Below are 119,767 nucleotides of genomic sequence, written 5' to 3' on the forward strand. Positions count from 1 at the left end.
AGGAACACATCTGGAAAATTAAAGATATTGCACCAAAGGATTCAAAATAACACAGTATGATTTTTTTTTTTTTTTTTTTTGCTAAGCTTTGCTTTCTTAAATATTGGAATAAGACCTATACGCCATCAATTGAGCAACTGTCCTCTTCATCCTCTATCTGGCCCAGTAATGATCTGGCTGATAAAGTGTGACATTGTGAATAATCTTGCTTTTGCCAGCTAGGCTTTTCCCACCTGCTATCACAGATGAGCCACACACCAGTATTTTCGTCAACCTGTTTGCAGTGCTGCTCAGCTCATCATTTGAATTTGGTGAAGCAACCAGAAGAAGCATCAAAATTGCTTTCCATTCTGAGTGAAAGTAAAGAAAAGTTAGCTTTTCTTTCCATGCAACTTAATCCTGACACTGGTGTTTCCTGGGCCTGAGGCCCACTGCTGATGGAAGCAAGCAGCCTCGTCTTATCAAAGTCCTTGGAGTAGAATTTTATCATAGTTTCTTAGCTTTTTGTGCTTGTTGGAAAATTTGATGAGGTCGTAAAATAAATTATTTTGTTCTTTGAGAAGTCATGGAGAGATGTCCTCCATGGCATGTAATGCAGGGGAATGTGCCACTTGATGTATGTCACGTCACCAAGGTGAAAGTGTCTTTGTTAATGACCCTTGCAGTTAAGAGGACTCTCACTTTGCTTAACTACAAAACTAGCAAGGCAGCAATGCAAAGGACAAACCCAGGCCCCCACAAGAAAGTGAACAGAGGGGTTCCAGATGTATCCCTTTTTTCCTAAGGGAGTACCATGGAAGGCTTCTGGTCTCGGCAGTCTCCACGGAATAAAGAATTACCAGGTCAGATGAACCACGAACTCACAGCTCATCTTTTTTTTTTCCACCAAGCCAGGGAGGAGGTAGCATTTCACTAAAAAGATCTCCTCATTCTCATAGAAGGAAATTCTTGCCATGCCAGAATTACTTCCTTTTAAATTCACTTCTTCCTGCACTAGTGATAGGTCTGGCCTGCCCTTAATCTATTAACCAGTACTCACCCCCTCACCTTTCTTTAATTATTTGATAAACTCATGATTCACTCTAATTACCTTTCAGGTTTTATTTATTCAGTTTCATCTGTTTGGTAAAGGACAGGAATATTCAGGTAATGTAGCTCCAGGTGGAGCACCATCCAGGTGCCCCAGTAGGTGGCATTTCGTATGTAGATGTTTTTGTTACATTCTAGTCATTCTTCTTTCTCCTCCAGAGCTGAGAACACCCCTTAGGGTTGTCAGAAGAAATTGTGGATACTCAATTAAATTTACATTTCAGATAAACTACAAATAACAAATACAAATATATCTTGAAGGTGATTTCATCTTTTATCTAAAATTCAAATTTAACTGGGTGTCCTATATTTTTATTTGCTAAATCTGGCAACCCCAAAGTGGTTCTGCAAATCAGATAACTTGCTCCTCAGAATTTGGGGATTGATGATATTCTTAAGGCATATTTTCTGTGGTAATTTCCTTACAGCACATAACAAAGCATTATGAAATAAGGACAGAATGAAAAAAGAAAACAGGGTTAAACATTAGGTGAATAGAAGTGGGATAGTAAGAACTCAACGAGTTACCTATGAAAGCTACGAAATTTTTACGTTGTCAGAAGAGAGTGATATGAACATAATTCCAGCAAATACCCAAAGTTAGCTTCAGTCATTCTTCCAAATGCATTAAAATGTACATTTTCGTCCAGCGTCTTGATTTGGCATTCTTAGTGAAGTTCTCCCACTTACTTCAGTCTACATCCTTCTGTCTTCTGATATTTTTCCAGAAATACATTAAACAAAAGAATTGCACTTGTAACCATAGAACATCTAGTGTAGTTCATCAGTATTTGTGTGTGTGTATGTGTGTGTGTATAGAGATTTGAAAACATTTATACTCTCTACTACTTTTTCATTAAATGTGCTCCAACGCTTCTGAACAATGGTTATATCTAATAAAAAGTTGAGAGCAATAGTATATGTTAGTGAAGAATAGCAGAGATCCAAGATCACAAGATGCTTATTGGAGTTTTATAATGAAGTGGTTATTAATTTGGCAATAGAAAAGGCACGAAGGTGCAGAGAAAGGGGAAGCTGTCCAAGTGGTGAATTCATGGACTCTATTAATGAATGAAAAAATTAGGATAAATCAGTGTTAGACAAGAAGAAAATATTGGCTTTGAAGTACAATTGAACTTATTGAGGCCTCTGAGTAAGATTCTCTGGAGTAGTACCTAATTGTGTGGCTCTTTGCCTTCCGGCCATGTAGTTGAGTGATCAAAGGGCTGACCCCTGACCCAAGATGGGCGAAAACATTACTCACTCCTTGGAACACTAAACTTGAACTGTGAGACATAGAGAGAAGTTGCTGGACTTAAACCTGGTAACAGTGGTGCTCTAGAAAAAAGATAAGGAATTTCTACAGTCATAACCTTAGAAGCTGTCCTTACTCCTGCATTCCTTTAATTTTGGATTTCAGCTCTATCTTAGATTGCATGAACTAGTTCAGTATTTTTCCAACAGATGTCTTTGTGCTTAAGTTAGCTAGAATTTGCTTTTGGGCTGCTTGCAAGCAAAAAAAAAAAAAAAGTATGACGTTTTGAGGTCAATTTCATCTTTCATTTTGATTCTCATCCAATCAAAAATGCCAGATATTTTGTTAGTGAGGAAAGAGAGAGTGGTGAATGAGATGAACTTGATTTCTGCTTCATGGAGCTTTCAGTCTAGCAGAGAAAACAGACACTGATAAGTAATTAAAGTATAGAAATGGAAGGGTTCTATGCATTCATCAACAAATATTTATTGAGCATCTATAATATATAAGACACTGTTCTAAACCATTGGTACTCAGTAAAGAAAACAAAGATCCTTGCCCTTGTATCTTGTAGCAGGGTATGAAAGCAATAGATAATAAACATCGAAATATATAAATAAATAACATGGATTTAGAAGATGGTAATTGCTATGGGAAAAGAATTAAAAAGGGGATCAGAAGGAACAATATATCAAAAGGCCTAGAAGCCAGAGAGAAATGGCAGGTTGGAAAACTGAAAGATTATTAGAGCTAAGATACTGGCAACAAGGCAATGGCTCAAAATGAAGATGAAGAGGTTAGGTAAAGTAGATTGTTAAGGACTTTATAAGCCATTTTGAGGATTTTGAACTCATCCTAAGGCAATCCAAAGCCACTTAAGAGTTTTAAGCTATAGACTCACATGATCAGATTTGCATTTTAGATTTATCATTCTGCCTGCAACCTGGAAAACACATCTAAAGCAAACAGTAGTGGATGGGAGAGAGTAATTAGGAGGCTCTTGTCCTAGTCCAAATGAGAAATGGTGATGCTCTTGACTAGCATATGTTTCATGAATTGGAAAACAGTAGCTGTGTTAAAATGGCTGTTATTGAGGCTTAGATTTTCAGCTTCTCACATTTAGAACAGATTAATGCCTGTCCAGATTTATCTTCTGTTCTTTGGGCTTTGATGCTATATAAAGCCAATTTGAAATGTTGACCACTTTTTCATTGGCTTCACATCCATGAAGTTTAATTATGCCTCATCTTTAGGAACAAAAATATGATAAGTGGATATTTAAGGAGCTGTGGCAGCCGTAAGACAGGCATTCGTTGTACTCCCTATAGCATCTGTACCTAACTAGCCACATATTGTCCTCAAATTCTGAATCAATACAGGACAGAAGCAAACCAGGTATATACAACTTCTCTATTAACAGGGCCTTCCCTCTAAATTCGCATATTCTTCTCTTCCCCAGTGAGATAGTATAGACGATGTAGAAGAAAAACCACATGATCTTTTTACCACTCCACTGTTGGGTTTAAATGAAGGGTTACATTCCTTTAAGCGATGGGTCATTTGGCCTCATGATTTGTCATGACCTCTTATTACACTCACATAATATTTTTTAAAGGCAGTGCAACTAGACAAGTATTATGCTTGTTTGCTGCACAAGCAATCAGCACTTAGCCAGTATCATATGTATGTTAAGGTTATGCACTTCTGTAATAATTTGAATTTTTTTAAGTTTATTTCTTTATTTTGTGAGAGACAGGTGGGTGAGGGGCAGAGAGAGAGAGAGAATCTCAAGCAGGCTCCGCAATGCCAGCACAGAGCCTGAAGTTGGCCTCGAACTCATGACCTAGGGATTGTGACCTGAGCTAAAATCAAGAGCCAGACACTTAACTGACTGAGCCATCCAGGTGCCCCTGTAATTATTTGAATTTTTAATTTCTAGCTTATATACTAATCCCAACCTAAAGGGTCAGTTCCTTCTTTCCTTTGAGCTGGGTCTAGCTCAGGTTCTTTCAGCCTTAAAGATGTAGACAGAAATTGTATCTAACCTTCAACTCCATTGCTTGCCAGTCCCAAAATATAATAACAAAAAGAAAAAGAGACTTTCAATTTCCTTGTCATCCCTCCAAAAAGTTCCCCTCTTATTCTTGAGGAAGCAAACAAGGAAGAGTACCAAGTACCGCTTTACCATATTGAAACATTGTTGTCTGTGGTGCAATTGAATGTCTTTGGTTCTTGAGAAATCTGCCTTTCCTAAGGAAGCTGGGAGCGGAAGGAACTTACGGATATGGTTTGTAACTGTTCCCATTGCACTATCTTATTATAAGAACGTACTTTTTAAACATGGGTTTCCATCTTATATTACTTTGTGTCTTGGAGGCTCTCCCTCATGAATTACTTTGCATCTTGTTTGAAGTGAACCATTTTAAAATTTATATCCTGTCCTACTTTTATTTCAAGAACTTTACTTAAAATATCTTTTGTTCTCTTGCCCTGCTCAGATCTGCAATATGCATGCACATTTTATGCATTTCACACTCTTTAAGATAGAGAAAATAATATGCTAATTTGAATAGTGGTAAAATCAGAGTCAGGGTAGAGATTTTATTCTCAGAAGAGTGGACAGTGCAATATCTTCTTATGGCGTCTGTTCTCTCCATTGTTAGTATAAGTCATGTAAAAGACGTGATTTAGTAAAACAAGGCAGTAGAACATGAATTTGGGAGTACTCTCAATTTGATGAAGCCGCATAGTGGGTGTTTGCTCCTTGAGGGCAGTGAACATGTTCTACTCCCTTTTGTGTCACCTACTCCACCCAAGGAGTCAAGCATATACATACCAGTAGCTCAACATGTACTCAGATGAATGGAAAATATTGAAATTAATGGTAAATCCTTATGAGACATTTAATACTATATTTAATTTTACTAGAAAACACACAAAGATGGCCACAGAAGAGATTTTGACTAGGTTTTAAGTACTGGGTTTTGTCACTCTCTAGGACTAGGAAGTGGACACCCCCAAGGAAGGGAGCTGCTGGAGAGCAGACTAGAAATTAGACAAGTGGTCCTCCGATATGAGTACACAGAGTGCCAGGCACTACCTCCTGGAAGTGTCTGATTCAGTAGATCTGAAGTGGGGCCAGTGGCCCTCCCCAGTGATGCTGATTCTGCTAATCCAAGTAACCCACTTTAAAAACTACAGAATTAGACTTTTCGAGAGAGCTGGCTCAGCTGAGGGGACCTGGGCGTGCTGCCTTGCTGTGTGATCTTCACAGAGAAGGGGTGACTTCAGAGATGTCTGAGGGCAGTATCTAGAATAGTTTCAAGGGTCTTGCTTTCTCTTGATCAACAGGACTGATGGCTTCACTCTGGCAGGAAAAGGAGATAACGGTTTCACGAACTCAAATGAGACTTAAAATTAGCTGACGTAAATGAGATAGAAGTTGGAATGCATGGAATCAACTTAGTAATACTTTTAGCTAAGTTAACCTAATTTAGCAATGGAAGACCATGTACATACATATCTAAGCTAATTTATATATAGGTTATTCCCCGAAATATCCTTACACTGCAAGGAAAGTTTATGCTCTTTAGCTGACTGTGCACATGTCAAGGTAAATGGGGAAGGTGGAGAAAGGGCAGCCCAAGGAGAGAGGAAAGCCCATTCATCCTAGAGAAAGCATTTAGGAGAAACTACCCCCACCTTTCCCCCTGCCCACTAAAGGCTGTTTCCCAGGTAAATAGCCTTAGGAAGTTTCTGAAACAGTGGCAACAGCTTTGGTAACCAGGTATCATGGGAACACATTTCATCTAATTGCAGTATTGAAATGAAAACTACCTAAAATTTAGAACCGATTTCATATGCTTTGTTGTGTTCAGCTAATTAGGCTCTTGCATTTTAAAACTTGAGTATGAGGTTTTTGCATACTTATCTGTGTTTCTTCTGGATGAATTTTATGTAAGGCAGTAATCATTTAAGACTTTGGGGGATATTGACACTTTTTTCATTACAGGATTTCATGGACTCAGGTAGATTTTCTCAATTTGCCAACAAAAAGGAATAGAGAAATTATATTAAAATAAGCTGTGTCTTTAAAAAATGGTTGGTAACCAAATGGTCAATTGCTCGTATTTAATTTTAGTTTAAGTTTTGTTAATTTGAAAATATTTTTAAAAAAACTGCTTAGTGATCCTTTCAAGGAAAGACTCAGCTCATGTATAAAAAAAAAAAAAAAAAACACACATAAAAATGACTCTGGAGACCTTGGCTACACATCTAGCGGTCAAATATTTCAATGCTTCATTGCTCCCGTTCCTGTTACAGGTACATGTGACAGCGCTGCAGCTATGAGTGGAATTTTAAAGAGGAAGTTTGAAGAAGTTGACGGCTCTTCACCCTGCTCCTCTGTGCGGGAATCAGATGATGAAGTTTCCAGCAGCGAGAGTGCTGACAGTGGGGACAGTGTCAATCCATCCACTTCTAATCATTTTCCCCGTGAGTACAGAAACCATACCTTAAGCTAATTGTCTGGTTCTGCAGTGAAAATAATTGTATCATCTTGGTCATTGTTTTGAACCTTTATTACTAGTTTTGTTTTGTCCTTGTAATTGATTTAAAAGCAAAACATGATTAAGTAAAAAAAGAAGCATTTTTGAGGTATCAGTAGATTCTTTTATTTGGATTGCTTTTGGGAGTGGATTATTTTGATAGTGTTAACCAACTGATTCAATGAAAAAATGGTATTTTTTTAATTTTTTAAATGTTTATTTTTGAGAGAGAATGAGAGAGGGAGAGAGCAGGGGTGGGGCAGAGAGAGAGGGAGGCAGAGGATCTGAAGTAGACTCTGCGCTGTCAGCGCAGAGCCCAATGTGGGACTCAAACCCACAAACCCTGAGATCGTGACCTGAGCCGAAGACAGCCGCCTAACCGAGCCACCCAGGCGCCCACAAAATTGTATTTCATTATTATTAATTTTAAAAGGGAGCACCCTACTGAGAATATTTGGGGAAAGACAAGTCCAGACACAGAAATTTATCCTCCCAAAGCTGAAATGATATTCTGGGGCGGGAAAAAATAGATGTATTTGGGAGCGGGAAGTCTAAGTTATAATGAGAAAGAACGTGCCACCCCTGCAATAAGAGACAAGAAGGGTACAAAACTCTCCCAAGTGTGTAAGTGCATGCGGTTTATACTTCTTTCTACTCATTCCTTTATTCTTTATCCCCAAGAATAATATTTAAAGCCCACAAAGAAAAAATAGAGATGTATGCCTTCTCATTGATTCCTCTTTCTGTCACACTGTGTGTTAGCCAAAGCAGGCTTCAGGTTCTGAGCTGTCAGCACAGAGCCCCATGCAGGGCTTGAACTCACGAGGTATGAGATCACGACCTGAGCCGAAGTTAGACACTTAACTGACTGAGACACTCAGGCTCAGAGCCCCCAGAAAATTCTTAATACAATCTGCAAGCTAAAAGAAACTGGCTAGTAATAGCTAAATGATCTTCTTAAAGTTATTTTCCAACAGGAAGATTTTACCATATCATGATACCATGAGAGATAACTAGTCTTCGTTTTTCCATTTTTCAGTTAAGTGGCTGATTTTATTAATATGCAATCCTATAACATGGAATATAATTTGGAAATGTGAAAACCCAGAAAACCAAAAGAATAAACAATAATTTTAAAGGAAATAAAGATCTCAATAAAACTGTTGAGCATGAAACAAACTAAAATCAAAAGCATTCCTTTAAACAAGCAAAACTAATAGAAAATATAAAGAAAGAGCAATTATAATTATCACAACAAAAAAATCATAAAGTATTCAGGGACAAGGCAATTGTGTAATGTAAATAATCTGCAAATACATTTATATATGTCATGATGATATGAAATGAGCTTGTGTTTTTGATTTAAAAGAAGATACATGTGTACGTATTAGGTCTTAGTATTAACAGTGGTAATAACATCATTATCATCATCCAGTAGAGTTTTGTGAAGATCAACAGAACAAGTGAGATAATACACATGAAAGAACTTTACTAAGCACATTTTATATTGAAAATTATGATCATAGCTAATATTTATTGGGTATATAAATGCTTTAATAGCTTTGGAGCTATACAGCTCCAATGTAGGGATATACATTATCCCTACTCTTTCCGTCCATTCTAGAAGTACCACTACCTTCAGTTTATAGAGGAAATATGTAAGGCTCAGAGAGGCTAAACATCTTGCCCAAGGTCACACAGGATTTGAGCCTAGATATATATGTGTGTATGTGTGTACCTCACTCCATAGTCTTCACTTTTTCCATTATCTCATACTGCCCTTTAATTATATAGCATTGAACATATCTTTAAAATATTGTTTATTGTGGGGCGCTTGGGTGGCTCAGTTGTTTGAGCATCTGACTCTTGACATCGGCTGAGGTCATGATCCTAGGGTTGTGGGATCGAACCCTAAGTCAAGCTCCACGCTGAGCATGAAGACTGCTTGAGATTCTCTCTCTCTCTTTTTCCCTTTGCCCTGCTCCCCTGCTTGCATGCACTCTCTTTCTCTAAAATAAAGAATAAAAAATAAATGTTGTTTATTTTGAATTAGTGAAGAGGTAGGTTATGTTTCCAGATATAAAGATAAATAAAGTTATTAAAGCTTTCCATATTAATTTATAAATATTAGTATAGTCTCAAAAGCCTCAATTGGATTTTCTTAGAAGGTGATAGAATGATAAAAATCTATTTGGGAAAATAAGCTAATGAGAATAAAGGTATATTTTTAAAAAGACAGTATAAATGTTGAAAAGCCATTCCAGATATCAAATCATAGTGGAAAATTATTAATTTAACTTTTTTGATACTGTGCTAGATCTAGGAAAGTATAGAAAGTCTCAGCATGTTATATATAAGAGTTTAATGTGTAAGAATACAGTTTTACAGGGGTGCCTGGGTGACTCAGTCAATTGAGTGTCCAACTCTTGATTTTGGCTCAGGTCATGATCTCTCACTGTGAGATTGAGACCCACGTCAGGTTCTATGCAGACAACACAGAGCCTGCTTGGGATTCTCCCTCTCCCTCTCTTTCTCTCCCTCCCCCACATCCCAAAAGTATATGCTCTGTCTCTCTCAAAATAAGTAAAAACATTAAAAAAAAAAAAAGAATAGAGCCTTATAGAGCAATGGGGAAGGGAAGAAGTATGTAATAAATGGTGATGGTGTTAGAGTTTGAAATAGAAGTAATTTAGATACACATCTCACAACATATGCCAAAATATATTCCAGGTGGATTAAATAGATTAAAAAAAATCAAATTTTGGGGATATTGTTTATTTGTCAGACATGGGATCATTACCCAAGTTTTGAAGTAACAAAAAAAGTCACATTGCAAAATACTGATATTAAATATATTATTTATTATATTTAATTTAAAAACACATATGAATCTTTTAGATAACCTCCAGAGGCAATCCAAACAATAGGAAATATGATTAGCAAAATTTTAAAGCATGTAACAATAGTAATAATAATGCAGATTAAAATAATACTAATGAGATTCTGTTAGTATGAAATCACAGAAATTTTATCTCTGTGAGATTAGCACTCCTCTCCAGTAAAAACTGCTGATACCTAAGTGCTGGTGAAAGTCACTGTATAAATCATAGGTACATACATTGCTACTGATGGTAGTGAAATTTATTTATTTATTTATTTATTTATTTATTTATTTATTTATTTTAATATATGAAATTTATTGTCAAATTGGTTTCCATACAATACCCAGTGCTCATCCCAAAAGATGCCCTCTTCAATACCCATCACCTCCCCTTCCCTCCCTCCCACCCCCCATCAACCCTCAGTTTGTTCTAAGTTTTTAAGAGTCTCTTATGCTTTGGCTCTCTCCCACTCTAACCTCTTTGTTTTTTAGGGTTTTTTTCCCTTCCCTTCCCCGATGGGTTTCTGTTAAGTTTCTCAGGATCCACATAAGAGTGAAAGCATATGGTATCTGTCTTTCTCTGTATGGCTTATTTCACTTAGCATCACACTCTCCAGTTCCATCCACGTTGCTACAAAGGGCCATATTTCATTCTTTCTCATTGCCACGTAGTACTCCATTGTGTATATAAACCACAATTTCTTTATCCATTCATCAGTTGATGGACATTTCGGCTCTTTCCATAATTTGGCTATTGTTGAGAGTGCTGCTATAAACATTGGGGTACAAGTGCCCCTATGCATCAGCCCTCCTGTATCCCTTGGGTAAATTCCTAGCAGTGCTATTGCTGGGTCATAGGGTAGGTCTATTTTTAATTTTTTGAGGAACCTCCACACTGTTTTCCAGAGTGGCTGCACCAGTTTGCATTCCCACCAACAGTGCAAGAGGGTTCCCGTTTCTCCACATCCTCTCCAGCATCTATAGTCTCCTGATTTGTTCATTTTGGTCACTCTGACTGGCGTGAGGTGATATCTGAGTGTGGTTTTGATTTGTATTTCTCTGATGAGGAGCAATGTTGAGCATCTTTTCATGTGCCTGTTGGCCATCTGGTTGTCTTCTTTAGGGAAGTGTCTATTCATGTTTTCTGCCCATTTCTTCACTGGATTATTTGTTTTTTGGGTGTGGAGTTTGGTGAGTTCTTTATAGATTTTGGATACCAGCCCTTTGTCTGATATGTCATTTGCAAATATCTTTTCCCATTCCGTTGGTTGCCTTTTAGTTTTGTTGATTGTTTCCTTTGCTGTGCAGAAGCTTTTTATTTTGATGGTAGTGAAATTTAGAAAGCACTTGGGAAATATAAGAGCCATAATAATATTCATATCTATGAGTCTGTACTTCAGATAATTTACCTGAAGGGAGAAACATCAAAAATGAGGGGAAAACTACATCAATGAAAATGTTGGTGGTTAGTGGTAGTATCAAAAAATGGGAGTAGGAGGTGGGGAAGAGAAAAGTAACATGTCTAAGAGCAGGGAAATGATCCATTAAATTATGGTGACTTACACAATTATTTTCATAATAGTTGTGAAGATCTTCTGGCAGTATATAAAATGCTCATGAGATAAAATTAAGAAAAACATGGGTGCCTGAGTGGCTCAGTCCGTTAAGCATCTGACTTCAGCTCAGGTCATGATCTCACAGTTCGTGAGTAAGCCCCGCATCGGGTGAGCTCGAGCCTTGCTTCGGGTGAGCCCCACTTCTCTCTGTCTCTCTCTGCCTCTCGTGGGATTCTCTCTCTCTCTCTCCCTCCCTCTATCTCTCTCTCTCTCTGCCCCTAGCTTACTTGAACCCTCTCTCAAGAAAGAAAGAGAGAAAGAAAGAAAGAAACCAGAATACAAAATTTTACTTCTATTGTCATAAAGGCAAGAAATGGTATGGCCCCTTAGCACTGAAAATGATTTGATTTTTTGAGGTATTAAAAAGATGAATGAATTTTCGTATTTATTAATTTTCATTTCTGTTGATATTTTATGTCTCCCTCAACAAATAAATCTTAAACTTAACCTAATATGATGACTGTCATTCAAATTGTGTTTATGTATGTGGACAGCAGATTGATTGAAATGGCATGATCCGCTAAATCATCCAGTTTCTTCGCTAACTTGTAAAGGCTTTAATAAGTTATGTGTAATTGAAGTGATTTTTCTATTGAAGAAAATAGACACATTTAATGATGTCCAAAAACTTATCAAAATGTTTCAGCTCATTGTTTATTATCAGTGGTGGCTGGCAATGTGTTCGTTTACTAAATTGCTGATTTAACTGTATTAAATGAAACCTGGCAGAGATTTTTCACAATTTTTAGAAATTTAATTGATTTAATTAAACAATGCCCTTGTCATTTAGTAGTCTGCTTAGTTTACCATATTTTTATTATGGAGAGGGAGAAGAATAGTAGGAAAAGCAAAGAATCAAGAGATAAAAATTCTGCCTAGAATATTTACTGTATGAAAGACCTGGGCATATTAACTAATGTGAAAGGGGTAGTTAAAAGGGTTTCTTGTTTCTAGAAATGTATTTCAGATTATTCACTAGTCCTAAAATTGATATGCAAATTTTAAAAATATGTTTTATTTCTTTTTTCATCTAGATTAAAATATGTACTTATCAGCAGTGGTCTTATCTGCATGTAAATCTGTGGATCTAAACTTTTAGGAATATTATTAGTGGTGAATCCTGTTTCTTTAATATATGTCTCTACTTTCAGAAAAAAAACCTGTCTTAGAGTAAAGAATGATTTTTGATGACTATCAAATTTGTGTGGCATTAGGAAACCAAATTTAGTTTCACATTGAGATTTTTTGTAATGTGGTTATTTAAATCTCACCATCATGAGCTCATCTTTCAAATTAAAAATATCCCATGTACTCAGTACTTTGCAGGGATTAACATATTGTGTAACAACATTTTGTTATCATTACAAATACAGGCATTGATAAGATTGGTATGTGTCAGCAGCTATAGTAGTAAAAAATTCCATGCTATTCTAAGCATTCTTAGATATTCAATTTGTAGCACATCACATTATAACAATAAAAGCTTCAAAATATAAATCAATAAGGAAATTAGGCCTCTTTTCATGGACTTCTGAGTTTTGCTAGGCAACTAGCATGCTTACCAGCCATCAACCAAGGTCACATCGTGTACTTCCCTTGAGATAGAAGCATCTGGATTCTGTATTGCTGTGGAACGCCTTGTTTCATCAAATCCCTGTGGCTCCATAGCCAATCAGCCTGTACTTGAGCACTGTCGAAAGGAAAGCTGCAGAGAAGCTAGAGAGGAATGATTTTTTTCCTGCCCTTTCAAGGTTCTTGGCACTTCACACGAGTAATGAGAAGCTATGTGATGAAACATCCTCCCGAAAGGAACACATTATTTTTCCCGAAACAGTGTTTCTACAAATATATATACAGTATTTAGGAAGTGAAAATATCAAGAGGTAAAAGGATAGATCTTCTAAGCTACATATGAAAGCAGGTAGTAGACGTTTTACATAGGGTTGCGATTTTTTCATTTAAAAAACACTTTCACATTCTTGAGTTCATTTCTATCCAAGAATTGTTGTCTGATTAGAAGCTATTATTGTAACTATATTCTAAAAGTAGAAATCACCATTCAGAGATATATTCCTAATTTACCCAAGGGCTGAGATTATAATCTGTTTCCCTCCCTCCCTCTTTCTTTTCTTACTTGTCTCCCTTTTCTCTCTGAATACACAGACATACATATGCTACCATGTGCACCCAAGTCAGCCTGTTTCTCCAGTATCTCTTCCGTCCCACTGACTGCACATTTCTTAAAGAGGTTTGAGATAAAGAATCCACAGAAAACAGATTTTGACATGAAACTTTGTACTAGAAGTAACCTATTCTCTTAACCTAGCAGTTAAAATGCATTGAAAATTTAGTTTCAGTTTCAACAAATAGAGTATATCTTATGTTACAGGCTCTGAGTTAAGTGCTTTCAGACATGACAAAATAATAGACTACAAGTAGTAAATACAACTTAAGATACAGGAGCAGATCATGTCTATCCAGCAGTGTGGTTTACTTTGAGAACTTACTATCCCATAGATAAATGTAGCAATCTATCCCTGAATCTTTGATTTTTCAAACAATAGAGGAGTGTTCAGGCAGAAACCTAACACAGGTGTATCAAGGGAAGTCTTTGATTAAGCAGGAGGTAGGGTCACGTGACCCTCAAAATCTCCTGTCTACTCTGTGATAATATGATTCAAAGAACAAGGATCAAAATAGCATCTTAAGTTAGAGCTGAGACCAAGTAAGAAAAAATAAGCAGCATAGGTCAAGACACCTCTGCAAAGCTACTGTTAAAATAAGAGATCTCCAGACCCTCTGCATCCCCTTATGTTGAAGAAGAACCTTTTAGCATGGCCTTGGAAGATCAGACCTGGAACCAGTTGCAGATGTGCTTATACGAGGTCAGTGTCCCCATCCAAACAGCAGACATAGAGCAGTTGAATCTGTAGGTATTTAGTTGGTTGGGGATATGAAAGTTAAGTAGTTGGGAGAATTTGGAGTGTAGGAAGATAGATATGAGTTAGTGGTCCATTTAGAAAATACTCATAGGAATGCACTGTAAAGTCCAATTCCAATACAATGGAGTTGTTTTCAGATCATTTCATCTGAGAGATCTGAGAGATCCAGTGTGATGAATCAGAGATAGTTAACCATTGCTGCCTCCTCTGGCATTTAGACAATCCTTCAGGCTGAAATGTCTTCTCTGCCTCCCAATCTCTATGAAGTTCTATACCCGCTTTAAGGTTCACATCAAATACTTCTTTCTCCGTGAAAACTTTACCACGTCTCTCATTTTACCCTGCTCTTTACTAAGTCTTTTGGTATTTCACCAACATTCAAAACTTTGGCAGTGGTTTTCTATATTCTTTCCATCCCAGTATTTCCCCCCAAACCATGATGTCAGTAGGCATATGATGGCTCACTGAACCATTAGCCTCATATTTCCTTGACCACCTCTATTCTGAAGTCTTTATTTCTATTCTATTTATGTCCTTTACCTCCATTTCAGTCAGCTGTTTATGTCCACAGCCTCATCCAGAATATTGTTACAAATTAGAACAGCTCTACCACCAATCAAATTTCAGTGTTCCACACTCAGACCACAACCCCTTTTCCTTCCATGTCCTTCCTCCCCAACTCCTTTTTTTTACCTCATCCTCTTGTTTTCCCCAGTAAAGCACCCACCTCTTGTTTTTACATATCTTTCTACCCTTTACCATTTACTTCATTATTTGGTTTTTTTCTTTTGTTTTTTTTTTTTTTGTTTTTTTTTTTGTTTTAATTTGGAGGCCAGGACTTTTAACCATTTTCCTCCCATATTCTTCACTCCATATTTCCTTTTTATGCAAATACATGAAAACTTTATTTATTTATTTTTAAAATTTTTAAGTGTTTATTTATGAGAGAGAGAGACAGAGTGAGAGCAGGGGAGAGGCAGAGAGAGAGGTAGACACAGAACCTGAAGCAGGCTCCAGGCTCTGAGCTGTCAGCACAGAACCCGACACGGGGTTCAAACCCAGAAACTTCAAGATCATGAACTGAGCTGAAGCCGGAAAGTTAACTGACTGAGCCACCCAGGTGCCCCCAAATATGTAAAAACTTTAAAGAAGTTTTAAAGAAAATGACAAACACTGTGTTTTCAGATTCAGCTGCTCATTATTGCCCTACTACCATCCTGCTCGGTGCCCCCAGTTTTCTCTCCCATTTCACAGCACTGAGTGTGTCAGACTGAAGTCACGCCACCTTCTCCCTCATACACAGCAGCTCCTTCTTGTCATTGAGGACCCTGCCTCCATATATATCCTTCTCCCTTTAAGCGGGGCACTCAAAATGAGTTTGGAAGGAATGAGTGTAAGCTCATCAAAGTCAGGAACAGGTCTCTGTACGCCTAACTTCCAGTAAGCACTTAATAAATATTTAGATAAATGGATGAATGAATAGACACTTATTAAGCATGTACTCTTTGCTATTCATTGCACTAGTCCTAGGAGCCAGAAATATAAAAGTAAATGAGACATGATTCAGCTTCTGTAGAAACTCATAGTCTATTAACACTAAAGCATGTCTCCAACGCTGACTGTATTCTGTCTTACATTGTAGTTATTTGTACACACACCTTATCTTTTCTGGAGATTTACAGAGCTGAAACGTGTGTTCTTAGGACTTATACTGGTGTAGGTACAATTACTGTTACATACTTGATAAATGACAGTTAGCTTTGTAAAGCGTTGTCTTGTTTTAGTACAACTAAACCATACAAACAAAAAAAGAATGCATTTATTGTAGGACTTTATAAGGGCATGGACATCAGTGGAAATACATACAGATTTACAAGCTAACTGTGTAATTTATGATTTTGATGGGTATCATTGTGATATATCAGGATTCTGATATAACAGTTATTATGTCCAAATACATCTAATGGCGAGCTGTGTTTTAAATAGGGCCCCACTGTAATTCTGTATTCCCAGCATGTACCTTTCTGGTTTCATTTGCTTATATATAGCTTTCCTAGGCAGAAACATCACTGTTTAATTGGATGCTGTGCAGCTATTTATGCAGTAGCTGTACAGCACACTTGAGGGAATCCAAGTTGCTTTCACCTTCACCATCCTTTGAATCAACTAAGAAAAAAAGGGATTACCAAGTCAGACCACTAACATTATATAAATACAGTTCATTTAGTTTGGTTTGGTTTGCTTTAAATTCAGCATCAGGACCTCAGGTTGAGCCATAATAAATGGTACCATTAAGCGTAGCTCTTTATTCCAACGTATTGAGAATTCTGGTTTTGTTTCCTTATTTGCTTTTCCTAGCACAGTCATGTGTTCTATAAATATGTCTCAAATCTGTCCACTTACCTCCATTTGTGTTGCCAGCCAAGGACATCTGTCTTTCATCTCTCTCCTGGACCCCTGCAGGAGACTTCCAGCTGTTTTCTGCCTCCTCTCTTGTTGGAGCCTCAGTCTTATCTCTGTGCAGGAGTATATTGGATCTCCACTTTCCTGCTTAAATCCTTAAGTTGCTTTCAGATGTACTCATTACTATGACCTCCAAAACCCTGTACAGCTCCATGATTGAGCCTTTGCCCTCCTCCCCAACCTCCCCCTCCTTCTTCCCTCCATCTCAAAAATTCAGCCACATCGATCTTGACTCAGTTTTCTTTTTTTAAGTTTTTATTTAAATTCCTGTTAGTTAACATGCAGTGTAATATTAGTGTCAGGTGTAACATAACAAACCTTTCTTGCCCTAAGATCATGTCTGGAACAGTCTGTGCATGATTGATTGACTCTTTAGATTTCAGGTTCTGGAACTGTCCCTGATCACCCATCCAACATATGCAGGCCCAAAGTCCTCATCTCTTAGAGATGTATGTGGACGTTTTACAGGAAAAATAATAGATATCTTGGAGCTACTTTCAAATAACGCAGCAAAAAGAGAAAGAGAGACAGAAAATGAGGCTGAAAAATATATATATTATTCTGTATTTTATAAAATTAAAAATTTACATAATGCATTTTAAAACTATTCAGCTTATCCTAAAACTTCTGTGGAAGGGTCAGGGCTAAAAAAATTTTGAAAAAGAATAAGGAAAAGGGAAGGCATGCTTACCATTACAGATTTCAATACTTCAAATGCTAAAATAGTTAAAACACATAAAATTAGCTCAGACAGATGACACATGGAATAAAAGAGAGCTTAGAAACAGACTCATATTTAATGGTGATTAAATATGCAACTTGGTATGTGACAGAGGAGACTGAGTTGGAAAAGGAGGGACTGTTCTAATAATGACCTTTTAACAACTGGCCAGCCACATTTAAAAAGATAAAATTAGGTCCCTACCTCATATCATACATGAAAATTAATTCCCAGTGAACTAAGTACGTAAATGTAAAAAAAACAAATCAAAACTATAAAACTTGAAGAAAAAATATAGGAAAATATCTTTATGTCAGATATGATGCCAAAAAGACAAAGCATAAGAAAATACACTTGGGTACATTAAACTTGTTTATATGATCAAATACAGCATCAAGAAAGTGAAAAGATGAGCTGCATACTAGAAAAAATATTTGCAGTTCATTAACTGACAAGAAAATAGTATTTGAATATAAAAAGAACTCTTACAAAAATAAAGAGCCAATGTAATAAAAAAGTTATAGAATATGAACAGATAATACACAGAGAAAAGGCTGATACAAATATGAACAGATGTTCAACTCTGTTACTAAGTAGGGAAATTAAAATTGCAAAAAGACACCATTTCACATGTATCATATCATCAGATTGGCAAAATTTAAAATTTTTTTTAAATATTTATTTATTTTTGAGACAGAGACAGAGTGTGAACAGGGGAGGGACAGAGAGAGAGGGAGACACAGAATCTGAAACAGGCTCCAGGCTCTGAGCTGTCAGCACGGAGCCCGATGCGGGGCTCGAACTCACGAACCATAAGATCATGACCTGAGCCGAAATCAGATGCTTAACCGACTGAAACACCCAGGAGCCCCAGATTGGCAAAATTTTAAAGTTTGACAACATCATGTATTGACAAACCTGTGCTGAAGCAGGAACCCTCATAATGCCACTGTGAGTGTCAGATGACTCAATTACCTAGAAAACCCAGTATTGAAAGTTAAAAGAAAGATTAACTGTGGGCCAGTATAGGATTGGATAACTGTAGTTTGCTCATATGATGATAAAATGGATAACAGATTGAACTGAATAGTCAAGTTTACATGTATGCACTATTGAGTGAAATACACAAGTTGCAAAGCTCTATATGATACACGTATGTAATTAAAACACATCAAACGACACTGTATTTTATTGAAGTAAAAATATGCATAGGAAAGGATGATACATGACATTGTGAAGATACCTGTAGAGATGAAGAGTAGAAGAATGGGTGGTGGGGGTTTACTGTACTTTCTCACTTTGCTTATATTGTAAAAGTAACAAGCTGAAGTCAATATGGTAAAATATTAACATCCATTAAATATGGATAGTAAATACATACTATTTTTGGAAGTTTGAAGTATTTTATAATTTTTAGCAAGTTTTACATATTTTTCACTTGAGATAAAAGTCCCTGGATTACCCCACTATTCTCTTCCCCTTTATTTTCTTTCTCAGTACCCTTTTTTTTTTCCTCAGTACGTATCACAATTTGGATCTATTTTATAGTGGATTTGTTTATACTTGTATGTTTTTGTATTTGTTTATATTTGGGAATCTGTTTTGTTTAACATTGTATTCCTGATAGAAAAAGGCAGAATGGGGGCACCTGAGTGGCTCAATCGGTTAAGTGTCCAACTTCAGCTCAGGTCATGAGCTCAGGGTTTGTGAGTTTGAACCCCACATCAGGCTCTGTGCCCAGAACCTAGAGCCTGCTTCGGATTTTGTGTCTCCCTCTTTCTCTGCCCCTCCCCCATTCCTGTTCTGTGTCTCTCTTACAAATAAACAAACATTAAAAAAAAAAAAAAGGCAGAAGATCCCTGTAGCACATTAAAAACTTCCAGGCCAAATTTGTTCATTAACTAGAACTAAATTTAATCTGTTCATTGAGATTCTTCATCTTGTCCACAATGATCGCCAAGTGTTATTGCCAAATATTCTTCTGAAATCCTTTCATACACATTCAGTGCCCAAGTCCTAAAATGTAGGGAGCAGCATCTTCCCCAGATGTTTGGCACTAGGATGCACAGTGATGTTTACAAAAATCACCATTGGAAACTGCTTCTTGTGCTTTTAAAATTCACTGTAAACTGTTGCAGGATATACAGTACATCCCACAAGACCTTTCTCCCCATTATGGTGTTAAGGTAGAATATTGTCTCTTTAGTTGATCATTGGTGAAGTAGTTGCTTGTGTTTGGGAGCCATTGTGAAAGAGAAATATTTAAGTTTGCTATGATTTCTTTCCCCTAGTACTTCAGTTGAATTTGTGAAAATGGGACTACTGTATTGCAAATTTCTCCAGTGTGTTTTAAGTGGAAAAGCCACAACCAAGGAGCTATAAGATCTTCAATGTAGTTTTAGTTCTATTACAAGTAACTCTGACTGTGGTTTAACCATTTAACCTGTTTCTTCATTTGGAAAATGTGAGAATAGATTGATATTCAAAGTATGGTAATTTGCATAAATTCCATCCAAATATAACATGCTACTGATAGTCCTCCTTGCTTGAGTTATTTATATTATATTTGAGGATATCTCTGTGTTTTCAGTGTTTATGCTTGTGTCCATTAGAATATATATATATATATATATATATATATATATATATACACACACACACACATACATACACACACATATACACAATGGAATATTCCATTTGGTGATTTTGGCTTGTAGTTTCCACATAAGGAAATGAAAGTCGTGAGTTATTTTAATTGGTTTTGTTTGCGGGTGTCTTGATTAAGTAGATAATATACTTAAAGTATAGTGTATTAAAACTACTTGTTGAACAGGCAGATTTTTGATTAATAATAATAGGACTGTTGGTTAAACGTCCAACTCTTGATTTCAGCTTAGGTCATGATTTCACAGTTTGTGAGTTTGAGCCCTGTGTTGGGCTCTGTGCTGACAGTGCAGAGCCTGCTTGGGATTCTCTCTCTCTCTCTCTCTCTCTCTCTCTCTCTCTCTCTCCCCCTCCTCCCCCACTTGCATAAGCACGTGCTCATGTGCTCTCTCTCTCTCTCTCTCAAAATAAATAAATAAAACTTAAAAAACAACAATATAAGACTGAGTGAAAATAAATGATGATATTTAGAGTAAGATGTTGTAAATGTTGGTCTATTGATAGAGAAATATTGGAGAAATAAATAGAATATTCACGTACCTAATGATTTTTAAAACTTATTTTCAAAGCTGTACTTAGCTGAAATGTATAAGTGCACACTTTGGAACGTCTCATTACTACAAAAGAATAATGTAACTGAAAATTTCTGAAGAAATTCACAAAAGGATGAAGCATTAGCAGCAATGATTTATCTGGAATATTTTTAAAATGCATAGTCATTTGATATCATGAAATGTTATTTATAACTGAATATCCACATTTGTCTCATTTATGTGCTAATTGTGTTTTAAAAATTGGTGAGGTCAACCTTACTTGTCAAGCATAAGGCAGTATATTTTGAGAGGAATTTCTGTCCTAAAATATCTTCTACCATATGACTGAAAATTTTGTCATTAATGTAATCCCATTGGGATGACTATTAAATCTACATATATGTGGTCTATCTAGTAGTTTAAAATGTAATGTCTGGACTGAAACTGCCTAGATTCTCATCAAAGATTCTCTACTCAGAGGCAGGTAATGTATTATCTCTGATATTTGACTTCCTCATCTATCAATAGCAATAGAAAAAAATACTACCCTATTGTAAACTTGATGGTGACTGAAATGAGTGAATATAGGCAAATTGCTTTATACTGTAGTTGATATTTAGTAAATGCCCAAAAGTATTAGCTATGGTGATGATGTTTCCAGTGAGGGACAACACAAATTTTATTAATAATTATTCTGGTAGGGCCGCCTGGCTGGTTCAGTTGGTAGAGCATGTGACTCTTGATCTTGGGGTTGTGAGTTCAAGCCCCCTGTTGGGTATAGAGATTACTTAAAAATTTTTAAAAATCATAAAAAAATAATTATTCTGGAAAACTACCTGTAGAGAGAGTAGGTCTCCAAAGGAAAGAGACATATTACAGTTATGTTTTTGATAGAGTGGGAGAGAAGACTGGAAAGATCCAGATTACAGATGCAAATCCAAATATCTTCAGATCCAGTCAAGCCCTAGAACTCTGAGAAAGCAGCCAAGTGTATGACAAGAGGGCATGGTGGACCTAGAGTATTCCTTCCTAAAAGGTTTTATATTTAATAATAGTAATAATAATAATAATAATAATAATAATAATAAACCTATCTAATCCAGTGAAATTCTTCTTAAAGTTACATTCAGTTTACTATCTACCTGTTTGCTACCCCTCGTCCAGGTAGTGGAACATTATTCAAGTGACATGAGATTTTATCATAGCTGCTGCAGAAGGTAGAATTTTCAGAGTATATTCACCATTCTTGGCAGCATGAGTCTTAAAAAATTGTAAGAATTCAGAATAATAATCATAGCAGTAATAACTGGCATTTATTGAACTTTCTTTACACATTCCGTGCTAGGAATTGCACTTACATTTTATGTGTGTTCTCTTAATTAGCACAACCTATGAAGCATCTGTCACTGATTTTAAGTAGGTACCCAGAATCACAAAGCTAATAAGCTTTTCATCTTTGCATCATTTTGACTCTGAATCCTGTAATTTATACTATTGTTTCCTATAATCAATGTTGAAAACAGCATTATCAACCTTTCTCATTCTTGCATCACTTTTCAGACTTCTGAAAACATCTCGTATCAGTTTGCATCTAATTCAGAAAATACAGTAAAGTCTTCTGCTAATTAATCAAATAGCACATAGATTCCATTTTAAATGAGAGAATCTCAATAAATAGTGCATGGGTTGAGCTCAAAGATAATACGCTCTATTTGCTTACTAACTCTTTCCTGCATACGGCTTTTTGCACTGGTATCATAAATCTTTGTATTCAAATTCCTTGGTTGATAGAGCTTTGTCCTCTTAGAATTTTCTGAAGTTGAACCACTTAGTCTCTTTCTGAATGGTATTTTCTTTTCTGAGTGAAGGAGCATGGATGAAGAGGTGCTGACATTGTTATGACTGAGGGGGTAAGACAGGCCTTGTGGCACCTCCCAGCCAGGCCACTTTCCTTCGGGAAGTGCTTTACAGCTACAGAGGAGGGGATGTCTTGGCAGCCGCCTCCCCTTTGATTGACCACATCAGGTTTTAAAAACATCTATGGGCTCATTAGCATCAGCCATTTGCAGAGCTCTTCTGTAGACCATCCTAATGGAAACATGTGAGAGCTTTTATGAGTGTACTCCGGGGTAAGATTTATGGGAAATAGTCACAGCAAGTGTTCAATGTCTTTTGGACCTATCCTCCTAAACTCTGGGCACCATCGGAACATCAATAAAGCATGAGTTTTGCGTAAATATCAGGACAGAGAAATAAGTGTTGGCACAGGTATTTCTGGAAAATTTTCTATAACAGTTATCCAGGAGAATTTACTAGAAGAAATGGGTAGTAACTTAAGACTTAAAAATCAAGTAGAGGGAAGAAAGGAGGGAGGGAGGAAGGGAGAGGGAGAGAAGATAATGTGGTCAATTGGATTGAAGATGTGTACTTATATACTCAGAAAACGGGATTAGGGAGGGGAAAGGGTACTCAACAGAAAGAGGATTGTGGGGGACGAGGGCTGTGGTTGCCGAAGCACACAGCATAGATAGCAAGTACATGGCTGGTAAATAAACATATGCATTATGATACCAATTGTTTCATTCCAATTAGCATCTCTCAAAGTTTTCAGTTAAGACACCAAATCTGTTGCAAACTCCTAAGAAGGTGGGTTTCTTCAAATGGCAAAAGAAATGTGAGGTTTAAAAAATATTTATTACTACACTTTACCTGCATTAACACATGTAATTGCCACAGCAATCCTAGGAAATGGGTATTATTATTTTTTAATTTTTTAATGTTTATTTTTGAGAGAGGGAGAGAGATACAACGTGAGTGGGGGAGGGGCAGAGAGAGAGAGAGAGAGAGAGACACTGAATCCAAAGCAGGCTCCAGGCTCCAAGCTGTCAGCACAGAGCCCCATATGGGGTCGAACTCAGAACCTCGAGATTATGACGTGAGCCAAAGTCGGACAACTTTGCCACCCAGGTGCCCCTGAAATAGGTATTACTTTTAATCCTAATTTTTTTTTTTAATTTTTTTTTCAACGTTTTTAATTTATTTTTGGGACAGAGAGAGACAGAGCATGAACGGGGGAGGGGCAGAGAGAAAGGGAGACACAGAATTGGAAACAGGCTCCAGGCTCCGAGCCATCAGCCCAGAGCCTGACGCGGGGCTCGAACTCACGGACCGCGAGATCGTAACCTGGCTGAAGTCGGATGCTTAACCAACTGCGCCACCCAGGCGCCCCACTTTTAATCCTAATTTTACAGATGATAAAATGGGAGTTCAGAGAAGGTTAGTGACTTTTCTAAGATCTTACTGTTAGTAAGGGGTGGAACCAGATTCAGACCATGGCCAGCTTCACTCTGGTGTTGGAACTCTTAAAAACACCTCCTTATGGAAGTCTCAAAGGACCTAGTCAATGAAAACTTTTAATCTCTGGTATGAAGTTCTGAATTGCTTTTAGAAATTTGCAGTTTAACGCTTGTAGAAACCTATGTGGGTGTGGTTTAATTTTCTAAGTATAAAATAAAATCATTCAAATTATTTAATTAAAAAGTCTTTGTGGTACAGCTTTTATGTATTGCCTAAAAGTAAAAACGTCCATAATTTAACGTGCTTGCTCTTGCCTTTAACTCTTTATTTGTTCTTGCCTTTAACTCTTTTAGATAACAATCACCTCTATATTGTCTAGGAAATATTTGTAAAACCACAAGATGCTTTCCAAATTATTAAATGCTATTTGCATTTCTTAAAAACATTATTTTTGCTGTTATTCTTGGTAATCAATTAGTTCTCCAATTTTTCAAAGTTGTGTTTTGTATAGAGTAGCAAAATTAATTATCTTAGAATTTCTGAATGAAAGAACTATGCATATGTAAGGAAGAATAAGAGTACTATATGACCTGCATTCTTTTCTTCAAAGGTTTAAGGATATATACGTGAAAATATCAGTTATAACCATCAAAACAATTTTTTTAATTCCAAAAAGGTTATTTTACATAATCAAATAGCATTTTTGCTTTTGTCGGTATGTATTTTGTACTTTGAGTCATTTCCATAAAAATTATATTAACATAAAATTATATTAATTTAATTTTTCAGCCATGGTACGGGTATTTGCACCATGGAAATTGGTGAACACCACACATCAGAATGATCAATTTATTGTTTTGTAGATTGTGTAGAATTAAGAAAGCAATGAGAAAAAATATTAGTACAAATTAAAATTATGTCATTTTTATAGCTTTTGCACTGTACGTAGCATAAAGAGATGAAAACATATTCTTTAAAAAATTTTTTTTAATGTTTATTTTTGAGAGAAAAAAAGAGTGCAAGCAGGGGAGGGGCAGAGAGAAGGGGAGACACAGACTCTAAAGCAGGCTCCAGGCTCTGAGCTGTCAGTACAGAGCCTGACACAGGGCTTGAACTCCTGAACTGTGAGATCATGACCTGAGCTGAAGTTGGACGTTTAACTGACCGAGCCACCCAGGTGTCCCAAAAATATTCTTCTAATAGTCAAAAATTATCTCACCTAGCAAAGAAGTCATTCATGTTATTAATGAATGAATTATTTTAATATGCCTTCAATGCTTTGTTTTCCTTTCACTCATTTACTTAAATGAAAATGTCAACCAATATTTATATCTAAACTACACATATCTGTCAATTGCCACAAGAGGTTGGTGATGCATACATAAATTAAGCAAAAATCAATTGACATTTGATTCCATGAGAACCAAAATATTAAATAGAATTATAATAAAGAATATTTATATTTTATTATTATTTGTAAATCACGAGCTATGCATTCTTTACGTAAGTAAAATTTATAATAAATATATGCATTTTGTGGGGAGCCAGTTGATTTACCAGAATACCACTGGGTTCACTTTGATCATATGTGAACTCACGAGAATTTTTGTGTTTTTAAATTTTTCTGCACTTTTATTCTTTTGAATACCCTAGGTATATAATTTTGGTGTTTTTTAACTGATAAAATGATATTTTGTCAACTTTTATAAATATTAACTCATTAAAAATTCTTAAAACTATAAGAATTTGGGAGAAAAAATAATTACATGCTATTCATTACAGTGAAATGAAAAAAAGAATTTGGGTGATAGTTCATAGATATTTTGCATTTAAGTATTTTTTTTTAATTCCAACTTCTCTTTTATGTTTCTGTATCCAGTCCTCTTTTGCTATAAGCATTTGTCTGCTTTGTGGTCAGTTAGCTCAGTTAGTTAGAATCTGAATGTTAATATCAAGCTTAATCCCAGACTGACCACTGGATCAGCTTCATTCTCTTCCACTGTGGAGGTTAAACCCCAATTATGATCAGATAGCTACAATGTCTATTCTTCAATACTATAGAAACTGGCTAGAGGATAAATAAGTAGATGAAAATGTATCACAGTAACAGAAAAAAAACAGTACAAAATGTGTGGTGCTCCATGATCTTTGTATACAGACCACAGTCACAAAGGATATACCAACAAATATATTCCATCTATGACTTTTCAACACAGATGTGACTGGTCTTTTTGCTGTGCTGTCTTCCAGCAGTTGCTTGAAAAACTATGAGGGTCTTTTATTCTTTCTTGGAAATTGAAGTGTACTTTTTTTAATATTAAATTTATTGTCAAATTGGTTTCCATACAATACCCAGTGCTCATCCCAACAGGTTGTAGTGTCTTATTTTATTAACATAGCTTTCATTGTCATGACCATTAGCTAACATTAACTAACACCCAAATGGTTCTGTCATTAATTGGACTCTATGAAATTCACAAAGTTAGGCACCTTTGCTATTGAGAAACAATAGCAGCAGGAAGACAGTATGAACCAAAACCAAATAAATTGCCATTTACACCGAGTAGACCATTTTTATAATGGTGTACCTGAAATATTTGATATCCATTCACATCTTTCCCCTGTCCATACAGAGCAAATTATATATGTGGAAGGATTATGGAGTGCCAGAAATAACAGCCATCACAGGGATGTGAAATCCTCTGAGGTTAATTATAAAGGGGAAACAAATTTTGAGTTGGGCCTAAAGAATGATGTGGTAATGTATTGCAAATTGGAAAAAGAAGTGTATAGCAAGATTATCCTTATGAATATTGTTATTTATATGGTGTGAGGTTGGGAGGGTATTCAAAAGTGCTATTACATGTTAGGAACACATCTCTTGTCATTTAGACCCACTTTTCCCTTTCTTTCTTTTGGGATCGTTAACATTAGGACGTTACAGTCACAAAGCTATCAATCACACCCAAGGTAGCAAGAGTGACTTTGTTTTTAATAGAAGGTGTATGGGGTCCCGGTAGTATTCTGTGTATCTGAATTATAGAAGAACTACAATAAAGTCAAGAAAAATAACAATAAAAAAAAACTAAAGCCAAATCTCTTCTAATTTATAATTTTACCTGAGATTGTTCCTAGGAGAATACAGAGTAGGTGAGAGATTTATTAGGAAAATCCCCTCTTTGATCTCCTAATTTTCTATTTATTGAGTTGTGAAATTAAAAATCCCATGATATCTTTTTCTTCTTATCTAAACTTCTTTTGACTCAAATTGTAATCTGAAGATTACCAGTATGGGATCACATTCACTCTTTTTTACTAACACAGTAATTTCATTACATTAGTAGTGACCCTAGCGAGCTAACAGTGCTTCTTGGTGAGTTGGGTTGTTGATGGCCACACGTGATCCCCCCCACCCATATGGTACCTCAGAGCCACTAGGAAAATCAAGAAAGCATCAGAAATATCAAGAGAACATACTAGAGAGAGAGAGAGAAGACACGTTATCTTTTTAAATCAGTTATAAAGTTCTGCACTCGCAATGCGCAAAGCATTATCAAAAAGAAAAGAGTTGGAGGCTCAGAAATTCTTGCCTTATAGCCTAGAATTTATTTGTTGGCTTGTCCTACTATAGGTAATTTTGACCTAGGGTATTTCCCCACTAGCTCAATCTGATAAAGACACTGAATTGTTATACAGCCACCTACGTTAGGAGGATTCAGATTCCAAAGATAAAGAGTTTAAAGAGTTCTTTTAAACTTAATAGGGAAATCACTCATTTAATTATTAATTAGGCTAAACTTACTACTCTGGTTGGATGAAGAGCCTATAAGAGTAAGGATTGAAAATCAAAGAAAATTCTCAAATGACAGGCATATATCTGAAGGGGGCACCCAAAGGAAATCCAAACTTTTTTCCTCTCCTATTTCTAGAAATTTTATACAGTTGACCCTTGAACAATATGAAGGTTAAGGGTGTTGACCCCTTGTCAGTCAAAACTCACATGTAACTGTTGACTCCCCCAAAACTTAATTACTGATAGCCTACTGTTGACTGAAAGCTTTACTGATAACATATAGTTGATTAACATGTATTTTCTGTTATATATATTATATTCTGTATTATTACAATAAAATAAACTAGAGAAAATAAGTTATTAAAACCATAAAAGAAAATATCTTTAAAGTACTGTATTTATTTTTAAAAAATCAATCTGTAAGTGGACCTGTGCAGTTCCACTGTTGTTTAAGGGTCAGCTGTAAATCACATAAGCAAAAATATTTTATTGCAAAAAATTTTTAAAAGTCAAAGGCACCTTTATGGTTAAAAATTACTAATAATATGGTTTTCTATAAATGTTACAGGATAAAGCATTTAAACAATTTATATTTGTACAGTTTTTCTTTTTGATCAATTTGATCCAGCCAGAGTTTATGCCTATATAAACCTTCTAAAACTTATCTAAGGTATCTGATCATCTACTGTTCAAAAAAAGAAAAAAATGAAACATCTGTAAAGTGAATAAATATTTTTAATTTTCTAATTTTTTTTGGAAATCTATGCAGATGCTATTACATATAGTTAAATAAAATATTCAGCTACAATAATTACCAGTCCAAAGTGGCTTTTCTTTTCATGTATTTCTCTATTAAAAGATAATGGGGCAGTTGTAATTTTGATAGTAAAAGGGAGCCTCAGTCTTGAAAAAATTGAAAAAACACTGCTCTAGATATTAAAGTATGATTTATTCAGAAGTAAGGATATGTCCAATGGAGTTCATAAAATAGACCGTTCAACACTTACTAGTATCTCATAGATGTCTGTCACTTCCTATAAAATTACTTTGTTCAGATTAACATTACATAGATGTTTATTTTAAGAATCATCTAGGTTAATAAAGCAGAAAAGCTTTTAAATATTACCATAGAATTTGTGAAAGATTGTAAGCATGCCCTTGATAAATTGTGACTGATTTTCCTTCGTATTCTGTAATACAAGCCCATCGTGAGTAGTGTGAGTATTGAAATCCCATAATTGCAGTGACTGAAATCTCACATTTGGTTTTTATAAGGTGCATCCTCACTCAGCGGATGCTTCCATATTTTCATAGAAGGAACCTACCTGAAAGATATTGCAGGGGCTCCTGGGGGCTCAGTCGGTTAAGTATCCGGCTCTTGATTTTGACTCAGGTCATGATCTCACGGTTCATTAGGTTGAGCCCCATGTCAGGCTCTGCACTGACAGCACGGAGCCTGCTTGGGATTCTGTCTCTCCTTCCCTCTCTAACCCTCCCCCTCACATTCTCTCTCTCTCAAAATAAATAAATAAACATTTTTTTTTAATGAAGGATATTACATTTTAATTCCTTTCTACAACTGAAATGTCAATACTGCCTATGGATTGAAGGGCCTCAAATTTTGTTTACCATACCCCATGTTTGTGTATGTGAGATAGGATTATATATGATAATAAACACATATTATTTATTATGATTAATATACTTAATATAATAAAATATTGTGTGTGTGTGTATATATATATATATATATATATATGCTCTTCTTCAAATTTACACTTATAAGAGAAATGGCCACCGCATAGTCACCTCACTTTTCTTAACCTTATTTTAATTTCTTTCCTCATTGTAAAAGAACATAAAGGTAGGGTCACATTATGATACATCTTAGGCTGGAAATCAGAAGCCAAAGTAAAGAAATACTAGTTCTTGGTAAGCGGTCTTGGGTCACTATAGTCCTCCTGGGTGTTAGGCCAAGTCTTGTCCGACCACAGGTGCTCTTGGCAGCTTCTACTGCAGGCGTCCTACCAAAATATTATTTTTTGTGTCCTGCTTGCCTCCCTCAGTCCTGTTTTTGAAATACCCTTGATGCCAACTCCGGCTTTCTTGTCTGGCTTTTCATCTCACTGTCCTCCCAGCAGGCACAATCTTCTGCCGGTATCCTTCCATTTTATGAGAATGGAAGACACAAAGGGACAAAACATGGCCTGGCCCTTAAGGAACTCCTAGTTTCACTGATGGGAAAGGAAGTGCAAACAGTTTTCAGTAGAGCATAAAATGAGTCTGTGGAAATAAGGGCAAGTCTGTGAAGCAGCACTGAAGCAGAGTGTTACTGTTTAAAAGGGATATGGACCAAGAAGGTGTTACAGATGAGGGGACGTTTGACCTTTTTGTCTCATTTAATTACAAATCATATTATTTCTGTATGAATGTGAGTTCAGTACAGGTTCTCATCATTGTCCCTCTCTGTCTTTTCTTGTTGAAAACAAATCGTGGGGTGTGGGGTAGCGATGAACCATAGGGATTCTACCCTCAAAACCAAGAGCGCTACTTTTAGCTACTGTACAAACTGTATGTTAGCCAATTTGACAATAAATTATATTTTTAAAAAAAGAAAAAAGAAAAAAATCAATCTTGAACAGTCTCTATATTTACTCTACTTACCTGTGTGTGTACATACACACACACCTCACACACGTTGTCTTACTTCCCCTATTTTGGCCCCATCTATTCCTTGCTTTCCCACTTGATATTCTGACTTCCCACTTGATATTTCTATTTATGTGTGATATTGAATGTTTCTACAGATGAGAATGTTTATTTTGTCCATCAGAACCTTTGGCTTTACTACTTAGAGAATTTTCTTCAGATCATTGAACATGTTCCCCTACTCTTACAAATCCTAAAAGGAAGGCAGAACTTCCCTCTTTGTGCTGGTGTTTTATTCTCTTTTGAAATGTGCCCCCTTTTTTTTTTAACTTAAATTCAAGTTGTTTAACATATAGTATAGTATTAGTTTCAGGAGTAGAATTTAGTGATTCATCACTCACATATAACACACCCAGTGCTCATCCCAAAAGTGCCCTCCTTAATGCCCATCACCCATTTAACCCATCCCCCCATCCACTTCCCCTCTAGCAACCCTCAGTTTGTCCTCTGTGTTTAAGAGGCTCTTATGGTTTACCCCTCTTTCTGTTTTTATCTTATTTTATTTTTCCTTCCTTTCCCTATGTTCATCTGTTTTTGTTTCTTTCTTTCCTTTCTAATAAACATCCTACTATATTTCTGCTGTATTTTCCACCTTAAAAAAATGACTTACGAAGTTACTGTGGCACTCAGAAAAGAGAATGTCTGTAATTGAATTTTAAAAGTTCTTCCTTGCAAATGAATACTTTAAATTCTAGCAGCCCATTTCCCTCCTTTTATATGTGTATTTCTTCCACCATGTTATTGTCCAGCAAATCCTCCTTAATTCTTATTTGGCTTTAAAGATCTCTAGAGGGATTAGTTCTGGGTCTGTACTTTTTTTGGTAAGAGTCAAAATATGTACTTAAAAAAATAATATATTAAAGAGAGACATATATTTAAATAGTTTTTTCTTTGGTATCTATGTATTATTTGTTTGGCTGCTGTAACAAAATTATAGTCATTTTAGCTACATTGTAGAATATAGCTTGTGCTCAAGCTTATTATGTCCCTTAAACAAAATGGAAGTTTATTTCTCTCAAAACATAAGGGTCTAATCATAGACAGCCTACTGCCATATGGCAGCTCCCTGTTTTGGGGCACTCAGGTTACTTCTATCCTATTGATTTACCATACTTAATGCACAGTTTCCATCTTGTGTTTAAGGTTGCTATTTGGTCACCTGCTACCATGTTCATATTCCTGCCGGTGAGGAGACGGTAAGGGAAAAGCTGGGGGAAAAAACAGCTCCTTTAGAACAAGACGCAGAAGTTACTCATGGATATGGGTCACAATCTAGTCACTTCATGACCCCACTTATATGCCAGGGAAGCTGGGTGACTAGCTTAAAACGGTGTGACTAAAGAAGTCAAGATATTAGAGAAAGACCTACCAGTGCCAGGGTATACTCGGACATTCTACTTTGTTCTCCAGCTCAGACCTCCTGTCTTTAAATCCATTGGTGTTCCACCTCCCTGAAGATCCCCATGCCTTTTGATATAATCAGGCCCTTTACTACCTTTACACTTATTGGTGCTTTGATGTGTTTCTACTGCAGAGACTTCAGCCCTCAGATATTTTGAGGGTGTGCAGTCACTCATGGGCTCTTTCCCTCCCGCCTGAATTCCCACTTCTGACGCTTGGATTCCACTTCTAGATGGCTGTTGTCTTAAGTTTTTTGTCCCCTGCCATTACTTTTTCTGATGCCCTCCTCTTCCCTTTTAGAGCACTCTCAAGTGGGGTGACTCTTGTGTGTCTCCTTCTCTCCACAAAAGCAGCTGCCTCCTTGCCTGGCTTCTTCTGGCTCATCTTGCCCCAGTGGTTCAGGAAGTCTGTCAGCTTCATTTTTCTCTGGACTTTCCTCTTGCTGCCCCAGCCTGTACATACAGTAACAACAGAGTCCCAGCTACCCTGTCCTGTTAGTCCTGCTCACTTACTTTGTGTCTTCTTTCATCGTGGATCCTAAGGAAGATTCAGGAAAACCATCCTGGAATTTTTGTGGGGGAAAGAAGGACTATAGTCTTTAATTTACATAATTTTAATAAAAGACTTTTTAATAGAGGAATCTTAATTTTATTTCAACTTTTTCATGTATGTTCGGAAGCTAAAGGGTAAAATAATCTCTATCAAAACACAGGCCCAGGTTTGGATTCTGAATATGTACGCCCTACCCTGGTGCCATGGGGCCTCCTGGGGGAAGGAACAAAGGCCTCAGTGCCTGCTGTATAGAATCACCACAGAGGGCTTCCATTAGGCTGGCCCTTTTTTCTTACTAAAACCTTCTCCAAAGTCAGTCTTTTTTTTTTTTTTTCCTTTGATGTGAGCTTACAATTTCCTCACTTTCAGGGATTTAAATTACTACAAATGTTCTGTGGGTTCATCCACTTTTTTCTCCTTGAATTTTTTCCTCTGAGGTGAAACACACAAAATCAACATTTTGACAGTGTACAATTCAATATATATATTTCAAAGAATATTTTTTTAAATTAGGCTTGATTTTCTTCATTTACCATGAAGGATCACGAAATGTGTTTGATGACTATTTTTTTTAATAAAAAATGTATACATTTGAAGTATATAATGATGACTAAGTCAAGCTAATTAACATTCATCTCCACGTTGTTATCGTTTGTGTGGGGTTGGGTGAGAGTGCCTGAAATCTACTCTCTTAGTAAATTTCCAGTTTATGATACAGTGTTATTGACTAGAATCATCATGCTGTCCATTAGCTCTCTGGACTTACTCATCCTACCTAAGTACAACTTTGTAAGTGTTCCTCCATTTAGAGGTACCATGGTATCTACAGAGTCTCTTGCTGGCCAGCTGCTCTCATCCATTGTTAAACTGGCACCTCATAAATTTCTGCCTAGATGTCCTTTCTCTTCACAAAAGCTGCCTAGGTTTTCTTCTCTTAACTAAGAAGCCTTCTGTTCATCCTACAGCCCCGAGGAAAGCCAAATATACTTTAGAAAGCCAAAGTTCTCACCTTTCCTTCCCCTGCCTCTCCATATTTCCTCCTTTTCCCTAACACCTCATTCCTTTATTTATTCTGTCCACTCCAGTGGTCTCACCTACCATTCACTAGGATTCTCTTAGGTGCCAGATGTTATACTTGTTAATCTCCACAACCCGGTGGGGGAAATATTCTCATTTTACAAAGAGGGAACAGGCAGAGAGCAGTTATGAAGTCTCAAGAAGGTGGGAAAACAAATAGTGGCTAAGCCAGGATCGAAATCCCATTGTGACTGTGAAGCCAACACTATGTCACACTGCCCTTCAGACACATTTGTCTGTTGTTTTTTTTTAGTTTTCTTTTAAATGTTTTTATTTATTTTTCAAGGAGAGAGAGAGAGAGAGAGAGAGAGAGAGAGAGAGCATGAGCGGGGGAGGAGCAGAGAGAGAGGGAGACAGAATCTGAAGCAGGCTCCAGGCTCTGAGCTGTCAGCACAGAGCCTGACACGGGGCTCGAAGTCACGAACTGTGAGATCATGACCTGAGCCAAAGCTGGACGTTCCACGGGCTGAGCCACCCAGGCGTCCCACATTTGTCTGCTTAGAGAGATCGTGCAGAATAATTAAAACAATGTGACAGTCCAAAAGATCCGATTTCAAATCCTGACCCCATCATTTTAGTTGTATCCTAGGCAAATCACGAAACTTCTGAGTTCGTTTTCTCACCTGTAAAATGGGATCAGTGATCCATTCTTTCGTTCAATAAATATTTACTGAGCACCTCTTTTGTGCCAGCTACTGTTCTAGGCATTTAGAGTATGGCAGTGAATAAGACCAATGCTACTCTGTTCTCAAAGAATCAAGGTGTTAGTGGAGAGACATAATAAGTATATGTATCACGTAGTTGTAAGTTCTCTAAAGAAAAATAAGACAAGGAAAGAAAGGATAAGTAAAGGCTTCTCCAAGAAGGTGAAACTTGAGCAGAAATGCAAAGTAAGGGGGTAGCCACATGGACATCTGGGATAAGAATATTCTAAGCAAAAGGAAAAGTGCAAAATCCTAAAGGCTGAATTTAATAGTAACTGACTCAAAAGCTTGTAACAATTAAGTGACTCCTCACAGTACATAGATTGGTATATTTCAGGCACATGAATGTCTTCTTTCTCCCTTCAAAGTTTCAATGTATTACTAACCCTTAATATTTCCTTGTCCAAAGCATATTTGAGAGCTGAACACATTTAAAAACCTATTGTTTTGGGGCTCTTGGGTGGCTCAGTTGGTTAAACATCTCTTGACTTGGCTCAGATCTCACAGTTTGTGAGATCCAGCCCCACATTGGGCTCTATGCTGATATCTCCTAGCCTGCTTGAGATTCTCTCCCCCTCTTTCTGTGCCCCTACCTGCTTGTTCTCTCTCTCTCTTTCTCTCTCTCTCAAAACAAATAAATAAAACATTAAAAAAAAACCCTACTGTTTTGCCTCATTGCTATGACATGCAGGGTCTTTTACCACCCTTCAAACAAGTTAGCCCAAGGTGCCTGCTGCTGCCACTTATGTTCTGGCAACTTCCATCCTGCTGCTGTCTCTTCTTTATACCCAGTGGCCAAGTGGCTTCACCAGAGTGTGCACCATTCTCTCCCACAGGTAAATTTACTTATAATAGTCTCCAACCAAAGAAAATACCCACTCCACACCCTCAATTCCATCCCGTTTCCCACCAATGCAATGAACAGATTCTTTTTCCCTTCTGTAGTTGCACTTCCTTCACGATCATGCAGCCTTGTCACTGGCCTCCTTCGTCCTTGTGAGATACATGTGTTTTTTGTGTGGCTTTATGCTTTCATGCACTTTAGAGGAGGTTATTTCTTTAGGGCTTCCTTTGAACTCCTTCACCTCCTATCTCACTGTTCTCTTTTAGCTCCTGCTGGTTACCCCAGCTCTTCTGTTAGTCAGTCTTCTTCGGGCCCAATATTCGATGGCACTGAGATCTTGTGGGAACCATTTAACTGGGTTTGATGTTCCCCCTTGATATTCTCCCTCTACTCCAGGCCTGAGAAGACCTTCACCTCTGATGCAAGCCCACCAATCTCCTCTCTTCACAGGTGCAATAATTTTCCTTGCATTTTCTTGATTTCCCCATTGTGTATATTGAGCTAGTTTGTTTTTCTTCCCATTACCTGAAATCCTTTGCCATTTCTCCTGCAAACCCTTTTGCGCTAGCTGCTTTTCCCAGTATAGCCACAAGTAGTGTTCTTGAGTTCTGTTCTCTTTCATTCTGGCCCCTTGAAGTAGGCATAGCCTAGCTTTATTGAGAAGTGATTTGTGGCAATCTCTTTGAAATATCTTTCTCTGCCTCCTTTTTTTAAAAAATATTTTTCTAATGTTAGTTTATTTTTGAGAGAGAGAGAGAGAGAGAGAGAGAGTGTGTGTGTGTGTGTGTGTGTGTGTGTGTGTTAGTGGGGGAGGGGCAGAGAGAGGGGTAGACACAGAATCCTACGCAGGCTGCAGGCTCCAAGCTCTGAGCTGTCAGCACAGAACCCGACACGGGCCTCAAACTTACAAGCCATGAGATCATGACCTGAGCCAAAGTTGGCTGCTTAACTGATTGAACAACCCAGGCGCCCCTCTCTGCCTCCTTTAAAAATGAATGCACTGGTATTCTCTTTGAAACCCCTCTTCTCCCTTCACATTGCAGTGATTATTGGAACAACACACAAACTTTGTTTTTGGTGCCCTCCTTTATTAGTTATAACTACTTTCCACCTAAAAGGAAACTTTCCAGGGGTGCCTGGGTGGCTCAGTCGGTTGAGCGTCCAACTTCGGCTCAGATCATGATCCCACTGTCTGCGAGTTCAGACCCCACATCGGGCTCTGTGCTGACAGCTCGGAGCCTAGAGCCTGTTTCAGATTCTTTCTCTCTCTCTGCCCTTCTCCCACTCATGCTCTGTCTCTCTCTCTATCTCTCTCTCTATGTGTCAAAAATAAACATTAAAAATTTTTTTCCTGTAAGTAACACTTTCTTCCTCTTGTCACATGACCTTACTTAGTTTTCACAAATATTGACCCTCCCATGAGTAAATGCAATTGAATACAGTATCTTTATTTGATCCTCACCACCCAGGGACATGGTCAGGGAATGATGCTTGTTCCTCCTTGGATGCAAAACTATGATCTGAGAGGCTATGAAATTCCACCCCCTCCCCATCAAGTACACAGCCAATAAACAGCTGCTACTTGGACCCCATCTTCTGTAGACCTGTCTCCACTGCCCTATTACACATGCCCCAGCCAATTGCACTAGAACCTGGTGCCTTACAATGCTTGCTAAAGCCAACTAACTGAGTTACAGATCCTCTTGGAGCCATTGTTGAATTCCTAAATAATTCTCCTAAAGAGAATGGGTAGTTTTTAACCTCAGCCTATTCAATGGAATTCCTTCAAAATTTCCCGCAACTCTATTCTGGCATCATTTATTAGTAAGCCCTACCCTGGATCTCCTGGCGGTTACTCCCATTCTTGGGTAGTAGACTCGTGTTACCAATCAGTCCAGGGGGCTATGCTCTAGATATGTCCCCACTCCCAACCACAAACGTACTCTTCTTTCAGACCTCCTTTATTCTTGAGACACCATTATATGCCCTTCACTCCCTACTCTACTTCTCTTGTCCTCTTGGCTTAGCAGTGTGCCACCACTTTTCAATGTCTTTCTGTACTTACTATCTCCTGGTTCATGCATCTCATTCACACACATTAAGAAAGCTCCCATGATTTTTTTCTTCAAAAAGCTATGAATTCCGGAGTGCACATGTGATCTCCCCATCTCTGTGAAGCGGCCAAAGCACCACAGATATGTGACTTGTCCAAGGTCGTTGGGTGGCCTGTCAAGTCAGGAGAGAGGCTAGAATCAGATGCAGAGTGTCATGTTCTCCCTTTGGCATTCCTCATGAAATATTCAACCAAGTGACAAATGAAGATATCTCTGGATGTGTTTGTTTCAGATTAGTGAACAGTAAACTCCAGAACCATCAAATTACGGTTTGTGAAAACATAAAGCAGCACCCCAGCATTAGTTGTATTCTACCACCCTCTTTTATCCCCCTTTAAAAGTTTTCATCTTTATTTATCTTCATTTTGCATTCTACCTTTCATTGATTTCCTCTTTTATCCCTGGATGCCCTGCCTGCAGCATTCAGCAAACCATTCCTTCTCTCAGATCTAGAGGACCCCAAGCTGATTTCCTGTGGTTCAGTTCTCAACCACTTAAAAGAAAGGTTGCAGCGTTTGCTTTTGTAGTCAGGTGAATTTGATTGTTTAAAACAAGCTCGCTTTCAAAGAATCTCAACAGACTCTACAAAAGCTTAATCATCGTTTCTGTATGTAGACTAAAATAAGACCTAGGGCACACCACCCAAGGGTGCCTATTCTTTGATATTTGAAGAAATAAAAAAAGCTCCTTTTTGTCTCCTTTTCTGCCTGAAAAATTAAATTCTAGTATTCTTAGTGAACAATGCATTAATCCTAAAAGCATGCATATATATTTTGAATTGGTCTTTTCATTTTCTAAGGCAGCATTTATAATTGCGATTCTTATTTCTTCTACACCTAAATCTGACTTCCTTCCTCCAACTGTTTATTCACCCTCCTTTATTGCCTTTCCCACCTTCTCCTTAATCATTTTGAAATCCACCATATTTTTTCCTGTCTGTTACCCCATCCCAACCCCCCAACCTCCACAGGGCATTAACTCTAGTGAGTGGTGGATACATTTTAGGTACCCATGAGAGCCTATCCTGGAACTGTACTCCTCCCAGCTGGACACCAATAACTCTCCAGCCTGGATCTCCAGGGTCTCTCATTGCATCTCCTTCTTTCCCAGATAACAGATGACAGACAAAATAGACATTTAATATATACTCTGTACGTGAATATATCTCTCACTCATCGTGAACCTTAACACCATTTGAGGAAATACTGACCTTGTATCGCTATCCATCATGGGGATTTTATCAGAAATCTTTTTTATTTCTTTTTATTTCTCATATCATAAAATTGCTTATATTCAGCATGTTCAAAGTCAGCCCTTCAGTTCTTCAGAGCTGGTGGAGCAAAGACCTTACTGCATGCATTCACTCAACAAACATTTATTAAAAGCCTACCCAGGGATATACAGAGATATATGAATGCCCCAGGGAGGCTAATTATTTGTTCAACATTTTCTTATTAGGGCCAGGGTTTTCAATTATTTGTGTACCTTTTTCATTATGTTCAAAATGAAAGATTTATTACCTGCACTAAACATTATGTAACATTATAACTTAATTGTAATTGCCTTGCTATTGCAATTTTCTGAACCAGATAACTTCTGAGGAGGCACATAAGAGGGTTTTAAATTTAAATGATAAAATAAATCACACGTTCCTGGTAAACAGCAGTTATGCCATGCATCTTGCACTTTCAGAATTTCAGTTTCCAGTGACTGCGACTTGAGGCACCTGACTCAGGCTGGGGGCAGTATCTGTGCAGGAACGTGATTCTGCCTGCTGTGCAAGGAGCGGCTGGTGCCCGTGCCATGTGTATCCTCAACAGAGATTAGTGATGCCAGTGAAGTCTTTTTATGTTCTCACTCGCGGGAGCTGTTAACTTTGGTGGGAACAAGACCAATTTATAAGTTGCTAGCATTCTGTGGAAATCCACTTTTACTGGCACATATCTTTTATTTATTCCAGTGATATTTCTGTAACCCATGATGGATGGCCCCTCTAGAAGCCCTTTGCCACTGCCCAGCTATCCTGCCCTTAATGTATTAGGGATATGAAAGAAAAGCAAGAGGCACTCCATGCCCCAAAAGACCTCAGTCTAGCAGAAGAGGATAAAGTACACAAATACACAAGTACAGATAAAGTACACAAATCAGTTATTAGACAACCAGAGTATGTCATTGTGTTTAAGTGATATTTTTAGAGAAATGAACTGTTTCATAAATTAGAGTTCAGTAAGACTACAATCCTTGCAAACCAAACCCATCCTGTCATCATGCTTTATAAGTAAAGTTGTATTAGAATACAACTATGCTCATTCATGTACATATTGCATATTGTCTGTGGCTTGTCTTGCACTATAATGACAGAGTTGAATAGTTACAAGAGACTGAAGGGCCCACAAAACCAAAATGTTTACTATCTGGCTCTTTACAGAATAAGTTTGTTGACACCTGCAACAAAATGTGTGTGAACCTGTTTCAAAAGGATGAGTTCAACTACTATTGGCATTTAAAGTGTTGACTCAAGGGGCACCTGGGTGGCTCAGTCGGTTAAGTGTTTGACTTCAGTTCAGGTCATGATCTCTTGGTTCATGAGTTCAAGCCCCACATTGGGCTCTCAGCTGACAGCTCAGAGCCTGGAGCCTGCTTTGGATTCTGTGTCTCCCTCTCTCTCTCTCTCTGCCTCTCCCCAATTCACGCTCTCTCTCTCAAAAATAAATAATTATTAAAAAAAATTTTTTTTTAATTTAAAGCATTCACTCAAGACTTGTTTGTAGTATTTTCACAATTTCTGTGCTAAGTAGCCAGGCCCAGAAACAAAATGAAATATGACCATCATTGCACTAATGGTAATAGAAAACCATAAAACATTTAATGAGTGCTTAGAATACAGCGTAGGTATTCTGAATTTAGTGAAGAAATGTTCTTTTTTTATTTTCTTATCAATGTCACAAATCTGTCACCCTTTTAAGAAAAAAAAAGTAAAATAAATCAAATGTTCTGTCTCCCTTCATGAACAGTCTATCCCTGCATTAGGTCTTTAGAGCCTTACATCTACATTTTAAAAATCTATATCAGAGGCACCTGAGTGTCTTGGTTGGTTGAGCATCTGACTTTGGCTCCTCAGGTCATGATCTCATGGTTCGTGAGTTTGAGCCCTGCATTGGACTGTTGTCAGTGCAGAGCCCGCTTGGGATTCTCTATCCCCCCACCCCTCTCTGCCTCTCTCTCTCTGTCTCTCTCTCTCTCTCTCTCTCAAAAATAAATAAAACATTTAAAAATAAAAATAATAAAACTCAAGAAATCTAAATCATTTTTTTAAGTTTATTTATTTATTTTGTGTGAGAGAGAAAGAGAGGAGGAGAAAGAGAAAGGAGGAGCAGCAGAAAGAGAAGGAAAGAGAGAATCCCATGCAGGTTCCACAGTGCAGAGACTGAAGCAGGGCTTGAACTCACAAACCATGAGATCATGACCTGAGCCAAAATCAAGAGCTGGACACTTAACTGAGCCTCCCAGGCACCCCTAAATCATTTATAGTTTAATAAATTCTTCATCAGAATATCTCATTTTGATTCATAAAGAAAAACCTTGGATTAAATGAATATTTTTTTCATGGAATTTTTCCAACACATATAATTAGGACACACCCCATGATTCACCCACATCTTTATTTTGCTACTGTTTTTATCAGAACTTTGCATTCTCAGGATTGATTGAACAACAACTAAGCTAAGTGACTTACCAGCTATCAATTTCCACTTCCTATCTGCAAAATCCTTTATCTCATTTGTAGGGCTGCACCAAGAATAAATGAGATAAAACTTGAAAAATGCTTTGCACTGTGGTAGACATGTGAAAAATGTTAGTGTCCTTCCTTTTTTGATATATTTTGTAATATTTGAACATTTTTCTGTCATATTTAATGTTAATGTTCCTATCACCTTAAACTTAGGAAAAGGGCCACCTGAGTGAGCCAGATGCTGATTACTGTGGTTCAGTTTGTTTAATGTCTCTTGAAGCATTCATCCCAGTCATTACCAGTTAACCATCAAGTGACTTAAACCTAGAGATGCCCTACTCCAGAGGACCGATAATGCAATAGTATCCTTCAATGGAAGGCAGCCAGGACTGTCCTTTATTGTTTCCTTCTGTCATTTAAGTCACCTGTAACTGTTGGAATAGGAGTACTAACATCCTGGAGCCAGCAGATTCTGAGACTCTGTCTTTAAGAGAGAATGCAATGGCCTATCATAAAGCCTCAAATTCTGCCATTAATAATATTTTGATCTTACTCTTTTTCTAGGATTTCTTATGAATCTGCATGGGAAATATTCAGTATTTTTAATTAATTAAGAAAGAAAGAAAGAAAGAAAGAAAGAAAGAAAGAAAGAAAGAAAAAAAGAAAGAATGAAATCCCTTCTGAGATTTGTAGCTCTCTCAGTCTTGCTTTATTCAACATTCACATGCCTTTGTTTTCCACATAATCACTTCAATCCCCTAGCTCACAAGCTTTCCAAGCCTCCCCACTGAGTACAGAATAAAACACCAGTCTCCTGGTAACAAGACTTAAATTTAAAACCAGACTGGCCTGTTCACCTATTTTCTCTTGAATACCCGGTCTTGTGTTTTACTCCTTTGTTCATTTCCTCAGGGCTGAGAATAATGCCTGACACATAGTAGGTACTCAGTAAATATCTGTTAATTTAACTAGTAACCGAAGTATAAACAGGCCCTCTTCAGCAAACCACCCACCAAAGATACAGTGGTAAGACTGACAAAGACCTCACCCCAGCAAAGCGTATATATTGATGGTCAAGATGGATAGTTGACAGATACATAACATCAAACAGGGATATGGACTGACAAAAAAATAAAAAGAAGGAAAGGAAATGAATGAGTGGAAGGAATGGAGGAAAGGTTGGGTAGACGGCTCTCCTCCCCAGGGAAGTTAAAGAAGGCCTCTGTGAGTAAAGACATAGCTTTCATGAGGAAGTATGCTAGGTCTTGTGCTAGGTGCTGAGAACATAAAGGCTAGTGGAGCATACTCCTAGCTCACAACAGGAGCATGCTACCTGTTAGGTGACAATGATTGCATTCTAGGGTGTGGAAAGGTAACACAACCTGTGGACAAAAGCCATTCTAACACCTTTTATGGTTGTCTTGCTGTGCTTCTGTGTTCCTTATGGTAATCTCATCCAGAGCTGTGTCTTGTTCATCTTGGTTTTCCCCAAGTGCTTACAGTCCCCATGTGTTCTAGGCCCAGCAGGCTTTTGAATTCAGCCCCTGCATCCTGAAGAGAGCTGTCCAGGCACTTAAGCTGGAGCTGTGGGAGGAGCCGCCTGGAGGTACTGTCTCCGGGTTCTCAGCAGAGGGAGCTGACTGCTCTCCCCCTGTGAATTACTATACACACCCAGAAGCCCTGTGGCAGCACATGGGATCAGTGAGAGCTGCCAGAGCAGTGCGGCCAGGCGGGGCCCCTGGGACGCCTGTGAAGTCATCCTCTTCTTTTCTGTTTGAAAGTCTTACTGTGATCATAGTGGAGAGGAGTGGGCAGAACCTGGAGAAACTCATTCATTTCTCTCCATGAATATCAGAAACGTACCCCAACGCCACACGGGACATCTTGGTTGACAAAAGCTTGCCTCTGTTTTCCTCCCAGGAAAAGAGGGAATTTTTAAGTGGAAACTTTAAATTCCAGAGTGTTCAGAAACTTGCTCTCAGAGGCACATTTGAGACTTTGCTCTCTGGGATAATCGGCTGCTTTAATAAGGGAGTTGGTGTTTGGTGAGGCAAAAAGAAAGAGAGCAAGTGAGAAAGGGTAAGTGAGTAATTTGTGCTCAGGTAAGAACATGGCATCATAGACTGTTCGTACACACAGGACAAATACCTATTTTAAATACCTAATCTTATTTGTATGTAATTTACACATGAGACAATATTGTCTTGTTTACACACAGTATCTTACCTAACTGTAAGACTAGTCTGCGTGGGTCTAGATTTTATGTTAGATGATGTAATCATCTAGGTGTTGTGGTCATGGCCCAGTGCAGCTAACCAGGATCGCAGACCAGAATTAACGTGATTCTGTAGAATCCTTCCTCCACCTCCCTGACACTGCTCTTCCTCACTCCATATCCATTCTGTTTTCCCTCCCAAATTGCTACCCTGAGAGCTACAAGTCACCTACTTCCATTAGGCAAAGCAGTTTCTCCCCCTGCAGCTTCTGCTCCCAATCTCACATAGCCAAACACACATGGCAAATAGCAGACTTAAGGGTAAAATAAAAAAAACTTGTGTTTTGTTTTATTCTGTTTTCTGAATCTACGTAAACATATGATACTGTTTTAATAGAATTGCTGTTAACATGGAGAGAAACAATGTCTTCTGTTGGGTCAGGTGAACTTACTTGTTCTTATCAGCTGTGGCCAGTGACAAGCTCGTATGTAAGCTGATTGACAATTTATGCAGAAGCCACCTAGGAATTGCTTGGGTTATAGGCACTTAATAGATATTTATTCAGTGAATGGCTAAATATGAATGCATACATGCATAATTGGATGCATAAATTAGAAGTGTAAAGGTGAGGAACTCTTTGAAAAAGTAAATAACATAGGAAGGTAATCTGTGTGTTTTTAGAGATCTGTGTATAAGGAAAATTATTCTAATTCATTTGATAAGACACGTGTCTTAAGATGCTTTCCCAGTAATGTTGATGTTTTTGTGTCATTCAAATACGTCTCTCCCATTAAGTTTTCATAACTAATAGCACTGATGTGCAAGACAGGCAGGTGACCGCTATCATCATGTATAACCTTGGCTTCACTAGAACCAAGTTAGCAAATCAACCAGATATACTTATCATAAATGGATATATCCCTGTAAGACATAAATATGTGATATCTGTATATGTAAATCACATGCATATTTAAATTCTAGGAAACTTAGACTCTGTGGCTATTTTCCCACCCATTCTCAAATTCCATCATGCTAATACTGCTACACTTTTACTAGTTTTTTAAAAAGTAGGACATTAAGCATTAGCTAACTCATTAGCCTAAAATGCTTTTGGCTTTTATCAGTGCTGGAGCAGAGCACACAGAGATATCGGTGGATAGGGACTGAGAGCAGTCACTGGGCAGTAGGGTTGACCCCCATGTAAGACAACTGGCAATCCTATTCACAGTACCACAGGTATTATGGCATATTCAGTTCTGATCTAGGCAAATTTTCTGTTTGTTTGTTTGTTTTTTAATCGTTAGAGAAAATGTCTGATATGGTGGAAAGAAGTATGACAGAGAGTATTGCTGGATCAAAGAACTAGGCAGATCACAAAGCTATGATTTTAGGATGATTTGATAAAGCTATAGCAGGAACTCATAAGATAGCTTGGAATTAAAGAACAAGACCAAGTGTTGAGTAGGAGGAAAGAGGTAAAAGAGACTAGGGCTCTTGGCTCTTGCCCTCTTCAAACTGTCTGGGTCTTTATATACACATTTGGCAGAGATGCCACTATCCGATCAATGTGAGTGTGCCTTGAGAAAAAGAACAGACTAATTAGTATACCTGGTATGGTAATGGTAATGGAGATGGAACTATTAATGTATTTCCAGGCTCATTCTCATTGGCTCAGAATTACTACTTACAGTTGGTCATGATGCGACAGGCAAGGAATGACACACAATGGTTCATAACCATTATAGAGTGGTTTAGGCTCCTGAACACATTTATGGAATTCTGTATATCAGGACTTGTACCTATGTTTAATGAAATTTTGAAAATGGAGAACATATGGTCATAAGTGCTAGGGTATAAGATGAGTCATTTTTACTATTACCACTTCATGGATGTATTAAACAATTTCATTGTCTTATGCTCAGAAAGCTATAGAAGTGTTTCTCAAAATACAAAATGGAAAAAAAAATTATCTGCTCTTTGTCATGTTAATTTTATAATAGTTGGAAAATTAAAAACGATATAAAGAAGGAGATTTAAAAATACATGTATAGCACTGCAAAGGAAACAATCAACAAAACTAAAAGGCAACCAACAGAATGGGAAAAGATATTTGCAAATGGTATATTGGACAAAGGGCTAGTATCCAAAATCTATAAAGAACTCACCAAACTCCACACCCGAAAAACAAATAATCCAGTGAAGAAATGGGCAGAAAACATGAATAGACACTTCTCTAAAGAAGACATCCAGATGGCCAACAGGCACATGAAAAGATGCTCAATGTCACTCATCATCAGGGAAATACAAATCAAAACCACACTCAGATATCACCTCACGCCAGTCAGAGTGGCCAAAATGAACAAATCAGGAGACTCTAGATGCTGGAGAGGATGTGGAGAAACGGGAACCCTCTTGCACTGTTGGTGGGAATGCAAACTGGTGCAGCCACTCTGGAAAACAGCGTGGAGTTTCCTCAAAAAATTAAAAATAGATCTACCCTATGACCCAGCAATAGCACTGCTAGGAATTTACCCAAGGGATACAGGAGTGCTGATGCATAGGGGGACTTGTACCCCAATGTTTATAGCAGCACTCTCAACAATAGCCAAATTATGGAAAGAGCCTAAATGTCCATCAACTGATGAATGGATAAAGAAATTGTGGTTTATATACACAATGGAATGCTACTTGACAATGAGAAAGAATGAAATCTGGCCTTTTGTAGCAATGTGGATGGAACTGGAGAGTGTTATGCTAAGTGAAATAAGACGTACAGAGAAAGACAGATACCATATGTTTTCACTCTTATGTGGATCTTGAGAAACTTAACAGCAGACCATGGGGGAGGGGAAGGAAAAACAAAAAAGAGAGGGAGGGAGCCAAACCATAAGAGACTCTTAAAAACTGAGAGCAAACTGAGGGTTGATGGGGGGTGGGAGGGAGAGGAGGGTGGGTGATGGGCATTGAGGAGGGCACCTGTTGGGATGAGCACTGGGTGTTGTATGGAAACCAATTTGACAATAAATTTCATATTAAGAAAATAAAAATAATGTATAATCCCATCACTCTGAAACAACCAGTATTGCATTTTGGTATACTGCCCTAATATTTCCTTTGTGTATTATATAGTGGCTACATATTGTTCAGCATTTTTTTCCAATCTATTTTTTTACTAGACATGATAGCAAGCATCGTCTAGTATTGTTAAAAAAAATCTGCAAAATCTTATTACTTTTATTGGCTATAAAAATATGTCTTCATATAGATAGAGCCTCATCTCACTCAACTATTTCTACAATGTCAGGCATTTAGATGGTTTTCAGTTTGTCATTATTATTATAACTTAATGATGCACATGCTTTGATATATATAATTTTCTAAAGCACTGATTATATCCTTTTTTTAAAATGTTTTATTTATTTTTGAGAGAGAGAGAGAGCATGAGCAGGGGAAGGGCAGAGAGAGAGCGAGGGAGACACAGAATCTGAAACAGGCTCCAGGCTCTGAGCTATCAGCACAGAGCCCGACGTGGGGCTTGAACCCATAAATGGTGAGATCATGACCTGAGCCGAAGTCTGCCGCCTAACCAACTGAGCCACCCAGGCGCCCCAGCACTAATTATATCCTCTTTTTTTTAAAGGTTCCAGTATTTTTCCCCAATCTTCTTTTTTTTAATGTATATTTATTTTTGAGAGAGAGAGCATGAGTGAGCGGAGGAGGGACAGAGAAAGAGGAGGACAGAGGATCCCAAGCAGGCTCTGCACTGATAGCAGTGAGCCTGATGTGGGGCTTGAACCCACAAACCATGAGATCATGACCTGAGCTGATGTCAGACGCTTAACTGACTGAGCCACCCAGGCACTCCAGTACTGATTATATCCTTAAGGCTTGTTCCTAGATTCAGAATTATTTGTATTCAAAAAAGATGAAGATTTTCTAAGGTTCTTAGCATACATTGAGAAATTGCTTTCTGAAAATGTTGTATAGTGGTATAAAAAAGTACTCATCTCTTTGTACTATTACCATAATTTAACATGATTATAATTTTGTATTATTTACTAATTAGATGGGAGAAACTTGAGTGTTGTTATTGTTTTTATTTTTATTTTTTGATTATTAGTGCAGCTGAGCACTTTACATTTTTTAAGCACTTGGATATCATTTTATGTCACCTTTCTGTTTATTGACTTGACTCATCAATCATTTGTTAGAAAAATGGCTTATGAGAAGAGAAAAACTACATACAGCTGATTCTTACTATTCATGGTACTTATGTTCTGTAAGTTTGCAGTGAACCCAAAATTACTAAATACTGAACCACTGCTCCTAGGAGGAATATAGGGTCAGGTTTCTGGGAGCTTCTGGTCATAATGTTTGCACCCACTGATCAATACATACCTTGTTTAGTGTATTTCTTTCTTGAAGGCACCTGATTTAGTATATATTGCTGATTGATTAGCGTTATTATACTCATGCCAAAAGCACTGTGACTCATGCTTGAACAAAGCTTATCTAACATAACGCATCTGTTTTCTCAGTAAGACACATCACAGCCTTCCCACACTTGAGAACACTAGGCAGCACATCAGCACTACACTTTGGGTCCATTTTAAAACAGCAAAATGACCAATAAAAGCCCAAAAGTGGAAATAATGTGACAGTAAACATACTGCATAAAGGATGCTTTTTATGCTAGGAGAGCTAAAACAAGAAGGCAGGTAGTCACTTTGTTTGGCCTCAGCTGGGAATGTGAGGCTAAATTTTTCACTGCTCTGGGCATGTCCGTGAATGACCAGGAAAGTGCTGCGAATATTGATCTGGGGGTTATCTAACAAATCAGTTTTAGCAGGTAGGCAAATGTACAAATATGGAGTCCATGAACAGTGAGGATTCCCTGTATCTTTAGATCTTAGTAGTCTGGCCACAAGTAAATGGTGACAAACATGGGGTCAGTAAAGAAATGAATGAATGGACTGATAAATATAAATCAATTCATTGTAAAGGGAACAAGTAAAAAGAAGTGTCCTTTAAATCCTATAATTTTGAAATAAGGCAGGAATTGCTATACCCACAGCAAGGAAAGTGCAAAACGGAGACTGGGAAAGTCAACATGCTGACAACGGAGGAGAAATAGCCCACGGGGAAATGGAAAGGGCAGGAACATGAAAGCAGGTGAAGCCAGACAGAGACGAATGTGAGTCTCACCAGCTTGTGACCTTGGTGAGAACCACTCCCAGCCTCCATTTTCTTCTCCACAAAATCAATATTAACATATCCTCCTCAGGCTAACTGTCTCTTAGGGGTGCATGTTATCCCTTATTCACAGTTATAACCCTAGGATTTTCAAAAAGTCCCTATATGTATATGTCAATTATCTATCAGATATATATGTTGGATACTCAATGCCCAAAATGTACCAAAAATGAATGCAAGGACACCCCCCAAAAACAGTTGTTAAAGTCCAGAATGTTGTACATTTATTTATTAAAAAAATTTTTTTAATGTTTTTACTTATTTTTGAGACAGAGAGAGACAGAGCACGAGCAGGGGAGGGACAGAGAGAGAGGGAGACACAGAATCCAAAGCTCTGAGCTGTCAGCACAGAGTCTGACACGGGGCTCGAACTCACGGAGTGTGAGATCATGACCTGAGCCAAAGTCGGATGCTTAACCAACTGAGCCACCCAGGCGCCCCAGAATGTTGTACATTTAAAGTACAGAATAAAACATTTTTATTGTAAAGCCTCTTATTGTAAAGCCTTTCATGTGGGACTAGTCTCCGCCAATAAATAGTTTACACATATTGATCGTTCTGTTTCACTCTGCTGCTTTATATAAATGATTTATGTGAATTCAAATTATGTGAATGATTTATTGATTTCTTTATTTTTAATTAACAAACACTTATAGAGTACTATGCACCAAGCATTGTTTAACACTTTATAAATATTAATTTATAATTCTTGTAACAACACTGTATAGTAGGTATTATTACTAAAACCATTTAAAAAAATTTTTTAACGTTTATTTATTTTTGAGACAGAGAGAGACAGAGCATGAACGGGGGAGGGGCAGAGAGAGAAGGAGACACAGAACCGGAAGCAGGCTCCAGGCTCTGAGCCATCAGCCCAGAGCCCGACGCGGGGCTCGAACTCACGGTCCGTGAGATCATGACCTGAGCCGAAGTCGGACGCTTAACCGACTGAGCCACCCAGGCGCCCCCTAAAACCATTTTATAACATGAGGCATAGAAAGAGTAAATAACTTGTCCAAGGTCACACAACAAGTAAATGGCAGACCCAGGTTTGAACTAAATGCTTTGGCAGCAAAGTTCATGTTTATAAACTCAACTTCTTCACAATAGTCCTAGGAGATTCCAGACAAGGAGACAGGGGTTAAGCAACTGACCTAAAGTGGCAGTGAACCTACTGGTGTGTCTGATTCCAAAGCCTGTGTCTTTAGGATTTATGGCTCCAGGTCACTAGCACTCTGGTAATAAAAATGACAGACGCTCACAATGGTTTACTACTTATGCTGCTTCCAACTGCTTCTAAGGCATGGGCAACTTGCTTTCTCTTTCCCTGTTCTCTTAATAATGCAGCTAGATTTTCATTGCTATAATTCTAGATTTTTGTCTGGGTTCTGGGAGCAGGTGTTCATGAGATACAAGAAATAAGAGTATTATTAGTCCATTCTAGAACTAAGAAAGGGAGGCAGTATATCATCAAGATTAACAACTTGAGCTATATATGGACTGACACCGTCTGCATTCAAATCAGGCTGCTCTGCTACCAGCTGTGGAGTTTTGGGAGATGACTTCACCTCTCTGGACCTCAGTTTCATTTATAAAGTTTGTACAGTTCTACCCATTCAAACTGTGATTGCATTGATTTGAGGATTCAGTGAATTATTACTTACAAAGGAATGAGAAAAATGTTTGGCACATGACAAACATACAAATAAAATTTCACAGATAGATGCAATACTTTAAAAGTATCCACATTTGTCTCTTAGACAGTTTCACCTCTTGTGCACTAGTAGTTTTCCAAACTTTTGTGGTCACACAGTTCTATCAGTTCAGTTGACGTGTATACCAACATCCTTATTTTATGTGTACATTATGAAAATTACATTGCTATAGTAATGAATTTCATGCAGTTTTAAACTAGACCGCAGATTCCCCAAGTCCTCTTTTATCTTTTCCCAGTACCCCTGAGCTGCCCTGGGGCACCCCTGGATTGCTGCACCTCCCCTCCCCAAGGAATTCTTTGTTCAAAGCCACCTACGGCCTCCTCTGGTCTTTCTCAATTCCAGTGACTTACTAAAGAAAAAAGGGTAGCTGTTGAGGAAATTAATTATATCCATTACCATCTGGGAATAATAGTAGTTCCTTAACTCTCCCAAGATTATTCACACACTCAAAAAACATCCTGTGTTATCCTTACTGAATCCTTCATCAAAGGCCAAAGTCTGGGGGCCAAGGCAGGGTCTGACTTCAATTGATTATGCTTCTCACTTTTTCCAACTCGAAACTCCAGGTGCCCCTTTGGTGAGTGCACTGGTCTCTGACGGGGTCAGTGATGACTATTTTGCTGGTGTTAGTCACTTAAATATTGGACTCAGAGGCAATGAAGACCGTATGTACGTGAGAACACAGTCCGAGGAACTGGTCAGTGGAGAATGCTAAGGACCAAGTTTTGGAATTTGAGTTTGCTCCAGATGATAAAACAAATAAATCATTGAGAAGTAATGCCCTGTAAAGGTAGAAGAGGTTGAATCCTGCCTTTATAAAATGCAGTATGCTCATGACTCTGTTCATTTATTTTTCTTCCATCCCAAGAAATACAAACTCTTAAAATGTAGAGGGAAAAGAAACCTCTTTATTTTTTCCTTCTTCTTTATATAGTCCAAACCCAAGATTACATTTGACTTTGGAAAAAAAATACTTCTTGTAACAAATAGCCCATGTGTCACAAAAGTAGCAAAGAAAAGGACAACATAGATCCTTTGGGACTGCTATGCATCCAGGAGATAGCTAAGAATGTATATATTTCCCTACAAGCCACATAGGTGTGATAGTAACGTTGTAGCTGATACCACTCCTGGAAGCTGCCAAAATCCTTCTAAAGATCTTTGGACTGATTCTCTCCTTTGGCAAGAGGTTTGCAAAGGGAAGTATCTGTGAGCTATGAAGAGATCTAGAGGGAAAATGCTATACTTCATAAGAATCGAAATACCTCATTTAGCATTCTTTAGGAAACTCTTTAGTTCATAGACACTTTGCAGGGAAGATTGTTTCTTGATGTGTTATACATACTGCTTTCCCATACTAAGTGATAGTTACAATATACATGCCTGTGAAATGATCATCTCACAAGAATTACAGTGTTTAATAAGAGTAGAAGCCTATCAATAAGTCCCACTCATTCATTAAACAGCTTGGTGTTGAATATCTACTGTATGCCAGACCCTATTCCAGGTGTTTGAGATATATGAATAAGCAAAATAAATGCAAATTCTGTTCAGAGGCACTCCTCCATAGGATTTTGCATTGCTACTTGTCTTTCTGAGGATGCCAAGAATGCACTGCTCTTTACATGGGCTATTTCTCAATGTTTGTAGGAAGCAACCTTGAGGGGTGGGGTTATGGCTCCTCCTGGGACAAAGAACAAGATTGCTTACTGAATGCCAAAAACCAGTGGGTTCCCAAGCTCAGTAGGCCTTTGGTACAATGCAGACCTACTATGTGTGCCATTTCTGTGATCCCTATGTATTGCTCCTGGGGACAATTTGGGGGACACAGAACACCAACAGAAACATGATGCTTATGTTGTTTGTTGTGCTGTGAACAGTAAAGTGTATTTCAGACCCAATAGTCTCGTGTCTTTTGTCCCCCATCTGTGAAACATCAACAGGATAACTTTTTAGCTTTTGGGTAAAATCAGTCCCACACGTGAAAAATCTATACCCTCATTCCACTTCTGTTCTGGCGTGCCTGGCTTCAGTTCTGTCTTGCTCTTATATTTTAATAAAATTTTAGAATTCTTCTTGCTTATTTCTGCTCCTTGTCTCAGGAAGCCATCAACTGGGCCTTTTTTAGCTTTTGTCTCATCACCACTACCACCAAAAAGAGAAAAATTATCTGTCTTACAACATGCCAATATATTATAAAATTTCATAGGAATTTAATAAATCTTGAGCAACATGACTTTATTTTTATAGGACAGTCACTGCTCTAAGGCAAAGATGACAATTTAAATACTAAGAGATAGAATCATTTTGTAGATCTGTCACTGATGGACTGCTAAAGGCAGGAATTTCAGTCACATTTTTGCTGGAGGTCAATACTAATTAGTATTTTATCAGCAGGATTTCTCTTTCAAAATCATTTTATAATATTCAGGTAACTCTTCCCCCTACCAGCTACTTGCTTTTTAGAATTGGACTTACAAGCTCATTCTTGATGGATTGTTTAGAAGTTTATTATGATGCCAGGGTTGGTTTGTTAGGTTAGATCTTCTGATATGTAAAATATAGCATATTTCAAATGGCTTCTAATACAAAAGTTATGTGTACCCTCAAGTTATAAGGTCAATGTGTCCTCTTTCCAATACATAATTTTTTTCACTGAAAAGTACCCTGAGAAAATAAAGTGACTAGCAGGAAGGGAGGGAGGGAGGGAGGGAGGGAGGAATATGTATTGATCCTGAAGCTTCAGGGGAAAGCTGTTAAATGTCATCTTACCATTTAAAATTAAGGAAAATATATTTAAGAAATGTAAATATTTACTTAGCCCAGAGTTCAGTTATTCATCCATCTAATTTGTTAAACAAACACTTATCAACTAAGTCCTAGGTCTAGGTGCCCAGCTGTGTGTTGTGCACTGAGAGTTCCCCAGGGAGTAAGATATGGTCCTTGTATCCTAGATGCTAAGCTGGTAATGGAGTAGAAACCCACACTCATGGTATCAGTACCAAGGCAGGGATGACCTGGAGATGTGTAGACAGAGCACTCACCTCCTCAACCTCATTCTAGAGGGTCTATGAAAGGCTATCTGGAGTAGACATTTTTTTATTTTTCTATTAGATATTGGGTAGTAATTCTATGTCAGACATTGTGCAGAATTCATAGTTTTAAAAAAATGTTAAAACAATAAGGGCAATATTTTAAAAAGCATATTCTCAATCAAAAAATATGTACATTTATAGGGGTGCCTGGGTGGTTCAGTTGATTAAGTGTCCGACTCTTGGTTTTAGCTCAGGTTGTGATCTCCTGGTTTCGTGGTTTTGAGCCCTGCGTCGGACTCTGCACTGACGGTATAGAGCCTGCTTGGGATTCTTGGTCTCCCTCTCTCTCTGCCCCTCCCCCACTCATGCTGTCTCTGTCTCAAAAAATAAATAAATGAACTTTAAAATTATTTTTAAAAGTACATTTATAGAAAAAAATCGTAGTTAAAAGTTTCTTGTTTTTTTTTTGTTGTTGTTTTGCTTTGTTTTTTGATATTTACCAGCCATCTCAAATCACTCACTGACTTCCAAGAAACAGAAGGCACCTCGGTAACCCCAGCTGCCTTCTCCCACTGCCTTCCCAACCTCATCTTTCATCCCAATTCTAAAGTCCTACATCTCTTTTTTAAACTTAGATTTCTGACATATGGAGCCAGTAATACAGCACTGATGAATTTCTTCCTTTTATGTTTCTCAATGATTTGGATTTCTATTTGAGATAAATATGGTAAAGGCTTTTTAGAGTAACATATTTTTTTTTAAATGCTTCCAGATTTTATCCTTCCTGGCAGAGGTCGAAGTTCAGTGTATAATCTTTGATCCAGTGTTGCTCTCCAGAATGACTGGATCTTAGAAAAGTTTTGTTGCTCTTATTTTTGACGGCTTTGTTTTGTTTTTTGTTATTGTTAAGTGATGTTCTGACCTGGATTACCATCATATATTAGGCTTTATAGGACTATATTATTTGACCAGATGAAATACTGTGTGGGAAAGTCACTGAGCAGGTGGAAAGTGCCGTTTAATTCTTCCAACAGGAGAGGCTCATGGTCGTTTTGAAAAACGTAAAGAGCAGAGAAACAGGTTAGCAGAGCTAAAGAACAGCAAATGTCTCCTCTGTCATTGTGTGAGAATTTTAATCAAATGGCCTGCCTCATGCAGCTTTATTTTGCATTGAGATATTCCATGTCCCCAAAATATTTCTCCGATGGTGGTAATGAATTGCATTGCCCTCTCCGTTGTAAGAGTACGAGTATTCTGCAGAGCCATATGGTTCCCATTTATTTTAATGTGTCTTTGACATCAGGAGAATTGCTGAGACAGCAGAGGAAAGTGCTTACATCTTGGACTGCAGCCAGAACTACGATTATTTATGTGTAGTAACGAGTACCTTTTTTCCCCAATAAGAAACAGTTTGGTCTTAAGATGGTATCCATGTTGAGATTTTAATGAAATGGGAGTGTAAATTTATATATTTTGGAAATGACTGTTACTTTAGTAGTAGTGAAATGTGTTTCTTAAGCATGAAGTTTTAGGGTTTAATTGCACGTATGAGAAATTAAGGAAACAAGCTGGGAAGTAGACAGTCCTTATTTTCTCACTGATAATAAAGGAACATGCTTTTTATTTGGTTTAACAGCATCACCAAGATAGTACCCTGCATATGTAATGTTTTCCATCTGTGATTCTTAAGGCTTTTTACAAAGGTAATTATTCCTGGTAATATTCCTATGAGGTAGATAACATAATTCTGAAAATATTAATGGAACTGAGACGCTCATGGATGTAATATGTACAATGGATTTTAGCAATTATTAGAATACATATTTTTAATTGATTACTTTATTTAAAAATTATTTTCTTAAATATTATTGTCCAGGTCCAGGGACAGGATAATAATGTTTTCTGTAATTCATTAGTAATATAATATGCTTACAATAAAGAAATACTCTTTAAAAAGGAGAAGACAAATAAATACCTGAGTAACAATATATGTTCTACATGCTCCATGTGTGAATGGAGCATGTGTGAACATTGACTCTGTAGAAATCTTCAAGATTCCTTGGAAAATTTTAATATTATCTAAAGAAAAGTACATAGGATGAAAAGAGAAAAGAATTGATTTGATGAAAATTCTATAAAAAATAGTTCTTACCAGTAATGTCAGATGACTAAATGAGTTTCTGGACCAGGGGGAAAAATATTCCCAATTTCCAATCTGCTTTGGGCAAAACTGAGCAGAATACAGGGCCTAGATTTAGCAAACACTTTCATATCCCATTGTGTTTCACATATGTTACGCATGGATTTGAATTTATAAATTTTATTTAAGTGATGTACTCCATAACAACAAAGTTGAACCAGAAGTAAAACTGTTTGTCCAACAGAGAATTGAAACAACAAAATTCATGATACGAGTTACTGTAAATTTGAGGGATTAACTTGATGAAAAAGGAAAATTAGAATGAAAATCAGTCTATCACTCAGTGGTATTTTTATAAATTTAATTTTATTTCTTTTAATTTACATCCAAATTAGTTAGCATATAGTGCAGCAATGATTTCAGGAGTAGATTCCTTAGTGCCCCTTACCCATTTAGCCCATCCCCCCTCCCACAACCCCTCCATTAACCCTGTTTGTTCTCCATATTTATGAGTCTCTTATGCTTTGTCCCCCTCCCTGTTTTTATATTATTTTTGTTTCCCTTCCCTTATGTTCATCTGTTTTGTCTCTTAAAGTCCTCATATGAGTGAAGTCATATGATATTCGTCTTTCTCTGACTAATTTCACTTAGCACAATACCCTCCAGTTCCACTGACGTAGTTGCAAATGGCAAGATTTCATTCTTTTTGATTGTGTGTCTGTGTATATATATATATATATATATATATATATATATATATATATATATTTACATATATACCACATGTATGTATGTGGTATATAAACATACCACATATATATATATACTATATATACGTATATACGTATATATACATACCATATATATACATACATACATACCACGTGTATGTATGTGGTATATATACATACCACATCTTCTTTATCCACTCATCCATCGACGGACATTTGGGCTCTTTCCATACTTTGGCTATTGTTGATAGTGCTGCTATAAACAGGGGGGTGCATATGTCCCTTCGAAACAGCACACCTGTGGATATCCCATGGATAAATGCCTAGTAGTGCAATTCCTGGGTCATAGGGTAGTTCTATTTTTAGTTTTTTGAAGAACCTCCATACTGTTTTCCAGAGTGGCTGCACCAGCTTGCATTCCCAATTAAGTGGTATTATTTAATCTCTAGTTTAATCTAAATGTGTTCTAATTTGGCAACTCACCATCCCCCATATCAGTCGCGTTTTCTGTTGATGGCTGGGGCACTCTGCAGTCATAGCACATTCGCAGTAGAATGTCAAATTAATGCAAGGGGGGGTGTTAAGTCAACTATATATTAAGATTATATATAAAAGAGGGGCACCTGGGTGGCTCAGTCGGTTAAGCATCTGACTTCAGCTAGGTCATGGTCTCCCAGTTTGTGGGTTCAAGCCCCACATTGGGCTCTGTGCTGACAGGTTGGAGCCTGGAGCCTGCTTCAGATTTTGTGTGTGTCTCTCTCTCTACCCTCCTCTGCTTGTTCTCTCTCTTTCTCTCTCTTTCTCTCAAAAATAAATAGAACATAAAAAAAAAGATTATATATAAAAGAGAACATGATTTCTTTTTAAAATTTTTGACCCTTCAATTTTTCAATTTCAATTTTATAACTTTAAAATATAGTATTTATTCCTTACATCCAACATATATTAGAACAAATGATTTCTTCCTTTTTTTTATTCAGAAGAATTAGGGTGAAAGCATAGGGGATATCTTTAATAAAATGGAAATGTGTGCATAAAAAATAGCTAGTTCTGAAAAATGATCACTCTTTGTTAGTTAATCATTTTAATTATCAATGACATCAAAGCTGGGAGGTCAAAGTTTATACCCAGACACAGTTTTCATATGCGGCATCCTAAATTCACATCAGAATCTTGGGTGGTAAATCTTACATTTTTTCTATGCTGAGAATTGCAAATAGATGATTATGCTGTTAAAGCACCTCTGTAATGTCAAAGCCAGCTTGCAGCGTCTCAGCAGCCTGGGTTGTAGCTGTCTGGAGAGGTTCAGGAGAAAGCTTGTCCCCTCTGTGCAGCTCTCTCGCTTGCTTGTGTGGACGTAGTTGACAGACTGAATGGACGACGACGTGACATGCATGTTCATGATCCAAAACAAAGCTTTAGTCATCCAGCCCCAAGGGCCATCTTTTTATATTATTTCTATTTTTGCTGATTTTTTTTATTTGTTTAAATGCATATGCAGTATTTGGATAAATCTTGACAGAATACTTAACTTCTTACAGTCTTATATGAGAGGGTTTTTGGTTTTGTTTTGTTTTTGCAAACTGGTGACTTAAACAAAAGGGTGTCATCTTGAATTTTTTAACTTAGAAGCTGCAATTCACAAAAGACATTATTAGTCTCGAGGGCAATGCACTGCGAATATTTCCAACTTAATATTAGAATGGAAAATTTGTGCAGCTAAATGATTAAACTACCTAATCTTGCCTAAGAATTTTAAAGCTTTTCCTTCTCTACAGAAGGACTGAAATCAGAATGATGACTGATTCTTATGTATGTCTATCATATTTTATATGGTGTGGTCTCGTGGTCCTTTTATTAGCACATGGATTGTTTGGTTGGTTTGCGATGGGGAAGAGTGACATTCAGAGCCTAAGGAGAGAGATGTGCTATAATTTGAAAAGCATTTAGAGCTATCATCCACTCTGTAGGGAGCCAGATACAAACTTGGATTTGACATCACAAGCATCACTGTAAGTGGGAGCTATTTTTCCTTGATTTTTGTCTTTGAATGCTATTTCATAGTAAAAGGGCAGTAATAAAATGGGGAGGAAAAAAACCATGATTTGCTGTCTCTTTGGAGAATTCTGATATTTTCTTACATTTACTGACTCTGTCTCAGTTCTGATTACTTCTTTGGGAATGCAAAGCACTTCAGTTCCAAAATATTGGGTGTATCCCAGTATTGCCTGTCCAGTGTTTGGGAGAGTCTCTCTTATTTTGTTTATAACTCTGTGTGTGTGTGTGTGTGTGTGTGTGTGTGTATGTGTTATATCCTTCAAAACTGAGTATAAAATAACATACTGAATATACAATAATGTAACACTGATTTGGCCGTAGTTAATAGATCACTTTACATCCCATACTTGAGGTAATTTGGATTCTGTTCATGGTTGGAAAGAAAATATCCCCAATTAGTCTTTACTTTCATTTTGCCCCTCATTCACTCATGCCACATGGTATTTCCTTATTATCAATCTTTTGGAGTTTCTCCCACTTGAATGATTTACTGCTGCCCTAAATATATTACTTGAGCAAAAGATTGAAAGATATGGGGCACCTGGGTGGCTCAGTCAGTTAAGGTCTGACTTCAGCTCAGGTCATGATCTCATGGTTCGTGGGTTCGAGCCCCTTTCAGGCTCTGTGCTGACAGCTCAGAACCTGGACGCTGCTTCAGATTCTGTGTCTCCCTCTCTCTCTGCCCCTCCCCTGCCCACTCTCTGTCTCTCTCTAAAATAAATAAACATTTTAAAAAGTTTTTTTTTAATGATGAAAGATATGACTAAGGCAAGTATATTCAGAAAACTTGAGGATGTAACTTAAAAGAATAAAAGGGTAGAATTAGAAGAAGGAAGGATTGCTTTTAATAGCAAAACAGGCTTCACTTTCAAAGAAACTACTCCTATATTCCTTGGCTGTTGGATTCATTTTCACTCTTGTGGTTTAGGATCTGAGACCATGTGGTTGACACCTGATCAAGAAAGGCCAACCTGGACAATCATGTCAAGCTGTAAAGTACAGGAGAATATGATCACAGAACATTTACAGAAGTCACTTGTAAAGGTTAAGGACATATTTTTTGTAATCTTAATAACTTTAACCATTGGAAATTGATGTAATATCTAAGCTATTAGGATAATTTTTTATATAAAATATTTCTGATGAAACCGGATTTTTCTGTTTGTAAGCTAGGTTTCATGACTTCATAACTGATTTGATCTTGATTTGTTCCTCAAGAGGTAAGAAGCAATATGCATACTTTCAGAATCCCTGATTAGTTTGCTGTGTATGTTTCTAAAAACGGGAGTTTTTCTTGCCCAGGACTTACCAGCTAAACAAGTTAATTTCAGTAATCTCATTTTGCTTAGACTAAATTCCCCCCAAATAAATGAAAAATAAACACAATATATAGACTTACAGATCATCTGGTATTTTCCTTCTGAGAATAGTGCATAGGAGAGAGAAGTATATTATTGAATTTAGACCCAAATGGTAGAATTAATATTTTCCACAGACTGGACCACAAACTCTCAACTTCTATGTACTAAATTTAGTGCCAGAAAATATAATTCTGTTTACTGCTCTCTGCATTTCTGGCTATACCAGGGCTTTGCTGATAGTTGCTGACACTACAAAGAACAAGTGCCTTGTGAGGGTAACTAGTTTGCTGTTCAAACATTAGTTCCACGGGTGCCTGGGTGGCTCAGTCATTTAAGCGTCCAACTTCAGCTCAGGTCATGATCTCGCAGTTGGTGAGTTCAGCCCTGTGTTGGGCTCTGCGCTGACAGCTCAGAGCCTGGAGCCTTCATCAGATTCTGTTGTCTCCCTCTTTCTCTGCCCCTCCCCTGCTCATACTCTGTCTCTCTCTGTGTCTCTCTCTGTCTCTCTCTCTCTCTCTCTCTCTCAAAAATAAATAAACATTTTAAAAAATTAACAAAAAACAAACAAACATTAGCTCCAGAGTGGCTGCCCTATAGTGGAATCAGTAGTCTAAGATCTGGTCTTCAATTTTTCAGGCCCAGACACGTGATGATTTCTTGCATGCATAGAAGGCAATCTCAGATGGAATAACACATCTAACCACATTCAGAAATGACTGACTTATAAATCTGAAACAAATTTGATTATTTTCAGCAAGAAATAAAATTAATGAGTCAACTAGATACTCTTGTTGATCTGAAGGTGTATTCCAATTTGTATGAACAGGTTCGTTTATAAGTGTGGAAATGAAGCAAATTCAGTTGAATTTTCTTAGAGCTTAATTTGATTCAGTTGTGATACCTTGATATATTGATCAAAACTTATTAGTTTTGGCTTCCATTTTTAATCCACTCTGTTCATGGACTCTTTATATGATTTATGGTACAGATTATTTTATTTTATCTACTTACATTCTCATCCTGGAATTGTGAATTAGGCAATTCTCTAATTCTCTTCTCCATTCATTTCCAAAGCATTGCTTTAGGAAAGATAGCTTCTGCAGATAGCTAACATCAGTCACTCTGTGCTGTTTATTCCTTTAGTTTACCAAGATCAATATCATCTCCATTATATGTGATCGTTGTACAGTAACCAGCATACCCTGATGGAAACCATAGTGGTGTTCTCAGGAGCTGGGTCTTGTGCAGCACACAGAGTACTGTTGCATTTAGACGCTGAGCTTCAGGGTGGTAACTGTGAATAGGATAAAAGGAAACAAGTTTAAAGACACCAAAAAAAATTAGTGTGTATGAAAATAGACTAATTATTTTTCAAAGCAGTAGTGAAAGGCACCTTCTCCCTTTTTTTACTCATTCTTGACCTCACAGTGGTAAAGTGAATTCTGGACTCTGCAGAGACACAAAGTAGAGTTCAGTCATTCTGCAAAGGGCACAAATTACTAGGTAGGCATATGAGGGAGGTTTCAGATTCCCTAAGGCAGATGTGCTGAGTGAATTTGGCCTGTTTGTCCCAGGCTTGAAGAACACACACTCTTTTTTTATGACTTCATTTTGTGATGTTAGTCAAATTGGAGCCTGGAGGCAGGAGATAGCCCATAAAGGCCCATTCTAGTGCTCCAATTCAATCATCAGAAGAGAGATGTGGGTGGCTCCTATATCCAGGAAAGCTACATTTAAAATATCTCCCAGGAGGCTGATCTTATAGTATTTCAAAGCCTTTCTTTTAAATATATCCATAGGCGTTTCGATCATTATTTTTACGGTGCTATTTATAATATGCAAATTCTAGAAAAAGGATAAGCACAGGTTTGAATTATAAACCCCCATGGATAGGAACTGACACCAATCCAATCCTAACACACTTTGACAATGTTAGCAAAGCCAAGAGCCCAGGTGAAGGGACTCTGCAACCTGCCACTATTGTTATTCTGGAAGCCTTAGAAAATTGTCTTTTTGGAAAGAAGTAATCTGGCTTTTTAGGAAATGGTAGATTCATATCACAATAGATCCATCCAGAAGACTGGAGAATCCTTATAATCTAAAAGTCTAAATAAATGTTAAAAATGAAATTTGTCTAGACTACCATGAATTATATTTTAAAGATTAGTAATAAAATCACCAGATGTGTTTATAATAATTATTTTAAAGAGTTCATTAAAACCTTTCTTTTTTAATCTGTAAATTCATGGCCTTGAAAGATAATGTCTCAGGGCATCATTTAATAATAACAAAAGTGAAAAAGGTTAAAGGCTATCACCCAAAACCAGAGGCTCTTGCCTGCTGTAAGGTGGTGACAGATGAGCCTGTCAGATAGGGTGGCAGATTACTAGGCAGGTTGCTGAATTTTTCTTTCTAGGGTAATCTTTTACATTTTGACAAATTCTTCCCTGTTTTGAGATGATTTAAACATACCGTTATGAAGCAGATCAGAGCTTCTAAATCAAAGTTGAAAATTGTCTCTGCTGGCAGGAGTACAAATACGTGCAGTGAACATGTACATAAATAAATGGGAAAATTGTGTACACGTTTGAAAGTATTTGCTTTCTGGCGGTCTCCTGTGGAGAAGTAGAACAGTAGAGAAGAGGGGGAAGTTGGGAAGATGAAATTCTTGCCCAAATGTCATTATTTCTCTTACTCTATGAACTTCTCAGTCTGTTATTCTGTCTGAGTTTTTCATCACTGGAAATGGAAGTTCCGTGTGGGCAGGAATCACCATGTGGGTTTTTTTCACCAATATATCCAATCATCTGGAAAGTGCCTGGCACGTAGTAGGCCCTTTGTTTATATTTATTGAATAAGTCAATTCATGAAATGTGATTAATCATAACAGCCTCTCTGTATTTGGTTTGAATGTTTTAAAGAGGGGGGGAGGGTATGAGGCAAAGGAACTTGAACCCTTTTGGAAGAAGATTCTTATACAAATGCAAAGTGATATTGTAGTCCCTTTTCTTTTATTGCTTATGCAACCTTCCAAATCAAAATCATCTTTGAAAGCAGCAGCAGTTGACATCTACCAGAAGTAGTATGACACCAAGACTCAGCCTTGTTCAACTCCCTGGACCTTGGAATAATAAATTCCAGCTTCACTTCTCCTTATATGACTTTGGCAATGTTATTAACCCTTTGGTGACTTGGTTTCCTCAAATGGAGACACAGGTAATATCAACCCAAGGAGTTGTAAGGATAAAATGAGATAATTCATGGGAAGCACTCCATAAATGTTAGCTTATATTACTGGTGGCTATCCAAGGATTTTTGCTCAGTGCATTGTTTCTGTCTATTTGTCTACCTGAGCATGCGTATTAGTTTCCTAAGGCTGCTGAAACAAAGTTCCACTAACTCAGTGGCTTAGGACAACAGAAATTTCTTGTCTCACCATTCTGGAGACTAGATTGAACTCAGCGTGTTAGCAGAACCACGCTCTCTCTCTGAAAACTGTACTTTCCTTGCATTTCCAGCTTTTGGTAGCCCAAGGCATCTCGGCTTTTTGCAGTATACTCCTAATCTTTGTATCCACCTTCACATGGACTTCTCCCTTTGTCTCTTTACATCATCCCTCCATGTATGTGTGTTTAAATTCTCCCTTTTTATATGGACACCAGTTGTACTGCATTGACACCCACCCTAATGACCTTACCTCAACTCAATCACCTGTGTAAAAATCACCTGTGTAACCCTAATAAGGTTACATCCTGGGGTGTTGAGCGTTAGAACTTCAACATATTGGTAGGGGAGTAGGTGAAATGATCCATAAGAGCCTGATTCTATATTTTTCTCCTCAATTCAGTGTACTTTTCTTTCTGCAATGGAGAAATATCATATAATATGGCACCAGATTGGGGAATTGTTGGTTTAAGTTTAGCTTTTCCACTAACTACCTACATTGAAAAAAACTCAAATTCTGCAAGTCTGGGTTACTTTATAAAATAGACGGGGTGAGATGATGTCTAGCATGTCTTCTAACTCTAAAAAGTTCATGTTTATAATGTGTGCCTCTCTTTTTCTCAACTATGGTATATATCTCAAACTTCCATGATGCTTAATACATCTTGATGTCCCCAACCAATAATAAAGATTCTAATGTATTTCATAGCCATTTTCAATTGTCTCAATGTACACTTATATTAAAATCCTACTGTCTGTAATGCTAGTTAGTAGGGTTTTTATCAGATGAAAACTTTGTTAAATTTAGGTTGTGAAAATGTCTTCATAGTGCCAGCAAACCTTTTTTGTAAGGTTTTTATTGCTTTTTAAATTTTTCTAAAATTCATAGACATTTTTTTGCCAAGGGCCCTCAATATCAAAACAATATCCAAAATATAGGAGCTTGTAGTATGTCTTTTCTGATTATAGTATGATGCAACTCATGTGAAGAACCATAAAATCCAAACTTAAGATGTTAGGGGAAATAAATTAAATTCTGCCACTGACTCACAGACTATTGGCAACTTTCCTGAAAGTTTGCTTAGACTACCATTATAGAGGACTTAAAAGTCTACTCCACTACAGCTGGAGGAAAATTTAAGAAAGGAAATAGAAATCTGTGCCAGCTCTCAGAACATTTTTAGTGTCTCCTAGCCAGAAAGGGTTGACAATAGATTCAATAGCATCAAATGGCATTTTTTTAATTCTTCACCTCATCTGAAGACTGCTGCCCTAGGTGTTCACTGAACTGTTTCTTTCTCTTTCAGCTTCCTCCATCCTCAAAAGGGAGAAGCGGCTAAGGACAAAGAATGTGCATTTTAGCTGTGTCACCGTGTACTACTTCACCAGGAGGCAAGGCTTCACGAGCGTGCCCAGTCAAGGGGGTAGCACCCTGGGCATGTCCAGCCGCCATAACAGTGTGCGCCAGTACACTCTTGGTGAATTTGCAAGAGAACAGGAGAGGCTCCACCGGGAGATGTTGAGAGAACACCTCAGGGAGGAAAAACTGAACTCTTTAAAACTAAAGGTAAAAAAAAAAACGTTAGGAACTCACTTTTTGCAAAACCTTATAACCTTACCTTGATTTGGTTGAATTAACCATTTTCATATTTATATTCACTGACCAAACGACATTTTACACAACAGACTGCCTGCTAAGGCTTTTTTTTCCTTTTACGCAAAAACAGTAAAGTGTCTTCACTGCAAACAATGTGGAAAACTTACCTGACATCATTTATTTATTCATTCAATAAATATTTGTTATTGTGTGCTACTAGGTCATGCACCCTATACTGGGGTTGGGGCCAAATGGTCTCAAAAATAGATGTGGTCCCTTATCTCCTGGAACTTCCATATTAATAGGAAAGAAAAACATCAATCATGTAAACAAAATAAACTCACAGCTTCATTAAGAGCTATAAAGGAGAGTTGCAAGGGGTTCTGAAAGTAGTAACAGGGAACTGATATGGTCCAGAGGTCAAGGAAGGTTTCTTCAAGGAAGTGACGACTGAACTGAAATCTGAACAGATAACTAGGCCAAAGGGTTGGCAAGAGTGGTCCAGGCAGCAGGCAGAGCCAGAACTGCCTTGTGCCAGAGGAAGCACAGTGAGCACAGAAAGGCTAGTGTGGCTGGAGCAGAGACAAAAAGAATAGATTATTCATGAAGTAGATTATACATGAAGAAGGCAGGACAGGGCTTTGTAGATCATGCTAAGGCATTTTTTTTTCTCTTCATACTAAGAACATCAAAAGTCATCCAAGAGTTTTAAGCGTGGGTCAGGGTACAGAGTGGTAGAATAATAAGATCTGGTTTGTGCTGTGATGTGAGTATAGTTTGGGGTTAAGGGTTGCCATGTTGGTAGGGGAACATACAGAGTTAGACAGTTAAGAGGCTATCACAGTAGTTCAGGAGAGATGTTGATAGATTAGCTAGACTGATGGTGGGAAAGATGAAGAGAAATGGACAGAGGGAGAAATTTGGGAAGTAAAGTCAACAGTTCCTGATGACAGACTGGATTTGAAAGGAAAAGAGGGGTACAGTCAAGAATGATTCCTAAATTTCTGGCTTACAAAACTGAACAGGTTGTGGGTAATAGTACCTTTCTCTATGACGAGGGTATGGCAAGGAATCTGGGAAGAGGAGCAGGTTGGGGCTGGGATCAGAAGGGAAGAGGTAGATAATGAGATTATTTTTGGACATACTGATTTTTGAGAGGCTTTTGAGTCATTAAAGAGATGTCAAAGAGGTGTCCAGGCCACATTAGAGATGAAGTAGAGAGAAACATAGCTCAGAAACTGTCTTTCATCAACCAAGACAATCTTTAAATATGTGCTGATCCATCAGCCTATCAATATATAGGAAATGCTCTCTCATCATTATCTAATGACAAAGGAAATCTTTTTTAGGTAATCCAGGATACTTAACATAAAGAGCCTCTTGTTAAATAGCTGAAGACCATAAGTACACCTGCGTTACCTGTACCTTAAGCTTCCAGGCGCAGAGGTGTGCTGTGTGTTTTAAAATACCTTGTTTGTATATCTGCAGTTTGTATATCTGCCTTGTTCCCAATTGTATAAGAAGGCAGTTGTTCAAATTAACCTAGACACAACCCTAGCCTAGAGTATGTCTCTATTTCCTTTGATGGTATTTTTGACAAGTTTCACTGAAAGTCCCTTAGGATCTTTTTTGGTAGCAATCTGCTATTATTGTTGTTTTTCATGATCGCTTTGCATATAGCTTAATTTAATAATAATTCTAAATTTTCTTCTGAAATCCACCCTCTGCCTTTCTAACCTACTGCAAACCAACTCTACACCCTCCTCAAAGAACAAAGTCATTCTCTAAACTCAAACAATACTAATAGCTGCCATTCATTAAGTGATTTTTATTTCCCAGGCATTCTATAAACATTATTTAATTTAATCTTAACAAAGACCCAGCGGGATAGGTAAATTATGAGGCCATGTGTACTGAAGAAAAAGAAGCACAATGATGTTAAACACTGACTCACTCAATAGAAAATCGGTTATATTATCCTGTTACTTCCTATTCTAAAATTAATTGATCACCCCCTCTAGGCATTGGGAAAGACAATCTCTGTACCTATAGGGAGTCATACCTTTCTAGAGTTTGGTACTGTGTGAAGTGGTTTTTAACAGCTGGGAGACTATAATTCTGAGAACCAAAAGATTTATTATGGTGAACTTTGAGGCACATTATACATGTGATGAATGTTAGGAAGAGCCACACACCCACAGGAACCTTCCATATAAGGCAGTAATTTATTCTGATATTATAATTTATATTCAGCTGCTTTTATGCTGTTTTCTTTACTAAGCTGAAGAAGAAAAGAAGAAGAAGAAGAAAAAGCATCCCACTATTTATTCATTTTTTAATTTTTTTTTAAAGCTTATTTATTTATTTTGAGAGAGAGACAGAGCAAGGGTGGGACTAAGAGAGAGTGAGAAAGAAAGAATCCTAAACAGGCTCCACACTGCCAGTGTGGAGCCCAGTGCAGGGCTTGAACCCACAAACCATGAGATCATGACCTGACCCAAAATCGAGAGTCGGGCACTTAACTGACTGAGCACCCAGGCACCCCCATATTTCCTTTTTATTGTTCTTAGTGTTGGAAGTTGGAGAGGCAGTCATTCGAGTGGGTGTTATGGCAAGCCAAGGTTTGTCATTGATAAGTGAAAATATGCAGATTTCCCTTTTGGTGAAGATATAAAAAGAAGATATTTGGATGTCATTGCTCCTTTCAGATGAATACCAAGCAAAAAGATAATGGGATTCTAAGGCGATCTCATCGTAGCTTCATTGTACTGAAAATATTTAGAAACTCAGAACCATATCACATGAACCTAATAAAAGATCATAGTAATGTGGACTAGTTTGCTAAAAAAAATCTGAGAAGACTGAATGGAGAAACAGTTGTATACTTTAATTATAATTCCTCTAGTGTATTAAGTTTTATGATTTTTAAAATATCAACTATATTTACCTAAGGTTTAGCTATCCCAAATCTAAAATTAGCTATCCAAAAACATTAACTATCCAAAAATTTCACTTTGGTACTTGGAATTTCACTTCTAATGTAACATTTTGTCTTGAAATATTAATACAAAATAAGTGTAGCTAAATTGATTCCATTATTTTGACTGGGGCAGCAGGAAGGTCCCTGGCACAGAGAAGGACTGAAAAAGGAAAGTAAGGATTATTAAAGACAAACTTCAACTCTGGCTTTGACTGGTGGTGGTTCTCTGTGAGTAGCAGCAAGCTGGCTATTGAGTGAGGACAGAAAAGGCCCATCTGACAAGATAAACATTTCCCAAGGCCCTCTCCATGGAGACCAGATAAAACACCACAGGAAATTCATTGGACCTGGAACTGGGTAGTTTCCCTTTTCCTTATTTGAGAACCAACAGCCTAGAACAGTAATGAGAAGTTCTCCCTCCACTGTGCCTCATGTCTTTACAGGGTGTTTCTCTACGTTCCAAACAGAGAACCCACTAATGCAATGACACCTCTTCCAATGGGCCCTTAATAGTGAAAGATCAGTAAACAGAAACACTCACTACATACTTCTTGATGTTCTCTTATAATAAATATTTTGGAAGCAGAATAAGAATAGGAATTTAGTTTTTCCTTGTAAAACTGATTCTTATTTAGTAATCCATCTCTTAATCAAATTATAAATTAGACACGTTGGGAAATAATATATGCAATTAGATTTGTAGAACACATCCAATTCTGTTTGGGGGTTCAAGCGTCTTTTTTGTTGGTGGTGGTGGTGCTCAAAACATTGTCAAAAAACCATCAATACACAAAGCTGATTGAATAAAATGGTTGTTCCTAGAAGAAATAACTAGTTTGAGATTTCTGCATTGCAGAGAATAGTCCGTCTTCCCTGTCAAGCCCATTCAAACATGTCATACTCTTCACAGTAATCAAGGCAGTCATGTTAATACTGTACTCTTTTCCAAATTAAGTGCTTATATTTCATCATCTGCACCACATTGTTGAACAATTACATTAGCCTTTATTCCCATTTCACATGTATCTGTAAAATGCATTAGGCAGCCATTTATGTTTCAAAGAGCCTTGGCATTCCAATTGCCTCTGGGTTATATCTTACTGGATTCTACTACCTTGTTCTAGGAAATTTAATTTAGCTTTCACAGCTTTGACTGGCTTCTCTTTCTCAATGTTTTTCCAACCTTGTTCTTTTTCTCTTTTCTAAGATCAAAGGCCTATCGCCACTCTGGTACCATTTCCAGTTACTTCCAAGGGTTATATAGTTTTCTCAATTTTTCAGTCATGTGTTCCTTGAGTAATGCTCTTTCTTAAAAAAAAAAAAGTTGCCAGTTGATAACTTCCTTTAATAATCAACCTTTTAAAACTCTCTATTTAAATTTTCTTCATCCCAAATCTCATATTTAAGGCTGTGCTTTATTCACTTAGTGACTTACCCATGCAACATAATTCTCCCCCCTTCACCTCCAGCCTTGTTCCTCATATCCCTTCAACAGCCTCATGATTTACTAACCTCTAGGTAAATATCCTACATGCTCTGGAAGATGTAAAGGATTGGGGGGTTGTAAGAAATGGTTGACATAGGCTATTATCTCAAGTCTGTAGTTTCTAAATTTTTGGATATGTCTTTAACCACATCCTGGTTCTATAGTTCTCTATTAGATGAGTCAGAGTCTGCTGGCCATGGTATATTTTAACTCCATTTATCCTTATGGAACTTCACTGTTGGACTCCATAGAACTTGCTCAAGAGCATACTTAGTGCCAGTGCTTCCAGAATGTATCCTTAAATGGAGCCCTGCTCCAACACCAAATGAAAAACTTTGATACCTGCCAAACACCTGTTGTGTCATGTGCACAACCTATTTTAACAAGTACAGAAAAAATATACCTAACCAAAGTGATGGAGACTGACAGACTGGGCTTCAGCTCTGGGCAAATGCAATACATTAAAGAATATGTTCTCTTAAAATACTGCTGATATTTTAACTTTAATGGAACAATTAAGCATATGTAATCAAATCTTTATATTCTTGTGCAATACACATTGATCCTCTGGTTCAGGAGTAATCGATTTAACAGATTCTCCTTATCAAACTATGGAATGCATCCAGTGGTGTGCTAGAGCCACAAAAGTTGCTCACTGAGGTGTATTGTGCATATATCTTCCCAATAGTAGTTTAAAATCAGCCATGATGAGACTATTTACACCATGGGACTTGACAAACACAACATATTAGAACTTTTTTTTTCTCCCCAGAGACATCATTGTTAAATATCTACCAGCACACTGCTGGATTCATTTGGCTTAATAGCCACCACTAGAAGAAGCAATGTTGACCTAAACCAGAAAGGGGGATAATGGAACATATGAAAGTTTATGTGTCTTGTATGTTGATATTATCCTCCTTTCTGGTGATTTTTGTGGTGGTACAAAAGCCACAGACACATTGTGAATCCAGGTTGTTGAATTTCTTATAGGCTGAGACAGTAATCACATCTTCCTGGTTCTTTGGGGGCATAATTAAATTGGTTCCATTTTGCCACCTGCTGTTAGCAACTAATGAGCAGAAGAATTATACTATAGGATTTGACTGAATATCAAAATAACATGAATATTTCTCTTTAGTTTGCCAGAGAATTAGTGACTACCTTGTCTATCCAACTCATACCGCAAAACCAAAAATTCTTTCTATCAAGTATATGTCCAGTACAAAGCCACTTACTCCACATCTTTGATGCCCAGAGCACACTGCTTTTTGAGATAACCAATTCTATTTATCCAGCTATAATTGTTAGAAAGTTCTTCTTTACATTGACCAGTATGCTCCCATCTAACTCTATCTTTTCACCCTAATTCTGCCCTCCAGGCACACAGAATAAATCCTGTCCCTGTTCTCTAAACTCCAAGTGTTTGAAAGCAGTAGTGATGAATATGCAAATGTTTGACAGTAGGCTATGTGGGTTCCTTGTGTTTCAGTTCTATAGGATTAAACATCCTTAGTTCTTTCTACTAATCCTCCTAGGGCATGGATTTCAGACCTTTTATCAGCTCGGTTAAGTTCTCCTGGATATAATGCTATTTGTTAATGTCTACCTCAAAATATGGTACTTGATCTGGACATTGTACTCCAGATGGGATCTATCTGGTGTATAGGAATGTATTATAATATCCTCTCCCAAGTTGGGGATGCCCTATCCCTGAGAATACACTAAAAGATACAGTAGCTTTTTAGACCTTGATCAATTTGTTCATATTAAACTGATAGTAAATAAAAGAGCAACAAAAAGCAAGCAGACAAACAAAGCCCAGGTAAATCAATTCAGCTTCATCCTGTAAATCGAAACTTTATACATCTCCAGGGCAAGAATTCTCTTTAGTGCTGAACATGACCTGTGATCAATGAAGTTTGTTCTTTAATTTGAATAAACTTCATCTTGTCATACTCAAATGTGATAAGCCTACCCCTTAGTCTTCATTCAAGATATGACTTAATGGGAATGCAAGCTGGTGCAGCCACTCTGGAAAACAGTATGGAGGTTCCTCAAAAAACTAAAAATAGAACTACCCTACAACCCAGCAATTGCACTACTAGGCATCCAAAGGTGTGCTGTTTCAAAGGGACATATGCACCCCCTGTTTATAGCAGCACTATCAACAATAGCCAAAGTATGGAAAGAGCCCAAATGCCCATCAATGGATGAGTGGATAAAGAAGATGTGGTATATATATACAATGGAGTATTACTCGGCAATCGAAAAGAATGAAATCTTGCCATTTGCAACTACGTGGGTGGAACTGGAGGGTATTGTGCTAAGTGAAATTAGTCAGTCAGAGAAAGACGAATATCATATGACTTCACTTGATGAACATAAGGGAAGGGAAACAAAAATAATATGAAAACAGGGAGGGGGACAAAGCGTAAGAGACTCATAAATATGGAGAACAAACTGAGGGTTATGGGAGGAGTTGTGGGAGGCAGCATAGGCTAAATGGGTAAAGGGCATTAAGGAATCTACTCCTGAAATCATTGTTTCACTATATGCTAACTAATTTGGATGTAAATTTTAAAAAATAAAAAATAAAATTAAAAAAAGGTATGACTTAAAAATTATATTTAACAAGACAAAGTCCAGTTCAGGGTATTCTCTCAGAGTAGTGATCCTCAAGAGGAAAGGAGGGAGTTTCCCCTTCATGCCACAATGAACTCCACCTGAAACTTGTTGGTATATGTGGCACATCCCTCATTCCCAGCCTCACTGGTGTCCAAAAGAGCTAAGCATAACTGTTATTAGAGACATTTTCAACTTCTCAGATAACTAAAAATTCATGTATCTAACCATACTCTTATTAATGAGTTCACATTTTGTCCTTCCATGTGTAGAACATAAAAAACTTTGTCCAAGAAACTCAAAACGAGATCAGTGGTATTCCAGTTGGGTTCCATGGGGTCAGGACTCTGTATCTCACTCCAGCTTTCATCTATTTTATAGCTTGAGATTTTGAATGGAGTTTAATTTGACAAATGGACATTCTCTCGTTAGTGAACCCAAGCGATGACTCTAGTAGTCACTGCACTGCTCTTTTTCTTCAGATGTACAGAAACCATCTGTTTAAATAATCCTTTCTAGAATATTACCTAGAATTAGCTTTTTTTTAAACAATTCACTCCCATTTTGATCATCTTTTGTTTCCTTTCCCCATAGCTCTTCACACATATTAGACTGAGCAACCATAGCTTTAAGCTTTTTCATTGCTCCATAGCATGAATGGCCTGGACCTGGGCATGCTTACATAAAACAGCTGAGTACTATCTCACTGTCCCCCCTTCTCTTATTTTATTTTATTTTATTTTATTTATTTTATTTTAGAGAGAGGGAGAAAGCATGAGCAGAGGAGAAGGGCAGAGGAAGAGAGAGAATCTTAAGCAGGTTCCATTCTCAGCAGAGAGCCCTATGTGGGGCTCAATCCCACAACCCTGGGATCATGACCTGAGCTGAAAACCAAGATTCAGATACTCAACCAACTGAGCCACCCAGGAGCCCCCCCATCTCTTTTTTATATGTTAAATCCTTGCTAACATATCTGATCTCCCTTCTGGTTTGAAGGTCTTCTCCTTGATAGAGACTATGGAATCAGAATAGGAGCTAAATAATTCTTCTTTGTGCCTTTGTATCTACCTTTCCTTTTAGTTGTCTATCATTTCCTCCTCCCTGCTACTTCTGTAACTTGCACATGTATTTTGTTGCCCTTCCCACACTGTATCTTATTTATTGGATGATCATCTCTCCACCAGGCTGGAAGCTCTAGATGGCAGAACTCTCATACATCTGTAAATCCTGACACCTAGTACAATGGCTGGCAGTGTAGCATAATGATTAAGCATTCATTCATTCATTCATTCAAAAATATTTCTTTATCAATTACCGTGGAACTGCAGTTAACAAAGTGCTTGGGGTACAGTGGTGAACAAGACAGACTTGGTCTCTCTCATTGTGTGCACATTGTGATGGGGGAGATACACATGAAACTAATCACCAAAAATAATATATTAATACAAAATTGGGCAGCATACTATGCTGATTAAATTCAGGCCAGAGTTAATGAATTAAAAGTCAGCTGAGATAATCAAGACTGATATGTTAGCTGCTTCTGCTGGCATTTCCATTAGAAAGTCTACCACTAAGGGGCAGGGGCTGGTTAGCTCAGTTGGTTAAGCATCTGACTCGGTTTGGGCCCAGGTCATGATCTCACATTTCATGAGTTCAAGCCCTGTGTCAGGTTCCGTGCTGGCAGTGTGGAGCCTGCTTGGGATTCTCCCTCTCCCTCTCTCTCTGCCCCTCTCCTGCTTGCTCTGTCTCTCTCGAAATGAATAAATAAACTTGAAAAAAGAAAAGAAAGTCCACCACCACATGCTCACAAAATAGGTACCCAAAAGAAATGCTATAGTTTCAGCTTGTTTCCTGTTTTCTTCTTTTCCGAGCTCTTATTCTCTGTGTCTGAATCATATTTTTCATTTCTGAATGAGCTAAATCTAAGGAAGCTTGTACTGCTCTTTCGTCTGCTATGCCACAGCACTGAGACCGGCTCTTGGAATGTGGCTGCAACCATATCTTTTTTTCCCTTCTGTATAAGATTTCACTATTCCTCGAAGAATGTTTACTCTAAACTGTCTTGAAAGCCTGGCTTTTCCTTTGAGGTCAAATAGACCTGAGTTTGATTCTCAATACAATCACTAATAAGCTAGACTCTGTCAAATTATCTTCTCAAGGCTTCAGCTTTCTCAACTATTAAAAAAAAAATACTTCATAAAATTGTTGTACAAATTAGGTGAGATAATCTATATAAAGTATGGAGCCCAATGACTGGTTTTCATTATATGGTTGTGTTGGTCATACTCAACATCATTATCATCACTATAATAGGCAGTAATCAGTGTTTATGGAATTGAATTTTTTTTCACCTTATTTCTTTCCACTGTCATTTTTACATGTGTTAATAACTTTGTAATAACTCTTTCTTACTAAAAGTACCTTTTGACTGCGAAAAGGAAGTGTTTTCATTTTTGTGGGGTTTTGTTTTGTTTTTAGCATTTAAGTCAATCCACATTTTCAGTACTATTTCCCTCTCCATATTCACTTTGCATTGAATTAGTTTTTTCAGGAACTTAATCCACCCAAAGTTTCATCTCATTGGAATTTATGGTGGAATTCATTCACTACATGACATGACAAAAAAAAAGGTAGGGAATTGAATGCTGACTTTCACTTGAGCCCCCCTTTTCCTATACTTGACCTAAAGCAGTCTGAGAATCATTCCACTGATTCTGACAGTTATGTATCCCATCCTGTATGTGTATTTAGATGGGCAAGGGTTTTACTCTACTGGGCTTTGCGAACTATTTGTTCATATTTATCAGTACAAATCAGACAGCTTTGTAAAATTGATATGTTTAAATTCTGTCTCTTTAAAGAAAGTTATAGTCCTTACAATTGTAGAATAAGTCTGGACAAGTTACATGGTGACTCAAGATTTAAGTCTCATTTTAATTATCATTCTTGGAACAAAGCAAGCAAACACACACTCACACACCCAAGTCCTTGGCCTTGAGATTCTTCTAATATCATACAAAAAAATGCACACAAATGTAGGATAAATCTAAAATAAGGTAAAGATCATTTAATCGAATCATGAGTTAAGTCTTACTTATCACCTGTAAAGTGACAAAGCCAGAATACAGGAGCTATTCTCTAGATGCCTACAGTTTATTTACTTTTTGTTCTTTGCTTATGGACCAAGACAGGAAGTGATCCTGTACAAATTCGCTCATCTGGATAATTTGCAGGCCAATAAAAGGACCATGCTCTGTCCCATCTCACACCTTTGAAGCTATTGTTGTTCAATAGTTTCAATGAACAATGCTGTTCAATCAGCATTAACTGATATTTCCATCATATCACATAATTACCATTTCTTTTTCATGATGGGAACATTTAAAATGTACTCTCAGCAACTTTCAAGTGTGTAGCACAGTTTTGTGAGCCACAGTCATCATGCTGTACATTATATCTCCAGAATTTATTCGTTTTTTTTTTAAGTTTATTTATTCATTTTGAGAGAGAGAGTGAGCGAGCAAGCACAAGTGGGGGAGGGACAGAGAGAGAGGAAGAGAGAGAATCCCAAGCAGGCTCTGTGCTGTTCACATGCGCCCAACATGGGGCCCAACCTCACGAACCATGACATCATGCCCTGAGCTGAAATCAAGAGTCAGTCACTTAACTGATTGAGCCACCCCAGTGCCACTGTAATATATGGATTTTAAAGAGCATTTAAACTCAGTAGGTTTGGCCTGGGTTTTAAAGGAGCAAATGAATAAGAGTGCAAGAGGGGCTGGGGAAGCAGAGTGTCTCTCAATGACTACATACCACACCAGAAACTGTGAGGAAGGGGAGAGAAGGCAACTGACTAGGATGAACTTGAGTATTTCCAACCTTCATTAGAAATGGCAGAGATGGGGAGCGCCTGGGTGGCTCAGTCGTTTAAGCGTCCGACTTCAGCTCAGGTCACAATCTCGCGGTCCGCGAGTTCGAGCCCCGCATCGGGCTCTGGGCTGATGGCTCAGAGCCTGGAGCCTGCTTCCGATTCTGTGTCTCCCTCTCTCTCTGCCCCTCCCCCGTTCATGCTGTGTCTCTCTCTGTCTCAAAAATAAATAAACGTTAAAAAAAATTTTTTTTTAAATTAAAAAAAAAAAAAGAAATGGCAGAGATGGGCACCTGGCTGGCTCAGTTGGTTAAGCATCCAAGTTTGGCCCAGGTCATGATCTTACAGTTTGTGAGTTCGAGCCCCACGTTGGGCTCTGTGCTGACAGCTCAGAACCTGGAGCCTGCTTCAGATTCTGTGTCTCCCTCTCTCTCTCTGCCCGTCCCCCACTCACACTCTGTCTCTCTTCCTCTCTCTCTCAAAAATAAATAAACATTAAAAATTTTTAAAGAGAAATGGCAGAGATGACAGTGGGGAGGTGAGGAGAAAACCTTGCCAGATCACTTCAACATTAAAATGATACTTTGAGGGACGCCTGGGTGGCTCAGTCAGTTAAGCGTCCGGCTTTGACTCAGGTCATGATCGCACAGTCCTTGAGTTCGAGCCCCGCGTCCGGCACTGTGCTGACAGCTTGGAGCCTGGAGCCTGCTTCGGATTCTGTGTCTCCCTCTCTCTCTGCCCCTCCCCTGCTCATACTTTGTCTTTCTCTCTCTTAAAAGTAAATAAACATTAAGAAAAAAAAAATTTAATAAAAAAAATGATATTTTGAAATCTGGATTAGGGCCCCTGTGGGTTCCTCAACAAAAGTGAAAACAGTATGTAGCTCTGTGTGAAGAGGTTTTAGATTCTTAATTGAATTTTTATCTTGAAATGAAATTCTTTATTGTAGTTTAAATATATAGGAATAAGAGACACAGATCATATTTCTAAGAGCACTTCTATTTGGAATAATCATCATCTATAGTTTGATTTTTTAAAATTTTTAGATTCCAACTGGTAATTCATGTTCCCCGAACAGTTTTCATTGATATGTTAGCAGCCATTTATATTTTTAAAAAATCAAACTCTGTTGATATAAAATGAAAGTGTTTTCATTATTTTTTGATGTTAACCACTTACACAAGGGAGCATAATTTAAGAACACAGAGATTAAATAGGAAGGAAATATTAAATGAGTCACGTTAACCAAGTCCTGGGTGTTCTCCATGGGCTGTGGAGTCAAATCTTGATAAGGTTCATATAGGCCAAGAATTAGTGAAAACAAATCTAAATGACACAAGGTGACAAGATGGGAAAAGTAATGCCTCTTGTTTGTTAATACAGCTTTACCTATCACAGAAGATTGAGTATGTGCTAGGTAATTACGCATTTGAATCTCCTAGAAAAATCAGATCTTCACAGAAGAAAGCTGTTTCTGTTAGCAAATAAGAATTAACAAAAATGATAATAGCAATCAGTCAGAGTAACATCCTAGTACAGCACATTACAGAAACATGGAAACAGCTTAACCAAGACACACATAAAGAAATGCCAACAAAGGAAATGCATTGCAGATCACACTGAGAAACAAAACCCAATAAAGGGGGAGGCCCATCTTTGCAAGAACACAGATTTAAGCTCTGAATTATTCAGAAAAATATAATTAGTGGCTTTTAAAAACGCAGTTTAGAGACCCACTGTAATAGACTTTAATACCTACTTGCTACTGGGTTGTTTCCTCTTCTTGAGGGCAAAGACCAGTCTTCTACCTGTTTTAGAGTAACTTGTTCTACAAATGTTGTGCAAGACGAGCAGACGTTTTTAATAAATCTTAACTTGATGAATGAGGCATGTCTTGCAATACGAATAGTACGTGACGCTGGACATCACATGACCACACCTGAGCCAGTGGTTCTTGAAGTTCGCTTTGTTATCAAGTGCTTTGTATTATAAGCATGTTTCCGGAATGAATTATGCTCACAAACCAATGTTTTATTGTATTCAGAGTTTTCCGGTTTGTGATTTTTGGTCAATAATAAATATTTTTATCTAAACGTTGGAATTTTTCCTATGAAGACAAGAGAATGATGTCTGATGTCACCAGAGTATTTTAACTGTGTAATAAATGAACTGTTGTTAAGATAAAGAATAGCATGGTGATGATTACAATTAATGAAGTTTATGAAGTAACAAATTTAAAAATTAAAGAATCAAAATAGCCTCTATATTTAAAATAAGCCCTTACAGAGCTTCTACATTTATTCCTGTGCTGTTTCTCAGGATATGTTTCTTGCTCCTATTCAGAGAAAAACGTCTGTTTCTAAGTGCTTCTTTATGAAGGAATCTCAGTGTGCTGATATAACAGTGAGAAGTGAAATACTGATTCAGGGTTTACTGATGGATGAAATTCATTTAGAACGGACATATTAATAGAAGCAGAATAGTTATGGGTATAAGAGACATAGCTGTCCACATGAGCTATGATGCAGAAGGTATTGCTTTGGGCATGGGTTCACATGAACTCCTTTGAGGGCCAAGTTTATTGTTTCAGTTGCCCATTGGCGAGAGCCTGCCGGCACTGCCCTCTGCTCCTTGTCTTTTGGATAGCATGCTGACCTGACTGATGACTTCATATCAAGCCCTCATTCTTGGAATGTTCTGTAGAGTGACCATGTTTGGAATCCCAATAGCACAGTGCAGCACAATGTTATTTCCTAGTTCATGGTTTTGCTGGTGCCCAAAAGACAGAGTCGTTATTTCAAGGACACGTTTGCTGATTTAGGTGGCAGTGGCTTCCACTAAGATGCTATCACCTCTGAACAAGGACACATTTATTCCACCATCAGAGCTGTCCATCACGAACCGAGTCTAAAGATAGCTTTCACTGATGAGCCTCTGTAACCTTTGGTCTTTTTCACATCGTACTGGCTAAAAACTCTAACAACTATAGCTCCTTACATTAGGAGGTTAAAAGTTCCAATTAAGTCTTCTGTTACCAGTACATTTAAAAGCCTATCATTTGGATGTCTTCCTTTTTCTTTCCTGTGACTTCTCTAAAGAGAAAAATAAAAGGAAATAATATGACCCACAAACATTTATGGATTACGGAGACATGATGTTTTATACTAGTTTTATTCTTGGGGCACCTGGGTGGCTCAGTCAGTTAAGCGTCCGACTTCGGCTCAGGTCATGATCTCATGGTTCGTGGGCTTGAACCCTGCCTCGGGCTCTGTGCTGACAGCTCAGAGCCTGGAGCCTGCTTCTTATTCTGTGTCTCCCTCTCTGCCCCTTCTGCTGCTCACACTCTATGTCTCTCAAAAATAGGTAAACATTAAAAGAATTATAATAGTTTTATTCTTATCAAGTGTAAAAGTAGGGAGTTGAGCCCCTGCCGATGCTAAGTCTATTTGCTGCTTTGTATTTCTAGATGACCAAGAATGGCACAGTGGAATCTGAAGAAGCTAGCACTCTTACAGTGGATGACATTTCTGATGATGATATTGATTTAGACAACACGGAGGTAGATGAGTACTTCTTTCTACAACCCCTGCCAACAAAAAAACGGAGAGCACTGCTGCGGGCCTCTGGGGTGAAAAAGATTGATGTGGAAGAAAAGCATGAGCTGCGCGCCATCCGTCTATCGAGGGAGGACTGTGGCTGTGACTGCCGAGTGTTCTGTGATCCAGAAACGTGTACCTGCAGCCTGGCAGGCATTAAGTGCCAGGTAAGGACTTGGATTTCAAGGACTCCAAAGATGGGACATTATACACCACCCCCCATGTGACAGACAATGAAGTTTCTCACATATAGAAAAAAACTTTGGGACAAGGCAAGACATATGGTTCAAGGGAGAAAAACTAATTCAGGGACATTTATGGGTATACATAAGATGCTGACACGTATAAAACACAATGTGAGATCGACCGTAGCTAAGTCGATCAGAATTATTTCCTCCTGGATTCATTTATTGCACTAAGCTTATTGTGGGTTTTCGCAAGCACTCTGATCATGACATCTCTGACATTTGAGTTTGTATTTTCTGATCCAACTATGGGGTATCAAATGGTGGTAGGTGAGAGGCAGCATACATTGGTGGAAAAATTACAAGACTGGGACTTAAGAAAACGGAGTTCTACTCCTGGCTCTGCTTTTTGCCAGCTTTGTGAAATTGCCAAGTCAGGTAAACTTTCTGGGCTCGGTTTCCTCGTCCCAAGTGAAAGGGCTGGACTAGATCAGAGTTTGGCAAACTATATAGTTCACAGGCCAAATCGGGCCTGCCACACCTGTTTGTATAAGTAACATTTTAGTGAAGCCTGGTCACTTTGTGTTTCTTTGTTTGTTTTGGTGTTGTCCATGACTGTTTTCATGTTTTTACAGCAACAGTGAATAGTTGCCAGAGACACTTTATGGCCAACAAAGCCTAAGATAATTTATTCTCGCCCTTTATTAAAAAGGGGGAAGAGAAAGAAAGAAAGAGGGAGAGAGAGAAAGAAAGAGAAGAAAGAAAGAAAGAAGAAAAGGAAGGAAGGAAGGTAGGAAGGAAGGAAAGGAAAGAAAGAAAGAGAAAGAAAAGAATGGAAGGAGGGGGGAAAGAATGGGAGAGAGAGGAAGGAAGGAAGAAAAGAAGGAAAGAGGGAGGGAGGAAAGAAGGAAGGAAGGAAGGAGGCAAGAAAGGAAAAAAGGAAAGGAAGAAAGGAGGGAAAGAAGAAGGGAAGGGAGGGAAGGAAGGAAAGGAGAGGAGAGGAAAGGAAAGGAAAAGGGAAAGGAAAGGAAAGAAAAAAGAAAAGGAAAGAAGAGAAAAGAAAAGATGCAAAAGAAGACTTTACCAACCCCTGGACTAGATTCTCAAGTTCCCATACATCTATACCATTGATGCCCCATGATTAGTTAGTTGTCTTTATTTTATGAGGAAACTTGGCTTTTTTGATAAGAACAGCCACTCTGGCAGGCAAAAAGAGAGGATAGTTGTCATCAGCTAAACAGTTGCTTAAGGTGGATTAATAGAGAAGAAATTCATGAGTAAGAAAAAGCTATAGAATCTGGCTCTGACCTCTGCCTCTAGTTTTTACTGAATCCAGGTTGACTGCTAGAGCCTGCCTTCTCCTCTGTAGTAAAGGAGATTCCCTGCACCTGGAGAAGGGGCAAGCAGGGCAAATTCTTCTGGGTGCCTGTGCTCTGATCAGCATATAGGTTAATTGGTAATATCTTAGGAGTGCCCTTGGACTGCTGATGACTCCGCCTATCACCTGACTGACCGAGTTCGGTCCAGTGACGCTCACTGAATGCAAACACTTAGGCGGCAGAGTCCAGTGTCTCTCATTCTGGGATATTGATTACATGAACATCCCTTTCCCTCAAGAAGCTTATAGTCTACTGGAGTGGGGAGGAGTGGGGGAAATCCAGGACCTAAATGCACGGGTCCACTAGTCACAGTCATAAATGTGCGTGACTGTCACAGCCCTGCAGTACACATTTGTGCACCATGTACCAAGGATCCAAACAAATGAAAAGAAAAACCAATGAGAATGAATTATCAGGCTGCATGATACTAAGTGGTGTCAATCTGGACACCGCAGGCAAAAGAGTTCATTTTATAATAAGCAAAAGAGGAGGGGGGGATGGCTAGTATGGAAAATGTCATATAATTTAGATGATTAAAAATAGCAGGTGGGGATGCAGGGGGGTAAGTTTGTGTAGTTTAAACTGGGCATGTGAGCCGGCATGCAGTAGAAGTGAAGGGAGCTTGGGGGAAAGAATGGACTTGGAAAAAATGGGAGCAAAAATAAAAGGATGGAGAGAAGGGAGGGGAGGAGGGGAGGGGAGAATGGAGAAAGAAGGAAGCACGGGCTGGGTCAATGAACTAAAACTCCACACTTAAACAACCATAGCACATTTGTATCTTGAATATAGGTTTTAAAGCTGTAGGTTAACTGTTACGTTTGAAGTCTTCACTTCCCCTTTGCAAAGTCTCTTTGCAGTCTCATTGTCATTGGTTCCGGCACAAGTGGGATTAAGCAATCCCAGATTCGAAGGGGTTGCCCGGAGGTACCGGATTTTTATTTGGCTTGTAAGAGTTCCGTGGGGCTAATCTGTGTTCTTCCTTCCAAGGTGGATCGAATGTCTTTCCCATGTGGCTGCACTAAAGAAGGATGTAGTAACACAGCAGGTAGAATTGAATTTAATCCTATCCGTGTCCGGACTCACTTTTTGCACACAATAATGAAACTTGAACTGGAGAAAAACCGAGAGCAGCAAATCCCCGCGCTGAACGGCTGCCACGGTGAGATAAGCGCTCCCAGTAGCTCCATGGGCCCCGTCGCGCACTCCGTAGAGTATTCCATCGCGGACAACTTTGAGATTGAAACCGAGCCCCAGGCCGCAGTGCTGCACCTGCAGTCGGCCGAGGAACTAGACTGCCAGGGAGAGGAGGAGGAGGAGGAGGAGGACGGCAGCAGCTTCTGCAGCGGCGTCACCGACTCCAGCACACAGAGCTTGGCCCCCAGCGAGTCAGACGAGGAGGAGGAGGAGGAGGAAGAGGAGGAGGAGGACGACGACGACGACGACGATGACGACGAGAAGGGGGACAGCTTCGTGGAAGGCTTGGGGACCCATGCGGAAGTCGTGCCTCTTCCTTCCGTCCTCTGCTATTCCGACGGCACGGCGGTTCACGAGAGCCACGCGAAAAACGCTTCTTTTTATGCCAACTCGTCGACCCTGTATTACCAAATAGACAGCCACATTCCAGGAACTCCTAACCAGATCTCCGACAGCTATGCCGAAAGAGATCCTGTTAAGAACGGTACCCTGTCGCTGGTGCCTTACACCATGACCCCGGAGCAATTTGTGGACTATGCCCGGCAAGCGGAAGAGGCCTACGGCCCCTCCCACTACCCCGCCACCAACCCCTCGGTCATCGTGTGCTGCTCCTCTGCGGAGAGTGACGGCGGCGTGCCCTGCAGTAGCTTGTATCCCGAGCACAGGTCCAGTCATCCGCAGGTGGAATTTCACTCCTACTTGAAAGGCCCCTCCCAGGAAGGGTTTGTCTCTACACTGAATGGTGACAGTCACATTGCCGAGCACCCCGCTGAAAGTTCTTTGAGCCTGGCGGAGAAAAGCAGATTGCACGAAGAGTGCATCAAATCACCCGTGGTGGAGACCGTCCCTGTTTAGTAGCGTAAATTATTCTAGGACCAACTCTTCTCTTATTTAAAAGCACTGTATTTAATTGGATTTCCTGGGCCCATGGTTGTTTAAACTGAGGACCAAGAAAACCCGGACTGTGGTGAATCTTCCAGACTGTATTTTGTTTTCTCCTTTCAGGCCACACGACTGTGGCGTTGCACAAATACAGTCTCTGTGAGGATTTTAAAAGATTTCAGACTGTTTTGATAGAAAATGCTAATTAAAAAAAAAAAAAAAAAGCATATCTCACAGTTGCCTACCTGTCAAACTGTGTGAAACCTGCCAAGCTGTGTAGATCAGAGCTTCAAGTTCTGGATTATCGGGCCTGTGCAAGATTGTTGACTAAGACTGGGAAATAATAAGATTTAGAGTCCTAATTTTCGATAAATCTGAAGATGACGGTGACTTTTTAATGTAAAAGTAATTACTGTAAGAAAAAGAGTTAATCGTTCCATGTGTATTTTATTTATGGTAGTTAGGAGTCATGTTTTGATGAAAATGAACAGCAGCATGTTCTTTTAAGCTGAAGATGCATAGTTAGCACCACTGAGCATGCCCACATGGATTGCATCTGGAATCCATTCACGTTTTTATGATCATGACTGATCAGATTTGCAAATACTTTCTTAAGGGTGAAATAGGCCTATTTTTGCTATTTTGGACAAATAAATGAGTCTATATGTGCAGGTCCTTACACAGTTTTCTCTAAAGTTAAGAGTTAGGACAATCCTCTGGTGAGGGTCTAGTTCACTGCCCTCCCTCAGTTGACTCCAGAGATGGAGGTGGAAGGAATTGCCTTTCTTTTTAAAACAGCATCATCTTGGTTCTTAGCTTGGACACAGCACCTTTAAACTCTACTCCCCTACATCAAAATGCACTTTAGTGCCCCTTCATGGTACCTTGTGAGGGGTGGGGACTGAGAACTCTTTGAGATGAAAAATTTAGAAAAAAATTTTTTTAATCTGTAACTATTATAAGGTTCATAGAATTAATATAGAGGAATCATCCAATGATAACTTTACGAAGGGAAAATGACCTATTTTCCTTCGCCACTCTGAAGACCTAACTCGGTAAAAGCAGAGGAGGCAGAGGAAACATGGAAGAGACACATCCTCAGCAACCAGCCTTTTCTACAGCGTGATCAATCCATCTCTACAAGATGAGTATGTAAGGAGATTTCCTTTTAGTGACTAGCCGATTGAAGGGGGGGGCCTCTACCCAAATACTCAACTAGGCCTTACTTTTCTGAAGCATTTTGATTTCTCTTGCCTGGGACAATTAGCAGAACAGTCCAGAATGCATTGAATACTTCCTAATTACCTCACGTTCTCTTATTAAAGGGGACAGATAGAAATAAAACATGCACTCCCCACCTTTAGATTATCTGCACTTGGTTCATCGGAGGACTTCTAAGATCCCGTTTTCCTGTACATTAATTTAGGTAACTAAATAGTGTGTTCTACCTTTTTTTTTCCCAATGCAATATGACTATGCTAAATCCGTTTCATATTTTTGACCTTCTGTTGTTACACCGTTTCACATTTTCTGCCTCTTTGAAATGTGGACATGCCTTGCTATTCAGTGACTGCATCGCTAATTCTTATGTCTTTTAGATTTAGATGTTTAGAAATAGGGATATAAATATATTGTAGATCTCGATTCCTTAAAAATTACTATTTTATTTAATTGAACTTAAAAATGTTTGATCTAGAGAAAGTCCTCCAATGGAAAAGTTTCTACTAAAACTTGATTTGGGGAAAACATGTTTACTTGGTAGCTCTTCCAATGTGCAGTTGGCTCCTGCCCTTTCTCTCCCCCACCACAGGGCCAAATTTATAACCGTTCATACTAACATTAAAGGAACTTTGGGTTTGTCCCTACGGAAGTAGCAGTAATGAGGGCAGGGATGTTCCTTTTGAATGATAAGCCCTTTGGGCTAATCAGTTTGAGTTTAGCTCCGATCTCGGTAGTGTATCTCATGTTGTCTACAAAGTTACACTTTTTAGTGCTTGATTTCCAAAATTGTTTCTTTTACCAATACAATCTAAAGAGCACCGGCCCAAAGAAAAATGACAAAAGCCTATTGTTCTTCATGTAGGCATGTGAAAAAAAAAAATCACACGTGCTGTATTTGCTGGACCCTACAAGCCCTTGAAGGATTTACCCGTGAAGCAGTCAGCTTCTTGGAACACAGACTGTGGCAGAATGGGGAAAAAGTGACTCTGGGTGGGGCAAAGGTGAAGGGTAGAATGTCAGTCCAGTTTCTGAAAGGATAGATATTTAATTTAGTCCAGCTTTATATTCACTGGAAGGTCGACGCCTACTTGCTTATGTTTGGCTAGGTCTCTGTTTTGTAGCTTCATTTCCAAAAGGATGCTTAACCTTGAAACGGACAAATAAAAAAATCAGAGCTCTCTCCCTATTTTTTCCAATTGGGGTTGAAAGTCACTGTGCACAGAAGGATTAACCTTCCAAGCATGAATTCCATTCCAGATTCACATATATGTATAACCTAACCCCTAAACATCTCCCACAAACTACGTACACAAATTACCTATTAAAACACTCCCTTATAACACAAATGCACACGCACACACGCACATACACACACTCACACAAACACACGCTAGATGTATATCACACCCTGGAGAATGAGAGATTTTAGGCAATGGCCAGTAATGAATGCTGTATGTTTTTCCCATCCTAGAATCTGATTGGGTTTTATGATCTAAAAATAAGGTCTAGAAAAGAGGATGATTTGTAAAGCTATAGTTTGAAAATGTTGGGTCAAAGTTGCGTATAATACTAATGATGGAATCGTTTCATTGTTACTTCCTTTCCCAGAAAAGCTGAGAGAGCACAGTGTTCCATCTGACTTTTTTTTTCCATTAATAGCCCTTCTATTCAACAAAAACTGCCCACATGCCAGGAGAGCGCTGCCGTTTTTTCTAAGCTTTTTAAAATGGGGATCAAGCTAGATGCAGCCAGTTGGGATACTTAAGATCTTTATACTAAGACACAATGACACCTGACCTTCAGCTGTTGTATTTCCCCCGTAGTATATCTAACCAAATTATTGTCTTTTTTTTTTTGACACACAGCTTTTTAGTTGTTCCCTGCCAATGGCAAAGCTTCGTGCTTTGGTCCTGTTGTTTTAGCATCAGCCCTATACTTTTTATTAGGGCTTAAATCCCAGTTATAATCCTGGCCAGATTGATGTGCAAATCAAGTGGCTGGAGCAGCTTGCCTTTCCTTTGTCATCCTAGGTTTCCTTTGGGAGAAAGAATCACTGAAAGGGATTAACCTAAATTCCCCACCCCCCATCTCTTAGTCCTTGATTATTAAGACATAAGTAAAATTTGTTCGTGTCTTTTGTTAGTTGGGTAATATAGGTACTTTTCAAAAATCAGTCTTTTCTTTGTGATAAAACTATATTTTCCCAGTGCTCCAGCCACATATGAAATGTGAAATTAATATTTATTAGAGTCATAAGATCTTCACAAACATATATGGCCCAGCAATAACCCTTCCCCCCCCCAAAAAAAAAAAAAAACTAGGAGTTATAGAAACATTGGCCACAAAACAATCAAGAAGCAAAGAGATGATAAGTGGTTCTTTATATTTTTGCACTCTAACAGGTGACTTGTAGGCAAAATTCTGGTTGGGTTATCATTAAACAGGAAAATACATCATGATTTATTCCCTAGAAGTTTGATACATCATTGGCTCTTTGATCAAACTTCTGATATTGCACAAATTTATAATCCTTTGGTCTTAATACTTAGAATTTACTAAGTATCAACTCTGTCTTTCAACAAATATTTATAGAATGCTGACTGTTAGAAGAAGTGTTCTAAGTGGTAAAAAGAGGCGGTAAAACACTCCACATTCTAAGAGATCATGATGACGAAGAGGAGTGGCATGAAATAATCAAGCCTCACTGTAATTCTTTTAACGTGTGCTTTTATAATGTGATCTTAGAAAAAGTGAAATCAATTCTTGTCTCATTGTGTGCAAACTGTAACTAAAAGGATACTTCTTTTTCCTAAATTAATGCAACTCACTGGATGATCTTTTTTCCTCTTCCCCTATCCGAAATTTCTGAATTAAATAGACTCAGCTAGAAGAACTGAATCGAATGAAAAAGAGATTTTCAGCTAATTGCTTCTTCGGTGTTAGGTCTCTATAAGTGAGACTAAATTTATACTAGCAAACTCCTACCAGATAGTTTCAAGAGCTGGTTGACTCATACATAAACCAGGAAACATTTCAGGAAAACTTTGAGACAATGATGTGGAACACAATCACTTTTACTTCTATTTATATACAGCTTAAAAAATTAGCAAAACCATAGTTCCAAATTCCAAAGGTATTGCCTTGTATAGCCTGTAGAAAAGAGAGGTCATTCAACCCACCTCACTTGTAGCTGGGGTTACAAAACCATCGCCAGCAGGTGGAAAGTGGACATTCTCAGAAGTCAGAGACTACTTTTCAAAAAGGTACCATGAAGCCGTCCATTTCTCCAGATAGGACTAAAAACGACATCTGTTCCTTATTCTCTCACAGAAGAGTCATTACTGTAGTCAGTGTATAAAATACCAACCTTGAGTGGGAAGTACCTTCTTGCTTTCAAAGGCAAGACTTGACTGTAGTTTGAAACCAGAGCTATGTATTCTTACCACAACCAACATGGGAAGTTTAAAGCCTTAATCACTCTTAGTTCTAACACAAATTTGCAACTTCTGATTACATTATTCTTTCTGAGATCTGCTAACTTGTGCTCAAGTAACTCATATGCCTAAGCCAAATACCACAGCTTTGCACAAATACCACTGCTCAACAGATGTTTTCTGTACCATTAAAGCATTTAATTGACTTAATTTAACTGAATATCAGCAATTTAAAAGCCCACTAAAATTATGAAAGTGTCAGGGCGGGATGAGAATGGAATATAAGCATAATAAATAAGTGGTGGTGTCTCCCAGGAACCATAAAGTTTCAGCAAAGCTGAATAGCTAGAAGTTTAACCAGAAAACTAGATGGCAGATGGCAGCCTGAAACCTAGAAGGGACAGTGACAATGTGGAAACTCAGAGGCCAGTTGGTGTTCATATGGGCTGTCCACCAACCTCATCGATTACGTCTTCCTATCTAAAAATCATTTGATGCTTGCTTTAAAAAATAAAAGCACTGAGCTGTAATATGCTAAAGAAACTATTTTTAAGATTTAGACACATTTTATATTAAAATGACTGACAGACTATTGTCAAAAGTGATGAATATGGAAATAAAAGAGCTCTTTAATATTTTACCTGTCAAATCTGCATATTTAATGTGACTTTTTAAAATAGTCACTTCTAAGTTTCACTTCAACTGCTCTCAGCTTTCATACTAGACCATGAGACCCCCTTCCAACCAACCAGTGAAAGTGGGGGAGGGGGTTCGTTTGTTTTCTTTCTTATCAGAAATTCACATTCAAAAGTTGGTATGACCTGGGTTTTGCCTGGTGAGTGGTCTTGGGGTCAGTCTATCTAACTTGGCGCGCTGCCTGACGGTGGTAATTCAGACAGAATAATTGGAAGCAGGAAGGTGAATACGACCAGATTCAAAGCCTAAAACAGTTCATTCTTTATATGCAATTACTGTAATCTAATTAACATATAGCCTGGAGTTTTAGTAAATACAGGTACATGTAGCTTTCATGGAAAATGAAGTAATTTCAAAAATGTAAGTCATATCGTTGACTACTTTCTTTCACTCGTGATAAATACATACAGGGTAAAATTGTTTCTTCTTTGATACTTTATACTTGCTTATAATTCAAGAAAAGCCAACTCTAGTGTGTCATTTTATTTTATCTCATAAGTTTCTGGCAGAACTAAAGTTTCAAGAGAATATGACAGAATTTATTTTGGACAATATTTGCATTGAATGTGCTAATGATGTCATTCCTTTCTTTGGATTACTCACTACCACAGTGATAATCAAATCAGTTCAATAACTCATTTTAGTGACATGTATGAGGCCATTTAAATATTCTAAGATAATGTATATTGATTCAAAGGATTTAGGAAAAGACAAATTTATGGTAGAAATTTGCCTTGCCTGTGTCTAAGTTAATTTATGTGACCTGATTGAATGCTTCTAGTTGTAATTTTGGAATAACTTTTTTGTTAGCTATCCCTTTCCTTCTGCTTTTGGCTTTCTCCTAATATTTTTATCTGACTTGGGAGGATCTTAAAAGTTATTTATCAATGAGTATTTGGAAGGAAACTGATTTAGAAAATATCTCTTTAAAAATTATCCAGGAGCTTCTGTCACCAGAGATCTTTATCAAGTCTTACTGCCATGCTAGGTAAGACCACAAACACCCTTGTCAGGGATGTGGCCACCAAAAATGGTTTTGCTGTTGTCTCTACATGGGAAACCTATTAAAAACTAGGTAGAATTTTTCAACTTTAACATAATTTATCCAATTTTGTTTTGCTTCTCCTTTTTATGTCGGTCACCAGGCTTTTCTTCTTAGCTGCAAAGAAAGCCACCCATCTTTAAAACAAATTCAAAGATCTATATGCCACTTTGAAATTGTATTTAAATATAAAAGGAAAAGAAGGAATAAAATAAAACCAAAATCTGAATTCCCCTAAAGAGGGAAAACCTAAATATCAAAACCTAAGAAATGAATTGCCTGAGGTTATTATTTTTTTAATTAAGTGTTGATCCTCAGATGATGTAATGATACCCAAATAATATCTGAACTTGATAGATTTTACATTTTAGTAGTTGGCACAGTGAATTTTTTTGTGCCATAATCAAATAGCCTCCACTGCCAAAGGTTATGGTCTGAATCTTGATTCATTAGGGACTAGTCATGCTAAATGGGTATCTTAGACTAGTTTAATCTTTTCAAGGATACTCACAATGGCCAACTGCGTCTGAATAATGAAAAGTTTGAGATTCTTGTGTATTCTTCAAATTTTATAGTCCTGAGACTAGAAGAGATCTCCTGAGGTCATCTGGCTCATCCATCTCTCTCCAGGGAGGACTGTCATTCAGGCATGCCCCACAGGATAGATACCCATCTATTCTTAACATCTCTAGGGAAAGCGGTTTCCTTGGCAACACAATCCAGTTCTCTTGGGTTTTTCTCACAATAAGAAAATATCTTGGCCAGTCTTTGTGGGCTAGGCACCTGGCAACAGTTGTGGTGATTTGGGCCATTGTACTGGCAGACTCAAAGGACATTGGGTTTTCCCTTACTTTGATGATTACTGTATTTGATGACTCCATAAGTCTCCCAAGAAATCAGATTTTTAAAAACTACAGATATGAGTATTGAGACAATGCTCAATAATATAACCTGCCTCCAACAAATATGACAGTCATTGTTTTTTCTTTTTATTTTATTTTTATTTTATCTGTGTTCACCATTGCCATAATGTCAGGACATAATGTCAAGAAAATGACTATTTCAGATCCCCAGTGACAGACATCAGAGTTAGGACCAAATGACTTGACTTGCTTAATTTTCTGAGAAGTTACAATTACATAAGAGAGCATTTTCTACCTTCTTGCTTCTAAATAAGTACCTTCTTGTTAATCTTTCTTTACCCTAAAATGACAAATGAGAATCTCAAGCTTTTCCACTCCTTCTGGGGAAGATGTGACTAGTTTTGGAGAGTCTGCTGTGGCATAAAATGCCTCCAGAGAATTACTCAGCCACCATTTGATCCCAGCCTTTGTCCCCGTGCTATTTAAACAATAGTTGCCTGCCTTCTCAGGGATCAGCAGAATTCTGAATTAAAAGTTTGTCACCTTGACAAGGCCTGAAATCGAAGGGAGGAGTCTGGGAGGAGGGTGATTTTTTTTTTTTTTCCCGATTACATCACTTGACCCAAGCACCCAAGCACTGCAGCTTTCAGAGCATCTTCTGTTTGCTCAGAGTTGTTTCCAACTCAGAGTCAGAACTAACTGGAAGATGAGGAGCACTCCTGAAACCAATGTTTCTTTTCTCCATGGGATTTTTTTCAATCCAGATACAGCTGCTTATCTCCCCAACTCGGATGCTCTTGTGAAATGACAGCCACATCAGTGTGGTTGTTCCCCACAAAAACTACTAGGGGAAATAACCCTTTTTGCTTTAAAAAAAAAAAAAGCTATAGAATGTTTATGTAAAGAATGTTGAATAATTTGGCCCATGTTTTAATTGACTCTAGACACCTCTATGGAAATAAGTCTGAGGCGTAGTTTGTGAAACATGTTTCAAAAGTGTTTGATGTAAAATAAATGCTAGACATTTGCAGTACAGACATAGTTTAAAAAATTAAAAACCTGTAGATTACAACTCTGTTCCTAAGAACCTCAGCCTTTATTGTGTCTTAGTAAAGTTGATCTGCTTTCATTTTAGTTTATTGCATTTCTGGTGTAATAGCCTCTTAAGATAGAACTATTAATACATATGTACTGGTTAATGCCTGTTAATGCAGAAAATGGCACTTTGTTATTTCAATGTGTTTCCCTCAGTGTCACAGGGTATATCAATTTGATAGGAAAAGGTCATTTGACATTGGTCAAAAATGCATTTTCCCCATTTAAAATATATATGTATGATTGGTTGCGTAGACAAATGGCACCTTTTGCAGTATCTTTATCTTGATCATAGTCGTAGATGTCAACTGTGTCTCCACTTTCCAGCTGCCATAGAAATTTGGAACATTTGCAAATTCTGGTGAAATCGAGTGAGCTGAATGTAATGGTAGATCAAATAATCCAAAGGACTTGAGTGTTATCCTTCAGTCTGTGTTGAACCATTCGGACATTGGGAATGGTCTTTACACAAGGGAAGTCTTTTGAGAGTGTTTTTTGGTTTGGTTTGGTTTTTTGTTTTTTTGCTGACAAAAAAACAATTTAAAAACTCAGTGAGGTAAACTCACTGTAACATATTTTTTGACATTGTGATTGGTTTTATCTCTTAGTTGATTTCTGTTACGACTTTTACTCAACTTCAACAGTATTTCAATAGACATTTTATTACTGTTATGTCCAATTTAATCACTTAGAAAGGTTGAAAGGGAAAAAAATCAAACAACAGTTCATACATACAATCACTTTACACTAAAATGTCATATTGTGTGTCACACAGTTTCTAGATTGATTTCTCTTGTGTATAAGTTATAACATCAAAGATGCCAAAGGGTATATTAAATAAGCTACAATAATATTCAACAGAACTTAACCTGGACCTTATGTTGTAATAATTTATTCATATTAGATGTAGTCTTCTGTATTTATATTTTCAGTATTTATTATGAATGACATGGAAATTCGTGTATTTATTGTGGCTTTTTATTGCAGTGTGTATATATATATATATATATCACAAATAAGCATTTTTAAGTCTTATCCTTAAGTTTCTTTTATTAGTGGCACTTGTATTATGCTGTACTTTTTATTATATATTGTACAATATCTTGTCCATTTGTTTGCAGCAGAGTAAAACCGGTTTCTAAGTTGTATCTACTGTTGCATTCTTTTACATGTCATGTAAGCCCTTTGTTCTTTCATACTGAGCTGTCACAAAACACATAATACCTCCCTCTGTGTAACAGATACAGTCTTGAAGGTTGTGTGAAACCAGTTCCTGTGAATGGCCTATTACATTATTATCATCTCAATGATGTGTTAACTTTTTATTTGATTGATCCCTAAGTGGAGACACACAACATTTTTCCTCCTCAACTATTCAGCTTCTTCATCAAGTAATGATGTGTAAACAAATGAAATTTGGGAGGATGTTTTGACAAAGACAAACCCAGTCTCCTGTAAGTAGTATCCTGTAATATACCTGTTTGGTAGTAGTTTTGTTTCACTTTGCTTAAAGCAGAATCTGTCTGATTTGGTGTTTAGGCTATTTGTGTACACATAGGTGCATATAAATGCTACCTGTTTGGTAATGCTGAATTAAGGTAACCTTCTATTGGCAATAGAACGAAGAGAAAATGGAACCTTCCTTGTCTATTGTATGCGAGTCACAGTCCTCAAACGACTTGTTTTCTTACTTCTGGACACTAGATTTATATTTTTGAAAGTGCAATAATAATACGTGATTGTATGAACATCATACAAGCTCAAATTTGATCGTGTTGCTCCCTTACTTAAAGTATCTCCTGTGATCGTCCTTCCTCACTGCCACCAGATAAAATCCAAACTGTGAACACAAGGTCGCCTGAAATTTGGGTACAACAAGTGTTTCCACCCTTTTCGCTCATCAAATTCTCTCTCTCTTTATTGCCTGTTCATTTATTTTGAGACAGAGAGAACAAAAAAAACACGAGCAGGGGAGGGGCAGAGAGAGAGGAGAGAGAGGATCCTGAGCAGTCTCCGCACTAACAGTGCGGGGCTTGAGCTCATGACCTGGGCCGAAATCGGGTTGGCTGCTTAACTGACTGAGCCACCAGGTACCCCCATCAAACTCTCTTTGCTTCTCAACCCTTCCTCTGCCCACAAGACAGACTGCTTAGACCTTGTCTGCTACTCCATTTTTCACCACTGCCTCTGTTCAGCATGCCCTTTTTGTCTAGAACATACACCCCACAGCCCTATCCTGACAGCATAATTCTAATGACCGTCTGCTTGTTTTTCAAGAGAAAACTCAAATGTGTCTTCCTTTCTGTTGATTCTGAGACTGGATTACCTGCTATTTTATACCCAATGCAGACATTTCCTTTCAAGTCCCACTGCACTCATTTATGTACCTACTCTCTCTACAGGACTCCTTGAGAACAGAAAATTTGTCTCTACTCGCCATATCTTTGGCTTTCAGTTTAGTGCCTGGAACATAATAGATACTTAAAATGTTTCCTGATATATTTGCAGTACAATAATGAAGGGTGCATTTATAAGAGTTCGGATGAGGGGAAGATGGCTGGCTGAAAGAGAGGAGAAGGAGTTAGATTTAAGGGGAGGGAAGATTTAAGCTGGTAAGAGACATTCCAGATTCTACTTTATGGTTCAGTCTGAGTCAGGACCAAGTCACCCCCTTCTGTGCAGAGCAGAGGGACATTGCTAAGAACAGACGATTTACCTTTGGAACAAATGAGCAATCAGATGAGAATCAATTCAGATACTACAAAGCTCTAAGGACCAGTCCAAAGAATCTGACTTGTATCCTTAGGGAAATAAGAAAATCTAAAAATATCATGGAATCAGAGTGGTTGCAGTACATAGTTGGTTTGGGAAGATGGGAATGCCAGAGTAAAAATCTCTGTAGTGATTGCAGTTCCTATTCTTCAAAAAATAGTTGTTGAGGACCTACTCTGTCCAGAACCCAGTGCTAGAGAATGAGGGGGCAATGGTGCACAAGACAGACAGGGTCCCTCTAGACAGACAAGGATAGAAGTTTGGTGATTATGGTGAAGAAAAGGTCAGTTATTTCAAAGCCTATTTAGGTGTGAGAGAGTAACAAGATTATGAGTTTAAATACTGTAGGTGAAGTAAGAGAAAAGATTTAAGAGCATAGATATATCATTTACAGAAGTTAGCAAGAAGGAAGACATGTTCCTCTTGGACGTTGCATTGATCCTGGAATACTTAATGAACATAACAAATGACAGAAGGAAATAGGAGTCCAGAGCTTAAATAAAGATATAAGATTGGTGAATAAGTGTTTGTTTAGAGGAGAATACAGGTTTCCCCTGCTATCTGAAAGTAGAGCATTCCCATGAAACCTTTCATAAGCTGGAATGGCAGGACATGAAGAAGTAATTGCCATTTCATAAAATCAAATACCTCTTCAGAGTTCTCTTGGTTATCAAAAACAGATACTAGTATAGGTCTTTCACAGAAATGACGTAGAACTTTCAGAGAGTGGGGGAAACCTGTATATATAGAGAAAAAAGAGTATGATGGAGAGGACGGAACATTTCAGAGGTGTTGCAGGTTGTGTTCTCCAGAAATGGATGCTGAGATGGAGGTTAGCAAGCCATGTGTTTATTAGGGAGCAATACTTGTGGAAGCTAGGGGCAGGAAGCAGATCAGGAAGAGGGAGAAATCAAGCTATGATGCAGACCCGACAAAGCCCCAGCCCGGCTACCCGCACTCGGTTGCTACAGAGCATAAGTGGCTCCTATGAGCCTGGTGGGCTGAAAATGACGGGACCGTTACAGAGAGTTGCAATCAGTCACTGGGTATAGTCCACCCCAGAAAGGGAGTGCTCTGGGGTGACTTGGCACTCTATAGTAGAGGAGCACTCTCAGAAGCTGGGAAAGTCCTTCTTCGAAGAGAAACCCTTGAAGCTGGCATAGCTCTATGTCTTCCACATTCCATCCCTCAGATCCCCTGCTTCATTTAAATTTCAGTAAGCAGGTCTTCCAGGATTCTGGAAAACTTAGAAGAGTTTGGTTAGTGGAATAAACTACAGCCCCTGCCACTCTAGCCGGTCTTAGAACCAGAACTGATACTCATCATCTCCATCTTTCACTATAAATTCTACATTCTCTTCAGCTTCAGCAACCACTTCTTCTGGTCTTGGTGGCTTACCTAGTGGTATGACCCAGACCCAAGAGGCATCTAAATGGTTATTCCTTCTGGCTCCCATTGTAGAACATCTTCCCTACCTCTTCTTGATGATCAAGGTCGGTTACCTCTACCAAGACGGTGATTCTTCTCCCTGTCCAAAATGCCCAGGCAGCAACAGGAGCTTAAGTACTGTGGGAATCTTTAGCCCCCTAATAAAAGTGTGCCCTGAGAACAGGATCTTCAATCTGGCAGACCCTATAGAATGGTAGGGTAGAAAGCGCAGTTTTCCCCAACGGGTCATGTTAAATGGGTCCACTTCTGCTTTCACCCTGTGGAAGGAAGCTATGCCTTGATATAAACTGAAAAGATCCCCTGTTGGTTGCCCATCTACTTTGTAGGTATACCAATTTCTATTAACTGTTTCCATAACTCTCTGTGGGTCAGGATTTCTCGGCTGCTAGTCTAACTCTGTTGCTCATTATAATTGCATCCTCCTTGCTTTTAGCACTTATCTGTCACCACCTATCCTCTATTGTTTTACATTCTATCATCCCCATTGGCCTACTACTTTAGGAAGGAAATGTCTATGCTCCATATAGCATCAGTTAAGGAATCCACATTACCAGCCAAGGGGTAAGTGCAACTCCAAAACTCCATCTTATTAACTGATTTTTTGGACCATTCCTGGTACCAAATGTCAGATTGAGTTTTCTAGAAGCTGACTCTAAAATGGAGATTGACATGCAGGATATTTATTAGGTATGAACACCTGTGGGAGCAAGGATGAAAAGCAATCGAACAGAGGGATATGTTGAATGGTGACGCAGGTCTGACGAAGCCTCAGCCCAACTCACAGGGAGCTCCAGAACCAATATCGCTCACTGGAGTTGTTCTGTAATGAGCCCAAAATGTTAGATCTTTATGTCCCTGCCATGATCAGTCATTGGATGTGAGTACCTCAGGTAGGGCGTGCTTTTGAGCAAGGCATCTCTCTGCAGCTAAGGTCATCCCCAAAAGAGAGATAAGTCAGCCCTGATATGAATTTGGGTGGTAAATCTCCATGCCCATCACATGGAAGAAGAAGGAGGAGGAGGAGGAGGAGGAGGAGGAGGAGGAAAAGAAGACATGTAGCAGTTAAGATATCAATGTAAAATCTGAACTTAGATTTAAAAAACGAACACATAAGGGAGCCTGGGTAGCTCAGTGTGTTAAGCATCCAACTCTTGTTTTCAGCTCAGGGTGTGATCTCAGTTTCCTGAGTTTGAGCCTCGCTTCCAGCTGCTTGGGATTCTCTCTCTCCATTTCTCTCTGCCTCTCCCCCATTTGTGCTGTCTCTATCTCTCTTAAAATAAATAAATAAACTTAAAAAAATGAATACATATATTTACCATCCCTACGGTTAGGAGCTATCTTTGTTGGAATTTCCCAACAAAATCTCCAGTAATGTACTTTCTCATAGATGTTTTCTATGCCCAAGTTCCCTATGATTACCACCACCCTGTCAGTACCCTGCTTCTTTGTCAAGTTCTCACTGGTAAAGCAAAGCAGCAAGCCAATTACTGAGATCATTCAGATGAAAATTTTACTTTTGCCTGAATTAGCCAGAGAATTGAAGCATAAATAGACCTTTTCACTTGACTGATTGAGATAATTGCCTCACTTTTCTAGGGGAGACCTATAGCTGGGAGGCTGTGTTTGGTCACCAAAACATGTTTGTAATACGCATTATTGACTTTTCTTGAAACAACTATGCTTGGCTAGGTGCCACACTCAAACGCTTGCCCTCATGTCTTTAGGTGTCTGAAACAATACTCAGCAATACCATACCATGGAGAACTCAATGCTCGAATTCTTTCATTTTGGGCAAGCCCCCAAACACACCAGCTCAGACCTCCAGAAGGGGTAAAATGACATCTAGGGGGGTCTGGGAGGAGGCGGCCAGGCAGAGGGTTGGTTCAGTGGATAAGATGCAGGAAGTGAGAATTAGCTTCAGGTGCATGGGAACAAATGGCTTTTCCTGAAAGGAGTGGGTAGGTGGACTTGAAAGAAACATGTAATTTCCATTTATTATTGGAGGGGTGAGAGGAGTTAATAAAGAGACCTGAACAGGGGCAGACATTAGAGCATCAGCAGGACTCAGATCACAGCCTTTGGCCTGGATCCTATGTAATAGAAGCTTTTTCTAACAGCATGGGACCTGGGGAAAGAGAGATTCCAAAGAAACAGCACAGCATCTGAGCTTTTCTGCGGCGTTGGTGGCCTGCCGCTTCTCCAGCATGGTCAGTGATGACCTAGAAAATTCACTGAAGAGCAAGATACGCATTCGAAAAAACCCTCACAAACTTGAATTCTAGGAGAAATGGTTGGCATGTGTCTGTAATTACTTTGTGATGGCTCCCCTTACTGGCCAACTAGCAGAACGTCTTAGATTCGGAAGATGAGTGGAAGGACATACCGCACGGACGCATCCTGCTTAACTTCTAAGTTGCCTGCATTAAAAAAATAATAAAAAAAAAACATTTTTTTAAATGCTGCTAAAGTAGATTTTATTTTCTGAGTATCAAGGTAAACGAAAGGAAATCTCAGCCACGGAATTTATATTTATTTATCTTCAGTGGCTGTTTAAAAAGTTCAGTGTTAGGATTTATGATTATAAAATAATATGACTGCTTTAAACCTTTTAATCTGTTAAACTTCTGTATCACATCTAAGTTTTAAAACTATTTTGAGGTGATAGATGAGATATACACACAAGCACACTCACACACACACACACACACACACACCAGAATTGATATATCTAAGTGAGCTGCTTTCCTGGGGAGACACAATAAGGAGGCTGGCATTGTTCAAAGCTGTCTTGAATTTCATTGTTAAAAAACTTGTTTGGGGGGCGCCTGGGTGGCTCAGTCTGTTGAGCGTCCGACTTCAGCTCAGGTCACGATCTCGCAGTCCGTGAGTTCGAGCCCCGCGTCAGGCTCTGGGCTGATGGCTCAGAGCCTGGAGCCTGTTTCCGATTCTGTGTCTCCCTCTCTCTCTGCCCCTCCCCCGTTCATGCTCTGTCTCTCTCTGTCTCAAAAATAAATAAACGTCAAAAAAAAAAAATTTTTAAAAAAAACTTGTTTGGCACAGAGCTTTAATTGTGACAAATTTTAAATCTTTAAAAATGTATTGGGCTTTTTTTTTTTAACATCCATGTCATTCAGAATCAATTATGATGAAACGCTGATGAGCTAACTAGTAAAGTTAAACACCAGTGTCTGTAACATAACAAAAATAAAATATATGTCTTCCAAATTGTTCCCCAGGATTCCCCCCCTCCTCGGAGTAATATTCAAAATGTCAGATAATATACTAAATATATATCCCCTACGTTTCCCATAGTTTATGCATGTGGCTATTAAGTTAAATAAAAGAACAAATATTTAATTAAAATTTTTAAAAACAACCTTATATATAGGTATCACCAAATGTTTTTATGTGCATTTGGCATTAAGAAGTTTGAGAAAACCAATTCAGTCACTAGTCCAGGGCTAATTTTTTGCATTGATCTAAGCCAAGACTAATAAATCTTGCTTGCAAGACAAAAGATACTGGTATGAAGGAAAGAAAAAAAAAAACACCATTAAACTGATTATTTTATTTAAACTGATCCTACAATAGATGAAGATATCCTAAAATTAAGTTTACATTGAATTGTTCATTCTCATCAGATTATCCACTCTTTCAGTTCTTTTTTTCTTTATTTTTACTTTAGTACATCCATTGTATTAGTTAAAGGATTCGACGTGATGCTGTGTTGAGAGCAAATAAACCCCTAAATCTCAATGGTTTAAAATCTGGTCTCACTTCAGGTCCATCTTAAACGGGCGAGGTGCTCCGCTCCAAGTTGTCCTGGCTCTGGCATGGAGACTGGTGAAGATTTCACCATCTGAAACATTGCCTGTACGGGGAGGAACTGTAGCTGACCACACTCTGCTTCTTGAAGGTTTCTAGCTAGAAGTCACACACGTCACTTCCATTACCATTGCACTGGTCAAAATAAATCTAACGGACAGAACCTAGAATTGCATTTTACTTCCTATTGTCTCACCTGATTCCCAACAAAGATGCGTTAATTATAAAAAAAAAAAAAAAAAAAAAGGAGGCGGGGAGGGGGTTGGATAATGCCTCCTACTACGTGCTGGGAAGAACAGAAATTGGTGAACAGCACCGATAACCAATATCTACCAATAACATCACTAAACAAGGAACTTTATATTTTGATTTTTTTCTCTTTTTTTGGTTAACAGCAAGAGGCCTAACGTTGTATTTGCTGATTAGGTTTAATATCTGAATTTCTTTCTGAGTCTTACTTTTTACTGCAATAAATTGTGCTTACATAGAGCTCTCTGGGGATTTCGCAGTGATTAATTAGACTGTGGTTAGGGCCACTCAGGATGGATGTGGGGAGTGGGGCTACTGCGTGAGAGCAGCCGTTTGAAGGCTCCCACCTCAATCTTGAGCGTTACCATGGTGACAGCTGCCGCGGGAACCCACTGGGAGCCCAGTAGGCACGCTGGCTGCCAGACCTTTGTGTCAGACAGTGTACTATCCCCAGCCTTTCAGAATCAGTATAATGAACTCTTTGGCCAGGGTGTTTCTGCTCACTAACCTAGGGGACACTTTATTCTTGCTCGAACTGTCACTTGCCAGATGTCAGTTTAGAAAGACAAACTATTTTCCCCTTCTTCCTGTGCTCTTTCTCTCAGCTTATTTTCACATCACACCGCCATCATTTTTTTCCTCACTTTATTGCTCTGAAACAGTTATTAATAGGGAAACTCATAAATTCAGATACAGTGGAAAATCCAAAGAAACAAATCGGGCCTCTGACACAGCACTGACCAATAGAACTTTCTGTGATGATGGAAATGTTCCGCATCCATGCTGTTCAGTGCGGTACCCACTGGTCACGTACAGCTAGTCAGCATTGTAAGCGTGGACAGTTCAACTGAGTACATTTTTAGATTTACTTAATCTAATTCCTTTTCGTTTTAATTTAAATAGCTACATGCGGCTAGGACTGTTTTATTGAACAATACAGTTCTAGAATCGTATTTAAGCCCGGTGAGTCGTCTGGCCAGGGAGGATCCATCCTCAGCAGGTTCCTCTAGTTTGAACTAGCATGTTTATTATCTGCTCTAAAGCATATTATTGTTATTGCCACATAAGGTATGCCTTGGCCTGCACTAACCGCCTCTTGTAAATTTAATCATACGGCTAAAGAAAGAGGAGCGAAAGGAGACATGATGATTTGGGCCATTACAGGTAATCATCATCTAGAAGCAACCCTTAAGGGGAAAGATGTTACTGTTTCTAAATAACATATTGGCCACATTACTGTGATTCTGCAAAAGAACCAGATTCTAACTAGAAGTCATCGGTTCTAGCCCCAGATTTTATGCTAGTTGACTGTATTACTTAGAAAATACACACAGCAGGGGCGCCTGGGTGGCTCAGTCGGTTAAGCATCCGACTTCCGCTCAGGTCATGATCTCGTGGTTTGTGAGTTTGAGCCCCCCTGTCGGGCTCTGTGCTGACAGTTCCAAGCCTGGAGCCTGCCTCAGAGTCTGTGACTCCCTCTCTCTCTGCCCCTCCCCCCCCCCGTGTCTCTCAAAAAATGAATAAATGTTAAAAAAAATTAATCGTTAAAGAAAAGACACACAGCAAAGGGTTTGGGGCCTAAAAAATCCTTCTCTGTATGAAAAAGAAGACAATAATATTTACTGTGTGTTTAATAATATGACAGAGCTTTTAAGTCTCCTTTATTCCTTTAAACAAATTCATAAATTAGGAATTATTATGTACATTATACAGCGGAGGAAATTGAAGCTTAGGAGGGTTAAGTGATTTACATTTCCTAGTTAGTAATTGAAAGAACCAAAAGTCATTCAAACCCGAGTCTGTCTCCAAAGCCCAACATCTTCCTACAAAATCTCATTAGAATAGGTCTAACATCCCTTTTAATTCTTATCATTGAGGTAAGTGCCATGTATTTAACATATTGAGTGAACTTTGAATATAACGAAATGTAGAATTCTTGTCTGTACTCCTTTTTTAAAAACATGATAATGACTAATTTTTCAGACACTTCCTAACCTGGACTCATCTATGATGCCCTTATCCAGTGGCTTTCAAACCTGGCTTCACATTAGAACTATTTGGAGAGTTTTAAAAGATACTGATGCCAGGGATCCTTCTCAAACCAATTAAATCAGAATCTCCAGGAGGAATAGGTCCCAAGGGTAATTTGTTTCAAGAAGCTCAAATGGTTCCAATGTGTGGGTGGGGCTGAGAACTGATGTGTCAGATGTGGACTCGGCAGAAACCTGGCTCTCTTGAGCCACCTACTAGATCTTGAGCCACCTCCTGCCTCCAGGAGAAAGCCCCTTGGCATCTTGGTCGATATGTTTCGTTTTGTGGACTCACCGCTAGAGGAGACGATCGAGTTAAGATGGGAAACACATCTCATGCAAACAAGCTTCTTCTGACCACTGACTACCCATGAAGCGAGGACTTTTCATTCTCAGCCTTGAGGCTCAGAAGCCTCTGTCACATGCAAAACGGGAAGGTAAGTAGTGGAAAGAGAGTACCTGATGGAAGAAGGAAGGACATACCAGCTTCGTTCTGAATTCCTTTCCGTGTGCCTGGTGCTGTAGCAGTGCATGTCTATTTTCAGTTTGCTGCAGGGTTTGAAAGGCTTCCCAGCTGGCAGGTAATGCCATAGGAATGCAGGTATTCTGAAGCAGGATTCTCTCAAGGAGCCAAGGAGTTTAATAACTAGGGTAGCTCATAGACTAGAAACGCAGGCTTGCCCATACTATCACACCTAAACCAACTGCCTTTTGTTTTTCTTTGACCCAAGTTCTATGCAATTTACACACACACACACACACACACACACAAAGCAACTGTACACAAACATTCAGTAGCCCTACACACAACTCTCACGTGACTTTAAAGAGCTCAAAGTTTATATTAAAATGCTGTTTTACTGATTTCACTCTCATACTATCCTCAAAACTCCTCAGTGACATGGATTTCTCACAGCAGCGATTCATAAACTTGGAGAGTCTTGTTCAAAATGCATATTCCTGGGCCCCACTCCTGGAGGTGTAGAAAGGAGCCCATTTGAAATCTGTGTATTTTAGAGATGCTGGTAAACTGTTTCCGGTGATCGTGATAGGCTCAATAATGGTCCTCCAGAGATGTCCCTATTGTAATCCTCAGAACCTGCGAATAAATTAGCTTAAATGACAAAAGGATCTTTGCAGATGTAATGAGGTTAAGGATCTTTAGGTGGGAAGAAAATCCTGGTTATCCACGTGGCACCAATGTCATCCAAAGGCCCTAATCAGAGGGATGCAGGAGAATCAAAGCCAAAAAAGGAGGTGTGACAGTGAGACCAGTGGTTGCAGTGATGTCCTTTGACGATGGAAGAAGGAGCCATGAGCCTTAGAATATAGACAGTCTCTAGAAGCTGGAAAGACAAGGGAACAGATCTCAGATCATCTCTTGAAGACTCCAGGAGAAATGCTGCTCTGCCAGCATCTTGATTTTAGACTTCTGATCTCTAGAACTGTAAAATAATAAATTTTTGTTGCTGTAAGCCACTAAGTCTATGGTAATTTGATACAGCGGTAATAGGAAACTAATACATGAAATACAACATTAACCCAAATAAAACACTTTCTAGATAAATCAACTTCAATGCCTCTTTTCCTATAATGAAAAGGAACCTAGAACACAAAGAGTGCAGTAAATTACCCAACTTCACTCAAGCATTTAGGGAAAGTCCAGGATAAAAGTGGAATTCTCTTAGTTTGGTTCTACTTTGTCCTAGCATTCAGGGTGTCCTCAATCTAGCCCACATATTCCTATTATTCCTCTATCCTTACCCCTATGGACAAGCAAACTAGTAGACACATTTTTCCCCCTGAATAAGCAGCATAATTTGAGTTTTACTCCCTGTATATTTAGACTTCCCTCTTCCTTAAGTCCTTGCATTCTTAAACATTAAGGTCCATTCAGCATCAGTCCTGCGTCTCCCGAGCTATCCCCGAGCATCAGATGAGCACTGACTTTTAACCTCTTTGGTGTAGTTGCAGCTGCTCTTTAGAGAACAGGATGAAGAATCCCCAGTTAATCTATTTATTCTGCAGGGTGATGATCTGATTGACTCTGGGCTTGCAGATACTCCCTTAAGTAACAGTGCGGCAGGAATGGTTGACTAAAGACCTTTAATCCAAGTCGAGCACCTCGATTTTCAAGTTCCACTTTTTTATGAATTATATTTAACTGACTCAATGACTTTTTAATAAATAATAAATAACAAATAATAATAAATAACAAACTTGAATTACTTGTTTTGTTAGTGGAAATAGACATCTTCCTTGTTCAACAATTACAGTCTTCCCAGTTACTTGAATTTATAGATGGCAACCTCAACGTTTACCTACCAGGGGAGTAACACAGCCTTTTTAAATATACATCTTATTGAGACATAATTCACATACCATAAACTTCACCATTTCAAAGTCGTTTCTAATATATTTACAGAGTTGTACAACCATCACCACTCCTTCCGGGACATTTTCATCACCCCCAAAAGATGAATAGACACTTTAACCATGAAAAGACATTCCCCATTCTCCTTGCTTCCCAGCCCTTCCCCAGCCCCTGACAACCACTAATCGATTTTATCTCTCTATGGATTTGCCTAGTTCATGTAAATTAAATCAGCCAATAAGAGGTCTTTGCAGCTGGCTTGCTTTACTAAGCTTACTGTTTTTAAGGTTCATCCATAAATATATCAGAATATCATTTCTTGTTATGACTGAATAATATTCTCCTATATGGATATACCACATTTTTTTCAATCCATTCGTCAGCTGATGGATATTTGGGTTGCCTCCACTTATTAGGTAATATGAATAATGTTACTATAATGTTACTATTTTTAGTGTGTGAAAATATGTTTTCAATTCTATTGGGTATATGCCTAGGAGTAGAATTGTTGGATCATATGAAAATATATGTATAACTTTTTGAGGTATTGCCAAACCGTTTCATACTGCTTTGGTGACCACACCATTTTACATTCTCACCAGCAATATATACAGATTCCAATTTCTCCGCATCTTTTCCAACCCTTGTTATTTTCCTTTTTTATTTTAATTGCAGCCTTTCTGGTGGGTAGGCAGTGGTATCTTATTGTGGGTTTGTTTTTTTTTTAATGTTTACTTATTTTTGACAGAGAGAAAGAGACAGAGCATGAACAGGGGAGGGGCAGAGAGAGAGGGAAACACAGAATCCGAAGCAGGCTCCAGGCTCTGAGCTGTCAGCACAGGGCCCGACCCGGGGCTCGAACTCACAGACTGCGACATCATGACCTGAGTTGAAGTCGGACGCTTAACCGACTGAGCCACCCAGGAGCCCCTCATTGTGGTTCTGATTGGCATTTCCCTAATAGATAATGATGCTGAAACTTTTTACTTGTGCTTTATTGCCCATTTGTATATCTTTAGAGAAATGTCTGTTGAATTTTTTTGCCTATTTTTAGTTCGGTTATCTTTTTAATTTTTTTAAGTTTATTTTTGAGAGAGTGTGAGCAAGGGAGAGGCAGAGAGAAAGAGAGAGAGAGGGACAGATGATCAGAAGCAGGCTCTACGCTGACAGCAGAGAGCCTGATGATGCAGGGCTTGAACTCAAGAACTGTGAGATCATGACCTGAGCTGAAGTTGGACACTTAACCTACTGAGCCACCCAGGCATCCCTTTGTCTTTTTCATTGTGGAGAACAGAGTCTCTTAGAGTAATATAAGAGTCTAGAATTTGGACTCCACCTCCCAGGCACTAGCCAGCATCCTTCTACTTTTCATAGATTCATGTGTGTTTCAGGTCACCAGTCCCACTACAGCCGCCCCCTCCCTCACAGCAATCTAAATTAGCACCAAGAAATAAGTGGAGAAAACATCCCCCTAGCTCCAAAGAAGTTTGGAGGGATGGTTGAATGGCTACCTCCTTCTTGCCATTCAGATCTTTGAGAGTCCTTGTTTGACCATTTGATCCATGGCACACACTTTCTAATTGCATTACTCTGTACCTTTGTTTCATATTTTTCAGGTACTTTCCAGAGGGATTGTTAGGTCCCCCAATATCAGTATTTAGATGGCTTTTCTTAAAATTATTTTTTATTTAAATCCAAATTAGTTAACATATAGTGTAATAATGATTTTAGGAGTAGAATTTAGATTCATCACTTACATGCAACACCCAGTGCTCTTCCCAACAAGTGCCCTCCTTAATGTCCATCATCCATTTAGCCCATCCTGCCACCCATCACCCCTCTAGCAACCCTCAGTTTGTTCTCTAAAGAGTCTCTTACGGTTTGCCTCCCTCTCTGTTTTACCTGGATGGCTTCCTTATTTTATTCTGTTTTCTGTTTTTGAGAAAATCTAGCAAACTACAAGCATGCTCAATAGTAATTATCAGAACTAATTTCACATTCTAGAAACTAATTTAACTCAATGAATGTAGTGAACTACACTTTAAAGTTAACCAGGAAAAAAAAAAGTTAGATGTCTTCATTCTTCCTGCTCTGGTATATAAAGCATAGTGAATATTTCATGTTTAGTTCTTACATAATTTCAAGCTTATCATATGCTTTTGTTTTATTGCTACCACAGAGAGAGAAGATAGGTTGTGGATGTATAACGCTCCCTAGAAAACAGAAGTGTAGCAGCATTTCCAGCAGTCACATTCATCGAAATTCAAATCCTAGCTCACCATCAGAAGAACTTTGGGCAAGATGATCTGAGCTTATCTGAGATCTGAACTTATCTGAGCCCTTTCCCATTGTTGGCAAAATGGGAGAGTTTGGAGGATTGAAAACAATATTTCATCTAGCACTGCATTTCTTACAATAGATGATCATTAAATGTTACCTGATTTCCTCTCTTCAAATGTTTGTTTCATCTACAACTTTGTTATGGTAGGTTGGAGGGAGAGAAATTAGGTAAAAGGTTATTGAAAGAAAGGACATTAGGAAAACAAAATATGGTTCATCATGTATTTGGATAACAGCCAGTGAAGGTCTACTCCAGACTTTCAGGTAGGGACCTGATGATCTATGCCTTAACAAGCTCCTCAAGGATCCTGGTGATTGGCTGAGATAGAAAAGTGATTCTAGCGGGGCACCTGGGTGTGGCTCAGTCAGTTAAGCATCTGACTTTGATTCAGGTCATGATCTCATGGTTCATGAGTTCAAGCCCCATGTCGGGCTCTGTGCTGACAGCTCAGAGCCTGGAACCTACTTTGGATTCTGTGTCTCCCTCTCTCTCTGCCCCTCCCCTGCTCACACTCTGCCTCTCTCTCTCTCTCTCCAAAATAAATAAATGTAAAAAAATTTAAAAAAAAAGAAATAAAATTGATTCTAGGGATGCCTGGGTGGCTTAGCTGGTTAAACATCCAACTTCAGTTCAGGTCATGATCTTCCAGTTTGTGAGTTCAGGTCCCTCACTGGGCTCTGTGCTGACAACTCTGAGCCTGGAGCCTGCTTCAGATTCTGTGTCTTCCTCTCTCTCTGCCCCTCCTCCACTAGCACTCTGTTTCTCAAAAATAAATATTGTTAAAAATCTAAAAAAATAAAATAAAATAAAATAAAATAAAATAAAATAAAATAAAATAAAATAGATTCTATGTCTTTTATTTCTTTCCCAGAAAAACTAATAAAGCTCAAAGTTGAAAATTAAAGATAGCCAGAATGCAGGTGTCTTTACTGGGATGGAAATGCTCCTAAATAATTGAATAGAAACTTTTATCCAGACTAAAGACTGGACAAGACTAAAAATGGGCTCCTAAAGACCTATTGTATCAAGCACAGTGAAAGCAAAGATTTGCTGGGGACACCCTCGGTCAAAGGCTGTTGGCTATGGGACATGAAACTCAAGACTCCCAATTCCCAGCCAAGATAAGGTTTCTCTTCCATAGCTCACAGAGTATGTGCAAAACTGTAAGTTGTTTTAATTCAAAAGTTTACTTTTTACATTTCTTAGTTTACAATCTTTGTTCCCAAAGTTACCCCTAAATTAGTTGCTTAGAACTACATAAGTATTTTTTTAATGTTTATTTATTTTTGAGAAAGAGAGAGAGAGAGCACACAAACAGGGGAAGGGCAGAGAGAGAGAGAGAGAGAGAGAGGATCCAGGGCTCAAACTCACTAACCTTGAGATCATAACCTGAGCCGAAGTTGGATGCTTAACAGACTGAGCCACCCAGGCACTGCCTGTCACATAAGTATCTTTTAAGAGATGTAGTAAATGGTGCAAATAGTTAACGTACTCTTAGATTTTTGCAGCAAATTAAATACCTCTTTGAAATAACATAGCAGAATTACAGTTCAAATAGACCTATCTTAAGTTCTGGAAATAGAAGGTCATGGAGAGAATGAAGAAAATACAAAGAGGCACGAAAAGGGGAAACAAAGGGAAAATGTGTTTCCTCCTCTTGTCTGAATGTGGGGATTACCATGACGAAAATGTTTTCACGTCTTTCATTGCCTTTTCTGCGCCCACCTTCACTGGTCTGCAGTGTCCTCAGAGTTGTACCACAGGAAGGTCAGCCCTAACCCAGTCAAGGTTCTCCCTTGCTTAGCAAACACACACCTTGCACCTCCAGCCCAGTGCAAAAATCCCAGCTCAGTTCGGCAGAAAAATCTTGATTTCATACCATTTCTTTTACCACCTCAATGGAACATACCTTGTTTTATGGAGGTTGTCATCCAAGATCTAGATAATATATATAATTTATGGAATATTAGGCAATACAAACAGGGAAGAGCAGAAACAATAACAACAAAAGAATTAAGCTATAGGCAGGAATGCAAGAGACTCAAATTTTTTAAATTTTTTTATTGTTTTACTTATTTTTGAGAGACAGAGAGAGACAGAGTGCGAGTGGGGGGAGGGAGGGCAGAGATAGAGGGAGACACAGAATCCGAAGCAGGCTCCAGGCTCTGAGCTGTCAGCACGGAGCCCGACGTGCGGCTCACCAACCGTGAGATCATGACCTGAGCCAAAGCCGGATGCGCAACTGATTGAACCACCCAGGTGCCCCCAAGGGCCCCTAATTTCAACCCACTTTTCAAAAACACTTGAGGGGTGCTACTGCTTGTGGTATCTATGCTGTTGGAAATGTGAAGTTGTCCATGGAGTCTTAAAACACTCGAGTCTCTTTCATTCACACATAGTCCCAATTCCCTTAAATAGGTGGCACTTAAAATAATTTAAGTTAAGAAAATCTTAGTAACACCCAGCTTTTCATAATATACCAGGCAAAGAGAGATGGAGACGATCTTTTATTCAAATTGTTTGTGCGTTTTCATCATGCTAAGAAGAAAAGTAGAGTCAAAATGGAGATTCACTGTTATTTTCTTATTTTGTTCTGTTTTTAGTACGTTGTAGTGGTTTTCTTTTAACTTTTAATTTTTACATAATTTCACATATATAGAAAAGTTTCAAGAGTGTTACTAAAAATTCCCATATTCCTTTCACCCAGATCTCCCACATGTTAAATTTTACTGTCTTGGCTGTATCTCTCAAACATTCCCCATTCCATGCCCCAGAAAAGTTTGAGTGTAAGTTGCAGAAATGATGCCCCTTCACCACCAAATCCCTCAATGTTTTACAGTGATTTGGACCCAATCTGCGTGCTGGGTGAGTCTCCAAACCCTCTGAGGTACATGGGCTGGAGGGTTATAATACCTCTCTCCCTAGGCTTTCAGATCAGCATTAGACTCAAGCTTCTTTTGACTGGAATATCTCAGGATATTTGGAACAGCTTCCAGAGTCCCTCAAAAGAAAGAGGGCAGTAACTACTGTCTTCCCTGTCAGGGGAAGACTTTCTAACACTTTTCGACATCCAAAGCTGTTCCAGTATTTTAAAAAGATACCATTCCCCTCCCACCGTAGCTGCTGACCTAATTCAGTTGAGCACACCCTATTAAATATTTACTAAACATCAGTTCGTGGAAGCACTATATCAAATGTGTACACAGGGGCAATGCCCACTGGGCGGGTTTCCAGTAAATCAAAAAGCACAGTTCTGAATTAGGAGAGTGGCTGATGCTCTAAGAAGAATAAGTGTAACATACACTGGCCTGTTTGGAAAAATGGATCCACACAAGAGCAGGAAATAGAAAATGGAAGGTTAAAAAGCGGAACCAGAGGCATCAGAAGCACAGCCTACGAGAAGCTGCATATTCTCTTCCTGTGCTGATACAGAAACAAACTTCCTTCATTTATTGCCCATCTTTCACATTTGCAATTGCACATTTTCTTGAGGGCCAAGAGCAGATCTAAGTGTTGTGGATGCTGAAGATTTTACAATTTAAGGGTTTCTTGTTATGAAAACAAACATAAAATTATGAGCATAGAGTCCAAAGGTAAACATCCATAAACGGAATTTCAACCTCAACAAGTAAGCAAACTTTGAGGGGCTGACAAATATCATAAACATCACAAAATCAGTAAAATAGCATACTAGTTTTGCTAATTAACTAACATGACGTTATAATTTTCCTGCATTATTTGGCTTCGTCCTCTCTTCATATGATTTTATTTTTTCTTAATTCTTTTTAATGTTTATTTATTCTTGAGAGAGAGAGAGGAGAGAGCATGAGCAGGGGAGAGGCAGAGAGAGATGGGGACAGGATCCGAAGCAGGCTCCAGGCTTTGAGCTGTCAGCACAGAGCTCAATGCGGGGCTCAAAATTGTGAACCACGACACCATGACCTGAGCTGAAGTCACACGCTTAACCAACTGAGTCACCCAGGTGCCCCCATGTAATTTTATAATGTCATGTTCTACAAGGGGAATATAAAAACAATTCCATCTCACCTCTACCATGATTGGATAAAATTTCTATCAAAATAAAATAAGTTCCCTCCTTCATTGGGGCCAATTTTAAACAACGGTTTAAACTTCTCTTTATAATTATGTCCTTCATCCTGTGGATGGTGTGGGCAAAATTGTCCTGTCATAAGTAACAGGGTGGGAGTGAAGAACTTACCAGAGTCTTTCCAAATGTCAAACCTTTTGCTAGAGTGGAAGAACAAGACGAGCTTAGGACATGCGGGAGGAGGAAGGACAATGGAAAGGGAGGGACAAGAGCATAAAAGAGGAAACAGAAGATAGAGATGGGGAGAGGAAACTGAAATCATTTTTCCCAAGCCTTGACTCAGAAGGCCTTTGCTAACTCTTTCTCTTCTCCTATCACAAAGTGAAGTTAAATGCCAAGGGGCAGGCACGCTTCCATCGCTGAGAGAATCCGATCTAAAATAACAAGCAGACACGAATGGGTGACAAGCATGATGAGCACTGTGGTGTCCACTTTTGAGTTAACTATAAAAAGATGTCAGCACAGATGGAGGAGGAGAGCGTATCTTTGCCGCTCCGCTTGAAAAATAAAGACCAGAAATATAAATGCCATCAAAATGTTGACTCTTCTCGAACCAGAAATTTTGGTTTCGTATTCAAAGCCATGCCCATTTAGAAGAAAAACACATTCATTTGGGTTTTGTGGTTTGGGAAAAGGACTGCCAGAGAGGAGGTGGAAGCCACAGTGGAGCATTCCTGGACAATCCACAGCAGGCCTGGGGTGATCACCATGCGGGCAGCTCCTGAGCCATCAGAGTCAAAATAGCAACAGGACCAGAAATAATTCAAAGCCTGAAACATTTTCTTCCCTCCAGTTCAAACTCTCTTGCTTCTATCACATGGCTCCAGCCATCCTGCCCCCTCCACAAAACCTTTCTTCGCTGAAGCAGTGACAACTCCCTTTGACCTCTACTTTATATAAATACACAATTCCCATGGTTCTCTTATAACTCCATTAAATGCACTTGCTCTCTGGCTGGTGCATAATGCAGATCCTTTTATGCTGCATTTGTTCAATGCTCGATGCTTTGGCTCTTCAGCCTTCATATTCGGCAGTCTCTTCTAAAGTATTGTGAGTGCCACATCGAATTCATAAAGCATTATATTTAGCAAAACCTCTTTTTTTTAAGTTTTTATTTATTTTAAGAGAGAGAGAGAGAGAGAGAGAGAGAGAGAATCCCAAGTAGGCTTCATACTACCAGTGCAGGGCCCAGTGCAAGGCTCGAACTCAAAAACCATGAGATCATGACCTGAGTTGGAATCAAGAATCAGACCTGTAACCAACTGAGTCACCCAGGCGCCCCCTTAGCAAAATCTATAACACAGAAAAACAAATATTTATCATCAATGCTCAATGATAAACTAGAGACAAGGCCATTTTAGAGAAAATATGAATGAAATAATGGTCAGCAAAGCAAATTATCTTTGCGATCGATGTGTATGTCCCCCTTCACAGCCCCCTTTACCTCCTCAGCATCCTCATACTCCTTCTTGTTTCACCGAACCTTAGTTCTTTTTAACTATGAAAAGCTTCATGTACACGTAAAACCATATAAAAATAGAAATCTTCATTTTCAAGAACAATAGTAAAATGAACACCTGTGCACCCCACTTCAGAAACAGAAATGTGCCTTCAACACCCCTCGTGTGTCCCTTCCCAACCATGTCCCTGTCCTCCCACATTCTGAGGTAACCGTTTCCCTGGGAGTTTACAAAAGTCATTAAGAGGGAAGCGGAGGAAAATAGGTCAGGAAGGTGGGAGGGCCAAAGTTCGGGCATTTGGGTGTGAGCCTGGAGTTGGAGGTCTGCCGTTGATAGGCCAGGACCGTGGTCAGCTCTGCTTTCTCTGCTTCTGAGTTCACCATGGCCCACTCCCTGCTCCCAAGAGTCGGTGAAAGGTCACCCTCCTTCACCCCAGCCAAAGAATAAACTCCAGATTACTGGTGGGAAGCTGAAGAGCAGTCAGCCTGGCTATGTCTAAGTTGTTTTTCCAAGTGTGGCTCACAGTCCTGTCTTCCAGTGAATCCTCCCTGACGCCCGCACTGTGAATTCTCCTTGCCTTCTGGCTTCAGGCATGTCACATCTCAGGCAGATACTTCAGTTAGTGTGCCATTGGCACAGGTAAGGAGACTTTGCCACAGTGATGCACATGAAATAAAAGTGTTGGAAAATGTTTTTCTCCATTTATCCCTAAAACCAAACACATGTGTATTAAGCACTAAACAAATTAAAATCTGATTTACCCATCTGCTTGTAATTTATTTTTATAGCACAGCTAGAGACTGTTTCCCTTTCATAGTTAAGAGGCGAACAGTAGGCGAACAAAGTATTAAGAATGTTACTACCTTTTAAATAATGTTTTCTAAGGGCGCCTGGGTGGCTTGGTCAACTAAGTGTCTGACTTCAGCTCAGGTCATGATCTCGCAGTTCATGAGTCTGAGCCCCACATCAGGCTCTCTACTGTTGGTGTGGGGCTTGCTTTGCATCCTTTGTCTCTCTCTCTCTCTCTGTCTCAATGATAGCCAAACATTTAAAAAAAAATCTTTAAAGAATCTTTTCAAACTATATGATGATGATAAGTACCTTTACTGTTTTAACTAAGTTACAAAATATCAGTAAAAACGATATATCCAGATTATCAGATATTACCTACCACCCAGAATTAACCATGTTACATTGCTATATATCCTTCCAGATTTAATATATCTTTTTCTCACAAAAAAAACTTAGATCATCCTGAATATGCTGTTTTTTTTTTTAATTTTATTTTTTTTTAGTCTTTATTTTTGAGAGAGAGAGAGAGAGAGACAGAGACAGAGTGTGAGTGGGGGAAGGGCAGAGAGAGAGGGAGACACACAATCCGAAGCAGGCTCCAGGCTCTGAGCTGTCAGCACAGAGCCCGATGAGGGGCTTGAACCCATGAACTGTGAGATTATGACCTGAGCTGAAATCGGACACCTAACAGACTGAGCCACCCAGGTGCCCCTGAATATGCTGTTTTTTTACACAGACTTTTTTCATTCAGTATATCCTGGGTCTCTTCTCATCTCAATAAATGCATTTCTAAAACAGTAATATTTAATGTGCATATATTAATTTATACATGTGTAGTAAAATCACAATAAAACCCAAGGAAAAATGAACACAAAATTCAGAAAAGCAGGTGTTTTTATTGAGAGGGGATTGGATTTGAGAAGGGCCTAGCCATGATTTTAAAGATATAAAATATTTTTCATTATTTTTATACTAGGAATGTTATTTATAAAACTTAAGCACAGACTATTTTGTGATATAGATACATCAAAATTTATTCAAGCAACTTCCTTCCAGTAAGCATTTATATTTTTCCAATCTTTCGTTAAACAAAACTGATGAATATTCTTATAATAAAATATGTTACAAATACCTTTCTTTTTATTCTGGGACAAATAAAATTGTTTAGTCAAATGGTTTGCAAAATTTTAAGGCCATTAATATATATTGCTGAACTGCCATCCAGAAAGGTTATGCCACTTTGAATTTCCATCAGCAATGTCTTGAGTGTCCTTCTCTCTTTGTTCCCAGACACTGACCATAATTAAAAAAAAAAAAAAATTCTGCCAATTTGATTAGTGAAAACTTGTCTTCTATATTTTCTGTAATTTCCATTTCTTTAATTACTGGTGTAATTAAACTTTTGAAAAGTTTTGAACTATTTCTACTTTTTCTTTTATTAACTACTTATGAATATTCTTTGTTAAGTTTTCTGATAGAGCATTATTATTTTTATTGATTTCTAAGAGTTACTTATATAAATATGTCAACCTTATGTCCATCTTCTATTGTGGTAGGCAGAAAAATGGCCTCCCAAAAAGTTCACCTCCTAGTATCCTAGAACCTCTGAATATATTATATGTCAAAAAGGAATTAAGGTTGCAGGTGGAACTAATTTTCCTAATCAACTGACCTTAAAACACGGAGATAATCCTGGATTATCCAGTGGACTCAATGTAATCATAAGGAGTCTTAAAAGTGGAAGAGAGAGACAAAGGAGGGATCAGAGTCAAAGAGAGATTTGAAAATGCTACACTGCTTCCTTTGATGATGAAGGAATGGATTCACAAACCAAAGAATGTGGAGAGCTTCTAGAGGCTGGAAAAGGCAAGGAAATAGATTCTTTCCTAGAGCTTCCAGAAGGAACATAGCCCTGCCAACAGCTTGACTTTTGCTCAGTGAGACCCATTTCAAATTTCTTGAACTGTAAGGCAATAAATTTGTGTTGTTCTAAATCACCAAGTTTATAGTAATTTGTTACAGCTGCAATAGGAAACAGATACACATGTTGCAAATGTTTTCCCAATTTTTTTTATACACAGAATGTTTACAAAACTATCAAACTGTCCTTAATGACTTGTGCTTTTTAAAATGTATTCACTATATTTCTTCTATTCTCAATTACAGTGAAAAGATAAAATTTGATCAGAAACAGATGATGATGGGACCAGAGGCAGAGAAGGGTGATGACATAGTCAGGATACTGCTTACCTGCAGGGAGATTGAGCTAATCAGGAAATACATTGAAGATAATGGGAGCCAGGCTTCTCCTGGTCACAGAATGGGTTAATAAAAATGGAAATGGAGAAGGCTAAGGTATTGGACTGAAACTGAGAGATAGATATACAATAACAGATAAAGATGTGTGGACAGATATATAATTAAATGATACAGAAATATAAACATATCTCTGTCTTCCGAGAGGGCCAAGAAGTAATAATACCCTAGCAGTAATGAGCCCACCGAGCACCCAGATATTGGTTTCTATATGCCTCCACACAAAGGAACCAAGTTCCATGGAGAAATGGTTGATTCCAAGGCAGGACACAGAAAGTACTAAATGAGTCAGAAAGCACAGAAGTGCTTAAAGAATGATGGGGACATGCTAACAACATCATAGGAAGTTGCTTGAAGAGACTTCAATGGCCAAATCTGGGACAATCAGAGCATCAGGATAAATAATGATAGTAATCAGATTATAACCCACTGAATGAGGCAAAAAATCCATGAGGCCAGAATGAAGGACTGAATAAGAAGGGAAAGCTTTTGCTTTCAGTATAATAACAACCAAGTATTGTAGAAGGAATGATGACATGGGTCAGAGTGGAGTCATCAGTGGATGTTAAAGATAAAGAATTATGCATTTACATAGTCTTGGAGTATCTCTTAACAAAGCCCACCCACAAAGGGGAAAATAATGACCTCATGGTTTAGGAATCTGGCGGATACCAACTTGAATGGGTTACCAAGGTTAACATCTCCAGTGGTAGGAAAGACCAACACGGAAGGGCTGCTGATGTAATACCGTAAGGACAGTATCATCTCTCTGCTATTCCTGATAAGAATGAATGGCCTGAGTCTTGCCCTGTTGGGAAATATCACAATGCCTTAGACTGATGGACATTCTTTATACTCTAAAACTGTGAACTATGTGAAAGTCAGGGAAAGACTGTGGAACTGCTTCAGACTAAAGGAGACTAAAGAAATATGAGAACTAAATGCAGTGAGTGATCCTAGATTGGGTCCATAATATGTCTTTCAGAAAACGAGGAGAAAACAACTTCCTGGTTTCATGAGACTAGTGAAAAACAGATAACAAACGACAAAGCCATTACAAGAAATTTCCAAAACAATATCTTTCCTGAACCCAGACATAAAATCTCTAACAAAATATTGGCAAATTAAATATTTCAAAACAGAACTAAAACAAGTCCAGGGTACAAAATCAATACAAAGAATCTGGAATAGTAAAAACAATCTTGAAAAAGAATAATAAAGTTGAGCAATTTATTCCACAGGATTTCAAAACCTACTATAGACTACAATAATCAGGCAATAGACTATTGCCAGGAAAGACATGTAGACCAATAAAACAGAGTCTAGAAATAGACACATATACAGAGTACATTCATTTTCAATGAGGGCACCAGAGCAATTCTTTTGAGAAAGAAAGTTCACAAATGGTAGTGGAACAACTAGATATCTTTATGGAAAATTAAATAAATCTTGACCTCCATGTCACTCCGTATATAAAATTATTTCAAGATTCACCCAAAATAAAATCTAGAACAGTAAAGTATCTAGAAGAAATAGAGAACTATAGCTTCACATACTTGAAGCAGGCAAAGATTTCTTAGAATGTAAAAAGCACTAAACACAAAATGTGATAAATTACACTTCATCAAAAATAAGTTCTAGGGACACCTGGGTGGCTCAGTCGGTTAAGCATCCGACTTCAGCTCAGGTCATGATCTCATAGTCCAAGAGTTCGAGCCCCCATCAGATTCTGTGCTGACAGCTCAGAACTCGTAGCCTGCTTCAGATTCTGTGTCTCCCTCTCTGCCTCTCCTCTGCTTGCACTCTGTCTCTCAAAAATAAACAAACACTTAAAAAAATAAAAAAAAATAAGTTCTGTACATTAAAACATATCATTAAGAAACTAGTCAAACTTCAGACTGAAAGAAAATACACTACATATGTCTAACAAAGGACTTGTATTCCTAATATATAAGGATCTTCTACAAATCAATAATAAAGAAATCTATTCAATAAAATGCACAGAAACCGAAAACACTTTACAAAAAAGATATGTGATCGTTCAATATGGACTTGAAAAGATGTCCATTACTCATCAGAGAAATAACAATAAAAACCACCTTAAGATTCCATTCTATATTCATTAGAATGCCGAAAAGCAGAGACTGAAAATACCAAATGTTGGTGAGGATGCAGAACTCTCATGTGCTGGTGGAAACGTAAAATATCACAAACATTAAAAAAGCAAACATTGGGCAGCCTCTTTCAAACATTCAACAATTCTATGAATCCATTCCTAGGTGTCTACCTAAGAAGTAAAACCGTACCTTTACAGAAAGACTTATACTTGAATGTTTATAGCACTCTTGCTCAAAGTAGCCTAAAACTTGGAAGACAATTGTCCACCAGTGGAAGATGAATAAACAAATTGTAGTGTATGCATACATGGTATATTACTCAGCAACTAAAAGACACAAAACTTCATGGATGAATCTCAAAAACATTATAATGAACAACAAAAAATGGACACAAAAGGACATATAATTTACAATCTCATTTATATTAAGTGAAGGAAAATCAAAATTCATTCATGCTGAGAGCAATCAGAAAGTGGTTGTTCCCTGCACTGAAAGTTTAAGTGGGAGGAGGCACAGTGGCACTTTCTCATGGGACAGAAATATTCTATAGTTTGGGGGCGTGGTTGCGAAGATATCTAGAAGTCAAAACTCGTCAAACCAAATCCTTAAGATTTATGTAATTTACCATATATAAATTATATCTTGATAAAAAGTTAATTTTCTAAAACAAGCTAAAACTTGCTGCTGTAAGAAAACACGAATATGATATCCAACTCTGTACAGTACAGAAATTAAAAATATAATATTTTGACCTAAGAGGCAAAAACCAATGAGAATGTTCACAATATGATGGTTTTAGTGGAAGTATGTTCATATTTATCATACACATAGCCATTTTTTAAAAATGTTTATTTACTCTTGAGAGAGAGACAGACAGAGCATGGGGTGGGGGGGGGGGGTGCAGAGAGAGAGAGGGAGACAATCTAAAGCAGGCTCCAGGCTCTGAGCTGTCAGCACAGAGCCCGACATGGGGCTCTAACTCACGAACTACGAGATCATGACCCGAGCCAAAGATGCTCAACTGACTGAGCCACCCAGGTGCCCAAGATTTTACTTTTAAGTAACCCCTGCTCCTAAGGTGGGGCTGGAACTCACAACCCTGAGATCAAGAGTTGAGGGCTCCACTAAGCCACCCACGTCCCACCTCACATAGCCATTTAAATATGTTTACTTTACACTTTAAAGGAAAAGATAGTGAGGAAAGAATGCAAATCATGTTACAGTTTATAAATCCTAGGATTTGTACTAAAGTCATTTGCATTTTTTTAGCCTCCTGGCATCTGAACTCCTTCCTAAGCCTGTGGAATTTTTGCCCTCTGGTACAGAAGCCCCAAAGCCAGATACTCGCTTTCATAGACTCCATTGCTTTGAGGACAGGGCACGTGAACAGGGGCAGTCTGCATCCAGCTGGATATTGATCTGGGAACTGTTGAGAAAAGAAGCAGGCTGTGGGGATTCCTTCTGGCAGCAGCGGGGGCCGTAGCTTTGAAGATACAGTCACAGCTATAGCAGGGGGTCATCCAGCAGCCAGTGTCAGCGTGGGCAGTGTCAACGTCAGGGGAACAAGGTGCAAACCATTCATCTGGTGTTTGGTGAAGGTGGGAATAGTATCCTCAGCAGATTGAGTTCTACAGCATAATGTTCACTTCAAATATGTGTTCTCTGCTTTATCCCGCCCGTTTTTCTAGCCTTCTCTCCACTGTTCTAAATGCCTCTATAAACTATCAATACCTTTCACAAAATTCCTTTTCCACCAAAGTCATCCAGAGTTAATTTTTATTGCTGGCAATAAGACCCTGTTGGAAAAATAAAATAATAAAAACGCTCTAACATAGAATAACAGCAGAGATGATGCTCCCTCCAGATAACAGAGAGTTTACAAATAAGTAGAAGGTATTTGGTCTTTCAAAAAAAATTTTTAAGTTGCTTTCAATAATTTAATATTCTGAGGTCAATACATGCTTCCAAAGTATTTTTCATAATTAATGTTATGTTTTAAAAAAGGAGACATTTTCAAAATATCCACCGCAGGGGAGAGGGGGGAGTAGACTTCTGTCATAATAATTTACACAATGGATAACTGAGATTCTAAAAGAAAACGTTAAAATTAAAAAAAAACTGTTAAATGGAAACAAATACACAGCTAACATTTAAGGAAGTATTCTGTCTATGTTGTAGCACTCAATAGATAGGTTTGAGAAGATGCTATTGTATTCTGTGTGACTCTAAGATCTTTGAGACTAAGCATCCTACCTTTCCTTATCAATCGTGAGCTTATCAGCCATCAATTTTACTGAGACTACTTTATATCTACTCAAAATTTCCACCTACATAAACTCTTTAGGTAAAGAGTTTCATGAATTTACTCTTTGCTATGTGAATTAGTACTTTTAATTTTTTGGTTCCATTATTCTTATACTATAGAATTTTATACATAAATCTATGTCTCTGTAAAACGTCTTTTGAAGAAATAATATGTAAACTCAGAGAATTATTTCCATTAAGGTTATTTATTTATTTTTTAATTTGTATCTATCTTCATCAGTCCAAGCAAAATCCCCTTTTAATGTTGTTCTCTTTTTTTTTCACCATTTTTCCTCAACACCTTCCATTCCTATGCTCATGGCCTTTCCCCATTGGCACATATTCTGTGTTTAATATAAGTATTCTTGAAAAATACAGAGTTGTTTTATTTTATGTGTAAGTATACCAAATTACCTAAATTTTAACATGATATGAATTTCATTGCTCCCTACCTTGCCCTCAGGAAGGTTCCATTTTAGTGGAGACAAAAGACAAGTTCACACACAAAATAAGACAATTTCAGGTAGTGGTAAATGTTATTAAGGAAATACACAGGGTGGTGCAATAGTGATTGAGTTACTTTATAAAGGGTG

General features: G+C 38.2%; 1 protein-coding gene across 1 annotated transcript; it reads left to right on the top strand.

The window, feature by feature from the left end:
• The first annotated feature begins 6,660 nt into the window (after positions 1-6,660).
• Positions 6,661-82,659, top strand: CSRNP3 (cysteine and serine rich nuclear protein 3). The gene is made up of 4 exons (XM_042952824.1): positions 6,661-6,838; positions 64,202-64,461; positions 78,917-79,213; positions 81,598-82,659. The coding sequence occupies exons 1-4, from the start codon at positions 6,691-6,693 to the stop codon at positions 82,657-82,659; spliced, it is 1,767 nt and encodes a 588-aa protein (XP_042808758.1). The 5' UTR covers positions 6,661-6,690.
• The last annotated feature ends 37,108 nt before the right edge of the window (positions 82,660-119,767 follow it).

This window comes from Panthera leo, chromosome C1, assembly GCF_018350215.1.
Source record: "Panthera leo isolate Ple1 chromosome C1, P.leo_Ple1_pat1.1, whole genome shotgun sequence".
Classification (NCBI taxonomy): Eukaryota; Metazoa; Chordata; class Mammalia; order Carnivora; family Felidae; genus Panthera; species Panthera leo.

Coding starts and splice junctions, on each gene's coding strand:
- CSRNP3 (XM_042952824.1), top strand. CDS start 6,691: ATGAGTGGAATTTTAAAGAGGAAGTTTGAAGAAGTTGACGGCTCTTCA. Junction 64,462..78,916: donor TGAACTCTTTAAAACTAAAG/GTAAAAAAAAAA, acceptor TTGTATTTCTAG/ATGACCAAGAATGGCACAGT. Junction 79,214..81,597: donor TGGCAGGCATTAAGTGCCAG/GTAAGGACTTGG, acceptor CTTCCTTCCAAG/GTGGATCGAATGTCTTTCCC.